This window comes from Crinia signifera, chromosome 1 (assembly GCF_055691185.1).
Source record: "Crinia signifera chromosome 1, ASM5569118v1, whole genome shotgun sequence".
NCBI lineage: Eukaryota > Metazoa > Chordata > Amphibia > Anura > Myobatrachidae > Crinia > Crinia signifera.
The window spans coordinates 261,728,308-261,839,416 of record NC_139217.1 but is presented as its reverse complement, the minus strand read 5'-3'; the positions used below and the strand labels follow the sequence as shown (position 1 = coordinate 261,839,416).

General features: G+C 44.4%; 2 protein-coding genes across 6 annotated transcripts; one reads left to right on the top strand and one right to left on the bottom strand.

The window, feature by feature from the left end:
- Positions 1-23,329: 23,329 nt before the first annotated feature.
- Positions 23,330-51,128, bottom strand: BABAM1 (BRISC and BRCA1 A complex member 1). 2 transcript variants are annotated; one of them, XM_083181964.1, is made up of 11 exons: positions 51,016-51,128; positions 50,496-50,737; positions 38,617-38,720; positions 38,184-38,527; positions 35,572-35,630; positions 31,661-31,781; positions 29,941-30,019; positions 26,782-26,806; positions 24,954-25,083; positions 24,581-24,661; positions 23,330-23,605 (listed from the first exon to the last, which is right to left on the bottom strand). In XM_083181964.1, the coding sequence occupies exons 4-11, from the start codon at positions 38,436-38,438 to the stop codon at positions 23,402-23,404; spliced, it is 954 nt and encodes a 317-aa protein (XP_083038090.1). In that variant the 5' UTR covers positions 38,439-38,527; positions 38,617-38,720; positions 50,496-50,737; positions 51,016-51,128; the 3' UTR covers positions 23,330-23,401. The 2 variants fall into 2 exon arrangements, with proteins under 2 accessions (XP_083038090.1, XP_083038099.1); XM_083181973.1 differs by having other exon boundaries at positions 50,519-50,737.
- USHBP1 (USH1 protein network component harmonin binding protein 1) lies at positions 50,606-91,533 on the top strand. Of its 4 annotated transcripts, none has more exons than XM_083181933.1 (13): positions 50,606-50,652; positions 58,301-58,458; positions 63,622-63,795; positions 65,029-65,169; positions 65,329-65,456; positions 65,887-66,027; positions 68,829-68,929; positions 70,302-70,434; positions 78,402-78,660; positions 81,728-81,913; positions 82,099-82,190; positions 83,020-83,142; positions 84,952-91,533. In XM_083181933.1, the coding sequence occupies exons 2-13, from the start codon at positions 58,441-58,443 to the stop codon at positions 85,130-85,132; spliced, it is 1,677 nt and encodes a 558-aa protein (XP_083038059.1). In that variant the 5' UTR covers positions 50,606-50,652; positions 58,301-58,440; the 3' UTR covers positions 85,133-91,533. The 4 variants fall into 4 exon arrangements, with proteins under 4 accessions (XP_083038059.1, XP_083038049.1, XP_083038075.1 ...); XM_083181923.1 differs by lacking the exon at positions 50,606-50,652 and adding an exon at positions 55,948-56,180; XM_083181940.1 differs by lacking the exon at positions 50,606-50,652 and adding an exon at positions 56,140-56,180 and having other exon boundaries at positions 58,327-58,458.
- Positions 91,534-111,109: the final 19,576 nt, after the last annotated feature.

Here is a 111,109-nt window from a genome sequence, read left to right as displayed (position 1 = left end):
CACTTATTTTTCTGATCCCCTGACCCAGGCATCTGGAGAATGGTGAAATACATTCCTGATGTACGAGGCCCCTTTTTTTAGTTCCTTGATATACGATTTAAAGCTCCAGCTCGCAAGTATATATGTTAAAAACAACTAGCCTATATTCACGTATACAAGGCAGAAGAGTTAATCGGTACAAATGCCGTACATCAGAACAAAAACCAGAACTTAAAAATTGAGAGATACTAGAACATTGCACTGATGAATAAATCTTCATCTAGTAAAATCTCATTCACGATGAAAAACCAGAGCAGGCACATGCAATGGAGGTCATTCAGGTTTATTCTCACCGTTGAGAATTCGCTAAGATGAGCAATGTTTTGCGACTGCGCATACACATGTATGCGCATGTGCAGCCGCCTGGTGCAAGCGGACACAGCGAATTACTTATTGCCAGCTTGTTCTCAACATAGCAATGTGGGCGTGGGGCACCGGCGAGTGGTCGCGCCCATTGGAACGCCCAGTGTTTCAGGAGCATTGCCATTTATTTATTTACAGTTTCTTATATAGCGCAGCAGAATCCGTTGCATTTTACAATGGTAGACAGTGATAAAACAAACTGGGTAACCCATGAAAACGTTTGGCATTCCCATGGAAATGTGGCAGTGATGCAATTGCCGGGGGCAGTCAGCTGGCGTCAGCTGCCCCTCCTGCTTCCCGTACAGGGAGCCCGCAGATATAAGACACCATAGAGTCTTAGATCTGCAAACGCTGTACAAATCATTTGATGGTCGGTGACAGGCGGCTTTTAGTTAGCTCGCAAAGCTGCAAAATTCACAGCTTTGCGAGTCAACCTGAATGACCTCCATATGTGGTGGAGACTGAAACCAATCCATAAGTAATATCAAGCAACAGCATATATCTATAGCCTCATAAAAATAACTTACAGCCGATCTGACATTATACCCTTCTAGGAAAGGGATGGGGAACCTTCAGCCCTCCAGCTGTTGAATGACACATCCCAGCATGGCCAATTAGCAAAACTGTAGCAGGGCATTCTGAGATGTGTAGTTGTACAACAGCACCTCAGTGCTCCATACCTCCCAACTTTTGATGTGCCGGAGGAGGGATGTAGCTGCTGCGCGCCGAAAATTCGGGGGGGGGGGGCCTAATTCCGGGGGACGGGAGGCGTGGCCTAATTCCGGGGGACGTGGTCTATACTCCCGGCTATCTTGCGAGGCCACGCCCCCATTTTGACGCTATGGGGGCATGACCCAGAGGCTCTGTGAGCCTCTAGCCATGCCCCCTGGCTGCAGGAATAGACGCTATTCCCCGCTACTTAGCAGCCGACAGGGGGGGACTCCCAACAGCCCCCCCTCACCGCGGGACACTGCTGGCCGCGGGAGGGACAGTGGGACAGGCCCTGATAATCGGGACTGTCCCGCTGAAATCGGGACTTTTGGGAGGTATGGTGCTCTCCCCTGCCCACAGCCTAATGAGATCACTACAGTTTTTCAACAGCATTTAAAAAAGAGGGCAGATGGCATTCTTGCATTATAGTCATTGTGTTTTATTACTAAATAGTCTGAAAAATAGACCTAATCAGAGTCTATTACGAAAGATGCACACATTTATAATGAACACAATCTGCAAACATATAAGACAGGCCTGGCCAACCTGTGGCTCTTCAGCTGTTATGAAGCTACAAGTCACAGCATGCCTTGGCACAGTTTTGCTAGTAGGGAATGATAAAACAGAGGCAAGGTATGCTGGGATGTGTAATTTCACAACAACTGGAGAGCCACAGGTTGGCCATGCCTGATTTGGGGAATTTGCCTGTTTCTTCAGGGACCATATACACTGTATGCAAGACTCTTGAGGAAAAACTTCCTGTAGGTTTGCAGAATGCAAATTCTTAAGAGCAGTTTGGCAGCATTTCAGTAGCATTTCAGGGCACATCAGAACATGAGACAACTGTTTATTATGAGGCTGAAGTCACAGTCTTTATCTGAGACACTGTAAAATCAGTATAATAACAATTTTTATAAATTAGTTTCAGTGAAAGATAAAGATCCTGAATCGGATCAGAGCTGTCTGGGAGAGGCAAAGGCTGGAACGTTGTCTGTAATTTTCTAAGTACATGAAATAAGTTTGTTAGATTAATGGAATTTGTCCTGCAAGTTTTAAAAAAGTAGATATAACTGTGGTGATTTCGCACTGGATCACTGCCTAGTGGTACAATGTACGTATTTTGAAATAAGTAGGCAGTGTGAAATCCTATATCCTAATTAGTTAGCTTGTGAAGGCTAAGTAATACAATAGGGTAGGAGGTGCTCCCCTAAGTCAGAAATAACATAAAAATACACATAGAAAAAGAAGACTTGTGTTGGGTGCACTAGTAATGAAAAAAAGGATGTATTGGGTGTACTAAAACTTAACCTTTATTGGATAAATTAGAAAAATGCCCTATAATACCCCTTCAGCTGTAATTCTGAACCGGGTGTAGGAGCTAAGGAGGAAATTATTATATTATTTCCTCCTTAGCTCCTACACCCGGTTCAGAATTACAGCTGAAGGGGTATTATAGGGCATTTATCTAATAAAGGTTAAGTTTTAGTACACCGAATACATCCTTTTTGTATTGCCGGTTTTCCAGGACCACGATTGGCTGATGGGCGGGCCTAAGTCCCGGTCGGGGGGCGGAGCCTCAGATGTCAACAGAACACCGGAGGACGGTGATCGTGGGAAGAATGCTGCTGGGCACCCGGCGAAGCGCTGAAGACGTCTGTGGTGAGTATGATTTCTCTCCACAGCCTCCCCTCTGGATTCTACTGGACAAGGGGACCGAAGCTTCGTGTCAACATAGGTGAGTATGGATGAATGGGCTTGGTGTGTATTAAACTTGTACTGTCAGTGTGTTTGTGTACTTTTTTAACTATTTGTAGTACTGTGGGGCTACTAGTCCCAGCGGGCCCTTTATTGCCCCACATGCTGGGACTTGTGGTTCTCCAAGTCCCTGCATGTGGTGCAGGCTTGCTGGGACTCATAGTTCCACAGCAATACACAATAGGATTTTCTCTATTTCTTTACACAATTAATCAGCTCGATGCCCACAGCCCAGGGGCATCGAGGACAGCCCCGGGCTTCAGCATGGGCTGGTAAGTTCTGGAGGGGGGGGACCCCTTCTTTGGGGGGGTCCCCACTCCCCCAGGACCCCTGCCCATGCTGACCGGTCAGAGGGCTGAATGCTTTGGCCGGGGGGACTTGTATAAAAAGTCTCCCCCCGGCTGTGGCATTACCCTGCTGGCTGGTTGGGCCCGGTGCTGGTTCTTGAAATACGGGGGACCCCTAGTCATTTTGTCCCCCGTATTTTGGGAACCAGGACCGGCCCTTGAGCCTGGTGCTGGTTTTATAAAATGCACGGAACCCCAACTTGTTTGTTCCTGTGATTTTATGAAACCAGGACCGGCTCTTTCAGCCCGGGGCTGGTTATGCTCTGGAGGGGGGACCCCACGCCGTTTTTTTTTTTTACTTTAACTTTTAGCCTTTTTTTGGACAGAACCATGCACAGATCACACAGATTTGTGCATGGTTCTGTACAAATCGCCAGCAAGAAGCTGGTCTATTTTTTTTGCGTTTTTTGGTAAGGTCCCATATGCGACTTTAGAACTCGCATCCTATTACATATGCGAGTTCTATAGTTTACAATGGGAAAACATCTGGATGCGATTTTCAGTGTGACTGAAAATCGCATCTTTAAAATGTGCGATTTCGCGGTAAAAAGTGTGCTTTTTACCGCGATTTTTAACCTATTAAATGTGCGATTTTCGGAAAATGTGCGATTTCGGCCGTTTTTGACCAAAAATCGCACATGTCTAAAAAATCGCACCCTATTACATTTCGCCCCTGGTGTCCATTTCTAATGACACGCATATGTATTTGCAGGGATTTCCCGGGATCAGTGTGAATGGGGCTGTCTAGGGTCGATCCCAGGTCTGATTGCAGTGTGAAAGGGTACATTCCCGGGAAGCATCCGGGAACACATTCCCGGGTATGACCCGGCTCTGCGAGTGTGAAAGGGGTATTAAACACAGACAAGCATACAAAAGTGCAAAACAACAAACAAGAGAAAAGTTAATATGAAATTCAAACCACAAGTAAAAATAGTTATATTTTTTGATCACTTTCTGTACTGACTGGAACCAGCACAAGAACATAAGTTCTTCACCGATTGTACTTAGCAGTACATCTAGAAAATAGACAACACGTTTATATAACAGCTGCAGATGTGCAACAAGCACATTGCCGGCTACCGCATACATAATTATCGCATATGCTTTGATTATCACAAAGGATTGTTCTTTGCGTTGGGGCTGTTGATGTGTGGCGGGTCCCCAGCAACTCCCCAGCAACTCCCCTCCCTCCGTTACCCGGCTGCTGGCTGTTTTCTGCCTGCTGGCTGTCGGGCATAGCTCTGCCTCCCTGCACCCGGAATGGGATGTAGGTGCTAGGGAGGAGGAGGCCACTGTGCTGGCCGGACCAGTGGCCTCCTTCTCCCTTGCCCTTACATCCCCTTCCAGGTGCAGGGAGGAGGCAGAGCCATGCCCGACAGCCAGCAGGCAGATAACAGGCAGCAGCCAGGTAAGGGAGGAAGGTAACAGCTGAAAATGTGCAACAAGCACATCACCGGCTACTGCACACATAATTATCGCATATGCGATCATTATCACAAAGGACAGCTCTTGCGTTAAAAGTTGTTCTTTGCGTTGTTGCTGTCGATGTGTGGCGGGTCCCCAGCAACTCCCCCTCCCTCCCTTACCCAGGTGCTGGCTGTCGGGCATGGCTCCGCCTCCTCCCTGCACCCGGAAGGGGATGTAGTGTCTAAGGAGGAGGCGGCCACTGGTCCGGCCAGCACAGCATTGTGCCGCCTGGACAAAAGTGAGGGGGGGGGGGATCGGCAGGGGGTTGTCGCGGGGCGGCAGGGGTCGCGGTAAGAAAGGCTTCTGTGGGGTATCGCCAGCTTTTGTTATTTCACAGCTGCAAATGTGCAGTAAGCACATTGCCGGTTACTGCACACATAATTATCGGACTGGCTGTTGGGCATGGCTCCGCCTCCTCCCTGCACTTATGTGTACTTACTATGTACTTAAGATCTCCACCGAATCTCAACCGATAATATGAGCTTGCGCGTAAGATCATAGGATCCATCTCATGACCCGCTGGCCCGCAATCGAACCGAAACCCCTCACGATGTGCGCAAAAACACACAATGTAATGCGTAATCAGCCCTGATACCGCTCTAATGTATGGACAGCTTTAGTACATGCATCACTAGGCTGGATACATACTATGCGATCTATCCTTTATACCAGTGGTTCCCAACCTTTTTTCTCTCCCGTACCCTTGATTAGGCTTTTCATTGATAAGTACCCCCTCCTCTCATTTTGAAATATGGACAGTACTTAGCGGTATGTGGATCCTTATGCATGTCCTTATATTAAGGAGGAGCAGAGGAGTAGTATACAGCAAGGAATCATGCCCTTCTGTGTCTAGACACTGGTTGTGTATTATCTCCAGGATTCCCGCTAACACCGGTAGGATTAATGCTGCTGCTTCCTCCACCTTTGTCAGTGCGGGGCAGATGAAGGCTGATGTCTGAGGGCAGCATGGGAAGCTCCCAGTGGATTGCTGGTCAGGCGTATGACACATCATGGTTTGTCTCCATGGCAATGGGTCTTCTTCAGCCATCAAAAGACCTTTTCATTGTCCGTCATTACCAATATTATTTTCAAGTACCCCCAACTGGTCTGCAGAGTACCCCCAGGGGTACTAGTACCCCAGGTTGGGAACCACTGCTTTAAACAATTGATGAACACTATATTACTAACTTCATTAGTTCGTATGTACACCCGATATGTATGTAATATATGTTGATTGCATGCCATCAGCATGAGGTTATGACTATGATGGCAGTGCAGTGGAAGGCTTTCTCATCCTTTCCTGTTCTGGATACTTACTGACAGTGCTTAAAGTGGTCCTGGTGAGGTGGTGGAACTCGCTTCCCCTGTCTCCCCCCCCTCTCCCCATATGTCACAGTTCTGTCCCTTCAAGCTTTACATTTATGGCTTATCCCACACACACCCTTGAAAAGAATAATGAGGGCCACATAACACCCCCCCCCCCCCTCCCTAGTTGAAATTGTGCAAAACAACCCAACACCTAAAAGAAATGACAGTGCACGCCAGGGACTCTGTAATGCCCACTACATATTATGCCGCTCACTGTAAATCCCATAACACTATATGCTACACACGGTAATGCCCTTTACATATGCCACATACTTGCCTAGATGCTCATTGCCAGGGGCTACATGCACGGTGCCCAAAGGAACACACAGAGGCATTTAACATCAGAATTTTTTTTTTTAATAATGCACCTCCAGCATCACAGAATAAAAAAAACTGTCCCTACCCTCAGCATTCGGGTGGCTAAAAGGTGACAGAAGGCAGCTCCTCACCTCACATCAGAGGAGACGCAGATGCGTGATGTCAGCAGAGGGACTGGAGGAGGCAAGATGGGCCAGTTCTCATCATCCCCTTAGCTCCGCCCCAATATCCCACTCAATTCTGACTGCCACCAGAAGATCGGTGTCAGAACTTCAACATAGATTACTATGCTAACCCCAGAATTATGACAACTGGCATCCCTATCGTATAATATTATAAATATTATATTGGACGCACATCAAAACAGCTAAAGTTTGGGATTGGTGAACATTTAAGAAACATAAAGAAGGATCTATATGTACAGTATATGCACATTCCCCCAGATTTTTATCTGCACCATTACATGTACAGTATCTACTACCCCTTTCACACTGACAAATATTTTGCGGGTTATTGCACATGAATGCGCATCAACCCAGGAAATTGGTCAGTGTGAAAGGGTCCTTATCGTTTTTCTCAGTGCGATAGAAATTTTACCATTTTGCAATCATTTCGGAAGTTTTACTATGTTTGTTTCTATGTTATGCTTTACATATAACTTTATTTTGTGATATCCATAGAGTAATGCAACTATACGGTTTTTCATCCCCCAGTTTCAATTTTCCTTCCCCATTCCTAACCTTTGTGCATGTTATTCTCCTGATGGGTGATTTGGGGACAATGCGGCTTTATTGCAATATTGGCTCTATCTTGATTCTCTACTTACTTAGCAGCTTCCTTAATACATTAGGTAGCTGGAATGTGTGTGAAATAAACTCCCCACAGAAACGTAAACTTATACTCAAGTATTTAAAGAAGTTACGCCTTGACATTGCTATTATGCAAGAGACGCATGGGACTCCTAGTGAAACTCTGAAACTTGCTGTGTTCACACGGGGGCGATAGGGGCTGAAATCGCTGGGAATATGGTCGCTGAGCGACCATATTGCCAGCGATTGGAGTGTGCACCAGCGATAAATAGCCGGGTGCGCGCTCCCGTTTTCAGCCCCTGAATGGTCGCTGGTCGGAGGAACATGCTCCTCCGACCAGCGACATCCCCTGCCTCTTCACCCAGCAGTGTTTAAATTTTCATCTGCGATCATCTCTGGTCGCAGATGAAAACGGGACACGGGGCAATATGATTGCTGAGCAATATATTGCTAGCAATATATTGCCAGCGATCATATTGCCCCGTGTGTACGCACCTTAAGTGGAAAGTAGTAGCTTTAGCCTCCTATAACTCGAAGGCCCGAGGCTTATCTATCTGAATTAAAAACAACCTACCCATAGAGATAAAAGATGTTACTGCAGACCTGGATGGGCAATATGTTTTTTTGTCACATGAGATATGAAATGCAACAATTTGTTTCAACGCTTATGCCCCTAATCTGTATTCTAAACAGTTAATTTTTATACAATTTGCTGCAGTGAGGCTGATCTTCCTAGCAACATGTTCATTGTCTGCTGATCCACTCTGCCAGTCCCTCTATTGGTTGCCTGTATTTTACCGTATTCAATATAAACACTTCTACTCACATATAAAGCTATTAACCATACTGCACCAGCTTATATCTCTCTACTTATCACAAAATATCTCCCATCTCGACCACACCGCTCTCCACAAGATCTGCGTCTCTCTTCTGCGTGGATCACTAGCTCCCATTCACTATTACAGGACTTTCATCGGGCTGCTCCCACCCTATGGAATGCCCTTCCATGCACAATAATACTGTCCACTAGCCTCCAAACTTTCAAGCGTTCCCTGAAAACTCACCTCTTCAGGCAAGCCTATCATATTTAAGTTCCAAACACATAACCCTCTGAGTCACTTATGTGTTATATAGCATCCCTACTGGACCTGCAAATTCGTGGAACTGCTATGCTATTACTGGTGCCTGTCCTTGTGTTTCCCTCCCATGTCCCTATAGATCAGGCATTCCCAACCACAGTCTTTAAGGCACACCAACAGTGCATGTTTTAGTTATATCCAGGCTTCAGCACAGATGGTTTAATCAGAATCACTCAGGTACTAATTAAGTCACCTGTGCTCAAGCCTGGATATCACTAAAACCTGCACTGTTGGTGTGCCTTGAGGACCGTGGTTGGGAATGCCTGCTATAGATTGTAAGCTTGCAGCAGGGCCAGCTTACCTCCAAATCTGTCTGTTGTTACCAAGTTTGTTTTAGCACTGCCTACAATTGTAAAGTGCAACGGAATCTTCTGCGCTATATAAGAAACTAATAATATGTTGCAGCTAGAGGGCGAGATAGCTATAAGAAGGGAATGCAGGACAAGTGAAGCATCAATTGCACTGTGTTGCTTGCAAATAAATGGGTAAAAAACGTGATTTAACTGAGTTTGAACGTGGGATGATTGTAGGCGCTCGAAACGTCGTAACCAGTAGCAGCAAGAATTGCCAGAATTGTCCCGTCCAACAGAAGAGCAACAGTATATTGGACTGGAAAAGGGTCAAGTGATCCGATAATTCATTTTCAATTACAACATGCAGATGGCAGGGTGTGAATATGGAAAAAAACAGAAGGAAAGCATGGACCCCAACTGCATTGCCACACTACTTCAAGCTGGTGGAGGCAATATTATGGTTTGGGGGATCTTTTCTTGGCATTGTATGGGTCCTTTGATTCCTGTGGAACAACGTCTGAATGGTCAAGGATATTTGAGTATTATCGCAGATCCAGTACATCCTGTTATGTTCATGGTGTACCCTGCCGGGGATGGATACTTCCAGCAGGACAATACTCCCGGTCATAGAGCTGGCATTGTCCGCAGATGGTTCGAACAGCATTACAGAGACTTTACTTTGCTTAGTTGGCCTGCACAATCACCAGATCTCAATCCAATTGAGAATCTGTGGGATAAGATCGAACGGGCAATCAGGCAGCTGGATCCAGTACCATCAAATCTTAAGGAATTGGTAAGTGCAGTTCATCGGATATGGTCTCAAATTCCTCATACCACCTACCAGCATCTCATAGAGTCCATGCCAAGAAGAATCCATGCAGTATTAAGGACAAAAGGTGGTCCAACATTGTATTGGAGAGGGCGGTCATAATAATTTGGTACACACACACACACACCCCTTTTCAAAGAGAAGTAGAAGAACCAGCACTCCAGATAAGTTCCATTGTAGTTTTATTAGGGCATGTAGAATTTACACACACGGCCCAACAGCTGTTTCAACAGCATATTGCAGTTTTCCACACTAATAATTACTTCAGTGTCCTATCTCCTGATGCAACTATATTTATTTGCTATGTACTTGTCATAAATTGCCTTGTACTGCAATTCATTATTTACATATTTTGTTTTGCTCATTTATGTATTGGTAGGTACTGCAGAACCCTTGTGGCACCATAAAAAGGAAGATAATAATACTAATAAGATGCAAGATTTTTGAGAACATGCTTCTCTCCCACAGATCTGTTTAGAACAATTGGATTATTTAACAGGCCCAATTACGTTAGAAGAATTGTCCTCCATTATTAAATCTTTGAAATTCTTTAAGGCCCCAGTCCTCAAGGCCCCAGTCCCTACAGGTTATCAGGGGATATCATAAATTATTGTTACCCCTTTTAGCAGTATATAATGCTATTTTGACCACAAAATCACTGCTGAACTAAGTTCTTCCTAAACCTGACTGTGACCCTGATTGACGGGTTACATATAAAATACTAAGATCCTGGCCAATAGATTAAATATATTGTACCCTCTGTGATTCACCCTGATCAACTGTTTTTTTTTTATTTTTTTTAATCAGGCAGACACTCTGTGGTTAATTTACGTAAAGTGGAGGCGGTTAAGCAATGGTTGGAAATGACAGGAAACCCAGTTGGTGCTCTCCTTTTGTCTTTAGATGCGGGAAAATTATTTGAAATGATAACATGGGATCACCTCTATGAAACACTGCCCCATTTTGGGTTTCCAGACAGTTTCAGTGATATTTTTTGGGTTTGTTATACTGACCCACAGACTTTTGTGGGATGCAAAGGTTATGGATCCTTACCCTATAAGGTACAAAGAGGTACTAGCCTTTGGTAATGGAACCCCTAGCCATCCATTTGCAAGGATTGTCCACCTTTAATGGAACTTGGGTAGGATAGCAGGAAATTAAACTGCCACTCTGACTGCTGACAATATCCCAGAGGTGGTGGAGGAACTTGCAACGTTTGGTACCTTTGCAGACTAGAAGTTAAATTTCACGAAGTCAGAATATATTTATTTACAGTTCCTTATATAGCGCAGCAGATTCCATTGCGCTTTACAATAGAATATATGACCTTAGGTCCTTTATCCACTGATTATCACAATGTTTTATCATCAGCCTCTTTTGTAAAGGCTGGTTGATACTTAAAATATTTAGGGAACAATCTGAACCCCACATTACCAGACCTAGGCCCTTATTCAGATCTGATTGCAGTACAAATTTGTTCTCAAAATGGGCAAAACCATGTGCACTGCAGGTGAGGCAGATGTAACATGTGCAGAGAGAGTTAGATTTGGGTGAGTTATTTTGTTTCTGTGCAGGGTAAATACAGGCTGCATTATTTTTACACTGCAATTTAGATTTCAGTTTCAACACAACCCACCCAAATGTAACTTTTTTTTTTAAATTTTATTTTTTTACAAAAACTTCTTTAGGTATATATTAGATTAGTATTTGAGTTATCACTATGGAACCAATCTTAATATAGAACTGGACATTTTTGCCTCTTTTTCAGCTAGTTCTCTTAAGGTGCGTACACACGGGGGCGATTTAGTGCAAAATCGCGGGAAATATGGTCGCTGAGCGACCATATTGCCCGCAATGGGAGTGTGCACCGGCGATATATCGCCGGGTGCGCGCTCCCGTTTTTGCCACCGTGTGTTTAAGAAAATTTGCAGAGATCCTGTGACTTTTCCCTCGGATGAGGGTATGATTTCTTTGCTAGGAGAAGCATGGAAGGCTCCTGACACAAAATTAATTATGTCTAAGAGGTTTGATAATATGTACCCCATGCCTGAGGAACATGTGCAATTATGGGAAAAGGTTCCCTTGGTAGATGCACCTGTAGCTAGATTGTTCAGGGCCACGGCTTTGTCTGTGCAGGGTGGTGCTGCCTTTCAGGATCCAGTGCATAAAAAAAGTGGAAGGATGCCTTAAGGCAGTTTTTGAAAGAGTGGGTTTCACACTTCACACCATTATTGCCTCTGCCTGGGTTTTCAAGGCAATGATTAAGTGGGCTGAAGCCGTAGGGAGTCGGCTCCAGCCTGATTCAGAGGCTTTTACACTGGCTGAAAAGCTCAGATGTGCTGCAGAGAACATTTGTGAGGCTGGGGAAGAGGGCACTAGGATGACGTCTAAGGTTTCCGCCACATCTGCATCAGCGAGGAGAGCCCTTTGGCTAAAGGCCTGAGAAGCAGACAGCAAATCTAAGAAGTCGCTTGAAGCTTTGGCTTTTAAATTAGAGTTGATTTTTGGGTCAGAGTTTGATTCCATTATAAAGCAGGCTACGGGAGGGAAGAGTACTTTTCATCCCACTACATCTAAGACTTCAGGATCTAAATTTGAAGCTTTTAAGCCTTCTTTGTGCTCCTGCTTTCGGGGCGGAGTGTCCAACACAGGACAGAGGGGAAGAGGTAGTAGGTTCCCAGCCAGTAAAGGGAGAGCCCCCAAGAAACAACCTTTCCTTTGGACACAAGTCCTCTGTATGACAGGGCGGAGACTCCCCGTTCTGGCCTCAGAGTAGGGGGGGGTCGCCTCCTGCAGTTTCGGGACAGGTGGAAAAATCCCACCATGGATCCTTGGGTTTAATCCATTGTTTCCAGGGGTTATTAGATAAATCTCAGGGGGTTACCCCCAAGACGATTTCTTCCTACCCCTTTGCCACGGTAGGCACGTTTGTGGACTGCTCTTTTGGGGGCAGCATCGTCTCTCATAGAAAAAGGGGTAGTGGTCCCAGTACCTCAGGAGGAAAGGAAGAAAAGGATTTTATTTCAATTATTTTCTTTGTCTCCAAACCAGACGGGTCTTTCAGACCCCTTCTAAATTTAAAGTCTTTGAACCTGCATCTATGGGTGGACCATTTTCGCATTGAATCCCTACGGTCAGTGCTATTAAGCATAGAGCCGGGGGAATTTCTAGCATCAGTGGAAATCCAAGATGCTTATCTGCATGTGCCTATATATGCATGGAACATCAGTCCTTACTACGTTTTGCAATAGGAGAGACACATTTACAGTTCCAGGCTCTGCCTTTCGGTCTGGCCACGGCGCTGAGGGTCTTTACAAAAGTGATGGCTATCATGGCAGCAACCCTCAGACTGAAAGGGATAGTTATTATCCCTTACCTGGGCGACCTCCTGTTCAAGGCGGAGTCAGCGGAGAAACTCCAGGAATATTTGCACATTGCGATTTAGTTTTTAAAAGAGCAGGGCTGGGTTTTAAACCTTCCCAAGTCTCATTTGATACCCACGCAGAGACTGCAGTTTCTGGGGGTGATTTTGGATACTCATTTACATCAGGTATTTCTTCCAGAATCCACGGCAGTGGACATCTGACACCTGGTGCTACAGATTTTGCGGTCTCCAAGCCCGACAGTTTGGCAGGGAGTGAAGTTGTTAGGCAAGATGGTGACGTTGCAGTTTGCGAGGTTTCACTTAAAGATTTTTCAGTGGAACATTCTAGCATGTTGGTCAGGGAATGCAAAGACCATGAAACAGGAACGGTTGTTGCTGTCTCAAGAAACAAGGGAGTCCCTGATCTGGTGGATGGACTTGGAGACTCTGCGGCTGGGACATTCTCACTGATCGTGGGATTGGCTGGTTATCACAACCAATGCCAATCTCAGGGGCTGGGGGGCAGTAGCTCTTCACCTAAGGTTGCATGGTCTGTGGTCCAAGGAAGAATCCAGGCTGACGATCAACATATTGGAGCTCCGGGCGGTTTGGAATACTCTTCTGCAGGCAGAGGATCTTCTGAAGGGTTCTCCTGTGCGTGTACATTCGGACAATGCCACGGCTGTGGCTTACTTGAACCATCAAGGTGGGACTCGCAGAAAGATGGCGATGCAAGAAGTCTCGCGGATTTCCAGGTGGGCAGAAGTAGACATCCCTGTCCTGACGGCGGTGTTCATTCCGTGGATCCAGAATGTAGAAGTGGATTTCCTCAGCAAGGTCGATCTGCTGGAGGGAGAGTGGGCACTTCATCAGGAAGTTTTTCAGGAGATTTTGGATCGCTGGGGGCTCCCAAAAGTGGATTTAATGCCGTCCAGGAACAACTGTCAGGTTCCCAGGTTTTGTTCTCGGACCAGGGACCCGGCCGCTTGGGCAGTGGATGCCATGACAGTTTCATGGCAGTTCCAACTGGTCTATGTGTTCCCCCTGTTCCCAATGATTCTGTGGGTTCTGAGACATTCTGAGTAATGTCTCAGAAGGTACAAGCTATTCTGATTGCACCACATTGGCCCAGGAGGTCCTGGTATTCAGACATACTGAGGTTGTCGATGGACTCTTGGTGTCTACCTCTTCGGCCGGATTTGCTAAGACAAGGACCATTTCTACACCTGGACCTACCTCGTCTCAATTTGATGGCCTGGCTTATGAAACCTCCCTATTGAAGAAGGGGTTTTCAGATGCAGTTATCCAGACTATGCTAAGGGCTCGCAAGCCTTTGTCAGCTGCAAATTACGATCAGGTCTGGAAGATTTAGATCAGGTGGTGTGAACGTCAAAGGGTGCATACCTCTAAGTTCAAGCTGTCTAGACTGTTAGAGTTTCTTCAGGATGGATTTTCGGCCGGGCTGAGCCTGCAATCTTTAAAAGTGCAGCTCTCGGCGTTCTCTATTTTCTTTCAGAAAAGAGTTGCTCTGTTACCTGAAGTTCAGACCTTTTTACAGGGCGTGGCGAGAATTAAACCCCCGTATAGGCAGCCTGTGGCGCCTTGGGAATTGTCTTTGGTGTTGTCATTTTTACCGAATCCTCCTTTTGAAGAGTTAAGTTCGGCTGACCTTAAATTTGTTTCGTGGAAACTTGCCTTTTTGTTAACCATTGCTTCGGCTAGGCGTGTTTCGGAGTTGGGAGCCTTGTTTTGCAGGTCTCCGTTTTTGATTTTTCATGAAGATAGGGCTGTGCTTCGAACAGTACCTAAGTTTCTACCCAATATAGTATCCCCGGCCAAGGAAGAGAGGCGTTCCATCCGTAAGTTATACCGTTCATGTGATTTTCATGTTATTGTTATATGATTGTGCATGTAAGATGTTCAGGCATTGTTCGGAGTTATGTATCCTAGTGTGCTTTAGAAGTCGAACTGAAGCATGATGGGATGCAGAAGGGAGGAGCCTGCAGCCAAAGACTTCAGCATAGGTGCCTTGGCTCCTGCAGACCCTCCTACATCCCAAGGTTAGTTGTGTCAAGGATGGACTCAGAGAAAGGGGTTCAAATGGTAAGTTCTTACAAAAATCCCCTTTTTTGAGACACATATAACTTGGACCTCAGTCAATAAAATGTTTCAGGGGAATCCTGTATATCCCCCTTTCTGGCTGGTTTAGACAACATGCTTTTTAAAACGAGACTGTGAAAAGTATACATGCGACAAAAGAAATATTTAACCCAGACGACCATACAATGTGATTTCAGGATTTAGGTTCTTAATACGATATACCAAATTCTCTCATCCCATCACTATGTCTTCACTACCTCACAAACTCATTGCCCATATTGTGGCGCTTGACGCTAAAGGTCATACTACACTAAATTGATCACTATAATGATGCATCAAATACACAATCTCATGCTATGGTCTACCTTAGGGCTGGGCAACACCGGCCCTCCAGATGTTAATGAACTACACATCCCAGGATGCTTTGCATTAGTTTTGCTATGTGGCCATGCTGAAACTGATGCAAGGCATGCTGGGATGTGTAGTTCATCAACATCTGGAGGGCTGGTGTTGCCCAGCCCTGGTCTTCCTGCTGATCACGATGGCAATTATTCCTTCCTTGGACTCTAGTGACCCCATTTTAAAATATTATGATTCTACGCTAAAGACACTTTCTTCAGCTCTTCTTCAAGAGGTACATGTGAAAGTGAGACACAGGAGCATACATAGCCCAGGGTCAAAGACCCCACATGGTCCTGGGAGAAACGGAGCAACACCCAAAATGTAAATTATCCTCAGCCACTTTGATGGATAATTTATGGGAATGTGATAACTACGGAAATTCTGGAGCAAAATTTTCCAATTTATAAATAGGATGTTTTCAGTGCACTTTCATTTGGATCCCTTGGCCTTGCTGTGTTCTAATTCTGATAATTGGAATCTAGGTAGACACACACACACAAACACACAGAAAAAAAAATATTCTCCCTCTTGACTACTGTGGTTACTCTAGCTGAAAAAATATCTACTTCATTGGACTTCAAAAACATCACCTTTTGTCCACAGTCAAAAGATTACTTACACAACTGCTTTATAATGATAGAAAAATCAAGTTTCCAGATATAAAGAAAGGGGGTTGTCACATTTCTTAAAAAGTAGGGATTTTTTATTCTTCAAATGAAACCTTTTCGTACAGATCCAAGTGTACAAACTGTTTGAACACACTTCCTGGTTCCTGTATAGCAGGCATGTCCAAAGTCCGGCCTGGGGACCAATTGCGGCCCGTGCTGTAACTTCAAGCAGCCCGCAGCCTCCAGCCTGAAGCAGGCAGAGCATCAGGTGTGTGACACACAGCACAGGACAATAAAGGTGGGGACACGGCGAGCGCGGCAGTGAGGAGGTGCCGGCCACTACAGTTAGATGTGTTTGGCGTCTTTCTTTTTTTTTAATTGAGTCTTTATTTTTCATTTTACAACAAACATATAAATAATAAAAATAAGACAAAACAGTACAAATACAGAACACAGCAGTCGTTGTACAGAAGAAGGAAAATCTGGGATGGTAATTACATAAAATACAAAGCAGCAAACACGAGATAACATATACTGGGAATGGCACCTGGTATCGAGCAAATATTGAATTTGGAAACTAGACACTGACGAAGGAGATGCTAATAAGTTACTCCTTTGACCCGGCTATTGAGCCTTACTGAAACGATGATTAATAATTCTGGCTGAATGTGAGGTAGTGCACGAATGTTTTGGAAGACTGACAGATTGTGATAAAGAGAGGTAACGAAGTGAGGGGAAGGAAGACAAGAAGTATACAAGTGACTATGGAAAAGTTTTATACACCAAAATGGCGAGTATAGCTTTGTCAAGACGAGAAAGTGCGTACGTGCCAAAAGTGCAATGTGCTGATTTGCCTGGAGTTCCGATACGACTTTATATGTCTTATAATCGGCCAGGGTATACTTAAAAAAAAGTAAAAGTATATTTTATTTAAAGTGCGACGTGAGCTGGGTCCAAGACCCGTTTGAGAACCGATTGGAACACCCTGACAGAGATACAAGGGAGTGGGGATATCCGGAAAAAGTCCAAGCCCAATTCGCCCTTACACTTAATTGTGAGTGTATGTGCAATATAATTTAATTTGAGTGGGTCCAATCAAAGTATTCAAAACATGATATGTTGACAAATTGCTAGTAAAAAATAGAAAAATCGAGAAAACCTTTACGTATACAACCAGAGATATAGCAATTGAAACTGTGAGAGACTCACTGGCAATGATTTGCGTGAGTCTATCCTTTGAACTGGTAAAAAGCGGAGCTATACCAGGGGTGCCAGATAGAGAGGAATTTTATACTGCGCCCAGTAGAGGCGTAGTGGAATTTCTCGTGTTCGAATGTCGTATTCACCAGATTGAGCCATTCGTTGAATATCGGCCCATTTTTTGCCATCCAGTAGCGGGCTATGACTACTTTAGCGATTGCGGTGAGATGCAACAGGAGGAGACTCAATTCACTAGTCGTTTCACCCTCCTCCCATAGCCCCATTACCAGATTAATGTCGGTGAGGTTGACCTGTGCCACTCCCAGCCCAGAGAATACCTGGCAGACCCTATTCCAAAATTGGTCAACTTTACTACAAGTCCTCATTAGGTGCCAGAATGTTGCCCCGTTTTCGCCGCACTTTGGGCAGGCGTCATCCCCAGAGCCCCTCATCTTTCTTAATCGTACTGGGGTCAAATATGTGCGATGAGTAATAATAAACTGGACTTGTTGTACACGTATGGAATTTGTTGCCTTTTTTGGAATTGCTAGGGCCGCCTGCCAGTTACTCTCTTTGATGTCGGGAATATCTACTGCCCACTTCTGCATGAGCTGGATTAGCCCATCGTCGGGGGCAGTAACCGATAGATATTTGTATAGTTTTGAGACGCCTTTACGTAGAGTGAGTTTTCTCAAGATAGGCCTGTATGAATCCACACTCATGGGGTCTTTACCCTTCTTTAAAATGAACACTATAGATGATTCTGCCATAGAGGGGGGCAGATCATCCTCAATCATCATGGCGTTGCAGAGAGCTACCAGGCAAGGGATCAGAGCTTTGTCGAATTTTTGAAACATCTCACCAGGCAAGCCGTCCAATCCGGGGGCCTTACCTATAGGAAGGGATTTAACTACCCCCTCTACTTCTTCGCTAGTAATTGGGGCGTCTAAGAGGCTCTGAGCATCCTGAGTCAATACGGGGAGATGTAGGCCCAGAAAAAATTGCCTCAGATCCTCCTCACTAGTTTTCTGGGCTGATTGATAGACTTTGCCAAAGTGGCTGACAAATTCCTCCACTATGTCTGGGGTTGATGATAAAATTTGGCCTTGTTCAGTTCTAATGCTAGCTATGATATTGGAAGGCTTGTCCATCCTAAGCAGAAAGGCCATGAATTTGCCCGCTTTGTCGGAGCCAGTGTACCATTGGTGGGAGCCCACTTTGAGTCTACGGTAATTGACTTCCTGTAGATATTCTAGCCACTCTATCTGCGTCCATTGCCATCCCACCCTGTCAGATTCTAAGTTGCTAGCTTGATAAACTCTTTCTAGATCCAGTGTTCTTACCTCCAAATCACTTGCCTTCTTGCAATGAAGCCCCTTCAAGAACGAGATTTTTTTAATAAACACCCCCCGCAGGTAGGCCTTGAAGGCGTCCCAAACATTAATACTAGACGAAGAACCGTCATTATACTGAAAGAAAGCTGAAATTTCGGCCTCAATTGACCTGAAAGAGCCAGTAGGGCTGAAGCTTTCAATACCTGAACCCAACGGGCTCCGCCAGATCAAGCTGCATGACCAGAGGAGAATGGTCCGAGATCCCGCGGGCCTTGTATTCCATGTGGGTAATCCTATTTAATAAAGTATCCGATACAAAGATCAGGTCAATCCTAGAAAATACACCATGGGTGGCTGAGTAGCACGAGAATTGGCGGGTTACCGGGTGTCGCAATCTCCATGGGTCACTCCACCCGATCCCCTCAATGAATTCTGCGAACCTGCTCCCCCCTTTACTGACCGCTTTATTAGATTTTCCCCATCTATCCAGTTGGGGTGACATTATATTGTTAAAGTCTCCCAGACAAATCAGGTGGTTAGTGGGGAAAGAAGTGGCGAACTCTACTGCGGCCCTGAGGACATCATAAAAAAAGGGGGAGGGATATATACCGCCATCAGGCTCACATCCACATGATTAATACTTGCATCTAAAAAGATATATCTGCCCCCAGAGTCAATTTTAGCTGTGCGAGTTTCAAAGATCACTGATTTCTTAACTAAAATGGAGACCCCTCTGGACGCTGTTGAGCAGGGGGCATGAAATACTGAACCCACCCACGGGCGTTTTAGCAAGAGCAATTTATCCCCACACAAATAAGTCTCCTGGAGGCAGATGATATCGGCGTCTAGGGATTTACAATGATTTAGGACCAATGAGCGTTTCACCTTGTCATTGAGACCTCTGACATTCCATGTTAGAAATGTAGTCATCACCACGATTTCTTATCGATGTTTCCCATGTGTTAGCCATATAAACTCTCCTCCCGCACTTCCTCCCATCTTTCCCTCCTCCATCCGAATAAGCTGCCTTGACACACAACAAATAACACGTACGAGAAGACATTACAGAAACCCCAACCCCCCCACCCTGTACAACCTAACACCCCTGGCGTACCTGGAACCCTACTCCCCCCTTCCATGATCTAACCCGAAGCTTGTATCTCTAGGGGCTAATCAATTAATGGCCACCCATGGCGTGACCGGCTCTCCCCTATCTTGTCAACAGAGGATTTTTTTCTTTTATTACTTTCCCCGCTATCCCCCCCCTCACGCAAGAGAAATCAGCAAGAATATTTAAGAAACATCATATAAACTGACAGGCTTCTATGCAACAAGACAGCAAAAAATAAACGGTCCTGTGACTCTGCTAGTTGGCCAGAGGGCTCGCACCAGGGTAAGAGCCGTCCAGCCAACCCGCAGCGTCTGCAGGGGTAAAGAAGAATTTAGTCGTTCCGTTTACTTCTATTCTCAGTTTCGAGGGATAAAGCATGGAGTATTTTAAATCCAGTTGTCTGAGCCTTGCTTTTATATCCCTGAATTTTGCACGCTCCCGTTGGATATCGATGGGAAAGTCCGGGAAGGCCGATATTTTCTTGCCCATGTACCCAAAGTCTGCCTTGTTCCTGGCTGATCGCAGGATACAGTCCCGATCTCTAAAGTTGAGAATTTTAGCTATTATTGTGCGCGGTGGTCCCCCTGGAGGTGCAGGACGGGACGGCACCCGATGCGCTCTTTCAATCGCGAATTGCGCGGAGAATACCTCTCTCCCGAATTCCTGCACTAGCCAAGTCTCAAGAAATTTTTCAGGATTGCTGCCTTCTACTCTTTCTTCGAAGCCAATGAATCTTATATTGTTACGTCGAAGCCTCCCCTCAAAGTCCGACATTTTTAGTCGCATATCTGACAATTGGCCAGACATGGATTTAACTTGGTTTTGGAGAGGGGCCATGGCATCCTCAAGTGATGAGACACGGTTCTCCACCTCTGTAACTCTTTCCCTAATTACTTGTGCATCTTGTCGTAACAGGGAGATGTCTGCTTGGACTTTATTAATCTGCACCATCAGGTTTGATTCGCATGAATTAACTGCGTCGAGTACTTGCTGTAATGAGACCTCCGTAGGCCGAGGTTCGGTCGACCCTTTGGACGGGGTAGTCTGTGGGGTGTTGATCTGGGAGCTATTTGCTGCCTGAGTCTGCGAGCGTGCGTATTTTTCCAGGCGGGTTGCAGCCGCAGTCTGGCCTGTCTTGCCCATTTTAACGCGTACTTTAACTCTTCCTTGCTGCTGTTGTTTCCCCCTTATACTCTCCTTCACTTCTCCTCTGCTTTATATCACGACCCCCCAGCTGTAAATGCCTCTTCACAGTGTGCTAGGTTAGATGGAGTTCAAGTGTCCGAATGCCCTCTCAGCCTCAGAAGTGGGTCTTAATGAAAAAGTCAGGCAAGGCGCTTGCAGGGACCCTTAAAGCAATATAGGGTATTTACGACCCGGAGGGCAACTGTGTGTCGGTAACAGCCCAATACAAGCGGGGCAAGTCCTAGTACTTTATCCACCAACCAGCAAAAACAATAGGAGAAATACCTTTGTCCAAAGGACGATGAGTCTGGGGAGTCAGGTCTGCTGTAGGTGATACGGTCACTTGAGGCACCAGGACACCAATTTTTAAGGCAGGATGTGCAGCTTCAATAGGGTGTTTGCAGCTGAGGACTGGAGAGACGCTTCCAAGTGTTTGGCGTCTTTCAGGTAAGTATGCATCCAACCCCTGCTGCTACAATCATATATCACCCTCCTCTGCAATCACTGTGACAGCAGTGTGTGGGGAGGGGGGGCAGCAAGGGGGAAGCTTGCTCCCGTAACATGTAGAGCAGAGGAGGGCTGCAGCCCAAGCATCTGTCTCCTGTCCTTGCAGTTCCTGCTTTGCCTCTCCATCCTCTGGCTCACACAAGGGGCTGAGTAACATACAGAGAAGGGAGGGAGCAGGCAGGGAGACATACAGTCAATGGGGGCAGAGTGGGGGACATACAGTGCAGGAGGGGCAGGCTTGGGGACATACAGTGAATGGAGGCAGTGATGGACATTCAGAGAAGGGGGGCAGGTTGGGGGACAGAGTGGGGGACATGCAGTTAATGTGGGCAGGCTGAGGGAAATTCAGAAAAGGGGGGGCAGGCTGGGGGACAGAGTGAATGGGGGCAGAGTGGGGGACCATTCTGATGGGATTAATGGTTCAAACAATGTCAGGCTGAATGGTCAGCCCCCACACATTTTCACCTCACCAAATTTGTCCCTCATCGCAAAAAGTTTGGACACCCCTGCTGTATAGGCAATTGGGGGCAGACGTGATTATTTCTTGTGAGTAGGGAAGCCAATCCCGGGGCATTTTTTCAATCCTGGGATTGAAAAATGCTCAATCCCGGGATTCCGCGATTGGCTTTCCTAATAAAAAAACACCCTGGCCGCCCTGCATTTACTTACATTTGCAGGTGCGACCGGGTTGGCTGAGTGGGCTGGCTAGGTGGGCGGCCGGGAGGGCGGCTTCCTACTGCCGGGCGGGTGGTTTATAGTGCGGAGCTGCTTGCTGGGTGGGCGGGTGGCTTCATACTGCTGGGCGTGATCTCTGCCTGTGCAGCGTGACCTCTGATCTAGTCACGCTGAGAGGTCACGCTGTGCAGTGCTGCTCTGCCGGGTATGGGACAAGCCGGGCAGCATCTGAGCGTGTGCTCAGACGCTACCCGGCACTAGACTGCGCATGCGCAGTGTAATCCCGAAATGTGTTTTGGGGGCCAAATCCCGGGATTGCCCACCCTACTTGTGACATCCATTAGCGTGGAAAAGATGTGATTTGAGCTGACTGGTTGGTATCCTATCCCTTCCTTCCCCATTTTATATTTTTTTCCTTGTAGGATATATCTGCTTATTATTATTATTATGTAATGGATATGATTTATATGTTAGACACATTTTGTATAGCGTGTGAATTGTTCACCTCACTTTGACCCCTTGTAAGAATTGAACTGCTCTTTTTCTTTATGTAATACTAGCGACCCAATCCGGCTTCGCATGTGAAGCACTAATTATCTATAGCCAAATGACTTCTGGTGGATGGATGGGGGCGGTCATGTGACAAAGTTTTAGCAGATATCTATAGGTACAGTGCTGATGGTCAATCTGGTTCCGTTGCACAACTTTGGTGCGTTTAAGTTGCGAATGAGCATCACCGGTGATCCAACCTTCAATGTTGATACCTGCGGTTGCATTGCGGTTGGTTCCAATGAATTAAAAATTTAATCGGATAATTGATGGCTTGTTCTTTGTCCATTACTGTGTTGATCAATTTGTATTTGACTGTTTCGCCGGGCAGTTTCAATTGAATTTGCTCATTGAGCTTGTTGACATCATAATTTTTTGGTGCCAAAATTGTACGTTCGCACAGCCAATTTGGATTTTAGTAGTTGGTCGTTAGAGTTGTTATACGTTGTCGACGACGGCTTGAATATTTAGTTGCATTTGACAGAAGTTTGGCGGGAACGAAATCTCATTCGTGGCACGATCAATTAAATGCCATAAATTTTTATTTCATATGGTGGCTCTCATTATTGCTTTTTGTCTATAGGTCTAATATATATATATATATATATATATATATATATATATATATATATATATATATATATATATATATATATATATATATATATATATATATATATATATATATATCATTTTTTTTTTTTAAACCAATAAAAACAAACAGATTTGAAAAAATAAAATAACATTAAAACATACTTATACTACCACCTGAGTAAGTGCATTGTGGGTATTAAAAAATACTAGTGAATTAGGTAATAAAAGAAATCTAATCTAGTAAAAATGACTAAATTAAAACTATATTAAAAAAGTTTATTAACTTGAAAGTGATAGGTTGTACAATGACTTGTGATACACACACTGCCCACTTTCAGACAGTCACTTCATCCTCTGCACTCTCCTCCTCTTCTTCTAGGAGACTGTAGGAAGCATGACTCTGAAATGGGCGCTGAAGGGGGTGGGCAAGGAGTCTGGCCATACAGTTGTGAAGCTCCAGAGCGGGTCCAGTTATTGACACCTCATATTTGTAACTCGTGCCTTTAGTATCCAAACAGCTGAAAAACCCAAACACATCCTGTGAAAAGGAAGAAGAAGCCATTGTTAAAAAGTAAGATTATTGTACACACGCCATGACATGACATTGTCATAGTTATTATGTTTTTCTTTTAAGAATGAACAAAAAACAATCAATGTGTACATCTGATTTGCCATCCCCCGTGGTTCCTAGCAAAGTCTTCGGATTGGTAATGATGCAGTCAACCAGAAGACATTGCCAACGATGCCATGCAGCCAAATGCAGTACGCATTCACTGTGTCAGTGGCACCGCCCTACATCGGCAAGTTTGTATGCATTGCCAATGCAGGATCTAGTCACCTTTCAGCTACATATTGTTCTGATGTGTAGCCGAAGTAAGACCACCTCCTTCCGCACCTCCAAAGGTTATCTGAACCTCTATATAAAAGCTACTAAACCACCGTGAATCACAGAGAAATCATACAAAAACAAATATTCTTCATTAGAAGGAAAGAATAATTTACTTGTATTGTTCATATGCAATTCCATTTATAATTTATGAATTTTATATACTGTACTATTGTGAAATTAACACTATTTAAAAAACAATAATAAAAATGAAATGGAATGTTTGTAAGGTATGATGAAAGATCTGACATCTTGCAGCCAAATGACTAATAAAGGAGTTTGCCAACCCCTCTAGAGACACCAGTACGTAACTAACCACAAAACTCAAGTGAACTACATACATGATTTAATGATGAAATCCAAAAGAAACATAAGGCAATAGGTTATCATTTTGGACTAGGCCATGTATGGACTTGAACACAGCCAGTAAATGAAATAAACTTGGTCAGCAGCATCAGTAATGGGATAAATAGTAATTGTATACTCTGCATTTGACTAATGATCTTACCATACCACAAGTAGCAAAAGCTACCCAGGAAATTCTTTCAAAGAGGTGTACAAAAAAAATGATCCCATTTTCTCTTATTACATGTAGACTGTGGACAAGAGGTTGTTGCAATCTCTCACCTTCCAGCTTACGTCTTCCTCATCAGACCCATTGTGGATATAGACCACATCAAAGAAAAAATAAGGACACTGCAGCATTTTCTGTGGGAGAAAATTGAAAATGAGATAGAAGGGTTAAATGAGGTCATCGGGAGCCTGCAGGTGAAATTAGAAGGCTTATGACTCTCATATCAAGACAGCTGGGCAAGCAGCGCAGGTTGATTTTGACCACATCATGCACAGTGCAATAAATACAAGATACCAGGAGCACTACACAACACCCCAATACTGACCTTTACTGAGAGATAATAATGTCAATAGGATTTTATAATAGCAACACAGCAGCAAATGCTTCCAACAACTATGTTTATGTGTATTAGGTCTTATTCTTTACCTTCATGGTTTCTGTGAGAGTCAGTGAAGGTTGAGAGGCCGAACGGCTGTATATCAGAATAATCCTCACTACATAAGGAGGAGGAACAGTCTGCACGTTATCTGTGACTGGAAACTCTGTTCTTTGCTGTCTGCACCAATGAAAAACAGATCAGCTGCAGACGACTTGATGTTGAATGTCTAATAAACATATTTTAAAGTACAAAAAAATATATTTCCTATTTTAGATCAAATACCAAATTTAGAGAACCTATACAAAATGTAAAACAGTATACAAAAATGAAATAAATATTCCATAATTAAATACATTTATTAAGAAACATGACCAATTGTGCAAAAACTTCCTATAAAAGAAAAAGCATGTAACCCAAATGTATGCAAGGGAGTACTAATAGAGGAATCTAACAATACTGAGAGGAGACTAATAACCCAATATTTCTGTAGCATGTAAAGGAAGGGTCATCCCTCCATTCAATATACAGATGCTGGCATCCCGACTGCCATTGGAACATTGGCCCCAGATCTTCAAAAAGGATCAAGATGTTGATACCAGAATACCGACAGGCAGCATCCCGATCGGTACATATGCAGGGTAGGCTAGTGTGTGGCTGGGGAAATAGCAGCATGTGCCTATTCAATGGTGTCTTTACTGAGAGCGTTGAAGAGGCATCTACGCAAAATAAGCGGTCGAGCTTGTTTTGCCGAGAACGGACGTGAATTGTCGAGCTCACGGCCAGATCTCGACAGCCGTTTCTCGCAGCCACGCCCCCTTTTAGGCACTCAGCAGGCAGACCACGCTCCCTTTTAGGCACTCAGCAGGCAGAACATTGAATCGCGCCTGTTGAGATGCAGTCGATTGGGCCGAAAACGGGACCAGGTAACGACTTTCAGGCTGGTCCGACTGTCATGACCCGGGATTGAATACCCCTCTTTATGTAGAGTACACATGGTGCAATACTGACTTCCTATTTGGTTTTGAATATATAGAAGTTTCAGCCGCAATTGATCCAAATGCGCACTCCAGTTTAGTGGAAATCAAACAGAAAAGTAGACTGTGCAGGCAAGACCATATAGTACAGGCAATTGCACCGTGTATACACACCTTTCAAATTAATGAAATTTCACTGCACATGGGTTCAAGGAAAGTAGCCCCAGTTGAACTTAAGGGCCTACACACGGGGAAAGGTTGCTGAGCGATCTGAGTAATGTAGATCGCAGCGATGTGTCAGTCCGGGGTGCTGAGCTATCCGTTATTGCCAGTGTTCTCCAGTGATGGGCGATTAACTAGATTTATCCAGCATGCTGCATATTAAACACTGGGCATTATCGACACACAGGGCCACAAATATTACTACTAGTTACCACCTGGTCAAAATTATGGAACACAGTACTGCCATCGCTGGCGACTGTGCACACCTGAACTTAATTGCTTTGTAAGGCAACATCTCGTGGCCGCTGGCACCCACAACACTTAAATTCCCCTCATAGGAGGGGGGAGAAATGGTCTTAGCCTTTTATTATATATTAGACTTATGTGTAGGCTATGAGGTCATGTAGGCAATCTCCTAGATAGAGTTTAATAAAGAAAAAACTAAATATTGAAGTTTGTTAAATTACGCTTGAATTGTGTCTGTGTTCCATTTGCCTACTTTTAGGTTTGTTTATCCTCTAATGGCATTAGACCCTAAGCCTTGCTACCCATCCATACTAAGCACTGGGCAGAAACTGAGTTGCAGCACCACTAGATATACCCTTCTGTTAGTGAGGGGGGTTAGAGATAGATAGATAGATAGAGCAATCATTTTAACAATGCTATTCTATTGCCTTACATTAGGTTAAAGAGGCCTTCAAGATCTGAAAAACTAGGTTAAGGAGACAGGAAACGAGCAGTATTCAAGTACAGTAGCTTATCAATACTTAGTACATGAGGTCACAACATCAACTTTTCTCACATTAAAAATGATAACATTGCTATTTGTGGGATTTTAAATACCCATTTTCCATTAAAAAAAAAAAACAAAAAAAAAAACACATCCTGTACATTTTGACATACTTGGTTATCGTACCCAAAACTATAGTTGTTCTTGGTCCAGTATGAAAACCATGAAGCAATCTTTACATAGAACCACAGCTTAAGCCTTAGTTGCTACCTCTAGTCACCCCTTATAATGACAGTACATAACTTCACATAAACTAAGTTGTTGAAACCTTGGGTGCAATCAAACGGCTGGCACATCACCAGCCTATATACTTGCAGGTATCCTTTTTGTGGCGGCGTGGGTATGTGCCCACCCGCCCGTGTATTTTCTGGGGGGATGTGTGTCTAAATATATTACACATACCCCAGATTGCACGGGGGCTGGGTACATTCGGGGCTGCTATCCATGGTTTATCCCCACACCATGATGAATCTGTCACTTGCAACTAATGTATTACATTCATTATATTATTACGAGATTTGTCTCTTTCAACTTTCTCCCTTTTCCTATATCCTGTACATGACAGCTTTGCAGCAACACAGTCTATCAATCAATCCTTGTCCCTTCTCCAACAGATTCCAACCGCAAGCGCCTCCACACCATCAAATTTTGTGTTCAATCAATCAAAACTGTCACGCCCCGATAATTAGCATATTCATGAGCTGCAGGTATTTAAGGAGCTCTCAGGTACCACCCAGGTTGGTCCTGACGAAGCTCCATAGCGAAGCGTGCGCCAACCACACACTTCGTGGTTTTGACTCCACTTTCCCTTCCCCACTTTGCAAAATGTGTATTTAAATTGTTGTGAGATATAGAGAATCTAGCGGTACCTGACCGGACTTAGTCAGCCATACCAACTTGTGCGGCTGCTGGGTACGCGGTGTGTGACGTCTACACTGCAATCCTGCAGCAAAGACACGGTGATTGACTGAGCGGCGTTCACTGCCGGCTACTTCGGTCATCCAGAGCTGTCAGTCCGGCTGGCGTCTGGCGATTCGCCCGGGCTGTGAGTGCGTGCTGATAGCATCAGACTCAGCACCCTAAACACAGTGATATACCACTTGCCAAGGTGCAGTGGCTGTTTGAAGCACTAAACATTATTTAATGGCACAATATCTATCTGTTTGAGTAGAAGACCATGGGTTTCTATCAGATGTAGCTGCAATATAGCAATCTGACCTACCGTAAAGACGATCTGCCATTTACTAATTAAATCAGATACTGCAACTCTCACTCTCAACACAAATAAATTGCAACAATTAAACGCATTTCATTTACACTATTATAGTGAGGAAATTTAAACCTCAACAAGTGGAATAGTGGAGCCCCACGTCGTGAGGATAGTGATATCCTTTTTATTTACATGTTTAGTGTTTGTATTCGTATGTATCTTGTCTTTTATTTCGCTACTGCTTTTATAATAATGAATTAATAAAGGTTATATTTTATTAAGATTTCTCTTGGTGCACCACACAGTGATACTCCTTTTTTCTTGTATACTCTAATCTCTAACCAGTGTCCAGTGGTAGCACACCCTTACCGTGATAAATACATCTAGGTAAATCATTTATGTAGGGGCCTCATTTATATCTGTATTGACTGATATTACTCCATCCTGTGCGATTAAATCTCCTCCACCCCTTCTCCTTTTTTTCCATACCTCTAGTCAGCCTGAGCACCTGGCAGCACAAAACACCAATCTAAGCTGGGTATGGGTCATTGGGTCGACCCAATGCAGGTCAACATACATTGGGATGACAGGTCATATGTTGACATATATAAAAGGTAGCCATACTTAGGGTTGACAGGGACTTTGGGTCGACATGAAAAATGTTGAAATCATAAATATTTTGGGGTGTCTTTGTCGAGGTACATCAACATGGACACTGTAAAAGTGTACTACCTTTGCTCGCCATGCTTTGGGCACGGTACCTCGCTATGTTTGGCACACTATTTTATTCTCCTTCATCACCCTAGTGGGTGGTAGGGTATGGAAAAATAACTTTTTTAATAAAATAAATCCTTTCAACCACCATGTCGATCTTTTATAGGTGTTGACCTAAGGGTGTCTCAAACCTCCCCCTCTTTCTCTGCAGTTATTCAAAAAAAATTGGAGGTCTACCGAAATCTTGGAATATACAGCATCATCATAATTCCGCAGAACATTTTTAAAACCCTGAGAACCATTAAGATCATTCAGTTGCCTCTAGAGTTCTCGCTCTTGTGTTGTAAGTCACTGATTAGCTCCTCCACCACACAATCACTAATAGTGTTACAAGTATTCATGTAGTAAGTATGAATATCTTCTATTATTGTTGGGTTTTTTTCTACCCTTTTCCTTTTTGAATACCTGTTAATTTTGTTTAAACCCACTTCTGGTGATTTTCTAACCCTGAATAAGAATCTTAAGGCCATAAAACCCCTCTGTACATGCAATACAATTTTTGTTATTAAATGGTCTCATGTTGCATAACACATGAGCAGATACTAATCGGCAAGGAAACACGACACAGGCTATGTTGTGTCCTCCAGTGCATGGAATAGAGGTGAACTTAAGTTCATGTAGAGTGGGTACTGTGTAAACAGGATCACATCTTTCCTCTGACATCTTTAGGCTGTTACAGAGCCATGTTAACACCTACGTAAACATATATTCTCACACAGATCTCTCCCTTCACAAGTGTCTATGAACTTGCCGATGCCAGTTTCCCTGATGCCAATGAGGCTATACAACAGACAATTATCCCTTAAACTACAGAAATTACTGTAGGGTAGGGGATGAGGACAAGGTCTCTCCCAATCAGGCTACCTCCAGGCTACAGTGTTATGGAAGAAAGCAGCCAAGTAGAAGGCTCCTGACAGTCTGATTCTCCATTCCATACTTTCAGACTGCACTATATGCACACGCATGGCTTCCCCCTTCACATCCCAGCTCTTATGGGCAATACAAACATGCCCTCTATAAAGTGAATGCATTCCTTTAGAATCCATATTAGCAGAAAAGGATACTGAAGGACTCACAAACGTTGGTCTCCAGATCATAAAGACAACTGCAAACTTCTCGAGGGTCTGAGGTAAATCCAGAGAGCTGGACAAAAAAAAAAAAGATACAGTTATAGCTTATAAGTGGTGAAAAAAAGAAATATATAGGAGAGATGACAGATCTCTATAAGAATATAGGAGAATAATCCAGAAACAGTTTGGAAGGGATGAGAATGTAATGTTGGTGTCTTATTTCACAAGGAACTAGGAATGGATAGGAGAAAGTCACATGAAGTGATTAAAGAGGCAGAATACTGTGCATTATTATTAGTTTGTGCTATTCTATGAGCATATACTAAAGAGTAGCTGTGAGTACATAGGTGGTACATTGTAATGATTAAATCATGATGACATTGATGTTACTAGGGGGACTGTGAGCAGCAAAAATGCCAGCTCCTCAGTAACATGTAGGAGCCAGAAGTGAAGCAGGCAAGTCTCCAGGGGAAACACAACAGAAAGCAGCAATCAAAGCTAATAATAATAGGTGAATAGGTGAATCAATTTAAAATAATTAAAATGGCGTTTTTAATAAAACAATATTAAAGGGGAAGAGAGCAAAAAAATACAGGAAAATAGTAGCGCTAGACAAAATCTGATAAAAAGTACACAAATTTTAATAAACACAATAAAAAAGCACAAGAAATGAATTAATTAATAATGCATATGCAATGGCTTGGCACCTATTGTAATTAGTGGGTATGTCCATTCCTAGTACACCGCCATAAAATGGATCCAATATTGTCCAGAATGCAAAGTGGGTATAATTACCGCAGGGTGGTGTCCGACAAGAAGATGTTTAATCCTGAGTGAGGAAAAGCAAATGCTGAGATCTTCAGGTGGTCGGTTAGAGTCCCGAATATTGATGCGGCAATTGAAGTACCAAAATGATATATTCTGGAGGCGGCTGGTCTGGACCAAGTAGTAGCGACTTGGTCCAGACCAGCCGCCTCCAGAATATATCATTTTGGTACTTCAATTGCCGCATCAATATTCGGGACTCTAACCGACCACCTGAAGATCTCAGCATTTGCTTTTCCTCACTCAGGATTAAACATCTTCTTGTCGGACACCACCCTGCGGTAATTATACCCACTTTGCATTCTGGACAATATTGGATCCATTTTATGGCGGTGTACTAGGAATGGACATACCCACTAATTACAAAAGGTGCCAAGCCATTGCATATGCATTATTAATTAATTCATTTCTTGTGCTTTTTTATTGTGTTTATTAAAATTTGTGTACTTTTTATCAGATTTTGTCTAGCGCTACTATTTTCCTGTATTTTTTTGCTTTTTTCTAGGGGCTCTCAACCCCTTCCCTAGTAGCAGCTTCACTAAACATCCCACCATAGGCGCCTAATAGGTTGGCCCTCCAACCATCCATTTTCTCCAGGGGAAGACCAGTATCTCAGAGAATGCTAAGCATGCCCCTGAGGTGATGAAAATGGGGTTGGGTCGTGAGGCCACTCTCCCCTTCTTAGTGGGCACAGGGGGATTTTTTCTGTGCTTCAAAATAGCAAGTCAATTGAAGCCTGAACTGCATGTATGGACGGTCTGGTCTTTAAACAGATGGATTGGTAACTATTAAGAGCTTCCTTTGTGCTCATGGAAACATATGGAATATCCTTATAGCGAAGCAGGCTATAAACCTATTGGACATGAGCAGCCACTTTATCTTTACTCACCCACATAGCCTCGTTATTTGCGACCACTAGTGCAAATTCATGCCTCTTGTCTATCTTGTGCTTGGTTCGGACAAACATCTCAATCATCTTCTGTGAAGAATTGAGGGCATTAGCTTTGGATCTGTAAAAAGGAAATGAATCAAATGAGTACAACATTTTGCTTCAATAAAGTAATGGGAAGCGGTTGAAAGGTCTACAGTGTCTAGGTAGTCAATAAGTCATCAACTAAAGTCAACATTATCAAAAGGTTGACACAAATAGAAAAGGTCTAAATGACAATGGTGGACACCTGAAAAGGTCGATATGGCGTTGACCGAACTATGTTGACATATTGCATATCAACATTTTGTCAGTGCCGACCTATTGCATTTAGAGCTTTTGTTGATGACCTATTGTCTATCTAGACATAGTAGATCTTTCAAAGTTATAATAAGGAATAAAAACAAAAATTATTTTACTAATAAAAAGTGGATTACATGTGTGAAACCAAGAAATATGCTGCATGGAGACAAAGTGTGTCCTACAGTCTTTACGAAGACAAGCATCCTGCCATATTCTTCCGTATTATTGAAGAAAAGAAGTACTGTGGCTGGCTTTTGGGCAGTCAGAGTTCTAAGGAAGTAACCTTAGGCAGACTTATTTGAGACAACTTTTGCCTAAAGCCGACTACTAGTGCTCCTGTGTTAAAAGGCATGAGTAAAGATACCTTTGAATTAAAAGGTCTCTAGGATGTCGATATTGATTTTAGATAAGAATAGCCATGTCATATAAGACAGTCAGTATTGGTAGTGTTGAACAGAACCATGAAAAACTGAGCTATACATGTACAGATGTGTCCACATACTGTATATCTGACCATCTTGCATGTTACACAGCCCTTCTAGTGAGAGCTGGCCCTAGGCATAGGCAGAATAGACAATTGCCTAGGGAATCATCTCTTCAGAGGGGCGCCACTAAGGCTGCAGAAAATCATCTAATTATCAATTTCAGGCAGGCAGCAGTGACGGGTCCGATCCGCGCTGCAGGGAGTACAGGTTCTTGGTCAATTCCCCTCCTCTGCAGCGTCTGATCATTTCACTCTGTGATAGAAGCTGCAGGGTGGACGAGAGACAAGACCCTGATCTTCTGGGATGTAGCTGCTACCCTTCCCGACTCTCTCTACACGCTGTAGGTCAAGGTTGAGTGAGTTAGAGGCGTCTGTGTTGTGTCATTAAGTTTGGGGGTCAGATCTCTCAGTCAGCCTGCACGCTGCAGCCTCGAAGAGCAGCTAGCAGCCTGCCCAGGAGACAAAGCTCGAGGAGAGAGGGCGGGATGTATTAAAATACATCGCTGCCCTTCGCGGCCCCCCCGCCGCATATGTACTAACATATGCGGCTGGCATTGCGATGCGGTGACGGAGGCCCCCCGCGATACCTGGAATGTGGTGTGCAGGGGGTCTCCGTCACCTCCCAGCCGGCTCCTGCATCCCTTACACTGGGGACAGCTAAGCAAGCTGTCCCCGGCGCCGCCTCCTCCCCCCGGCTGCGTCACTAGGGGGAGGAGGGGTTTACCTTCCAGGGTCCAGGAGGACCCTTCAGGAAGGTAAGCGAGAGGGGGGTCGGTGAGGCGGCGGGTTTGCGTCGGCGGGCGGCGAAAAGAAGCCCATAGGCTTCTATAGGGTATCGTCACCCAAAGGTGGCGATACCCTACACTGCGGTATCATTTTTGATACATTGGAAAATGCGGTATAACCGGGGTTTTACCGCATTTTCCATTTGATACATCTCGCCTGAAGAGAGAAAAGTACAGCAGAGAGGTAGACTACCAGATCCTGTATGTACATTTTAAGGTCTAGTTGCCTGAGTAAAATGTTTTAATTACTTTCTAGTGTTAGAGCAACAAAGGGTGTATTTGCATACATTCCAATATGAGGAATGGGTTTGACAGTGACAGGGAGACTCCTGCTGAGGAGCGCCGGGACCGTAGACAAGGATATTTGCAGGACCCAGTGACGACACATTTGAGGAGTAAGGCAGGGGAGTGATTCATTTTACAGGGGGAGGTGCATTTTACAGGTACGCCACTGCAGCACAATAGACATTGATAAAATCTTCCAGTATCACTTTCAAGCAATTATAGATGATCGCTTTAAAAAAAAAAAAAAAAATAGCTTCTCAGCTAGATCATTGTAGTTAAAACTAGGTTTTAAAAAAATAACCACAAAAAAAAGTTACTGTATACTTATTGGTCTGCTGCTCACCATCACAAGACTGCACACATCCCTTTCTTTCAACCCCCCCCCCCCCCCAAAAAAAATAAAAAAAAACACGATGAAAAATATATCAGAATGAATGCAAAACATATTTAAGGGGGTATTCAATGTGTAGGTCACAGCCTGTGTCATAGAGATTACATAAGACTCTTATATCCAACTAGTCCAGATATGTCAAATCCATTCTGAAGACACTAAAACTGGGTTCAACCTGGGCAATTAATAGTTAACGATATGGATGATATTGATATCGTTAACAATCTCACATGCACATCATTCAGAAGATACTTAGCTTTAGGGGTAAATATACTAAAGCTTCTAAAAATTTATAGAGGTGATATTGCCCATAGCAACCAATCAGATTCTGATTAATCATTTTCTAGGATGCAGTACTACACAAGTGTTGTAAATACAATTTGAATGTTTTATTTAGATTTGTGTGTAAAGGGACAGGAAGTGTGATGTACTTCCTGTCTTTATCAATATGTTAGGTACAAATAGCCAGCACAAGCCTCTGTACACCTTGAAAAAGAACCATATAGGTTCAAAATGCATTGGACTACACAGAGGAGGTCCCCTATGGTTTGGTCTGCAAACTCCATTATCAGGAATAACATGAATAGGTACTTGTTTAGTTTCACAGCGGCAGCATGGCCGCCCGCTACTTCCGGGTTTGGCGCTAGGAAAATTATCTATAATAAAGTCCATGCCAACGTGAATTGGTTCATACCCCCAACTATCCACGTTGGCATGGAGTTGATTTTATATAGCGTGGCGAGCCTAGCGAGCCACCGAGCCCGTAGCGTGGGCGAGCGAAGCGAGACACGCAAGGGAACACAAACACTGCTGCGACTGAGACGCTGCCGCTGTGAAACTAAACAAGTACCCATGAATATTTCAATTAAACATCTGTGGACTTTGGAAACTCCATTTCCTGGTTGTTACCATACATCTTGTAATATTTTCCTGTTCATCCTGTGCAACCAATAGGGTCACCTATTGCAATTTTTTTTTTGTATTTTAGGTTTTGGAGGAGTGCTCCAATAAAGTATTTTAAGAAAACTCGACTCTGAAAGATACCTTTATGAGAGTCTACCACACACTGATTGTGTGAGTTTGGGGTATGAACCATTTAGGGTACAATCCCATAATGAAACCTTTATGCATCCGATCCTGTTCTGAATAGTGTGAGTGAGGGTAAATCCCCCCCTTTCATTAAAGTTACCGTTATGGGAACTACTTATCATGTAATAAAGTGAGTTGGGTATGCATCTACTCACTTTCTAGGAACTAAACGCTTATACATGCAAAAGTGGGAGGAGCTTGGTGGTATACATCATATGTTCTGAACAAACTACACTATTGGAACAGTTTTAGTTTTTTAGGACTGAGGAAGTATGGAATGAAGAATTATACCTCTTCATGGACATTTAACATCTACCATCTAAGGGAAGTTAGTTTGTTCTGTCCATGTTTTAATGTTTAGTTTTGGATTTTAGACTGTATACATTATAGCGCCGGTGTGTATCCCACTATCCTGTTTGCTCTAGCTGCTATGAAATGGACTACAATGAAAGGTCCCCTTAATTCTGCTTTTATTTTCTTTCTATAACCCTTCCTTTGTTTTGAAAGCCATATAATAAAAATAAAAGAAATATACCCATTAAGGGATTCCAGTTTCTGAGAAGACATTTCTTCTGACAAGTCCAGACAAATGATCTGAAGAAAAAGTATTAAATTGCAATTAGATAACACATGAAATTGAGGTATCCAATGAAATCTAATCTTTTCCTAGAAAAAAAAAAAAAAATAAACATTCCATTTCTTAAGGTGCCCATACACGTTACAATTATTGTATACAATATTGTATACAATATCGCATCTCATCCGATCTCGGTTTTGCGATGACATCAGATGAGATGAGATCTAGTACAAAAAGTACGTGCTGCACATACTTTTTGTACTAGATCTCATCTCATCTGATCTCATCGCAAAACTGAGATCGGATGAGAGGCGATATTGTAAACAATATTGTATACAATAATTGTAACGTGTATGGGCACCTGTATGCAGATACAGCTGCAGTCCCATACCAAATATGCCGTCACATATTTTAATCAGCAGAAGCTGCTTTTGTGTCCGGCATACACTTTTTGATGGAATGGCATAGTGGGACTAGTAGGGCTGTTTAATGCAAAAGGAGGTTAGATGTACGTGGGCACATCTGTATAGGACATGATTTAAAGTACTGAGATGCCACCGGATTCACCCCTAAGAATGCTTTCTCTCTCTACAATTAACTGGTATTACCACTCTCCGTGGCATATGTATTTAGCAGTTTGGGGTACCCCACGTACAGCTGGTGGTGACGCCTAAATCAATTATCTGACAAAACCCTGCGTAGTAATTACCAGAGGGTAAAGATTTCTCTGTGAGGGAAAGGCCAGGTGATAAAGAACTTTTGGGATTTAACTTACTAGTAAATCCATAGGTTCCTGCCTTGTATGTGGGTAAAAAGCTAAATAATTGAAAAGCTGTAGACATGAAATGTAAATCTTTTCTCCACATTGGGATATCCACCACAGTCTATGAACGACACTGTTCTGCCAAACACCAGTCAGAAAATTGTAGTCCTATTGTACCTGCCCTGTACCTGCTCCACTCCACCAGTCTATTAAAAAAAAAAAAATACCACAGAATGAAGCAAACATATCGCTCCCTGTCAGGTGGTACAAAGGCCCATATACACTAAGGCCAGTATTCAATGCCTCTGATTCGCCGTATTTTCTGGCGAATCAGGCAATTCGCCGGGTTTACAGCGAATTCTCTCACACAAAAAACAATTCACCCTATTCATTGAACAGAATTCGCTGCAAATGAAGAGCGAATGACTGGCGATTCGCCGCAATTCGCCGGTGTTTTTCAATGGGGTTTTTAGAGGAATTCGCCGGGAGTGTATTCAATGCTGAAATGGAGAACTGCTTTTTCCAGTGATTTTCGCCATGATTCTCCAATTTGCATTCGGAATCTGTTTTTGGTGAACTGTTGTGTACTTTTTAAATAAATGTTTTTTTTTGTTGTTTTTGTTTTTTAAATGTCAAAAAATCAGTTTTAATTTAATCTGATGGGACTTGCTTATATTCACTCATTACTAGCGCCTCTTTAATATATTTATAATTTTTATTACATTTTTTCCCCCTCAGCGAACTGACACAGCCAGCTGAGCAGCGAGGGAGGGGGGGGGGGGGGTGCGGGGGACATGAGCTGACAGGCAATTGCAGTCATGACTGCAGTGTAGGGGCCTTGTAATTCAGGCAGGCTCTGGTGGTCTGAGGGAAGGGGAGAGAGCCCGGACACTGGTTATCTGATCATCACGGAGCCCCCGCACAGCCTGAGGACGGGGACGGCTCCAGCAGCAGCAGACCTCCGGCTCTGGCAGCCCCAGCGCGGTGATAGCAGATGTCAGTGCTGGGACTGCTGGAGCTCTGCTACTGCTGCTGGACCCGTCCCCGGGCTGTGCGGGGGCTCCTGGCAGCATCAGCGCGCTCCCCCGGCGTGACTCTGCTCAATCCCCTGAAGTGGCATTGTAGCCGCAGCAGCAGGGGAGAGAGCCGAGTGCAATTCGCCTCAGAGGGTAATTATCTCCGCCAGGGGCGGAGAGCCCCTGACGCGTTAAATAATGTGAACGGGCAGCTGCCGGCGAATCTCCCAGCAGGGAGAATCAGGGAGAAAAGTGCAGCGAATCCTACACAGGAGTCGCTGCCGCCCGCGACCCCCGGCCATTGAATACTGGCCTCAGTGATATTATAAAGTATATCGCTCATTTTGTCCCTTCTAAGCTATATAGTTTATAATATTGATTGACCACCATTTGCACCCATGGTCCTCCGCACACAGCAGGAAAAAATTCCTTAAGTGTGTGACTTCACCCGAAGATGGGCAATTGATATATATTGCATATACATAAAGTATGTGATGGGCAAAAAAAACCTGATTTTTTTTTGCCTACAGTATATTAATGGAAAGCAATGAATGGGAAATTTTAGATGAGCAAACAGGAGTTACAGTACAGAGGAGGAGCTGGGTATATGACAGACATTACTACTTCTGTAAAAAAAAAAAAAAAGGAATACCTACAATATAATATAATACCACACTCAACTGTCAGAATAAGACAAATGTTAACCTTTTTTTTTTCTAATATTTTCTGACTAGAATCATACTTAACATAAATAGTAACAATAACAATTCAGTTCCTTATAGGTTACCCACCACTTTTTCAGGGCAGTTCACCCTTGGAGTTTTCACTTGGAATTCCACAGGAGGTGGCAGAACACAACTTGTGGGAACAGTAATTGAGGGGGAAGGATCCTCTGACTGAGCAGCCTCCCCCTCCCCCTCACTCCGGCTCCCCACTCCAGGTTGTGGTGGTGCTCCCCTGTCCTCAGCACCCTCTGGGTTGGACCGTGTATGGGGCCTTTGTTCCAGCACTCGTTCGCCATCATCTGCAGGCTCTGACGTGTCCATGCTGCATGTTTCTTCTGTAGGGCTATCCAGCTTTGTGGTGGGACTGCTCTACTAATAATAATGAACTGCAGGAAACTGGGATACAGGTCCTGCCAACAAATTCAGAAAACACAATAAAAATATTAAAATTATCTAAACACCATAATATGTATATGAAATATTTCAAGTTATATTGTACCTTAAGAAAGTATTTGTGTTTGCCAAAAGGTTTTAATTAAGGCGATCAGATTATAATAATGGAACCCAATGACTTTTCTTTCCAAAATCTGTAGCTGGCGCTGCCTAACAAAGAAATAACAAACAACAATATAGATTATTAATGGCATTACATATTAGCACATAAGTGAGGGATATGAATAAGCAATGTCATAGAATTAGAGATCTTTGGTGAGCAAAAGCACTTATGGAGACATAATGATCACAGATTTCAGGAATAAAATGTATATATGTAAGATTCTATAACACACTTTCATCAGTTACAGAAGACAGAAATACAATTTAAGTTTTACTAATAAATCAGAGGTGATAGTAATAGTATCTACTTTGCCGTCTATGCATTAGCCACACATGCATTATTCTATGTCAGTGAATGTATACAAAGCCTGCAATATTGTCCTGCGGGTGTATGAAATCTCTTCCCTGAGATAGTCAGAAAAAATTATTACATTAGGTCAATTGTGCTTAATTATCCTTAGGCTCATCTACAGTATGTGGGGGTGGACATGGTTGGGCATCTATTTGTCCACATATTCTAGGACTGACAGCAGCCAGCACTGGCTTTGTCTATCACTATCAATAACTTAATTTGGTACTGGACCTCCAACCCACAGGACCAACATTGGGAACCACTACTTTAATTTATCCCATCCTTAAAATTAGTGTCCTTAGTGTAGCGAGGCACCGTGCCCGAAGCATGGCGAGCGTAGGGAGTAATGTGAGGGGACGCAGTGGTACGTTTCGGTGTCCATGCTGACATGACATGTTCCAACAGGCAGTATTTCACGTCCTACCATCCACTAGGGCATGGTGAGAGAATAAGATAGTGTGCCAAGCGTAGTGAGGCACCGTGCCCAAAGCATGGCCACATTTTAGTGTTTATGTTGACATTCCAGTTGAAAAAAAAAAAGTCGACTTTTTCAATGTTGACCTAATGACCCTGTCAACCTTACCTATGTTGACCTAATGACCCAAAGTCATGTCCACCTTCTTGCATGTCGTCCTGAACTCATGTCAACCTAATGGTGTTGACCATAATGCTGGTGAGCTAATGATCCATATCCCATCCCTTACCACTGTCCCTTTCGCTGCTACTTATTTCTTCCCTCTAATTTAATTTGCTGTATCTGAACTGTAATTCATGTTTACTTTGCATAGTCCATGCCAACCTGTGGCTCGCCAGCTCTTGTGAAACTCAAAGTCCCAGCATGCCTTGCAACAGTGTGGCTATTAGAGAATGCTAAAACTATAGCAATGCATGCTGGGATGTGTAGTTTCACAACAGCTGGGAGCCATCAGTTGGCCAGGCCTGGAAGCTCATAGTAATTTATTCCTCCATCCCTTCCTGATCATCTCATTTGTAATGTATTTCCTCTTCCATAAAACCCTCTCTCCTGCTTTCCTGACATTTACTGCTCATCTCTCACTAGGACATTAACTTCCTTATAATTATTGTACCCCCTTAATATTTGCCACTGTAGGTCAGATGGGGATGCTGTGGTAATGTGATCAAATACACCACACTGATACTCCACAGGGTCAGCAAATAAATGGTGCTGTGTTATCATTGCACATCTCCATTATCACACCCTATCACGGACATCGAATGTTTGCTACATTACATGACCTTAGAATCGGACAACCACTTCTCTGACCGCATACTCTAATCTACATGGTAAGAATATGCACAGGAATTGAAAGGAGGGCTGGATAGAAGCAGTGACATATACACAGACCCTTCTTCTCCACTGTATGCCACCAAATAGAAAGAGCCTATTATCTATCTGCTCACTGGCAGAATTTCCCTTCTCATACCCACCGGTTCATGTTTACAAATAGGTTGACAGTGTATGGGTGGCTAAGGATTAGGGGTTTTGGGAGTAGGATAATTCAGGAGTACCCATCCAGAATGACAGGTGGGTAGCCTTTCTGGTGCCTGTATAATTGACAAGTTCTATCTAAATAAAAGATGATGAAGGCCCATGACGAAGGTGCATCATTAGGCACCGAAACAGCTGTCGGTATGACTACATCTAGGAATGTTGTGATGGAACCTCTTCATCTCTTACTTTGTTAAGTATTCAGCCTCATTCCTGAACACTTCTTTTTTGTCTGTTGTTATGCACTTTAAAATATGCCATTAAAAACTTTTTGATACTTTTTCATTAAAAATCGGATGTTGCTGGCTTTCCAATATATATATATATATATATATATATATATATATATATATATATATATATATATATATATATATATATATATATATATATATATATATATATCTAAAATATAGAAGCAGAAGAGGAGCGCTCCATGGTGCATGTAAAAGATTTTAATGGATATACCACACAATTCTAAAAACAGGTAAAGGCAAGTGCTCGTACCAATAGTGTAAACACTGTGGGCTGGTTACCACAAGATTTTATCAAATACCAGGGGCACACCGCTCCGATGCACTGTCCACAGGCTCCAGACCGAAAAGGACCATAGACGCTGGGTTGCGCTGTCTGACCTCAGGATCCACGAGCAGGACGGACAAACGTCGGGCAGGACGCCAGGCAGCAAAGGCACGGGTATCACAGGCCAGAGGGCGTGGCTCTGTGAATACCCGATATAACTATATAGCAAGTGTCAACCAATAAGGAAGCAAGGGGGCGGATGATGTCACCAGACCTCTCTTGATACACAAGGATATGTGTGTCTATTAGCGATACACATAGCGTCTCATCGATTGACAGACAATGCATAATCTTTCAAGAGTTATGCCTTGCACAATGGGAATACATAATATACATAGTGCGAGCACTTATTAAAAAGCATACAAATTAAAACAATGTGCTTGAAAAATGCACAACAATTAAGTATATCAGTATATACATATAACGAATAAGGTACTTGTTTCCTATCTGGGCGCCCACTAAGTAAATTGAGCACCATGCTATTCTCCGTAGTGAAATCTGATCGCATCGCATCGTACACATACACGATATTGAACGATGCGATGCGATGCGATGCGATCCGATTCGATTTCCCATAGGAAACAATGTTAAATGGCTCAATTTAGCCAAATTATCATAGGAACAATAGTAAATGGGCCAAAAACACCCCTGAACATTGAAATGTCCCCCCAAAAGTAGTTGACGCCACCCCACCATCAACGTGAACCCGAAGCGTGGCGAGCGCAGCGAGCCCGCGAGGGGCGGCGGTACGCGTCCTCCGACCTTTTCATGCCCTACTATCCACTAGGGCGTGGAGTGAGAATAGAATAGTGTGGCGAGCGCAGCGAGCCACCGAGCCCGAAGCGTGGCGAGCGCAGCGAGCCCCGCGAGGGGCCGCGGATACCTTCACAGGTAAACGCGTCCCTTTGCGGGCTTCCCAGGTGTCCGCGTCGCCATGGACACCTGGGAAGCCCGCGAGGGGACGCGTATAACTGTGAAGGTATCCGCGTCCCCTCGCGGGGCTCGCTGCGCTCGCCACGCTTCGGGCTCGGTGGCTCGCTGCGCTCGCCACACTATTCTATTCTCACTCCACGCCCTAGTGGATAGTAGGGCATGAAAAGGTCGGAGGACGCGTACCGCCGCCCCTCGCGGGCTCGCTGCGCTCGCCACGCTTCGGGTTCACGTTGATGGCGGGGTGGCGTCAACTACTTTTGGGGGGACATTTCAATGTTCAGGGGTGTTTTTGGCCCATTTACTATTGTTCCTATGATAATTTGGCTAAATTGAGCCATTTAACATTGTTTCCTATGGGAAATCGGATCGCATCGCATCGCATCGCATCGTTCAATATCGTGTATGTGTACGATGCGATGCGATCCGATTTCAGTACGGTGCCGTACGTAGAAAACCTGGGCGCCCAGATAGGAAACAAGTACCACGAATAATTATAAAAACACAAATATACAAATAGTATCAAATACATAGAAAATACATATATATACATAAAAAATACATATATATAAAAAATAGATATAAAAATATATATAACTATAGCCATGCAATCATTCACCATGGAACAATAAATAAATGAATGAAAAAGGGGAAAATACGGGGAGAGATATACACCTGATAACAATAATTTCTTTTAATTCATAAAAGGGGTTATCTCATAACCTTCGTTTAATCCTAGCGGTGCTATAGTATTTAGTGTGAGAATCCAATGGGTTTCTCGCCGCAATAGGAGTTTATCTCTATCTCCTCCTCTCTTCGGGGGGGGGGGGGTACATGTTCAATTGCTCTTATTAGTAATCCACTGGGGTCTTTGTTGTGGAAATTCTTAAAATGCCTCGGGACACTGTGATTAGTGAGGCCATTTTTAATATTCCTCAGGTGTTCGAGGGCTCTAATTTTTAATGCACGCTTCGTTTTACCTACATAATGTAAGTCACATGTGCATGAAAGCACATACACCACGTATGTAGAGTTACAATTAAGGAACTGATGCATGTTAACTTTAGAAAGTTTGGGGTTAAGTAGTTCAGCTCCTTTAGTGATGTGTTTACACACTTTGCAGCTATTGCAAGAATAACATCCTTTAATGTCTAAAAAAGTGGAAGATGGGGGTTTAGACACAATCTCTTGTAGCTGGCTCTTGGAGACCATATTCTTTAATGTAGGAGCCCTTTTGAACACAGTGATTGGTCTAGGGGGGAGTGAATCCCGCAAGACTGGGTCAAGTTTTAATAAATGCCAGTTTTTTTCCAATATGGACTTGATCTCATTTTCTCTATTATTAAATTGAGTAATGAATGGGCAATCATTCTTTCTTTGAGCAACAATAGTAGGAGAAGGCTGTTTATACTCCAATAGATTGTCTCGTTCAAGTGCTCTAGCCCTTTTGCAAGCACGGGTCACAATATTGGGAGGGTATCCCCTCTCTAGAAACCTATTTGTATATGTGGAGGATTGGGAATCAAAGGACTGAATGTCAGAACAATTCCTCCGTAGGCGTACAAATTGAGAAAAAGGGATGTTTTCCTTCCATGATTTTAAATGGCAACTTTCAAACTGCAAGTAGCTGTTACAGTCTACTGGCTTGAAATATGTACAGCTTTCGATGGTATCGATTTCTGGAAAATTATGGGTCTTTAGGAGAAGATCCAAAAACTCAATCTAATTCTTATTATACTTAGAAGTAAATGTCAGGTTGTAAGAATTATTATTTAAATAATCAACAAACAAATTAAAAGATGACTCCTCACCTCTCCATATTATGATGATGTCATCTATATATCTCTTAAATAAAATGACATTTTCAAGGACATCAGGATTGAGGGTATTCTTTTCCCAGTCAGCCATGTAGAGGTTCGCCAGACTTGGGGCACAGATCGTCCCCATCGCTGTGCCCCAAGTCTGGAGGTACCAAGTACCCAAAAACTCAAAATAATTGTGCTTGAGCACATAGTGTAAGCAATCACAAATAAACTCAATTTTCACATCTGTAAAAACACTGTTATCTTTGAGCACCTTTTTGATAGTATCAACACCTTTATCGTGTGGAATAGTTGTGTATAACGACGATACATCAATAGTACCAAAGCTGAAGTCTGTATGCCAACGTATATCTCGCAATATCTGCAGCATGTGGGTAGAATCCTTTACGTAAGTATCTATCATTGGTACAAATGGCTTTATGTACGCATCCACAAACTCAGATATGCGGGAGGTCAAGGACCCAACACCTGCCACGATCGGGCGCCCTGGTGGGCGGTCCCGATTCTTATGAAGTTTAGGCAGATGATAGAACGTGGCTAGGTTGGGCGTCACATTATGTAAATATCTATATTCGTCTAATGTAATAGATTTCTCCAATAAACCACGATTAAGTAAGGTCTCAAGTTCAATAATGAATGCTTGTGTGGGGTCTTTGTCAAGCTTTCTGTAAGAGACCTCATCAAACAAAAGATTATGTGTCCCGAGGCATTTTAAGAATTTCCACAACAAAGACCCCAGTGGATTACTAATAAGAGCAATTGAACATGTACCCCCCCCCCCCGAAGAGAGGAGGAGATAGAGATAAACTCCTATTGCGGCGAGAAACCCATTGGATTCTCACACTAAATACTATAGCACCGCTAGGATTAAACGAAGGTTATGAGATAACCCCTTTTATGAATTAAAAGAAATTATTGTTATCAGGTGTATATCTCTCCCCGTATTTTCCCCTTTTTCATTCATTTTTTTATTGTTCCATGGTGAATGATTGCATGGCTATAGTTATATATATTTTTATATCTATTTTTTATATATATGTATTTTTTATGTATATATATGTATTTTCTATGTATTTGATACTATTTGTATATTTGTGTTTTTATAATTATTCGTTATATGTATATACTGATATACTTAATTGTTGTGCATTTTTCAAGCACATCGTTTTAATTTGTATGCTTTTTAATAAGTGCTCGCACTATGTATATTATGTATTCCCATTGTGCAAGGCATAACTCTTGAAAGATTATGCATTGTCTGTCAATCGATGAGACGCTATGTGTATCGCTAATAGACACACATATCCTTGTGTATCAAGAGAGGTCTGGTGACATCATCCGCCCCCTTGCTTCCTTATTGGTTGACACTTGCTATATAGTTATATCGGGTATTCACAGAGCCACGCCCTCTGACGAAGTCTCTGACGAAACGCGTTAGGGCGTGGCCTGTGATACCCGTGCCTTTGCTACCTGGCGTCCTGCCCGACGTTTGTCCGTCCTGCTCGTGGATCCTGAGGTCAGACAGCGCAACCCAGCGTCTATGGTCCTTTTCGGTCTGGAGCCTGTGGACAGTGCATCGGAGCGGTGTGCCCCTGGTATTTGATAAAATCTTGTGGTAACCAGCCCACAGTGTTTACACTATTGGTACGAGCACTTGCCTTTACCTGTTTTTAGAATTGTGTGGTATATCCATTAAAATCTTTTACATGCACCATGGAGAGCTCCTCTTCTGCTTCTATATTTTAGATTTGTGTTCATCCTGACCCTGGATGCTGTGCCTTATTGAAAGAGGAAGCCACAGTCTTTAAGTGGATTTTTGGTGAACTTTATTATCCCTATTCCAAGGGTATTTTGCTGGACTCAAAAGTGACATTTTATTTGCTTTGAGCGCTGCTCACACACATATTTTTCAGTGTTTGTTTTGTCCTTGTGAAGGGTCTGTCTGTGTGATTTCAGCTGCTCTGATTATTCTGCTATATTGGCATCATGTGGCGCAATGGTGATTTAACAAACAAGAGGTCACTAGAATGTAGTAGAATCTTTAATGAAGATAATAATGTGTTGTTATCTGTTACAGATCAGCCCAAAAAAGCTGATTTATTGATTAGTTTAGAGAAACTGCATATCAAAGAGGCTAAACTATGGTGGGACATTAAAAGTCTTTCTAATTATGTAGAATGTCAGCGGATCCCACGTGGTTTGCGCTTATTGAAAACACCCACTATAGGCAATAATTGTGAGCACTTCACTAAAGAGTGGTGCCGCATACTTGACGAATGTTCTTTTGAATTAATGCGGTTACTTATCTCAGAAAAGAAAAAATCATTTAAAGAGACAGAGCAACAACTACAGATAATTGCAGCAGACCTTGAAAAAATCTTGGATGCTGATAAAATTAATTCTGCCAAAACTGAAATAGAGAAAAAGGTATCGCTTATTGAGAATAAAATAATCAAGACTAAGCAAAAAAAGTTCATTCGTGATAAAACCGATTACGAACAAAATGTTGTTCGCTCATGGTCTGCTAATAAAGAGAAAGATCCAACTATTGTAAAAATTGCTAATACTGTTCCTAATAGAAACCGTACACCTGGTAATACTAGAGAAAAACATAGGAATAATTCCCGTGTTAATTACCACCCCCAGTATAGGATACAGAACCATAATGATAATAGGGGTGCAGAATCTGACTATAGAGAGGATTGGATTACAGTCCGTCCAAAATATAGGAAGAAATCATCTGCTAAACACCCTAAAAAATATTGGGACAGACCAGTCTTTGATGAGCCACGAGGTTTTGTGCACAACAATCGCTTTGAGCGTCTACGCTCAAATAATGAACATCATAATCAACAGAACCATCATTTTTTAGAGCGAGGTCACATACAAAACGCTCATATCCAAACTCCCCCAAGAACCCCCATAAGGTTAAAAAGAAGGCTAGGGGAAGCAGGGGATCTGGAATTTCCAGGAAGGGAATCCAAAATCCGTGCACTATAGAACCCCCTACCAATGTCGACCTTGAAAAAATTGGTATATATAATCTATCTAAAAAAGTACTTACCTCTAGTGAAAAAACATTGTTGATGAAAGGTCTCTCTTTTGCACCGTCGACATTGCCAAATAAAGTCGACTTGCAGGTAGATCTCAACCTTTTTATTAGAAAAATGACCCTAAAACGCCATTTTCTTAAAAAGGACAGTGATAATCCTCCTGCCCCGGTAATACCAGTCGACAGTAACAACTCAGGACTCAAACTGAAGTCGACATACTATCCTGTCGAATCCAGAGGTCCCTATCTGGAGATGTTTTCTGAAGTGGTCAAAAAAGACTTCGATAAAATTACTACCACCTCTAAAAATGTTTCAAATTTGACCTTTAAAGAGAGAAATGCTTTAAAGAATTTAATGACGGATTCTTCAGTCGTTATTAAAAAGGCTGACAAAGGTGGAGCAATAGCTATTATGGACCGTGAATATTACATTCAAGAAGCCCATAATCTTTTGTTTGATGAGGTCTCTTACAGAAAGCTTGACAAAGACCCCACACAAGCATTCATTATTGAACTTGAGACCTTACTTAATCGTGGTTTATTGGAGAAATCTATTACATTAGACGAATATAGATATTTACATAATGTGACGCCCAACCTAGCCACGTTCTATCATCTGCCTAAACTTCATAAGAATCGGGACCGCCCACCAGGGCGCCCGATCGTGGCAGGTGTTGGGTCCTTGACCTCCCGCATATCTGAGTTTGTGGATGCGTACATAAAGCCATTTGTACCAATGATAGATACTTACGTAAAGGATTCTACCCACATGCTGCAGATATTGCGAGATATACGTTGGCATACAGACTTCAGCTTTGGTACTATTGATGTATCGTCGTTATACACAACTATTCCACACGATAAAGGTGTTGATACTATCAAAAAGGTGCTCAAAGATAACAGTGTTTTTACAGATGTGAAAATTGAGTTTATTTGTGATTGCTTACACTATGTGCTCAAGCACAATTATTTTGAGTTTTTGGGTACTTGGTACCTCCAGACTTGGGGCACAGCGATGGGGACGATCTGTGCCCCAAGTCTGGCGAACCTCTACATGGCTGACTGGGAAAAGAGTCATCTTTTAATTTGTTTGTTGATTATTTAAATAATAATTCTTACAACCTGACATTTACTTCTAAGTATAATAAGAACCAGATTGAGTTTTTGGATCTTCTCCTAAAGACCCATAATTTTCCAGAAATCGATACCATCGAAAGCTGTACATATTTCAAGCCAGTAGACTGTAACAGCTACTTGCAGTTTGAAAGTTGCCATTTAAAATCATGGAAGGAAAACATCCCTTTTTCTCAATTTGTACGCCTACGGAGGAATTGTTCTGACATTCAGTCCTTTGATTCCCAATCCTCCACATATACAAATAGGTTTCTAGAGAGGGGATACCCTCCCAATATTGTGACCCGTGCTTGCAAAAGGGCTAGAGCACTTGAACGAGACAATCTATTGGAGTATAAACAGCCTTCTCCTACTATTGTTGCTCAAAGAAAGAATGATTGCCCATTCATTACTCAATTTAATAATAGAGAAAATGAGATCAAGTCCATATTGGAAAAAAACTGGCATTTATTAAAACTTGACCCAGTCTTGCGGGATTCACTCCCCCCTAGACCAATCACTGTGTTCAAAAGGGCTCGTACATTAAAGAATATGGTCTCCAAGAGCCAGCTACAAGAGATTGTGTCTAAACCCCCATCTTCCACTTTTTTAGACATTAAAGGATGTTATTCTTGCAATAGCTGCAAAGTGTGTAAACACATCACTAAAGGAGCTGAACTACTTAACCCCAAACTTTCTAAAGTTAACATGCATCAGTTCCTTAATTGTAACTCTACATACGTGGTGTATGTGCTTTCATGCACATGTGACTTACATTATGTAGGTAAAACGAAGCGTGCATTAAAAATTAGAGCCCTCGAACACCTGAGGAATATTAAAAATGGCCTCACTAATCACAGTGTCCCGAGGCATTTTAAGAATTTCCACAACAAAGACCCCAGTGGATTACTAATAAGAGCAATTGAACATGTACCCCCCCCCCCCCGAAGAGAGGAGGAGATAGAGATAAACTCCTATTGCGGCGAGAAACCCATTGGATTCTCACACTAAATACTATAGCACCGCTAGGATTAAACGAAGGTTATGAGATAACCCCTTTTATGAATTAAAAGAAATTATTGTTATCAGGTGTATATCTCTCCCCGTATTTTCCCCTTTTTCATTCATTTATTTATTGTTCCATGGTGAATGATTGCATGGCTATAGTTATATATATTTTTATATCTATTTTTTATATATATGTATTTTTTATGTATATATATGTATTTTCTATGTATTTGATACTATTTGTATATTTGTGTTTTTATAATTATTCGTTATATGTATATACTGATATACTTAATTGTTGTGCATTTTTCAAGCACATTGTTTTAATTTGTATGCTTTTTAATAAGTGCTCGCACTATGTATATTATGTATTCCCATTGTGCAAGGCATAACTCTTGAAAGATTATGCATTGTCTGTCAATCGATGAGACGCTATGTGTATCGCTAATAGACACACATATCCTTGTGTATCAAGAGAGGTCTGGTGACATCATCCGCCCCCTTGCTTCCTTATTGGTTGACACTTGCTATATAGTTATATCGGGTATTCACAGAGCCACGCCCTCTGACGAAGTCTCTGACGAAACGCGTTAGGGCGTGGCCTGTGATACCCGTGCCTTTGCTACCTGGCGTCCTGCCCGACGTTTGTCCGTCCTGCTCGTGGATCCTGAGGTCAGACAGCGCAACCCAGCGTCTATGGTCCTTTTCGGTCTGGAGCCTGTGGACAGTGCATCAGAGCGGTGTGCCCCTGGTATTTGATAAAATCTTGTGGTAACCAGCCCACAGTGTTTACACTATTGGTACGAGCACTTGCCTTTACCTGTTTTTAGAATTGTGTGGTATATCCATTAAAATCTTTTACATGCACCATGGAGCGCTCCTCTTCTGCTTCTATATTTTAGATTTGTGTTCATCCTGACCCTGGATGCTGTGCCTTATTGAAAGAGGAAGCCGCAGTCTTTAAGTGGATTTTTGGTGAACTTTATTATCCCTATTCCAAGGGTATTTTGCTGGACTCAAAAGTGACATTTTATTTGCTTTGAGCGCTGCTCACACACATATTTTTCAGTATATATATATATATATATATATATATATATATATATATATATATATATATATATATGAGATATTATTATTTATTTATTTATTTAGTTTGCGAACCACTGCTCTTGTGTATATGGGGCTTAAAACCTATTTCACCTTTACTAAACGGTGTCCTTATTGTATACACTGAGATAAGCAACAGAGCTCTGCAGCAGTTGTAGAACTAAGTGCCCTCTGTGTAGTGCCTTCCATTTCCCCAATAAATGGAAAGCTACTGTTATAAATTAATGCACAAAGCTGTAGTTACACTAGAGAATGGTTCCATGGGTTTTAATACAAATACTAGCTGCTGGCAACTGAGCATCAGTAGTACAGAACAATGTTATGGCACTATGGCAGTACTTACGCGTAACAGAATCTACGGCTCACCGTGCTGTACAGCGGCTGCTGCTACTCCCAGGTGACTAGCAAGTGACTGTTGCAGCTGAGGCGGCCGCCATCTTTCATCAGGAAGTAGCTACAGACTCACAGCTGTCCTAGAGGCGCTCGGCATTCTGGGAAAGGTAGTTCCATGGATTGACTGCTCGCTAGCTTCACGTCTCATAGCAAATGTTGCTGTCCTGTCGCTGTCACTGTGTGGCTGAGCTGCTGCGTGTGCGCACCGCGTGGTGTCAGGTGGTAACAGCATAAGATAAGGATTTGTAAACACTTTAGTTTTTAAACTTATTTATGTTTCTGTTTTAATAGGCACATCCGTTTAATAACTCACCTACTAATTAAAAAATATATAAAATAAATATAAAATGGGTAATAAAAATATAGTGTACTGGTTGGGGGACAAGGACTTATTTATTTTAGTGTAACTGTCAATAATGAAGAAATGTAAATGATGTTATCCAGTCAAACCCCAATAAGCCTAAACTTACCTAGAAGCTTGATCAGAGTGTTGGTCAAGCTGGGTGTCACTTCTCAGCCTTTTAGCTAATATTAAGTACTAGTAAGCCCGCTCGAAGCAAAAGCTTCGAAAGCTAGTGTGCTACCATCTGTGTTCTTTGAATATGTAAGAAGAGATAGTTTCACTGTCTGCCAGTAGATGGCAGTATTTCTGAAACTCATGGGCACTAGCTATATAAATGATAGTATGTTCTTGTGCAGAATGGGTCTGACCAGAGAGTAAGCAGCCAGAGCTCAAGGTAGTATGTGCCCCTGATGCCATTTGAACAAGGGCGTAACTAACTACCATAGGTGCAAGGGGTGCAGCTGCTATGGAGCCCAGAGCTGAAGGGGGCCCATCTTTACCATATAAGACTTAGATTCTAAGTAATATGTTTTACATACATTCATCACCATCAATTGCTAAGGGGGCCCTTAAACTTTTGCTATGGGGTCTACGAATATCTATTTACGCCCCTGCATCTGAACTAGGGGGTGCCTGAAAATGTTAGTAAGCAGAATGCACTTTTATACAATACAATAGAAGATAAGGAAAAGCGCCCAGAGTTAGGAACTGTAGGCGCTTTTCCTTATCTTCTATTGTATTGTATATTTGTATTCCAGAAAGGTAACTCCTGGCTAGGAAAGTGCTGCCCTTTTTAGCGCCATTGATTGTAATACTTTGTATTTTATTGTAGAATGCACTTTTGTTTTCCTTTGGCCTGGGCCTTATGGAAAGGTCAACGGTAGTTTTTTATTCCCCATGGCCTTGGGGGCGTATTTATTTTTTCATTTACTTTTTAAGTTTGTACTTGTTTTGCAACTATGCTTCACCTTTATTTGTTTTATGTGTGCGGTGTAATGTTTTTGTGGGGGTTTTTGTGTGACCCTTATTGGCCACCTTCCCCAGACTGCCGAGTCTCTTATCTTTATGGGGAGGGTTGAGGTGCCCATACACTGCTGCGATGTCTTGCAGCAGTGTTTGGACACCCGATACCCTGGCAAGCTGCCAGGACCTTCCCGGCGGCAGGGTCGCATGCGATCTATTGCGATGGATCGCATGCGTCCCTGCTTGCCGCCTCCCTCGCCACCAGGAGGGAGGTTCCAGGACGGGTGGTCAGACGGGCAGCAGGTCCGACCACCCGGTCGGGTCCGATGCACATGGGACCGCGCATCGGACCTGACTGCATGTCAGGTAGAGGCGATTTGGTCCGATTTAACGGGCCGATTGGTCGTAATCGGCCGAAATCGGACCAAATCGCCTCAGTGTATGGGCACCTTTAAAGTTTATTTTCCCCAGGGAAAAGCTTCAACTAACTGGGTAGGATGGTGCAACCCCGAGCCGTGAGGTGGAGGAAAGTGTGAAGATCTTGCCCTTTGCCATTTTGGCTCCTGGGGTTGGAAATTCCAACTGAGCTTTAGCAAGGGGGACCCAAAGATCCTCTTTTCCCCTCAGTAGGCCTTCTGGCTCTGAGGGGGTGGGGAGTAACAGGGGCATTCTCATTTTGGAGAGGGTTCAAAGTTCCATGACCTCCAGCACAGTTTTTGCATTGCATTTGGTGATTGAATCCATGCACCTTGCACTTGGTCTAGCTGGCTGTCACTAAATTTTTGCTCTCCCCTTTTCTATTCTTGGTCATTAATAGTCATTTGGGCTTATGTAATAGCTGGCGGGTTGCTGGCTCAGGTGAAATTCTTGCTAGTGTATTTTTGTTTACATTTTTAAAATGACAGTTATTTAACCCCTTCCCGACGCAGCATGTTTTTGCCTTCCTGACAGAGGCCTTTTTTTCAAATCTGACATGTATCACTTAAGTGGGGATAACTTTTTTTTGCTTTTACTTATCCCAGTGATTTTGAGATTGTTTTCTCGTGACACATTGTACTTTAAATTAGTGGTACATTTTGGTCGATACAGTTTTTTTTTTTGTGAAAAATACCAAAATGTCGTAAAAAAATGGAACATTTTGCTATTTGCTAAATGTAAAATTTTCTGCTTGTGAGACAAATAATCATACCACTCAAAATAGTTAATAACTAACATAGACCATATCTAAACTTTATTTTTAAATCATTATTTCAAGCTCCTTTAATTTTTTTGGACACTAGGGGGCAGCAGAGTCTAAATTTTACACATCACACATTAAAACGCTGTTTTTGGCTGTTCTAGTTTGAACAGCCAATCGCAGCGATCGCCCATTACGGGGGGCATCGCTGCCCCCCCTGGGCAATGAGGGAGAATGTCTGCTGTCAGGGACAGCAGACATCCTCCCTCTGTCACCGCGTCTGTAGACGCGGTGGCACTTTGAAGTCATGACGTACATGTACGTCATGTGTCGGGAAGTAGATCCCGGCCATGACGTACATGTACGTCAAATGTCGGGAAGGGGTTAAAAGGCGACACCAATCTGTTTTTTTTTGTGCCGGACGGGATCCCGACTGTTAAAACACAGACAGACGGGTTCCCGATGGCCAACGGCTATTCTCCCTCGTGGGGGTCCACGACCCCCACAGAGGGAGAATAGAATAAGTGGCGAGCGTAGCGAGCCACCGTGCCCGCAGCGTGGCGAGCGCAGTGCCCCCGGCAGAGGTTCCCTTTCATCAGCGACCATCGCTGATGAAAAGGAGAAACTCAGCAATATATTGCTCAGCCATATATTGCTAGCAATATATGGCTGAGCAATATATCTCCCCCCGTGTGTACGTACCTAATATGCACCTTTAATGACAGCAGGAGGCAGCAGCAGATTGCACAGGTATTGCACAGAAACTCTAGACAGGAACCTGGAGCCTTAGTATTCTGACTTCTGGATGAACACATCGATCAGACTAGTTGTTTAAGGCCCTGAACTGTTCTCAAGTGACTCCTTATATCCCCCTAGGTAGCTGGGTATTGGCTATTGACCGCAGCAGCAATTACTGTAGGGCACAACCAAGAAATGGGATTACTTGAATATATCTGGATCTTGTGACCAGTGCTGACCTCAGGGAGCCTCACAGGTGATTAATCGGTACTTGTTTCCTAGCACGGCGCCACCGTTTTTTATCTTAAGCACCGGGACCTAAAAAAATTGCGTCAATCACATCGCATGCAACCAAATCGCATGCGATCAACGCGATTTTTACATTGGAATCAATGTAAAATGATCCCTGAGACCCAATTTTACATTGGTCCCAATGTAAAAAGCCCCCTAAACCCCAACTTTAATTGCATACCCCCCCTCATGGGTGAAATGGCCCCCCCATTGTTAACGCCACCCCACGATGAACACCAACCCGAAGTGTGGCGAGCGCAGCAAGCCCGTGAGGGGCGTGGTACGCGTCCTCCGACCTTTTCATACCCCCACTATCCACGTCGGCATGGAGTTGATTTTATAAAGTGTGGCGAGCGCAGTGAGCCCAGCGAGGGAACGGGCATAACTTCACAGGTATACGCGTCCCCTCACGGGGCTCGCCACGCTTCGGGCTCGGTGGCTCGCTGCGCTCGGCACACTATATAAAATAAACTCCACGCTGACGTGGATAGTGGGGGTATGAAAAGGTCGGAGGACGCGTACCGCCACCCCTCGCGGGCTCGCTGCGCTCGCCACGCTTTGGGTTGGCGTCAATAGTGGGGTGGCGTTAACAATGGGGGGACACTTCACATACTTAAAACCCATGACGGTGGCCCATTTCCCATTGTTACCTATGTAAAATCGTGTTGATCACGTTGATCGCATCGCATGCCATTATAATGGCATGCTATGGTCGCGATCAACGCGATTTTATCATTGAAAGCTAATTTAACATTGAGCCCTATGTAAAATCGCGTTGATCGCGTCGGTCGCATCGCATGCCATTATAATGGCATGCGATGGACGCGATCAACGCGATTTTCTCCTTGCTGGCAATTAAAACACTTAATTGACAGAAAATCGCGTCCATCATGTCGATCGCATACCTTAAGTTACCTTATCTTAAGGTATGCGATCTACCACGACGGGCGCCGTGCTAGGAAACAAGTACCGATTAATCACTGAGGAATGCAGAGCAGCTGCAGCAGCAGCAGCAGCATGGACACAGACAAGCCTGGAAACATTGTAAATCAGAAAACAAATTTGAGCCAAGTCAGGTTTGTGACAGGAGAGAGGGAGGGACAGGGGGCATGGCCCTGTGGTAGTGCTGCGATTATAGGCCCTGCACCCTGGCCTTGAGACAAAATTCCATGTGGGGTCACCAGAGACTTTTTAATACTTATGTAGTTTCACGGCGCCAGCATGGCGCCATGCGTCTGAGTCCCCTTGCTGGCGCCGTGAAACTACACAAGTACCGACTTTTTTGGTAGGGGGGAGCAAAATATACTTATATACCCGCACTCACTACCGCAGCAGGGTCTGATTTCTGGATCACAATGCAAGTCACAGAAATATCACATTGCCTCGCACCAGCATGCAGAATTGTAATTGTATGGTATAAGGTTCATTTTGTTAGCTGTTTATATACAGTGTTGGACTGGCCCACAGGGGAAACCCCCTGTGGGCCACACTTCCCGGGCCTTCCCTATAGATCAGGTTCCAGAGTGTGCATTTGTATTATACTTTTTACATATGTTATCTTATACTACACAGGGCACGGAGGATGACATTATTTATGTTTCAATGTCACCAAAATAAAATCAGTTATGTCCTCCTTAGCAGATGACTCAGACCGAGCCTCTTACAAGCCTGGATGGAAGTAATGAGTACCTTACCATCTTGGCGGCCCTGAAGAGGGGTGTGTGCATGGGTGCTGCTAGGATGGCATGTTGATAACAAAATATAGCGGAGGGGAGGGTACCAACAACTATCTTACCTACAAGCTCCTAACAAGTCTATGCACTGGTTCAACATATAAATAAAAACAGACCAGCACTTCTAATCAGTTGATTGCAATAATGTCAGAAATGCTCTGTAGTGCGTGTGGTCTATTAAGACTATATTTTAGAACTATATACTGTATAGTACTTTAACATGCAAGTGACAAGGTACCCGCATATATGTATGGATGACAGACTTCTCCCGTTAGAAAACGACTTCCCTTTTAGACAAATATCCAAGTATCCAGCTCACGCCCTGTTTCCTTCCCTTGCTTCCAGTCTCTTATATGCTTTTGGGTACAATGGACTGCTCGGACATAAGTGGTAAGTGAGAGCGTATATACAGTATACCTTACTGTTAGTGTTATGTCTTTACACTGTGTGTTTATTATGGTTTTTGTATATAGTATCCGCCTACCTTCTTGTTATTACCTGATGATGTGAGTTTGTTTTTCTTAATTCTCTATTTAGCTTCTGTTTGAGCATGATTTACCTTTTCTGTCCAGCTACATTGGTTGGTTCTTATACTATAAATAATCACTTTTTGTGCTAATTTATATTAGTGTGTAGCACTTTCTGTAAAACTTAGTATTGCTCAGCATAAGCCATGCTGGAAATATATTGTTTGGTGGGAATAAATAAATTAATAAATAGTTACTAAATGCAGAAAAATATAAAAATGTAAAATATATATTTTTTTTTTATGGAAATCTCAAATTGTCAATAGGTGTTACATTCTCTTTACCAAATGTACTACAAATACCTAAAGTAATTTTTCAGACACTGATTTTGTGCTTGCGTCTATATATACTGGGTCATTGTATTGCTGGAGACCAGGATATTACATTGAGTTTCCTGTTTTTGTATACTTAAACCACTCCCTGTCAGCCACTGTCCCTGTCTGATATGTCATTTGTAGCTCTCAGTCATGGTGCTTGTGGTTTATAGATACGAGCTAATAATAAAACATTCAGAAATACATGTTAAATATATCAGTAGTTTGACAGAACCCAGTTGTGATAATGGAAGATTTTTTTATTCTCCATAAAATACATACAATAGTAGATGTTATGGGTGTTAAGGGGCATTACATAGTAAGGAGGTTTTATACACCTCTGCTGCTGTAACATGGGCATCTCTCTGCACTCCCTGAGCCTGAGTTTTCTCTTGACTTCATAGCATATTGCACTGCAACAAACACTGGCCCTGATTCAGGTTCACTCAGAACGGGGCAAATTCGGCCCCTGTCCGATGTCTGGGGGTCTGCGCATGTTCTGGTACACATCCCTTCGCACGATACCAAGGGGATTCAGCGGCAGAGAGGGCGGGAGGCAGGTATTTGGCAGAGCGGAGTCTCAGATGCTTACCGAGCAAACCTGACTCAGGGCCACTGTTGGGTAACATAAAAAAAGCTGACAGTAGCGCTTGGCTTTGACTGGCGGGTTTGCTAATACTGTAACAATCAGTAACAATCAGTGACGTGGTGAGGCAGAACCTCTTCTGTCATACTCCAGTAAATTACATAGTTTTGACTATATAAATGATATGAAAAATGCAAAGATTATAGTAGAATAGTGCCTCCTCAGTCATTTACCTCATTGCATGTCACTGATAACAGTAGAGGTGCCCGTACACTATGCAACTTCTCCTGTCAGAGTAGTGGCATACAACCCCCCTCCAGGGTCTCAGACGGCATGATTGCATGCGATACATTGCATGCTGCCCCTCTCCCTGCCTCTGGGAGGAGTACCGAGCCAGAGATCTTACGTGTAACACTTATGATCTCCAGGTCCGATCCAATGCACACGGAACCACGCATCAGATCGGACCGGACATCAAACACATGCTATTTGGGCTGATTTCAACCAATTTTTCAGCCCGATCCGCCACAATAGAGTGAAATCGGGCCCAAATCGCCTTAAATCCCACAGCAAGGAATCCTGTTTCCTCATATCACTAAGGGGATTGCTACATAAATCACTGGGAAAATTAGGGTGGAGTTATTTTTTTCCAGAGATCTCACCAAGAAAATGGCACTAGCTCCATTTTAATAAAGATTTGCAAATGTGCAATAGACTGTGGCACTGTGCCAGAGTCTGCTCTGTGCATTCGCCGGTAAGAGAGGAATGAGCTCACATGGAGACTGCACACAGCCCATCTGCCAATCTTTTGAATCAAACTAACGAGACTGTGGCCTCTATGGTCCTGCTAGGAGAGGGAGTCAGCCACAGAAGCGATATCGATGGCTTTCAATGAACTGATTCAAGGTTGCAGGGGAGAAGAGGTGCCCCCTTGTAAGCAGGAGCTCGGCGGCAGATGACTCCATTGCCTCCCAGAGTTACACCTCTGACCCCAACATACAAATATGCATCAGATCACACTTAAACACCCTTTCACCACACCTTAATAGTATATCACCTATGTTCTTTTATTTTCCCTTTCAGTATTTCAGAATGACTTGTTCTTGCAGCTACAGGATGTGATATCTTCTCTGGAAACATGTGTATTATCCTGGAGAAGTCCATCTGTTGACAAGTCTGTAGAAGAAAGTGTGACACCCCTCCTGAGTACATCTTCTGCAGCCATGCACCAGACTAATCTGGTAAAGATATATAGATATCCAATAACTTGCTATCCTTTTTCAGATGATAAAAACCGCCTGACAGCATGATTTGTGACCGATGATCATTATCATGCTATTTAATTACAGTTCGCGTTTATTACCTAAAAAAGGCCCCCGCTTGTGCATTAACACATGGTGGTGGTTATTCTGATTCACTCGGAAAGCCACAATCACTCTCTAATGGACAAAACCATGTGCACTGCAGGTGGGTCAGATGTAACATGTGCAGAGAGAATTCGATTTGGGTGGGGTTTTTCCTTCGAAGTGAGATCTATATTGCAGTGTAAAAATAAAGCAGCCAGTATTTACCCTGCACAGAACAAAATAACTCACCCAAATGTAATTCTCACTGCACATGTTACATCAGCCCCACCTGCAATGCATATGGTTGTGTCCATTAGAGACTTATTGTGCCCAGGGCTGCCGACTGGGGGGTGCTGTGGGTACAGCTGTCCCGGGCCCCAGGGGGCATGGGGCGGCCCACACAGCAGTTTCATGGGCGTTCCCATGCAAACACTGGGTGTTCTCATGCTAATGGTGTCCTGACGCAGGTGCCAGAAGCGGTCAGCTGATGTCACCACATGTCACCTGCCCGCCCTGTTCACGTAGCAGGGTGCCGCAAATCTGAGTCGCCAAAGAGATTTGCAAGCGCTTGACAAATTATTAGATGGTCGGCGACCATTGAATGATTTTGGGTCCCTATGCCTTATGCAAAACATCCATTCGCATGCGTGGGATATTCGCATGTGGGGATATTGGCTGTGCGAGGGGAAGCCGGTGTTCGTGCGGGTGGCAGGAGGTGTTTAGTTGGCTCGCAATGCTGTGAAAGCTGTGTCAGTCAGATTGACCCCCAAAATATTTGTTATGTTTTTACCAAAATCTGCAGTAAGAAACCTTGATTGCAGTTTAAGAAACTTCACAGATATTGGAGTCCACATACCAGGTTATGTGGATGCAATATTAAGAAGAATTAAAGGGACTGTAGTAGAAATCAATGATTTCTTGGCGGCATATATATATTAAAGATATTATCGGAGTGTGCAAGTCTTATTAGTATAGTACCACCCAACAGTACAATAAAATGTTTTTACGTCATGTGTCCGATGTCAGTATATGTTCGAAATAAGAGGTAAGCTGTCTATTTAGACAAATATCCAATGCGTTTCGTCAGAATGACTTTATCAGCGGCATAGCTAAGGGTGGTACAGAAAGAAGAAAGGGGGCTGTAAGCATAAAAAATGTAGTATATGCTTTAAAATATTATATATATAAAATATATAGTACTTACCAAAATATGGATCTTATATATAGATCTGGACATAAGAGAATATTCTTTATGGTATGGAATAAATTCATAAAATCTGGAAAAATATATATCCATAAATTTTTAATCAGAGGAGTGAGCAAGCAGATAGATAATCCAGAAATAGTGTAACACAAAATTAAGCTTGTATGGTGAAAAAGGGTAAGACCAAGCTTAAATATATATGTATACACACACACACACACACACACACACACACACACACACACACACATATATAGAGACAGAGACAGTCCAATAAGCAGGCAGAGTGAATAATCCCAACGTTTCAGGTTTAGCAAACCCCTTTGTCAAGGGGTACACCTTGACAAAGGGGTTTGCTAACCCCGAAACAGGGTTTAAAGATTGCTCTGTTTGAAAAGACCTCCTGAGTGCCTCTGCCTGCTTATTGGTCTGTCTCTATACCATCACACCGAGGGGGCACTGGGACAGCTGCAGACTTCCAGGAAGAGTGCCGGGCTGACTTCTACGCCTATATATATAGTGAATGAATGACATAGGGGCTGGTTATTTATAGTAAAGAGGCTATGACTCACTTCCTGTTTGGAGATAAGTTTCAAAATTGGTATTTAGAGAACTCAGGGTATATAAACCTGATGTATGTGATCCCCATTTAGCATTTTAGGGGATGGGGTGATGGAGATGGCTGCAGAACAATAGAAAAGCTGTTAATACATCTTTTTCATCAGTGGAACGCACACCAGATGCTCATGCGTTCTACTTGTCGTCCACCTGTCATGTCAGGACATGTTTCTGCCAGGTGGAACACATGCTGAATATCCGTGCGCTCCACCCATGTTCACTAGCCACTCAAAGTAGTTACATCACCAGGCACTTGCAGGATGACATCACGGGTTGCCTGCAGGAAACAATGTACTGCAATGGCATTTCCCCACTGGTCAATGTATAGCTCTTGTGGAATGCACAGTGGGCATCCGTGCGTGCCACTGTTGTCATGGTTACCAATCTGGAAAGATAGCAAAACGGACCTTAAACTGTATCCCCTCCAGAGATTCTTCACTTTCTATTAAAAAGGTAAATTTCATATTGGATAGCATTCATTACATTCTCACTCATAACTACTTTGATTTTAATGGAAAATACTATCTCCAAACCCATGGTACAGCCATGAGTACCAAATTCGCCCACTCATATGCAAATTTGTTGATGGTTTAATGGGAGGAGACTTATATTTAAAACTCTACCTATTTTTCCAAGATCACATTTTATCAGAGATACAAAGACAATTTGCTGCTCATATGGCAAGGTAACCCCTCTGACATCGAGACTATAAATTTATTTATTTGATTATTTGTATATTAAGGTAAGTTTATTATGGTGAGTGTTGAGCCCCCTGTATTTGTAATTATTAGAGCACAGGCCACTGCACCCCAACCTGTTTGCACCCCATTCGTAGGAATGGCGAGTGCGGTGGTACTTCTGTATCTGTATAAGTGGGTTCATTTTTAAGTAACCTTTGTTAAGGTGCCCATACACCTTACAATGGTGCTGTGCATCCATCGCACAGCACATAAAGTCTGTGCTGCCCGTGCTTTTAGTACTAGAGTGCACCGTATCTAGTACAAAAAGTACGGTGCTGTAGCACATTGTATGCTTTTTGTACTAGATGCTATGCAATCTAGTACTAAAAGCACGGAGTTCATCGCACTGTGTATGGGCACCTTTACTGTGATCATAGTTTTCTCATGCACCCCAGATAAGCTAATATATCTGAAAACTGTGACAGTTGCCCCTTAAATACTAATTCAGGAGTTGTGTTGGTGATTGTCTCACCTTTAGAAGTCATAAGGTAGTTGGCAGGTGAGCTCTAAACAAGGGAAAACAAGCACATGTCCATTTTAGCTATGATGTGTCAGCAGTTGCCAGGTTCTTAAGAGACCAATTGTTAGTGTAGGACTTGCAGTGAAATGGGGTCCCTTGGCGATGGGCTGCTAGCATAATTCATTCATAAACTAAAACCCCAATATTTATTTAGAGTAGAGAAACGAGTGCTGCGCTAGGATGGCAGCTAAAACAATAAGTGGTGACCCCTTCACCACAGAAAACGACAGTCCAGATTAGTGTAGATAAATACACAGGGCGTGTTCCCTCTACTGGGGCTCAGAAGTGGATACTGTACATACAGATGTGGATAAGACGCCTCCTCTTCTCCGCCTCATATTCTATAACACAGAAGATGCAGGTGTGAATCCTGTCTAATTCCACATAGGGTGGGGGGTGGGGTGGGGGGAATACCGTACGTCCCTTATAGGGGGGTGGTGACTCCTCTTCTCCGCCTCTCTGATTAAGCACTTACAGGTATGTCCAATGTCAATTTTCCATAGTATCTGCTCCGGAGATAGTGGAGAACAATAAAAAAGTTCTCAGCAAACACTTTTTACATGAAGGCAGTCATGGGAACTGGAATCAGGTACGTGGGTACCGGTGCTCCTCACCTCCAACTGGGTCTCATCTGATCATGCTGACTCTGGTCCATTCATTATTTATTTGATTATTTGTATATTAAGGTGTTAGTTTATTATGGTGAGTGTTGAGCCCCTGTATTTGTGTGTGTGTGTGTGTGTGTGTATATGTATATATATATATATATATAGAGAGAGAGAGATGTAAGCTGGCACTCCACTGCTTAGTAGTCCAGTAGTGGCACTTGGTGCCTTCCCTAGGTAAACCCAAATGGGCACGAATGTACATACAGGTAGATGGGCGGCACTCAGGCGACTTGAAATAACTTGAAAGCAGGAAACTTTTTAGATCAACATTTCAAGAAGCTTTATTCCCGTCATCAGGATACAACAATGAGCAAATACAGACATTATACAGCCCCATCCCATGTGAAATCTAGACTGCAGACTCCCAGGTTCTCACCTGAAGAGAAATCAACAATCAAACAGATGATGCTTGTGCAGCATAAATGGTATCAAATCGTGTACTCCCAATACAATGTATAATATAAACATATATAGTGAAAAACAAATAAAGTGAATATATTTTTTACAGAAATAAACAATGCACATTTAATTGCACATCAAAAAACAGAATAGCCAAAGCAGACAGGTGAATGGAGTTTCATATTTTTGCAGAAATCTAGGGCTTCACTGACCTCCTGTGGTGAACAGAGAAGTGGGAGGCCCGTTGCACAACTGAGCAAGAAGACAAGGACATTAGAGTCTCTAGTTTGAGAAATAGATGCCTCACAGGTCCTCAAGCATTCCAAATTAGATTAATTTCAGTATAGACATTTACCTGGCAGGGATAGGATACAAGGATCTAAGGGCCTTATTCTAGTTCACTCTTTCTGACAAAATCCTTCTTAGATGGACAAAACCATGTGCACTGCAGGGGGGCAGATGTAAAATGTGCAGAGAGAATTAGATTTGGGTGAGTTATTTTATTTATGTGCAGGGAAATAGTGACTGCTTTATTTTTACACTGCAATATAGATCTCACTTTGAAGTAAAACCCCACCCAAATCTAATTCTCTCTGCACAAATAACATCTGCCTCCCTGCATTGCACATGGTTTTGTCCATCTAAGAAGGATTTTGTCAGAAAGAGTGAACTAGAATAAAGCCCTAAGTTCTTATTGTGATTCTGCGTAGTCATTAAACACAATTCCAATAATGACTACCCCGAAGGACAATAATAACCGCAATTAGCATAGTTATGCCAGTTAAATACTTTATCAAGCTTTGTAGGACAACGATTATGTGTCATCTTCTGCCTATTTTGTAGGTGTATTTACACAATGCAGATCTTGTCTTATACAATGTAATCATATGTGGCATTTTTGTAATACAGGAGTTTCCCAACATGTTTTCGATTGAAGATCCAGGATTACAGTCTGAAATCAGAAATTACCAGGAAAATAATGCAGCATTGAGGGTCAAATTAAGTCTCACAGACAGGAATCTGGATAAGTCAAGAGCCACACTCAAGGTCTTCATGCAGGAAAAGGAGGCGCTACAAATAAAGGTATGCTATCCAGTGTACGGGGCCCATGTATTGATAAGCGCATTTGCAGTGTGATCTGCTAGCAATAGTATCCCCCAAAATTGCATTGCAGGGTGTGCTTCTACTGCCCAGATGTGTTAAATAGCACACACACACACAGGGCTGGGGCTTTGAGAGGAGCCTGCCACTGTGATGCACATGCAAGCAAGTTCTGTTGACCATACATGCAAAGCAGCCATTGTCTCCTAGTAATTTGTGCAAAATGTGCCACATTGACTACAATAGGCTTTGTCATCTTCAGATGGGTTTAGCTGTGGGGTCCAAACCAAGCGTGGTTAATCTGATAGCATTGCATACCCCATAGTAAACTATAAGGGTGGCGGCTGCTGTCGGAAATGCTACAGTCTCTCCTTCATTCGCTGCAGTGATACTAATTTTGTTTTGACTTCCTGGATCAGCCCAATTAATGATGTTGAACTTGAAGGATCTGTTCTTTTTTCAACCACTTCATTTTACAAGTTTTAGGGGTATTTGAGTATGAAGAATAAAAAAATTATGTAGGTATTGTACTGGAAATCAAAAGAGAGAATCAAAAGGTATGAATTTATTAATATGAATGCATATAACTATTATTAGTCTCATATTTTAGTATTTCCTCCACCCCTTGGGAGTAACTACCATTCCTAAGTATTAAACCTTCTGCCATTTCTATATAGTACCACAGGCATTTCATAAACAAAACAGTTAAAACAGGGTGCAGGGAGAACATGATGGCTGGGGGAACAAAGAAGATTTAACAAACCACTGTAGGAGGAGGAGATGACCGCTTGAAGCAGATTCGACAGGCCATGATGGGAGGAGGTGACAGGCCTGGGCAGAAAGAGGAGACAGGCCATGATAGGAGGTGTTAGCTCTGGTTGGGAAGAGGAGACAGACCATGATGGGAGGAGGCGACAGGCCTGGGTGGGAAGAGGAGAGAGGGCATGATGGGAGGAGGCGACAGGCCTGGGTGGGAAGAGGAGATAGGATATGGTGGTAAGAGGTGACAGGCCTAGGTGAGAATAGGAGACAGGCATGGGTGGCATCAGGATACCGGCCAGGCTGACAGAAGGTGATAGACCTCTCTGTGCTTGTCATAACATAGACACAAATCAAATAATTTTTCTTAAAGTGATGCCCAGAGTCTGATGGAACTAATTTGCATCCAACTCAATTTGACCCTATTTTTTTTTACTTTTCAATCTTACTATCAAGGCAAAGACTTTACAAGACCTTCTGCAAGACAAAGGCTTTTCTCTTACAACAATCTCTCCACCGACTAGTCCGATGTCTGAAGAACCGAGCAATTGGGCATCTGAGCCTAACCTCCCACCTGCAGAGACGCAGCAGTGCCATGTAAGGAAAACATCTAGTAAATCAGATTTTCAATCAAGGGAAATAATTTAAAAAGGGATTTTTGAGCTACAGCAAACACGTAAAATAACATACATGTATAAACACATACGTGTATATGTGTTTGATATTGTGTTTTTTCATTTTCTTTTTATTTAACAGGCTTCTAATTCAGCTCTACAAAGTCTCATTCAGTATATTCAGTGTCTCCCCGGATCTCCGACTCAGCTGACTTCTCCTCCTGAGATTCACCCATGCACCATGGAGTCTGAGATGAAATGGTTGAAAGGGTAAGTATGAAGAGACGCTTCCATAGACAAGTCATTCCTGTGCATACTCGAATACCCTCTGTGGTCTGCCGTACAGGTGTCTGTAACAGGTCCTGTGCACCATGGTCGCTTTCTATTATACTCCTGGGGTGAAATGTAATAGGATGAGAGATTCAGAAAGTGAGAGATTTGGTAAGAAATCTCCAGTTTTTTTAAAGTGGCAATCATTGACACAGCAAAACCAGTGTGATTTTGCTGTGTCAATGATTGCCACTTTAAAAAAACTGGAGATTTCTTACCAAATCTCTCACTTTCTGAATCTCTCATCCTATTACATTTCACCCCTGATGTGCAATGTTCCACACTTTTACATAACTGGGATTATTACTGCTGTGGATATTACAGGCTGTATGTATATTTGGTATATATGTTACCAATTGCTATATTTCAGACGCCTTGACCATGTAAAACAGTTAAATGACCAGCTCAATGTGACCCTGAAAGAGTGTAAGACTGATTCTGAAAAACTCAGCATGCATCTTGGAAAACTGGAATCTACCTGTACAGCCCTGCGCCTTGCACTGCAGTCCAGGTAATAGAATTTCACATTTATAGTATTAACATAACTTCCAAAATAGTGTTTGTACATGTCATTGTGTTGTTGGACCCGGGGGATATGCAGTACACATGAGGTCAACATTAGTGTATTCGAGTATGATATTATTATTTGCATTGTAAATACTTCTTTTAAAAATGGTGTAACTAAGGCATTCCCAAACTCAGGTACGCTAACAGTCCAGGTTTTAGGGATATCCATGCTTGAGCACAGGTACAGATGGAGCCTCTCTCATCTGAGTGGCTCCTAGTGAATAGCTTGACGCGCCTCGGCATGAATGAGGTGCGTGAGACGCTTGTGCGGCAATGGGGTGCCTAGGCGCGCGGGTGCACCTGATGGTGGCGGCTCCATCTGCAACTTAATTAGAACCTTCATTATTTTGATTTAACCATCTGTGCTGAGGCCTGCATATCAATAATGCCTACACTGTTAAGTGTTAATCTTGCTGGTTGGTAGGTGTAACAAGACATTGGTTCCCCCGGCACACTGAATAGTTTTAGCAACCAATCTTGAACACTACATGATAATAGAATTCAGAGATATTGGTTACATATACCTGCGAAGGTGTATGACATGCCCCCAAGCCGCGTCAAGGTAGGTGTCCAAATATTTACTTTCCGCAAGTATATACAAATAAATTGTTTCAAAATCACCCAATGGGCGGTATTCAATGAGGCTGATTCGCCAGGTTTTTATGGCGATTTTGTGCTGTGCGAATTTCTGACTAAAGCGTCAAGGCTTCTCTGTATATTGGGGGTCCCTAGCGCTATATCTAGGTGCAGGGTGTGGCACCCCAAAAACTATCATAAGCTAGGAGGCCCAGTGCGGCATGCCAGTGAGATACTAAGTGTTAATAATTAGTGATAGGAAGCCGAAGCTATACATAAGGAGAGAGATAAATGAAATGTAATTAAAATAAGAGATAGTGTTAGTGAGGGAAAAGTGTTAATAGAATGTAAGGGCATGCCGCACTAAAGCCACCCAGCCCAACCAGTCCAGGGGCACCGCACCCCACACCACCGTTACCCTAAATTGGGTCTACAATTAGTCAGCAAGGAGCCACATGATAATGGCTCCTTACTTGTTATATCTGAACTAAGAGCTACCTACCTTGGAGCAAACCCAGACTACTCCATGTGGCATATCAGGACCTGCTTCTCCGCCTAATACAGGCTCCTCTCTGCCTCTCACAACATACATACAGATAGTGGTAGATGCTCAAATTAGTTCAGTAAAACTTTTCAGGTGCATGCAAGGGAGGGGTTAATACTTAGTAAGTAACAAGACATTGGTTCCCCCGGCACACTGAATAGTTTTAGCAACCAATCAACACTACATGATAATAGAATTCAGAGATATTGGTTACATATACCTGCGCAGGTGTATGACATGCCCCCAAGCCGCGTCAAGGTAGGTGTCTAAATATTTACTTTCCGTAAATTCCGTATTTTTATACAAATAAATTGTTTAAAAATCACACAATGGGCGGTATTCAATGAGGCTGATTCGCCAGGTTTTTATGGCGATTTTGTGCTGTAAGGCGAATTTCTGACTAAAACGGTGAATCACCCTATTCAATGACCAGATGGCGAATACATTTCAAGGTTTTTTTCGCCATGATTCACAGAGTAGCAATCGCTATCTTTTTATGGTGAAGTGGAAGGTGAACTTTTCAAATAAAGTGTTTTTGTTTTTTACAATTGGTGTCAAAAAATCTGGAATTTTATTTTGAGGAGGGGCATGCTATTTTTATTCATGTGCTGTAAATTTATATTTAATTTATAAAAAAATATATTTTTTTTTTTACACAGACCAGCCAGCGGGGGGCCGGAGCCGAGCCGCTCATTAGATATTCATATATTCACTTCACCCGATCATTACATATGCATGATCGGGTGTAGTGAATATACCTGGTCCCCTGCTGGCACCCCCGGGGGGCAGCCTGTGCTGCCTGGCACCCGGGGAGCCCACCTCCCCCCCACAAACGTTCTGGGGCAGGCAGGGAGACTTCCATCTCCCTGCCTGCCCCCGTCCTCAGGCTCCCTGCGGCGTCCGCCGCAGGAGCTCAAATTCGCCGGTCAGGGGCAGCGAGACCCTGACTCGTTGAATACCAGAGCCGGTGAGGCTCCGGAACGCAGCGAGCAGTGGCGAATGTGCAGCGAATCCTAAACAGGATTCGCTGCACGTCGCCGGAATTCACATTGAATACCGCCCAATGTGATTTCCTGTTGTTTTACCCACATTCTGTCTCTCACAGTTGAAGTGTAACTATGATGGAAGTTACAGACCTCTCATCTTTTTAAGTGCGTCAACTTGCACAATCGGTGTCTGGCTAAATACTTTTTTGCCCTACTGTGTTCGTGTGTGTATACACACACACACACACACACACACACACACACACACACACACATTGAGAACATATATATTTCAGCCACAAAAGTGATATAGACGGTTTTCAATTAACTGATTCCAACTCGTAGGGGAGGAGAGGTGCCCCCTTGGGAGCAGGACTCCATTGCTTCCCAGAGTTATGCCTCTGCAGTTAGGCAGGAAGATATAACAGGCCAGGATGTGACAAGCTGACAGGACAAGATAAGATATATACAGGGTTAGGAGAGGGGACAGTTCAGAGTGGGAGAAGGTGACAGAGACTTGTAGGTGTAGCTGGTTCCTCACCTATGAGATGTTTATATTTATTACAGGCTTATAGTATAATTAAAATGATATGAAACATTCAATAACCAAGTCCTGCTCACTTTATCACTCTGTTGCAGTGAGAGGTGTCTGAAGACCTATAGTGTGCTGCTGGCTCTTGCAGAAGCCAAAGGAGAGATCCTGCTTGGCCAGGTAACATCAGGAGACCTCCTGAGTGCAGGTAAATATTTGTTATGCTACAAGCGTTTCGTGTATACATTGCTACTTATCTATAGCCACAAATCATGTATGGTCAGTGCAAGTAGTTATGGCCAGAGCTGGGAGCTGGCAGAGCTTTGTACTTATATTAATATGAATAACATAACCAAAATAGGGACATTTGGGACTGGAGTAGAAATCAGTAACACTGCTGAGGGGAAAAACACTGATCGCCTATTGGAATCTCTGTTTGGGTGGCTCATTAATTGACCATTTGGGAGAATCAAAATTCCTTATTGCCCTCCTATGCGACAGTAAGGAATCATATTCTTGCATTGCAAAAATGCAAGAATATGCTCCTCTGGATTTACAAGGTATTCCTCTTAATGCAGTACCTTATTCCCATTGTACAGTTGTTCCAAACAGAGTGCCGTGGCTAAGGCAGCTGCTGTGTTCCCAGATGCACAGACGCTGACACAAATGCAATGCCCAGGCAGAGAAACTGCATGTGCCCTATGACAGGTGCGAGTGTACATGTGATGGTGTGCCGATGATGCACAGACTGGGGCATTTCAAGAAACAGTGGTGGTGTTGAAATGTGCAGAGATGCTGAAAATGGATGTCTCAGTGCTTGCACATTTAGATGCACACTTGTACACCAGGGGCAGGCTGAAAACAGCATTTGCATATTATCACAGCCGGGGCTACAGACGCAGCAGCATCCATATCTGAATTAGATCTAAATACAGTATCTTTGATTCAATGCTTCCTAACATCTGTGTTTATGTGGTAAAGAATCAGACTATAAAGCCCAATAAGGCTGGAACTGAGGTGAATGCTTTAATAATCTGAGGGATGCACAGTATAATATGGTGGTGCTATACATATAAATGAAAATAATAATATTTGAACTATGGGGGTAATTCATACCGGATAGCACGGCTGCAGACACGCGATGGCCAGCAATCACATACACGTGACCTTGCTATAGTGAAATCCCGCCTTCAAATAAGTGTGTACACCGTGTGAATGGATGTGTATGGCTAGTAAAAACGATACACTTGAGCAAAACCCTTCGTAAAAGGCTCATTAACAAATTATATTTCCACTGGTTTGCGAATGGAAAAGGTAGCAGGCATCACTGGAAGCCATCGCGCATGTGCATTATGGCGCCAGCACAAAAACAGTTCATTAAATTTCGGCCACTGTTAAATTCACAGCCGTGTGATCTGTTCTAAATTGGGCCCTATATCCACACTTTTTCATCCAAAATAGCAAGTGCCAAAATACTACTCTTACATTTTACATATAAAAATTCCCGCGTACAGTATGAAGTGAAACTGCTTAGCTGTTGGTGGGATTATATGTGACTGCTGCTCTCTGTTCCCCTCCAGGTTGGGGACTGCTGCCAAAAGACTTAGAAATAAAAACCAAGCTCTTCATGATGGAAGTGAAGAAGACCTTTAGAAGGGAAAAGCAAAGTTCAGACCAGGAAACAAAGAACATGGTGGGACCAACAATGCACAGGTAATATGGAGCCTCTTTACAGTCTCTGCACATATTGCAGCAGTATATGGTGCTCCCCATGTTATTTGGTGTACATCACTTAGCATATCAGAATATTTTACAAGGGTATTATTTAATTTGCTGAAAGTATTGTTTAAATGTAAAGCTGGGTACACACCTATACAATTGTCAGGCCATTCTTTCGGCCATTGGATTGTATAGGTGTATACGCTGTCCTGACTCCCTGTGGTACGATCGATAATGGGCTCAAAACGCTCTGTCTTGGTCGGTCGTAATCTTATGTGCAATTTAATATTCATCCGACCAAATATCATAACAAAAGTGCAGTACTTTTTGTACTAGATCGTATCGCATCTAGTTCAGAACGCACACTGTTATAGCAGATCGCATGCGTTTTTTAATTAGATGCAATCAAGTACAAAACGAATGGAGCGCATCGCACCCTGTGTGGGCACCTTACTGGGGCATAAAGGTGCTTTGATCCCGGTGGCCGACGATACCGATTCGATATCAACGCCCGCCAGGACCCGACAGGTTGCCGGAATCGGAGAGGAGGGAGGAAGGGCGGCAGGAGGATGGCGGGCAGAGGGGTGGATGCTGCAAAGAGCAGCATGTAACTGACTTGGATCTTCCAGATCGAAGCAGGAGAAACCACAGTAGGTATCGGAGATACCTGCTGCTATCCCTCCATTCCCGCCAGCAGCTGCTGGTTTTTTATGTAGGATGTGATGCTGCTAGATTTACCAATATCCAGAAGACTGACCACCACAGGATGGAGTTCTTTTGAAGATGGGATATTGCCATAGCAAGTTGCAATCAATCAGATTCTATTTATTATGTTCTAGAAGGTGCTAAATAAAAAAGAAGTAGAATCTGATTGGTTGCTTTGGGTAACATCCCATCTTAGTATATTTACTCCACAGCTGCCACCATTGTAGGATATGGACTACACTTGGCATTTGCTGCTGGCAGAGAGTTCCCCTAAAACTTTCACCAGAAATGGCTGTGGTGCCTGTGCAGGCAGCAGGACCACATGCACAGCAGCCCTGGCACCACATTTGTCCTATTGCAGGGATGGGATCCTTTCAGAGCCCCTGTCCCTGCTGGTGCCATATGATACATAATGCTGATGTGATTATATATATATATATATATAATATTGTGCCCAGATCAAATTACAAATGCGATCCGTGATAAATAGCACCATTGCTGTTAGAATAAACTCCAGTCCCTTTAGACTGAAATTCAAACAATATCAGCTACAGAGGAATAAGAATCTCAATAGTGGAAAAGAAAGTTTCCTGTATGATGAATTAATAATCCTGACACGTTTCAGTGCACTTTTTTTTTTTTAAATATCTTTTTATTGAGCTTTTTCATATATAATGAATATAAACAGATATCATACATACTGTGTTTCTGACTGATTTTTTCGTAACACATGCAAGTAGTTCTGGATATACAGTAAGGATATTACAAAGGTTTAGAATAAATATCATGTGTATAAACATATCGAGAGTCGTAGATATAAGTATATGATATGTGCTTCACGTAGGATGACAAATATACCATAACATTTGTATTAGTACTGGATTTTTCAACCAGAAACAGAAACAAAAAGCAAAAACAGAAAAAACCATACCTATGTAAAGACAAGGGAAGTGTGGGGTAGGAAAGAAAAAGGGGGGGGGGGGGGTATATATATCTTGACATGGCCTACTTTAACCTAATTATAGATATAAATATGAATAAGAATGAACACTTCTGGGATTCAACATTCTGATATGGGAACGATCAACGTCCCTGATGTTATCTTTTTCATGAGGAACCATTCAGTATTTTGAAAAACTTTAAATATGTGAGATTGAACCTCAGGTTCTTGACCTTCAATAAACAAAGCCCATTTCTTGTAGAAGGAAATTACGCCAGATTCTGGGGTTACAGATGCTGATTTCCTATCATAATATAATAGTTGTAACATTATATTCTGTACCTCCATAATAGAAGGTTTGGAAGGAGATAGCCAGTGTTTTAGAATAGCTTTCTTAGCTACTGTCATAAGTATTGTAAGTACAGGTATAAGCAGTGTTTTATTCTTTCCCAGGTCCCAAGTTGAGAAGTTTACTAATAGACATGCTAATGGGTCTATCCGCACTTGTATTTGAAATATGTGGTTGATGTAATTAATAATTTTATTCCAAAAACGTTTTATAGCTCCACAGTCCCAGAAGCAGTGTAAATAGGAAGCAGATGATACATGGCATTTAGGACATTTACTGGAATTAGACGCCGCGAAATGTGCATATCTAGCTGGTGAAATATACGCCATTTGAATCGATCGAAAATGCACCTCCTGTAGATAGGCGGAATTAAGAATCTTCATAGTCCTATCATAATGTGAACTGATCGCCTCATATGAGGTGAGAGTAGGGAAGTGCATTTTCCATTTCTCAAATCGTTCTGTCCATTTAGTGACAGTCTGTGTGTCGGATAATAATGTATAGAGGGACGAGAGACGGTATGGTTGCCTTCTGCAGGAATTCAGTAGGGTATAAATTTTATTTGGCTGTGAAGTAGCCAATGGGGTAGTCTGTTTATCAGGGTGCAGCAAAGGATACAGGTAGTGACGAAGCTGTAAATACATAAAGAATTGACCATGGCCTAGCCCATACTCATCCTGGAGTTTATTAAATGGCAGAATTATGCCTCCTGGGTCAAAGACTTTTGAGGAAGCTGTAATGCCTTTGTCATGCCAGTTTCGGAAATGGGAGTTAGAAAGGGATAGGGGGAATGAAGGGTTGCCCCAAATAGGTATAAATTGAGATGCAAGATGATTACATTTAAGTGTTTTATTAATTGAGCACCATGCAAGGTAAATATCTTTAAATAGTGGGTTTTGCCTAATGTTTGGAGGTATATCTGTTAGCTTAGAGTGAAGAAGGGCACCTGGAGAGAATGGGTGTAGCATAGCTTCATCTAGATGAATATCCGTGAATGAGCAAGAGCCCAACAGCCAATCAACAACGTATCTAAACATTACTGAGTCGTTGTATAATGAAAAGTCAGGTACACCAAGTCCTCCTAGTCTTCTAGGGGCGGTTAGTTTTTTAAGGGCTACTTTTGGTTTTTTACCCTGCCATAAAAAATTGTTTATCATTTTGTTTAGTTTTTTAATGTCTGTTTTTGTTAGCCTTATTGGTAATTTTTGTATTAGGTAAAATATCTTAGGGAATATTATACTTTGGATGACAGCGATACGTCCAAGGAGGGAGATAGGGAGCATTTTCCAACTTTCCATCAAAGCAGATATTTTTGTAATAACTGGCGTATAGTTTTTTGCATAGAGATTCCCATAATCTGCTGTTATTTTAACCCCTAGGTATTTAATGTCTTGGGAGGTGGAAGCAAATGGGAGGGATGTTACATAAGATTTAGTATTTGCATCTGTTGACGAGAAAAATAGAATTTCCGATTTGGTGATGTTTATTCGGTATCCAGCTCTGGCTCCGAATGAGGAAATAAGACGTAATATTTCCGGGATTGTTGTGGGGGGATCAGATATAAAGAGCAGCATGTCGTCTGCAAACAATGATAGACGTAGTTCCTTGGTTCCCACTTTTATTCCTTTGAAAATGGCAGAAGAACGCAGTGCTATCGCTAACGGTTCCAACGCTATCGCGAAAAGGAGTGGGGAAAGTGGACAGCCTTGACGGGTCCCTTTTTTGATGGTAAATGGGGCAGATAGATGACCATTACTTGCTATTTGTGTCTGGGGAAGATGATATATGCATTTTAGGATCTGGATAAATTTATCTGGAAAACCAAACTTAATTCGTGTGTGAAATAGGTGAGGCCATTCAATCAGGTCGAATGCCTTCTCCGCGTCCAACGATAAAATCAAGTTGGACGAGGAGAAGGGTGCGCCCGTAACTGAAGCATAGACCGCTGTGAGTACTTTTCTGACATTAATTTCAGAGTGTCTGCCGGTTATGAAGCCGGTCTGATCTGAATGGATTATATTAGGCAATATTGTTTTAAGCCTTTCGGCTAGGATCTTGGTCAGAAGCTTATAATCAAGGTTAAGCAGGGAAATGGGCCTGTATGAGCCTGGAAGGGAAGGATCACGACCTGGTTTTGGTAAGACTTTTAGGATGGCCGTATTAAAATGTAGGGGGGGTGTGTCTTGCGTTAGAAGTGAATTAAGTACCATAACTACTGTGGGACCTATCAGTGGGAGAAGTATCTTGTAGAAGTCGCCATTTAGGCCATCAGGGCCCGGTGCTTTATCTTTCTTAAAGTTTCGGATGGCAGCCTCTACTTCTTTTAATTGTATAGGTGCTGTTAGAGCTGTAGCTTCCTGTTGGGATATTTGGAGGCATGGTAATTTAGTCCAAAAATCAGATGGGAGACTAGGGAGTGATATAGGAGGGGTATCTTCTGGAGGTGGACCTGAGTATAGTTTTAGGTAAAAATTGCGAAGTACTTCCGCTATTTCAGTGTTGGAGGTCGTCAGGTCACCTTCCGGGGTTTTAAGTGGATGGACTACAGCAGGGGGTCTTGTCCCATTTAAAAGATTGGTTAGGAGTTTTCCTGTCTTATTTCCGAATTTATGGAATTTATAATTCACCGAAAATAGAAACCTATCGCCTAAGGATTGCATGTAGTCGTCAAAGTTAGTTTTTGCTAGCAGATAAATGTTTTTGTTAGACATTGTAGGAGATGTCTTATATTGTTGATAGGCAGCTGTCAACTCATTTTGGATCTCTAGGTATTTTTTTGTATATTCCCGTCTCATTTTGGATACATAAGCAATAATTGAGCCTCGTAGGACAGTTTTCGCCGTCATCCAATAGAGGGTTGGGTTAGATTCTAGGTGTGCTACATTGTTACTGTTATAGTCTCTCCAGGTGTCCTCTAAATGTTGTTTAAATTTTTTCGAATTGGCCAGGTAGGAGGGAAATCTCCATGTTTTATGTTTAGGGGATTTCAGGGGGGATTCCATAGTGAAGGAGACTAGGGCGTGGTCCGATATAACAATCGGGGCAATGTGGGAGGATATTATGTTGGCAAAAACTTTATGAGAGGGTAGGACATAATCAATTCTTGACAGTGTTGCATGGGCCGCAGAAAGACATGTGTAGTCTTTTTCGATGGGGTGTAGTGCCCGCCAAGCGTCAATTAATTGGAGTCTCGTTGCAAATTCAGGAACTTCTACTTTTGGGAGTGAATGGGCTGAGGGGGGGGGGGGTTTTGGATTTATCCAGTGTTAATGAGGATACTAAATTGAGGTCTCCGCATATCACTAGGGAGTCAGGGATTTTTGGGGAAAGCTTTGCAATGATATGTTGAAAAAACTTTTTTGAGTACTTATTTGGGGCGTAGATATTGCAAAGCGTGAATGAACATGTGCCTATTTTTAGGGTGAGAATGAGATATCTACCTCTCGGGTCCGTTATAATATCAGAGGCTTCACAGGGTATGTGTTTTTGAATTAATATTACAACCCCTCTGGATTTGGATGAGTATGGGCTAGAGCCTAGTACCTTCCAACCTAGAGTATTCAGCTTCGTCACTTCTGCTGGGACTAAATGCGTTTCCTGCAAGAAGGCAATGTCAATACCTTGTTTTTTGATGTACATTAAGACTTTCCTCCTCTTAGCCGGCGAATTTATTCCTCCTACATTCCATGTTCCCATGGTTAACGTATCCATGATCCTCGGGTGAGTTTAAGGTTTCGCAGGTCTGTCAGTCTTCGTGAGGCAAGAGCTGGTGAAACATGAGGAGAGAGGGGGGGGGAAGGAGACAAAGACAGGGGGAACACAAAAACATAGCTACCAACTATAGTGGTTACGATATATTTCATAACTATCAATTTGTTGATAATATAACAGGTCGAGAGAGAAAGACAAATTCCTAGTTATGAAATCAACTTCCGTATAACTATAATCTGAGTATAAAGAAAAGAGTAAAGCCTCAGTGGAAAGAACTCGTCCGGTAATACAACCGTGTAGGGGCAGTTATCAGAGCCCTCCACGACCCCCACCATAACTCAGATTTATAACACCATAAACACTTATGTTATGCATCATTCCCAGCTGAGTGGAGAATGTGTGCGGGAGAAATACATTATCTATAAATTGAAGAAATCTTTAACGAGTGTCCCTGAAAAAGATTTGAAGTGGTAAAAATGACCTAAAGACATTAACTGCTAACCTTGTGAGGAAAAACAAATATAAAAGAGAGGAGGGAGGCATTAGACCTGGAATAAGCTTTAGGTCTGACGTACTTCTCTATTGTAGAGAACCATTATAGGGAGTCTGTATGGTTTGAGGATAGCGTCCCTGATTTTGTTAAGGTATACACATATACCTAAAAAGAAAAAGTACCGTCCAAGGTAAAAATAAAAAATAAAAATCCAAAAAGGAAGGAGGTAAGTTGCAGTGTCATTATTTTGATGACATAGCGTTCTGTAAGAGAACCAATGTAGTTAGATCTCTGACTGCTTAGGGAGGAGCACGTTGAGATGCTGGTATCAAGCTGGTTCAAGGAGGGGTGGACTGGATCGGATCACTGATGTCATGGGAGAATTGAGTCGAGATCTCATCTAGGTACGCTTGGGCATCTTGTGGATTCATGAAGTCCTTGTGGGAGGAGCCATCGTAGATGCGTAAGCGAGCTGGGTATAGGAGGCCAAATTTTCGGCCCTCATGTACCATTTTGGAGCAAATGGGCGAAAAGGCTTTACGGGCCCTAGTAAGCTCCACGGAGTAATCCTGGAATATAAAAAGCTTTTGGCCCTCCCAGACCAGGTCTTTAGTTTTGCGAGATGCTGACCAGAGGATCTGTTTATGAAGGAAATTTAAACATCGGAAAAGCGTGACCCTGGGTCTAGGTTTAGAGGGTGAGGGGATCGGGCCAACCCTATGCACCCTCTCCACGACCATATCATTGCAGTCTTGGGCAACCCCCAATAAAGTCGGCAGTGTATTCCTTACGAAATGTGCAAGTGCTGTGGTCTTAATAGATTCTGGAATACCCACTATGCGAAGGTTATTCCTTCTAGATCTATTTTCTATATCATCCAGCTTCTGCCATATCTGTGAATTATCAGAAGTTAAATGTCTGACGGTTTGTTTAAGTCCATCTACCTCATGAGCAGTGGCGCCTATCATATTCTCAGCATGTGCCATGCGTTGGGTCAGGGAATTTATCTGCAGCTTAATGTCTGTGACCGCTTGCTGTAACAACGGAGCCATCGTGGATTTGATGGCTTCCACGATGTCACCATAAGTTGCTGGGGCTCCCGGGTCTTTGCATACCTTAGTGGCCGGGTCTAACTCAGAGGCAGCCTTCTTTGATGCCGGAGCGGCACTATCACGCTCCGTGTCTGCGCCGGGCGCCATGTTTGGGGATGTGCGCCTCTTGTCATGGCGTGCTGCGGGCGGATTAGCTGTGGCTGCAGGAGTTCCTGAGCGGTCCATGCCTGCCAGGAGGGGATCGGTAATCAGAAGCGCTGTGTGCCGGGGTGTTTGGAAGCTGCGGACAGCCTTTACAAGGTACGGCGGGACGGTCTATGGAGGAGCTCCGGGTGCCTGCGTCCTCACACCATGAAGCCGGAACCGGAAGTCTTCAGTGCACTTTTAACCACTTTCCTCAGAAGGTAAGATTACTGTCCAATTTATAATGTGCTACCACAGTTGTTGAATAAGTTATCAATTACTGTACGTCTGACTATAGAGTATGTATGGTTAATATTACTTTTTAAATATTGAGGCATCGAAGTTACCATTTTGAAAAACTCTGCCTTATAAATTTACCCTCTAGCTTTTGTTTCTTTTTATGTTTCTGTCACGAGTATAACATGATGTTATTTTATATTGTTTCTATTATGAAGAAACACATACAGAATATGATTGTGTGATTTATTTTAATTAGAATTCGTAAACACAATGCATACATTTTTCTAGGCTTTATGCCCCCTGGCTAAGTGAAGAAGAGGAACAGATCCTAAGAGAGTACATACAGTCTCTAAAGTGGGATCTGACATGCGTTACTGCGTTGGAACAGTCAGCCATTGGTGCTTCTCATGCCAAAGAAGTAACTGATTGTGCTGACATTATTAAGGGTAAAGTAGATGATGCCATCAGAGCCTCAGTGGAAGCTTTACCGTGTCTGCCCGAGAAACCTGCCCGAACCCAGATCATGCAAGAACTGATGGATACTAAGGTGAGGAAAAATTGACTACTGTGGTTACAGTCCTCAAATAACACAAATAAGTATTCATGTAATGAACAGTTTAATCACAGTAGTATGTTGTGCTCTACAAATACCATGTGTACTACATAGAATGCATAACAAATTTTGATAACCAAAGAGTGCTTATGAAATTATGGATTCTAATATGGCACTCCGAATTGCTTTGTAGAACAATTTTGTATTTGTACTTTTTAGTATCTATTTTTAGTATGTATATATACACTACCATTCAAAAGCTTGGGGTCACATATAAATTCCCTCATTTTTATTAAAGGAAAGCAAAGTGTTTTTTTTTTCATGAAGATAACATTAAATTATCAGAAATACAATCCATACATTGTTAATGTGGTAAATGACTATACTCAGGGCTTCAAGTGGTCATACATTTCTCTATGCCACCTAATTACCCCCCCCCCCCCCTCCACTCCCCCAATTAGGCAGAGTCAGGGCCTGGGGTAGGTTTTTTTTGCATCCCCCTGCAAACTAGAATGCTTTTCTGTGAGAATTACTGTGCAGGGCCAATGTGGAGGTTAAAATGTTCCACCTTACCATTAGAGGTAGTGGAACTCAGTTCCACCCCGTTCCCCCTCACCCCTGACTATACTAGCTGCAAACATTTGGTTTTTAAAGGAATATCTATATACTATAGGTGCATAGAGGCTCATTTCCAGCAACCATCATTCCAGTATACTAATGGTACATTGTGTTTGCTAATAGAGTTAGAAGACTAATGGATGATTTGAAAACCCTTGAAAACCCCTGTGCATTTATGTTAGCACAGCTGAAAATGGGTTTTCTCATTAGAGAAGGTATAAAACTGGATTCCTTTGAGCTAGTTTAGTATCTGGAGCATCACATTTGTGGGTTTGATTATACTCTCAAAATGGTCAGAGAAAGAGAACTTTCATGAGAAACTCAACAGTCTGGTTCTTCTAAATGAAGGCTATTCCATGCAAGAAATTGGCAAGAAACTGAATATTTCTTACAACGGTGTGTACTACTCCCTTCAGAGAACAACACAAACAGGCTCTAACCAGTGTAGAAAGAGAAGTGGGAGTCCCTGGTGCACAACTGAGCAAGAAGACAAGTACATTAGAGTCTCTAGTTTGAGAAATAGATAATTTACAGATCCTCAACTGGCAGCTTCTCTAAATGGTACCTGCAAAACGCCAGTATCAATGTCTACAATGAAGAGGTGGCTCCGGGATGCTGGCCTTTTAGGCAGAGTATCAAAGAAAAGCCATATCCGAGACTGGCCAATAAAGGAAAAGATTAATATGGGCAAAAAAACATTGGACAGAGGAAGATTGGAAAAAAGTGTTATGAACAGATGTTTGAGGTGTTTGGATCACACAGAAAAACATTTGTGAGATCATGGATGCAGAACAAGTGAAAAGATGCTGAAAGAGTGCATGACACCATCTGTCAAGCATAGTGGAGGTAATGTGATGGTCTGGGGCTGCCTTGGTGCAGGTAAAGTGGGAGAATTGTTCAAGGTACAAGGGATTTAGGCTAAGGAAAGCTATCACTCAATTTTGCAACGTCATGCCATACCCTGTGGACAGCACTTGATTGGAGCCAATTTCCTCCTCCAACAGGACAATGACCCAAAGCACACCTCCAAATGATGCAAGAACTAATTAGGGAAGAAGCAGGCAGCTGGAATTCTGTCTGTAATGGAGTGGCCAGCGCAGTCACCAGGGCCCTTATTCTGATCTGTGCGGCCCGATCAGAATATGCGGCCACGACCGTGCAGGCGAATCCCCGCCTTCCATACGGATCGCCACCTGCCGTCCGTACGCGGATATGTGGCGATCCGCATGAAATTGGACGGGGATACGCCTCCTCCATGGTGGGAGCAGCCCCTGCATTCGATGGTCGCCGAACATCGAATGCAGGGCCGCACGCTCCACCAGGTCCCGCAACACAAGACCACACGGACACTTGTCCGTGTGAAATCTTGTATGGGGGCGGGCAGCTGACATCCGGCGATGTCAGATGCCCGCCCCGTACCCACGCGTCACGGCCTCATTACCATGCATACGCCCCGCGTTTGCATGGGAACGCCCATGAAACGCGGGGCGTATGCATAGGGTAATGAGGATAAGTAGCCCCTCACGCCCCTCTACGCCCCCTGTGCGGCGTATAGAGAATCCTTGCGGCGAAATCGCCTGCACATGCGCAGAGTGACCTCTGCACATGCGCAGAAGATAAACATCGGCGGCCCGTACACAAGCGGGAATATCCGCATCGATCAGAATAAGGGCCTTGATCTCAACCCCATTGAGCTTTTATGGGAGTAGCTTGCCCGTATGGTACGCAAGAAGTGCCCATCAAGCCAATCCAACGTGTGGGAGGTGCTTCAGGAAGCATGGGGTAAAATTTCTTCAGATGACCTCAACAAATCAACAGTTAGAATGCCAAAAGTCTGCAAAAGGAGCATTTTTTGGTGAAGTTTGAAGGACAAAATTATTATTTCAAATAAAAATCATTACTTCTAACCTTGCAAAGTCAGTTTTCATGTAAAACACGAAACTGCCTGGGTGACCCCAAACTTTTGATCGGTAGTGTAAGTACTCTTAACGTTTAAAGAAGAAAACAGGCAATTTTATACTACCAACTCTTATTAATAATATGCAGATTCAATAGTTTAACATCTGCCCATATTTCCTTAACCAAGGATTTCAGGAAGCCCCACATTAGGACACATTTATTTGTTAAACACCAAAAAAGTGACATTGGAGAAATGTATCAAAGTTTGGAGATAAATCAATCAGCTCCTTACTTATTTTACAGACTGTGATTGATTGAAAATTGACAGGTAGAAGTTGATTGGTTGGAACTTTAGGTTAAGGTTGATACATCTACCTCAAAACTGTTCTGATTGACTACCTGATCTGTTATTAATGATTGCTGTTAACCAACCTGAAAAACAATTATCTCTCCTTTGCATTTTTTAATCAGTTTATAGTAGCACTATTGATGATAATGTTAACATTAATAATAAGCAAGATTATATTGGATATATCTTCTATAGAAGAAATTATCTGAACTCAAGGCCAGTCTTCAGTTACTTCAGACAGAGAAGCGGGCTTTGGAGCTGCAGTGTATAACTCAGCAAGAGCAAGAGAAAGCGTACATGCTTATCAGAGACCAACTGCAGGTGGAGCAGAATACCTGGACAAAACAAGAAGAGCATTCTGGGAGTATCAAGGATGAACAGGTATGAAATCCCTTGTATTATTTGCCGGTCGTTTGGGGCGTGTAATAGCATCGACTGTGTGGGAATGGACAGCTGATGCTAATAGGTTCTCCAATGCTTGCCATATATATTGCTTTTGTGTCCATATATATACATTTCTTTCTTCCACCAGTGAATTAAAATGTAAACTTCTTTTTTCTAAAAAGAATTGCACAGGTTGTGAAAGAGTGTCGGTTGGTCAAAACAAGAAGCCTGCTCCCTCTCATATCATGCAACGACTGCTAGACTCATTGCAACAGTATGTATGCTCTTAGCTTTATGCTTTCTTATAACAGGGCCTGACAGAGCTTGACCTATAATTCTATTATATATATATATATATATATATATATATATATATATATATATATATATATATACCCAAAAATTTTTGTTTTTTTTATTTTATTCATCATTTCTCCATGACTAAGGATACCATCAAATAAGCACTTTTACCATTAAAGCATTTCTATTTTAAATAAATGTTTCTTGTTAATGCCTTCATCAAAATAGTGTCATTGGACTTTCCAAGCACATAAAAATACAACAAAATGTCATAACTCCTGGCTTGTTTTATTATTATACTGGCAATAGCCAAAATAGGGCTTATAAACTAATAATGAACATAACAAAAATTGTGGGTTTGGGTGTCCATTAATGTTGTGTTTAGGCACAGCCAGACCTCTATATCAGCCCCTGTACTGTGCTACTCTACTGGACTCCCAGAAGAGTAGGTCACCCTCCCCTCCTGCAACCAGCCTACGTGCTATTGATGGGGGAATAAGATATGGACTGTATGTAATGTGACTCTGTATGACTGACATGAAGCAACTAGAAAAACCAGCATCATTGTTAACTCCATTCCGGCCACCCTATCGTAAAGGAGAAAACAAACATCGAAAAACAGGTGCACAGCAGGCAGAAATGTAGGACATGCCCACCACAAGTACTTTTAAAATTAAATATGAGCACTTATAAGACACTGTTTCCTGGCTTGACCAATCAGCCAGGACTAGTGCCTTTTCCTTAGCAAGCTAGTGGGGCTACAGAAAGTTATGTTTTCATGGTGTTACATTTTATATTTCCAGGAGCAGTGAAATACGAGTACAAATTGAAGGTCTAACATCAGAACTGGATGCATTATCCTCTAAAGTCCAAGCTCAGAATGCCCAATCTGCACAAATGATTAAAGATTTCTTTAAAGCCCACAGGTATTTCAATGTTAGACAATTAATTTATTTTTCTATATACACTATACAGAAATTGGGACAGGAGGCTATAGCTGCCAACTGTCATTCAGGAACAATATTTGTCCCTCGAAAATTGTCCCTTCTTTAAATGACCAACAGTGCACTATGCACCCTCCTTTTCTATGTGACACTTAGAATTCTGGTCATGTGTAATGTTTCTGGATTTCTGAATTAATATTTATTGAGGCGGTGTAGTTAAAATGCAAAAAGCTTATTATAAAGAAATTCAATGTATATTACATGATGGAGCAGTATGCCATGTAGCATGATTAGATGTACTGCAAAGTGCAACGCAAACTAGATTAATATGATGGAAAATTATAAGTCTGTATATTCAGAGGAGATGAAAGATAAGCTTCCTAATGATGACTGTATAAGGAGGAAGAGATATGAGTCATTGGGCAAAATTTACAAAGCCGGCAACTCAGGCTGCCCGCAAAGTCAATTGGGGTCACCTTTGTGGTTGACCCCAATTGACTTTGCGGTTAGCTTGAAATGCCAGTTCCCACCATACATGCATATGTTAAAACTTTTACATAGTTTTACATAGGCGTCTATGGTGGAAACCAACCATAGACACACAAGTTAAATTCTGAACATGCGTGTCTATGGAGGAGCACACAGTCAATTAGGTGTGGAGCTCCCCTGGAGGCTGCTCCTGATAGGCTGAGGGAATTCACTGATGCAGTTGCGTAACTACTGTAAGGCAGCCCCAGTTGCCGCTTGGGGGATCAAGCGGCAATGGGGTCTGTGAGGGCGCCGGCACCCGCTCGACGCACTGACATGCTGCTGCCTGCCTGCTGGCTGAGCACTGGAGGCGAGTTAGCCACAGCGCGGCCATGACAAAGATGATAAATCCCCCCTACTGATTTAATTGACTGATAGCTATTGGCTACTGTGCACAGGATGGGCGGGCAGATGGGTGTGCTGGGGCGGCCTGGGACGTGTCGGAGCCAGGGGCATCAGCAGCGTCTGCTGGTCTTTCTGCCTCTCTCCTGCTTCAGCTTCTCCGTTATGCATGTGACGTCATCACATGACACGCTGGTGAGGAGCCAGGGGGGGTGCCACAAACTTTTTGGCAGTGGGGAGGAAAATTTATAGTTACGCCACTGCAGTGATGTCAGTCACTGGAATTTCCCTCATTATCAGAGATGAGCTGCGTGCCCGCTTTTTTGCATTTTGTTTACATTTTTAACCCCATTGGGTCCTGTGTGCTGAATACTCTGAATTGTTGAGACCCAGTCCTCTTGCTCATTTGTCTGCCTCTGATCAGGTATATTCTTCAGTATTTATTCATCTGTCTTTTCTGCTTTAGTTTTCATTAGCGTTTTGTTATTTCTAAAGTGAATTTGTCTTTAGTATCCAGTGGCGTAACTATTAATTCTGCGCCCCCCAGCCGAAAAATGCAGGGGGGCTCCCCCCGCCAGGGTAACACCCTCACCCCCCTAGGCTAATGTTTAGCATAAGTATTTATTCACAGACTTGCGTGCGGGGCCCAAATCATTCGATGGTCAATTTTGCAAGCGCGCGCAGATCTAACACACCTCACCAGCTGCCTGCCCCCCACATCTGCATCAATCAATTTGCCATGCCCGCTTATGCCAAGCAGCTGCACATGCGCAGTCACACACCATCGCTCCTCTGTGCGAACGCGCAGGGGAGCGTATGGACTAGAGTAAGGTCCATTATGTGAAGACAGTACATGTATTAGGGTGCTAGATGGATGCGTGCGCCCCCATATTCAGTAAGTTGTGTTTTCTGTTGTTGCAGGAATCTCTTTGTTACATACCAGAATGCATGCAGGAAGTACCAGGAGCAGCAGCAGAAACTGGAGTATCAGGCTTCTCTAATAGCACAACGTCAATGTCAACAGTTACAGAAACTCATGCAAAATATTCAAAGTCTGCAGAAGAAAAAAATACAAAGGGACACAGGTGAAACATCAATATAGGAGTAAACAGGACCTTTAGCACATACTATGATCTGTTGGGAAATACAGTGATGGCTATTGACATAACATGAGTATTGTTTTCTGCCATATATTTTAAGACCTGACACATGTGTGTACATACTATTTTCAAACATATATATTTTTTTTAGGGCAGTAGAAATAAAAACTAGGTTTTTGCATACTTATTTTTTCACCTCTCCGGGAGAAGCCCATAGAGGAGACTAGATAGTATGTGTCAGGGGGGTGGGACGAGGCTGACATTACCCCTTGGCAGTCCACGGCGGATTGGGGAAGGGATTAAAATGGCGTGAAATGGTGCGATTTACATCATTTTAGCCCCACCCCCTTGCGGCAGACCTGCGAAATCCAGTATTTGGTACAGTGGGGAAGGGGGCTGCGGTTGCTGTTGGAGATTTGCCCACCTCCCTGAGGGGGGCAGGAAGGGGATCCAATTTTCGGGAGCCTAACGGCCATTCTGGGAGGGTGGGCAAGTCAAGCATGGTTTGTTGTACTTTGAATAAAAGTACAACACTTTATTTAATGCTTAGTTTAACATAAGAACAAGACACAGTGTACCACTAGTGAAATTCTATAAAATAAAATATATGTGAGAGCTGGCTGAGATATCCCCTATCCTAATGCTCAAGGCAGGGCCGTAACTAGGGGGGAGCTAGGGGGTCAAGTGCCCTGGGCATAGGGGGGCACACCTGAGGAACCTTGCAGTGGAAGTCCCGCTGTTCTCCTCGAGAACCGGAAGCCGCCGGACCAGAATGCCGGTTTGCTGTGCCACCCCTCCTGCAATCCCAGTGGAGGTGGCAGTGCTGTAGTGTGGGATGAGCAGCCAGCATCGATCTCCTTCCTGCGCTCCCTATCTCCGTGCTTTCCGGACTCGCTGCAAAGTGGAGCCGGACAGATCCCATGCAGAGTGTTCGGTGCTCGACACTGCCAGGGGCTTGCAGAAGGTGCCCCTTCCTATGCGCCTGCTCCACCTGCAGCAACATGTAACCAGCAGGAGAGCTGCCCCGCACATCACAGCGCACAGCTCCCGCGCCTGATAGTAGACAGAGCAGGACTTATCTGTCGCAGCCCACGCTCTCAGCTCCAGTCAGTTTCCCTCTCCCCCTGGTGTTGACAACAGGCGAAAGCCACTTCCCGGGCCTGTGCAGAGCTTTCCCGCTTGCTGCTCTGTGTCGGGAGCCTGTGGGAGATGCTGCTGCCAGGACAGGATGCAGACCCACACAGTGTCCAGGGTTCTGGAAGCTATCCCACTTCGCAGACTGGGTGTTGAATGCGTTGTTGTGGGGGGTGGGGGTGTTACCGAAAAACCTAGTTTCGGCCCTGCTCAAGGCTGGAGTATATGCAAATACTACATCCCTTCTGGTGTGCAAGCGTGCATCTGAATGTGCAACGACGGACGCGCCAACTGTCAGGTTGTAATACTGCCATCATCAAAGCACCATCTTGCACACTGTTGGCACTTGCATTTATGTTGTACAAACACATTGAACGCACACACATACATACTGTACATAATATATTTTATTTGTGCATAAAACAAGGTTTCAAATCATGAAACAAAGTTTGTGTCCTATCTCAGATACTGAATTTGAATGCCAAGCAATCATTGTCTTGCACATATTTAGTGCCAGTTACATATCGTGTATGTTACATATAGTGCTATTACAGATGTCCCCAGCATCGCTTTTAGCAAAAAAAAATATTCACTTTCTGGAACGTATGGTTTTGGGAATAATTTGGATAAGGGATATTTGGATTCGGAATAATTTGGATGACGGATATTTAGATAAGGGTTACTCAACCTGTACTGCCAATTACTTAATTAATAACATTTCAGTCACAATATTAGAAATAATATGTCACAAATGGAAAACTAGAAATAAAGAAAGATTCACCGGAGTTGCAATGATAGTAAAACATAAAATTTAAGCATAGATATTGACTCTTGGAGAGATTTATCTTTAATATATCATTATGCTGCACTGGAACTTATACACAGTAAAGATGGGAAATTTGGCTGCAGCAGACATAACTGAGTTCAGTATATTATGGGAATAAATCATGTGGTGTATGGCCAATTGTAGCCAATTTTAAGATACAATATAGCTAGTCATATTGTCAGCCATTAAGTACAACATCGCAGGAGTGAATGTGATAGGAGCATACTCATTTGCAAGCTGGAACAGCATACAGTACAAGCAATAAGCAGTACACCAGGGGCAGTGAGGAGAAGGCCTGTGTGAAGCCTCCTCTGGTCAGACCTCCTCCTGGAGCCCTCCTACTACGCATGTCACGGTCAATGTTCCCTCTAATTTTATGAAGGCTGTGTGCGGCTAAAGATTTTGGCTGTGCAACTTTGGAATTAAATTTACATTTTTGTGCGTCACTTATATATAACTGGAAAATGACGTTCAGCATTTGTGTTAACTTGACTTCAAAATTATATTAAACATTTAAACATTCAAAACACAGCACACAATGTAGTTAATGGGTGAAACACATTAATTGAGTCCACAACTGCAAAAAGGGACGACTTGTGCGCTCTGTTGTAATGTCTGTGCGCACACTCATCGAGTTGTGTGCGTGCGCAAGCGCGCACAGCTTAGAGGGAACACTGGTCACGGTGGCCATTTTTATGGCGATTTTTGCATGTACTCATTAGAAATATGCCTCTGCATAGTAGAAAGATATTTGTACATGATGAGTATCAGCTTTGAAATGCGAATAAAAATACTACTGTAGCTAAGGCTAACAGCAAGATAATATATTACCCATACTCCACTAGATGGTGCTAAGACACCTAAGAGAGGGAGAGAGAGTCCGTCAACTGTGAATTAATTATACAGTGCATTGCTTAGGTACAGTACATAGGTGTCACATGTTTTTCAAAATATGAGTATAAACACAAGGATAATTGCCCCATTATATAAGATATATATACATATATTTTTAATGAAATAAAAAAACTTTTTCTTGTGACCTTGTCCTACAGGTACAGAATTAGTTTTTTTTTTTAAGGTGTAATAAAGATGAGAGATTTTAATCTATTGATAATCTACTTTCTGTAAAGCCTGAAACGTTTCTGACAGAGGGCCTGATTTAGAGGTGGTACAGTCAGTACTTCTTTGGAAGCAGCTGCTGTAAAACAATATGCAAAATCAGCAGGGTATGCGGTCCTTGGTCGACAATGTCTAGATTTACAGTCACTAGGCCGATAATTGATGGTCGACAGTGACTAGGTCCACACCTGGAAATTGTTGACATACCATAGGTCGTAGGTCGGTATTGACAGAAGGTCGACACAAACTTATGGTCGACATGGTTGACACTAAGTTAAACACAAGTCAACGAGGCACTGCGCCCGAAGCATGGCGAGTGCAGCGAGCCATGTGAGAGGACGCGGTACACTTATACGGTACACTTATACTGTGTTCATGTCCACATAGACAAAAATGGAAAAATTTGTGGCAGCCTTTTGAGTGTCGACCACATCTATGTCAACTTTTAGCTTGTGTCAACCTTCTAGCAATGTCAACCTATGGTATGTCGACCATTTTCATATGTCAACCTAGTGACTGTCGACCATTAGTAGCCAACCTAGTGACTGTCGACCTAGACATTGTCGACCCACTATACCGAAACCAAGCAGGCGGCATCTATCAGTGGGTGGCCATGGCTGGATTAACAATTAGGTGGAAGGGACTACAGCTCTAGGCCTCAACATAAAAATAGGACCAGCAAGCAGGAGGAGGAGTTTGCAGGTGCACACTAAATATAAATGCTAGACCAGTCAGGGGCGGAATTACCGCCGGTGCAGACGGTGCACTGCACCGGGGCCCAAGGGGTCAAAGGGGCCCGGTGCCACCATCCGCGCGGCATGCCGCCATTCCCGTTTAATAAAATATGTAAGAGCATCAGCCGCCATCGGGGGGACACGGTGCGTGCGCAGGCTATTCTCCCCCCCCCCCGCACCCCTGAACCTGCGGGTTCGTGGCTGGCAAGTGCCAGGTTTACTTCATGTCACGTGCCCGGCGGAGACGGAGAGTGACCGGAAGCAGTGCTTTAAAGCACATCATTACATCAGATGCAGCAGGCAGCGCTGGGGACCGGCATCCTGTCCTTGATGCTGCAGTGGACCACCAGTCAGAGGTACTGGTAGCCACAAGCACAAGGAGTGGAGGAGGTCAGCCGCACACATGGGGAGTGGAGGAGGAGAGCCGCGCACCGCACACGGGGAGTGAAGGAGGGGAGCCGCGCACCGCACACAGAAGGGAGTTGAGGAGGGGAGCCGCGCATACGGGGAAAGGAGGAGGGGAGCCGCACACATGAAGTGAGTGGAACCAAACACATGGAACCCCAGAGTTGGCAGCTGCTGTCAGGGCTGGGACTGGGTGGGGTGGCCTGCAGAGGGAGATGTCAGGGTATTTGTACACTGAGTAACACAGTCTGAGTGTGACCCTCTGCTCACCATTCTCTCACCCAGCCGTCTGTCTGTCTATGCCCCCTTATCTGTCTGTCTAGGCAATGCCCATCAGACAACCTGTCTGTCTAACTATGCCTCTTTCCATCTGTTTATGAGCCCCCACACCATCTGCCCATCTATGCACCCACATAGGGGACTATGTAAAAACCGGACCCGGACTCAACGCCGGACCGGACATCAAAATCTACAGTCCGGGGCTTGTAGTGTCCGGTCCGGGGGGGTGTCTTGTCTGGGGAGGTCCCTGTGATAGCTATCACCAGGGACATGAGGAAGGGGAGATAGCAGCCTCCCCATGTGGTCCGGACCGTCCGGTGTTTGCTACATGCCCGGACCATACAGGGAGGATTTATTCTCCCACTCCTCCACTCCCTGGTGACAGGACACCCCCCGGACCAGATGCTACAAGCTCCGGACTGCAGTTTTTGATGTCCGGCAGTCTGGGGGTCTTGTCCTGGTCCTGTTTTTACCCATACCCCCCACATAGTGTTCTGTTCATCCTCCCATCCATCTGTCTGCCCATCAATGCACCCATATGGTGCTCCGTCTGTCTGTCTATGCCGCCCCATCCTGTGCTGTAGTCAGGTAGTGTCTGTCCTGCTTATTACATCCTCCCTCTCTCTCACTTTCTCTCTTCCACTACCACCGTCTCCCTCTCTTTCTATCTCTCTCCCTCTTTAGCACCCTGTCTCCACCTGTCTCTCCCTCTTTCTCTCCAACACTCTCTTCACTCTCCACTACTGGGGGCATTATATGTAATGGACACTACTGGGGGCATTGTGTAAGGAACAATAATTGAGGTATTAACCTTATAAGCAGGAGTACTGTGGGGAATTACATGTAGCATAATGTGTAATGGGCATTACGGTGTGTGAATGTGTAATTAGCATTACAGTGTACAGCATAATGTGTATTGTGCTTTAAATTTGAAGGAAACAAAAAAAAAACACTATGCATTTTTCTGTGTGTGTTTGGGGGGCCCAGACTATATTTTTGCACCTGGGCCCATAACTCTCTTGTTCCGCCTCTGAGACCAGTGGTCAGGGAACTCGGTCCTCATTACCCCACGCAGTGCATGTTTTGCAGGTCTCCTCACAGAATCACAAGTGAAATAATTAACTCCACCTGCGGACCTTATAAAATGTGTCTGTGAGTAATTAGTACACCTGTGCACCTGCTGGGTTACCAGCAAAACATGCACTGTGTGGGGTAATGAGGACCGAGTTCCCTGACCACTGTGCTAGACCTTTTAATATCATTGCTATATTGCATTTCTGAGGTTCTTAGCATAATGATGGCCATTATTATGGGCTTGTCCACCACGTCCAGGTTACCTCAATAGGACATATCCCTAACACTACTCTGAGACAGGTCCAGGGCATGGGACCCCCCAGGCCAGCCCAGCCTAGCAGAACCACCCCATGGCATCACATTGGTGTGAAATGAAAGTGATAGTAAAGGGATAAGGGAAATTATGTGTGATAAGTCTTACATAAGTAAGAGGTAATAATAAATGGGAAGGGTGCTACATATATACTAAACAAACTAAACTGTTAATAAATAAATAAATAAATAATAAACTAAAGGGGTGATGGAAAGTGTACGATATGATGCCATGGAGCAGCCCAGCAACAGCAGCCTAAAGAGCCCCGTGCCCCAAACACAATCCCACAGACTAACACTCGGCATGGCATCATATCAGTCAGCTGAGCGAGGGACAGGTGGTGTTTTATCCTCAAATTTTGCAGCGTAGTGTGTGGACCAGAATAAAACCCACAATTGGCTTAAGGTTGTCAAATATTATTGAAGTCTTCCAAATTCTGTTGCTAATATGGTAATATCTGTAATCAGTCTCTTATTTATCATATTTGTTATTAAACATATTGAGCAGCAAATAATCTCATTTTCAGTTTGCTGTGGTGTGAATCTTTGTTGCATACAGATATATTGGATGAAGAAATGGGCATTTCGTTATCATAACCAGCAGTTTATAAACTGGGAAAATGGTTAGTTGTGAATGTTCTTCCGCCATTACCAATATTACTTTCAAGTACCCCAGGGTTTCTCAGCACCCTAGGCAAAACTGCCCCCCCCCAATACTGCCACCAACACCCACTTTCCAGCCCCTTGGCATACTTGCTACTACTAAAAAATTGGGTGGTCCTCCCTGCCTCCCAGGAAGGGGGGAAGTCCCATGCTTTCTTTGGAGGCCTCCTTTCGCCACCACAAAGAGGAGGGGGCAGCAAATTAGGGAAGTATGCCTCAAGGAAAAGTATGGAGGTGAGGTCTTAGAAGTTCCACAGCCGCCACCTGCACTAAGTACAACAAGAATCCTCATAGACATCCATGATTTTTTGATAGGCTCACTTGGTGGCACCCCCCCCCCCCCAGATCCCCGCATCCTAGGCAGTTTCCTAAAGCTGTGTAATGGTAAAGCAGGCCCTGAAGTTCCCCCAACTGGACTGCAGTGTACCCCCAGGGGTATTTTTACCCCAGGTTGGGAACCACGGATCTAAACTGATACCTATTAATAGGTGACCTGTCATAGTGCAACAGCCACGAACCATCCGAGGAAGGCCAGACAAATGCGAAAGGCCAACGTCACTGTACAGATATCCAAGGAAATGGAGCGCACCAAAGGAACCCATTTTACTTTGCACATCTGATCTGTTTTAGAATGACAAATCCTAGACCATAAGGACCTATCATCTACACCAGTGGTGTCAAACGCATGGTCCTCCAGCTATTATGGAACTACACATCCCAGCATGCCTTGCCACAGATTTTATATAATGGATTGCTAAAACTGTGGCAGGGCATGCTGGGATGTGTAGTTCCACAACTGCTGGAGGGCCATGAGTTTGATACCACTGATCTATACGCATGTCGGTGCGAAGTATAATTGCATCCTCCCACTCCAAAACCCAAGTGCCATGGTAAGCCATGGATAAATCTAATTGGAATATCAGGGCCTCGAAAACTGACAAACCAATGTCTGGAACCACCCCAAGTATAGCCATGAGAAGGGATGTGTCAATGGGACAGCTACTATCAAGAGAGTCACTCTAGTCCAGTCCTTCATGCCCTTCAAGAGTATGAAATGCTTTGTGAAATCAGGGACATGCCAGCAGGAGAACTTTCCTTCTCCTGCTGAGCCCTAATAACTTCAATAAACACTTCCACATCCTTGCAGCCAAAATCCATAACCCTCAGGCAATCCTGCTTACATCTAAATTGCTCATCATAAACCCACTAAACTACTCTAGTGCAGTGGCAAACGCAGGATTTTTAGAGGAGGGCTTCCAATTGTAATCCAAAGTCTCCCACTCTGCAGCGCATTGGCGTAAGTATGGGAGTCTGGGGAGCGGTAACAGCCCTGCAAATTGGTCTTTTTTTATTCACTGGATACTGTATGGAATACAGTATTAATATTTAACAGTACAGATGGTCTATAGTATAGGCTGTTTTAAACATTTAAATAAGATGAGTGGTCAGGAAAATGTTAAACATAGTATAATAAATAAATAAATACACAGACATTATAGAACCAGTATTGCAATTTCTAAGCTCACATTCTCCCACCTCATGTTAAGGCTCCTGACTCTTCCTCCTGGCAGCTACTCTCTGGTCTATTGTGATGTTTGAGGACTTAGATCCACCCACACACACAGCAAACTTGGTAGAAGAAGCTGCTTCCACAGGGCATGTGCAGCAGCTCTGCTTTGTCCCTTACACTGATGTGATGGCAGCTCTATTGATCATATTATATACCAGTGCTTTTGTCATAAATTCAGGAACTTGCCATGAGGAGGGGAGTTTCTGTGCAACCCCCCCCCCCCCACCCTCCCCTGCATTTGCCTATGCAGTATACTTAGCCACATGTATCATGTGCATGTATCAAATTATGTTAACATGCTCGCCAGGCCGATGTTCTAAATAGCACTCTGCCAAGCAATTATCAAATGACTTAAAGGCCTCAACTCCAATACCATCCTTTGCTCTAGGGGCCTTAAAAGTTTTCTTATCCTCGGTCAACGAATATGTCAACATGATCCCCCTTTTGAATCTTCCTACAGAAGCTAACATAAAGCCTGTGCAACATGACTGTATAATCGCAATACACCACCCCAGCAACCCGCCTGCACTTAGTATGCTTCTAGCGCCTACCACCTTCCTTCCTAGCATATTTACTGTAGCTGCACACATTGAGGCTTAAGGGGCACTACTAACTGATGTCTTGGGCGAACGGGAAGACAGACTTGACCGTTGGATGGAAGAAGAGGAGGCATGCGAAAGATCCATGACAGACTCCACTGACTCCACACCTGACGTTCCTGGCTAATCCACCACCGCCTCGGCATCTGAAAGAAAAGATGAATCCACCCCCAGAGCCCCAAAGCCAGTCATCCGGGAAGAAGGACAACAAAGCCGGAGAAGTACTGCTGCCTGCTGATGCAGATGCGCTACCCCCAAACTGATACCCCATATCCAGGGCCGGTGCTAGGGTGTCCGGCGCCCCCCCCGGCCCCTCCCCGCAACCTATAAATTTGCGCCCTCCCATTTTATTAAAAAAGGCACAGAAATAGTGCATGTTATCATAAGCATGGGGCATAGCCACATAATAGTACCCCTAGATGCTGAGCAAAGAGAGAGGGGACAGTTGCTGGGTAGAGAGAGAGAGAGGGGGACAGAAGCTGGAGATAGATGCTCAGCAGAGAGAGGGGTGGCAGAGCTCGGACAGTGGTCCACAAAGCTGTGGTTACACACTGTCTGGTACCTGTTCACTCTCCTATACTAATTTTCTGGGCAATACAGTAATTTATCTATTTACGCCGTTCGGCATTTATGGACTTACTAAGCAGCAAATGATTGCTGCTTAGCGAATCTTGCTGAAACAGGCCCTATGTCTGACTATTTTGCAGGCTTAGTGTTTAGTGCGTACTGTGATGTATTTTCCCTTTTTATTCATATGTTAAGAAATGTTATGTTTTAACTGATCATAACTGTGTCCCCCCTTCCCTTGTACTGCAGAGAGAGAGGGGGGCAGATACTTGGCAGAAGGGGGGGGGGGTAGATGCTGGGTAAAGAGAGTGGGACAGATTCTGGGCAGAAGGGGGGAGCAAATGCTGATCAGTGAGGGGATAGATCAGGGGTGTCCAAACTTTTTGCGATGAGGGCCAGATTTGATGAAGTGTAAATGTGTGGGGGCCGACCATTCAGCCTGACGTTCTTTGAATCATTAATCACATCAGAATGATACACCACTCTGCTCCCATTCACCCTATGTCCCCCAGCCTGCCCCCATTCACTGTATGTCCCCCAGCCTTCCCCTCCTTCACTGTATGTCCCCCATTCACTGTATGTTCCCCACTCTGTCCCCCAGCCTGCCCCCCTTCTCTTAATGTCCATCAGTGGCTCCATTCATTGTATGTCCCCAAACCTGACCCTACTTCACTGTATGACCCCCATTCACTATGTACCCCATTCTACCCGCATTCACTGTATGTCCCCCAGCCTGCCCCTGCTCCCCCTTCTCTGAATCGCCATCACTGCCTCCATTCACTGTATGTCCCCCATTCTGCCCCCTCCCTTTTCTGTTTCCCAGCCCCTTGTGTGAGCCAGAGGAAGGAGAGGCAAAGCAGGCACTGTAAGGACAGGAGATGCTTGGGCTCCCACTGCTGCCCTCCTCCACTCTGCATGTTACGGGAGAAAGCTTCCCCCTTGCTGCCCCCCTCCCCAAACACTGCTGTCACTGTGATTGTGGAGTAGGGTAATATACGATTGCAGCAGCAGGGGTAGGATGCCAAACACATCTATCTGTGGCGGCCAGCACCTCCTCACTGCAGTAGACAGCAAGGTAAAGGCGCGCTTGCCGGGGTCCCATCTCTAGTGTCCTGTGCTGTGCTTTCCACATCTGATGCTCTGCCCGCTTCCAGCTGGAGGCTGCGGGCCGCTTGAAATGACAGCACGGGCTGCATTTGGCCCCCGGGCCTGACTTTGGACATGCCTGGGATAGATGCAGGGTAGAGAGGCAGGGGAGCAGATGCTGGATAGAGAGAGAAGGGCAGCAGATGCTGGATAGAGAGAGAGGAGGGCAGGTGCTGGTTAAAGAGAAGGAGGACAGATGCTGGGCAGAAGAGAAAGAGGCTGCACAGACACAGGAGTAGTAGCTACAGAGATAGAGGCAGGCAGGGCCCTGGATACATACTGTAGTCACAGATGGAGCCATTAGCCCTGGGATCCTCAGTGTTGCAGGGGTCAGAGGGGCATGTGATCAGCTCCTCCAACCAGAGGCTCATCTAATCAGCATGTGCTGAACTCCTCCAATCACAGCTCGGCACATGCTGTCCTGACCCTGATTCTGAGATCGGGGGAGGGGCTGGGCACCGCACTGAGGGAGATATGGGACTTTCCCTGCTGCTGCTTTCTCCGATGTAAGTCCTCCCCTCCCTCACCTTCTGCTGCCGGCTCAGCTATCTGCCATACACTGACAGGCATAGCGGCAGCTGGCAGCAGCGCACATCCTTACAGACAGAGTCGCAGAGCAGAAGAGCGCCTATTAGCCTGGCGCCTCCCTGCGTTGCAGGTTCTGCTGAGCGGGTAGCGCCGTCCCTGCCCATATCACTAAAAGCCTGCAAAAACAGAGCAATTCTGGGGCTTGCTTAGAGCCTGATGTGATAGCTGACATCAAGGAAGCGAGAGCTGCAGCCACTGAGGAAAAGGAAGCTGACAACTCTGAAGGGTCAAATGTAACAGTCCCAGGGAAACCACATAGGGCTAGATCTACAGTTGTGTCTAGTGTGTCTAGTTCAAGGGGTGGAGGTAAAAGCTGGTGACCTAGACACAGGCACCTGGCAACCTTGTAGACTGCCCGCCAAGCTCAGCCCTGGTAGTAGCAACCCGGCTGAGCCCTTCCCCATTACCGTGCAGGTGAGTCCTTAGATGGCCAACAGCCCCTGCATCACTGCCACCACTCTATCGCCCCCCTATCTCCCAATGAGGCATCCACGCTGCAAGCCCTCTGCATCGGAGAACTCCACCTGGCCATCACCATCCCCAGTGCCACTCTCGCCTGCTAGCAATGCAGGGCCATCTTAACAGCATTGTACGCCCAAGGCAAAGCAAGGCATTTGGGGTCCCATCCACTCCCATTCATGGAAAAAAATGTAAACAAAAAAATTATAACACACCCCTCCTGTGGTCCAATGCCATCTCTCCACTTGCTTCCATACAGTGAATAGCTCCAGCCATGCACCACTCTGCATGCTGACAGCCATTCACTGTTTGGCTGCAGTTGAGAGGCACGTAGAGAATGCTGCCTGGTCACTCTGTATGTGTGTGATTCACAATCAGAGTAACCAGGCAGAATTCTCTACTGCCTCCCAAGAAGCTCAGGAATCAGATGCCCACAGCCCAATCTGCCTCAACTCAGAATTGGGGACCCTTCGGCAGCTGGCCATTGAAACAATATGTTCAGATGGCCTTGAAGCCAGGCGCCCCCAGGAAGACTACACCACTGAAGCTCTGTGAGTGCATGCACCCCGTGCCAGAGCCACTCCCGGCCCCAAAGTATGTGCAGATAAGGGAGAAGCGGAGGCTGGGTCACCCTACACTCTCCGGTCATCTACACACCTATGGGCACAGGGGCAGCAGAGTGGGCCCTAAACAATGAGGAAGTCGCAGGGCCTGCCAATGCCATGCAGCTGTCTGGGCGGTAACAAGATGGGGCTTGAGATGACTGCCGTGGATGCAGGGTGGCAGCCATAAAGCAGTCAGAAGGAGGAACAAGGGGGCAAGAGAATGAAGCAACAAACTACAGTACAGGTTGAGTATCCCTTATCCAAGATGCTTGGGACCTGGAGAATTTTGGATAACAGATTATTCCGTATTTCAGAATATTTTACTATTCCATTGATGTATTTTTTTTTTTTTTTTTTATTAATTCATTTTTATTAGTTTCAACATATAAAATACATATATTTAGATTATCACGCAGACAGTCACTGTAAAATGAGAAAACAAAAAACAAAACACAGAAAACAAACAAAAAAAAAAAAACAGGCATATACACTCAACAAAAAAGAACCCAGACTACCCCCTCCTATGCTCTTCAATATTACAACAGTGGATCAAGTTTCGCCACTCAGGGGCGCTCTAGCGCCAAATAGTGAGCCCTACTCTCTGGGCATCTGCCCAGACCAATGTGCCCCTCCGGTTTAGGTCTTTCCTTTTCCCTTAACAAGGTTCAGTTCCTAGAAGGGAGACAATGCCTCCTCCAGCGGACCCTTACTATCATTTAACTATTCAACTATCCATTGATGTATTTTGAAGTATCTTGCATTCATTCTGTATGAACACATCAACCACATGAAATACACATAAATATATTTTATTTGTGCATAAAACAAGGTTTCAAAACATGAAACAAAAATGTGTACTATCTCAGGCACTGAATTTGAATGCCAAGCATTTATTGTCTTGCACATGTTTAGTGTCAGTTACATATCATGCACTCAGTAGTGCTGTTTAAAATGTCCCCAGTTTTTAGCAAAAAAAAATAAAAATTTCTCTTTCTGGTTCTTGGAATAATTCGGATAACGGATATTTGGGTAAGGGATACTCAACCTGTATATAAAATATTTGATGACATCAGGCTCTGGAATTGCCTAATAAAGATTGCTATATGCAGAAACTGTTGTTGAATGTTGTTGTTTTTTTATGTACAAGCTTTACTTTGGTGATCCAATAAAAATCATAGCTACACTATAGTAAATATAGGTGTTACGATAATAGGCATAATAGAACTTAGGGGTGATAATTATAGTTTGCATTTATAATAATTCGAAGAATTGGACTATCAAAACACAAAATACAGGAATGATGCTATTCAGAGTGCCCTTTGGTCACATTTATATTTAATGAGATGCATCTCTTTACACACACATTGTTTATTTCAACTATTTTCAAACAATATCTGTAGGGTCGCTAAACTGAGGTCAAGTGTTAAACCTCTAAGGTCAATGAGCATCTGACCAAGGTTACAGACCTGTCACCAGGGCAAGCAAGTCTCAGCTGTTTGGATGTGGTGACGTGTGACAGCTAGCTTGGAACCTTTGTGCTGCCCATTGAACAGTGCAGATTTATCTGGAGAAGGCTGCACCAGCTGAGTCCGGAGCAGCTGGGAGTTGTACTGCCAAGTGCATTGCTAGAGGGAAGGTGTGTGCCGCTGGAGGCAGATTTTAATTCTTTAGTTCATGAAGACTGTAGCAGCAGTGCTGACGTACTCTACATTTTAAAGATATATTTAAGGACAACTTAGTGCACAAGTTGTTTAGTACATAGGTTCCCAATGTTAAGAAATGTAATGGGAGCAAAAATTTGCAAAATTGTGTAATGTATTATCAAAATATGATTAATAATTGACAATATGGGGTATATTCAATGCCGATCAGGTGAGATACAGTATGACGGCAAGCAGTACCTATTGCTCGCCGTCATAGCCCACCCTCGGTATTCAACTGACCCCTGCATTTGCAGTTTCCAACTCGCTATTTCTAAAAAGCGAGGTGGAAACAGTGAGTGCGGCCATCAAACAGTGAGGCTAGCGGCTATATGCAGCGGGCTTGCTGCATTAGCCGTAAACCTCGCCATTTGGGGGAATCCTCGCCAAACTACTTTAAATTAGGCCCTTAGTCTGTCTGCTATTAGCCCTGACCTCAGGCTGTAAAAGGATCTATTTCTATTCAGCCCATGCCAGTTTCCATTTTGAAAATGGTCACAAATGCTTGATCCACAGTCCTTGCATTATCATCAACACCTTGTGGTCCTTCCTAGTGTTTTGTCCATCGTAACTCTCAGGAATACCTTGCCTGGAGTTAAAGAACATATACTCATGTATAACTTTAAGGATGTATATTATTAAGGCTGCCATAGGGTAAGAAGTCATTCTGCAGTTGTAAGATTTTTAATAAAATTTCTACTGGTTTCCTCTAATACCCCTTTCACACCAGCCTAAATTCCCGGATTGAGTCCGGGAGCAACCCGGTACTACCGCTGGTGTGAAAGTTACCAAATTACCGGGCTAATTTGCCGGCAATCCAACCCTGCTAGGTAGCAGGGTTGTTCCCGGGTTCCTGGGGTAGGGTATACTTACCCGGGTTGCCGGTCCTCGTGTCCTGTCTGTCCAAGAATCCACGCAGGCGGTGGACGCAAATGACGGGACAGGGCGCCGGAGAGCTGCATCATCTTCATCCTCCGCCTGTTCCGTCATTTGCGCCGCTGCCTGTGTGGATCCCCGGCCTGCGCGGAGGACCAGCAACTGGGGTGAGTATTCTTACCACCTCCTGCCCACCTCCGCCACCATCCCGCCGACTGCCCGATGCCATCCCCCTGACTGTCCACCTCCTCACTACGTCCTGAGGGCCTCCTTCCTGCCCCCTTCACACATGCAGGGACTTTTTTGGTGTGAAAGGGTCCCAACCCGGGAATGTCCCTGCTTGTCCCGGGAATGTAATTCCCAGGTTTGTCCCTGCATTTCTGGTGTGAAAGGGGTATAAGTTTTCTTGGAAACACTAAGGGGTGAATTCTATTTAAGTGGAGGGTAAAAATGGGGAGAGAGAGAAACGGACAACCAAAGAGCTCCTGCCATGTTACAGGCTGTATTTGAATAATGAATGTTAGAAGCTGGATAGTAGTTTATCTCTATCCACTCTGTGGAGTCGATCTTATTGGGTGTGGATGATTCACAAGTGTGAGTCATCACGGCACCGGGCGTACTTGACAGCGGGCTAAATTTGCTTAAAAGTGCTTGCACCTCCATAGGTGCGAGCACTTTTAAATGGCACATGAATGGCATTTCGCACCCTTCGGACCTAATAGGATCGACCCCTATAGCTCTACAAATTTTAGTACAATCTGCCTCTAGTCATTTTGATGAATCACATTGTCTTTTAACATGGCACTGTGTTAGTGACTTTCTGGTTCTGGCTTTCCTATGATCTGATTCTGACTTGGTACCACAATGGCCGCCTGGTTCTGAATTATTTCTGTCGATTACACTTCCCTGCCTTCAGTTCCTCCAAAGTTCTCTAGTCACATACATAGGAACCCAGTCAGGGGCCTGTGACCTGCATATCAGGTGCAGCAAAGCCCAGACCCTTTGTGGGAGTGTAAAGAATACATTGCTTCCCTCAGATCACTGAATGGGATTAGTAAAAAGTCTTGAACACTACATGATACTTGAAATATAAATTAGAGATATTGGTTACATATATTAGCGCAAATGTATGATTTAAGCCCCCAAACTGCCGTCAAGGCTTCTCTGTATATTTGGGGTCCCTAGCACTATATCTAGGTGCAGCACCCAAAAAAATCAGCATAAGCCAGAAAGTCCAGAGCAGCATACTAGTGAAAATTCTATAGTGTTAATAAATATTAGTGATAGGAAGATGAAGCTATATATAGAAAGTGAAATAAAAAAGGAAAAAATAAAAATGAAGTGTAAATAAAATATTAAGAAATAGTGTTAGTGAGGAAAACAAATAATGCTAAGTGTTAATAGAATATAATGCTGTGCCACACTAGAGCCACCCAGCCCAACTAATCCAGGGAAACTGCACCCCACACCTACATTACCCTAAATTGGGTCTACGATTAACCAGCAAGGAGCCACATGATAATGGCTCCTTACTTACCTTGGAGCAGCTCCATAATACTCCATGTGACAAATAAGGACATGCACCTCCGACAAATGCATGCTCCTTTCTGCCTCTCACAACAGACATATATAGTGGTAGATACACATTTAGTTTAGTAATACCATTCAGGTGCATGAAAGGGAGGGGTTAATATTGGGTAAGTAAGGTTAGGCCGGACGGCTCTGGTGTGGCACAGCATTACATTCTATCAACACTTAGCACTATTTTTTCCCTCGCTAACACTATTTCTTGGCCCATGGTAAAGACCGCTGACACACTAGACACTATGCTTATGTAAAGGGTATTAGCAAGTACAGGGGCATAATTAGAACCTCATGGGCCCCATAGCAAAATCTTGAAACACCCCCCTCACACACACACACATACCCCATTGTCACTACAATGCCCCTTAAAGAGTTAGTGTCAGAAAGAGAGATAGGGAGTCAAAGTAAGGGAGAGAGAAACAGAGTGAGAGAGAGTAAGGCAATGTTAGGGAGAGGGAGAGGGTTTTAAGGAGAGAGAGTGAATAAAGCAAGAGAGAGTGCCCAGGTGAGAGAGAGGGTGGAAGGAAGGAGAGAAAGGAAGGGAGGGAGTCAGGGTAGAAAGAGGGGGAGAGATGGAGAGACAGAGGAGAGAGATGGAAAGTGAGGGTGGGAATATAGAGAGAGAGGGGAGAGTGACAGAAAGTGGAGCGAGAGATGGAGAGAGTGAGGGAGGTAGAGGGACAGAAAGGGGAGAGAGAAAGAGGGCAGAGAGAGAAAGAAAGAAAGAAAGAAAGAGGGGGAGAGAGGGGTTAGAGAGTGAGAAAGAGCAGGGAAATAGAGAGTGAAAGTAGGGGTATAGAGGGGGGGGGAGAGAGAGAGAGGGAAAGAGAAGAGAAGCTGGCCAACCTGAGGAAAACTTTGCCTAAGGGGGGGACGACAACAAGGGAGGGGGGGTACAGAGTGAGGAGACAAAAGGAGACAGTGGAAGAGAGATGGAGGGCGGGTGAGAGAAAGAAAGGGAGGGAGTGGGGGAAGTGGGAGAGAGAGGGGGAGATAGAGAGAAAGAGGAGAAAGAAATGGAAAGTGATGGTGGGGGGTATAGAGGGAGAGAAAGGGAGATAGAGAGAGGGGCATGAAGAGGAGAGAAATTGAGAGAGTGAGGTGGTAGAAAGACAGAGAGAGGGGGGAGAGAAAGAGGGGAGAAAGAGAAAAGGAGTGAGATGGAGAGAACCAGGGAGTAGAGAGACAGAGAGGGAGAGATGGGGAAGAAAGAGCAGGAAGACAGGGAGAGAGGGGGGCAGAGGAGAGAGTTGGAGAGTGAGGGTGGATGTATAGAGGGGAGGAGAAAGGAAAGAGAGCAGCAGAAATAGAATTGAGCTGGCCAGTCTTGTGGGGGTATAGAGGGGGAGAAAGGGAGAGAGGGAGAGAGAGAGAGAGAGAGAGAGAGGAGAGGTACATGAAGAGGAGAGAGATGGAGAGAGTGAGGTAGCAGAAAGACAGAGAGAGGGGGAGAGAAAGAGGAGAGAAAGAGAAAAGGAGAGAGATGGAGAGAAGAAGGGAGTAGAGAGACAGAGAGGGAGAGATGGGGGAGAAAGAGCAGGGAGAGGGGGGCAGAGGAGAGAAAGAGAAGGGAGTTGGAGAGTAAGGGTGGGTGTATAGAGGGGAGGAGAAGGGAAAGAGAGATGGACAGAAGGCAAAACGAGGGCAGTCTAGGCCAGAGTGCAGTTAAGAGCCCGGGGATTTGGGGGTTAACTTCACAGGCAATGCAGCACAGAGCAGTGTGATGATTCACAGGCAGGTTAGCATGTGGTGTAGCTGGGCCAATCAGCACCAAAAGGGGAGGCAGCTTATGCAGGGTATTTAGGGTCCAGCTCTGGGGCAGGAACTTCCTCTTGGAATCCGGATCCACACAGTGAAGCAGCACGCGAAGCTAAATACCTTTTTGTTTACTAGGCCTGTATCCCACGCGCAGCTTCACCATGTCCGGCCGCCCCAAGAGTTCCGCACCACCTCCACGGTGGTTGGCAGACGCCTCCCGCCCGCTGGTCACAGTGCCAGCGCGCGGCGGCGGGAGGGGAGGTAGCAGGACGGCCGCGACCGCGTCATTGCGGGTGCGCGCGCCGTCTCCTGCAGTGTCAGTCACAGGGGGACAGGGTTCCCCCGCGCCCAGGACATCTCCCCGGCTCAGCAGGGCTCTGCTGTGAGCGGGGAGCATGCAGCTTCCTCTGCACACACAGTGCGCCCAGCCGCGAGCAGCGCGGCTGGGGACAGCACTTTGGCGCCATCTGCTGGCGTACTCACGGCAGTGCAGGCTGAGGATGCTGTGAATGTCACCCCGCGCGCATCAGGCAGCGGGGTGAGTGCTAGTGGGGTTTTGCGCAGTGGGGGGGATGGGGGGGTGCCCGCTGCGGGTCATCACCGGGGGCCCCGCATGGAGCCCTCTGCCGGTGAACACAGGGGGTCAGCGTGGCGCAGGTCAGGGGGCTTTGGCATCCCTGGCAAACATCATGGCCCCAGTAAGGGGGTCGCTCCTCCCCTTAGGCTGGGACGGTGGCCGTGCGGGCGCTTTCGTCGGCGGCCGGGTCGATGGCGGTGCCGCTCCCTTTCAGGGTTGGCAGGCCCCGCAGCAGCAATGGCATCAGGGCCAGCAGCCCTTCCATATGGCCCCTCAGGGTTTCGCCGGGGCTCCGGCGGGTCAGGGGGGACCCCAAGGGTTTGACCATGCCGGGTTCGGGGCGGGCCAGCAAGCCTATATGCACGCCCCCTTGCAGCAGCAGCAGCAGTGGGCATTTTCCGCCCCAAATACAGGGGGGTACTCGGGGTATCCCATGCCTAACCCACAGTATGGGCCCTACGCGGGGAGCCAGCCGGCCCCCTTCCCTTACTTCCCCCAAACAGCAGGGCCTGCTGGGGGGTTTCCCGGGGGGTATTTCGGGGGGGGGGGGCATGGCAGGGTGCTGGTGCACCCAACCCTCAGGGCCCAGGAGGGCAACAGCAGTCGTTTCAGGGGGGGCCTATACACACCCCAGCATGTACCCTCAGGCTCAACAGGTCAACCAGGTTTATGCGACTGGGGGCCCGGGGAGCTCTGGTACAACAGCAGGGGGATCGGGGAGGGTGACGGGTTCAGGATATGGTCCTAACGTTGCCCCTTTATCTCCCGAGGTATCCACAGTCGGTGGGGCAAGTGTCGTGTTCGGAGGGTCGTCTCAAGAGGAAGACACAGACCGGTCCAGGAGGGCTCCTGAATCTCGGCCAGCAACCCCAGTGGTGGCTCCAGCCCCAGCCGGGGGGTCAGCACCCGCTGCCCTGCGGATCGAGACCCCGGCTTCTACGTCCAGGCCAGAAGCATCTACTTCCGCAAGGCCGGTGGCCACACCGCGGGTAGACCCCGTGGTTCAAGGCGAGGCTTCAGGAGACGGTGAGCATGATGATACTTCTGAGTGTGCATCCTCCTCCTCCCACTCGTCGGCTAGCAGTGACGAGTCTGGGTCCCCCAAGCGCCCGCGCAAATTTGCAAAAATGGTTGCGCGCGCGGTAGATAAGAAAGTGGGTGGCACTAAGCGGGCTAGGAAGGAGGCAGAGCAAGAAATAGTTCCCCCGGCAGGCGATATGGTCCATTGCACCAATACCGCCGTGTCCCGGGGCCTGCGTAAGGGGGTGAAAGACAAAATCAAGAGGGGAAAGTTTGTCGACTTTTTCACGCTAACAGTTGACATGAAAAAGGATTTTGAGGCAGCCAAGAAGGCGGGGAGCGGTAGTAAGGCGGCCTTCAAAGGCTTCCACAATTGGCTTAAGGGTTTCCTGATCTTCTCCTCATGTTACTTAAGCACACGGCCAGGTGAACACGTGAACGTCTTGCGTTACCTGTTTCTGGTGAACGAGACGTTCATGGACTATAAGGGTCAGGCATGGCGGAATTACGATGAGAAATTCCGCCTCGCCCATGCTGGGTCCAGGGTCATGCCCATGGGCTGTAAGCACGTGGAGATATGGCTCGAGGTCATCGGGAAGGGGCAGCATAGCTCAGATAGCTCAGGCAGGAAGCCATTTCCAGCGACAAAACCCGGTTCCAAGGCCGGCGGCAAAGGGAAGTGCTTTGCATTTAATGAGGGCAAATGTGACAGGGGCGCCAAGTGCCGCTTCCGTCACGAATGCAGTAACTGCGGGGGGGGCACCCTTCCAAATCTTGCAGGTCAGCAGGCAAGGGCGGTGACCAGGGCGACGCCGGCACTGGCGGAAAGTAAGGCTCCGTCCCCAATTGTGGTAGAAGCCCTGGCCTGCAGGTTAATGGGATACCCCAACAGGGCAGACGCACAGTTTTTATTATATGGTTTCAGTTTTGGTTTCCCCCTCCCCATTCCCGAAGGTGTCAGAGTTTCCTCCATCAGGAATCTCAAGTCCGCCAGGGTTTTCCCCGACGTGGTCCGCCAGAAGGTTCATGCTGAGGTGGCCCTGGGCAGGATGGTGGGCCCCTTCCAGGGGGACCCCCTGCCGGACATGTGTTTTTCCCCCCTCGGGGTGGTCCCTAAGAAGACCCCGGGAAAATACAGGTTGATACAGCACCTGTCACACCCCCACGGCGCGTCAATAAATGACGCCATCCCAGACGAGTTTTGTAGTGTGCAATACCAACTATTTGACGAGGTGCTAGACATAGTCCGGGGGTTTGGCCAGGGAGCCCTTATGGCCAAACTGGACATCGAGTCCGCGTTTAGGCTCCTCCCCTTGCACCCCAGTTCCTTCAGGATCATGGGTTTCAGGTTGGATGGGGGCTCTTACATTGATAAGTGCCTACCGATGGGCTGTTCTGTCTCCTGCTCCTACTTCGAGAAATTCAGTACGTTCCTGCACTGGTGCATCCAGAGCACTACTGGATGTGCGGGCGTAGCCCATTACCTGGACGATTTCCTCTTTGTGGGACCAGGAGATGATGGCACATGTGCAAATATATTGTCCCGGGCGGTTTCCCTGCTGGGGGAGCTGGGGGTCCCCATAGCCGCGGACAAGACGGAGGGCCCCACCAGGGTCCTATCTTACTTAGGTATAGAAATAGACTCGGCTGCGGGGTGCTGCCGCCTCCCCGAGGATAAGGTGACAAAGCTCCAGGGGTTAATTGCTGAGTGCTTGCAAAGGAAGAGGATACAGCTGAGACTATTGCAGTCCCTGCTAGGATCCTTTAATTTTGCCTGCCGCATCATTCCCATGGGTAGGGTCTTCTGCCGCAAGCTTGAGAGGGCCAGGGCGGGGGTGCGGGACCCTCACCACACGGTCAGGCTGTCGCGGGAAATGCGGGACGACCTGGAAGTGTGGTCTACATTTCTGGGGCAATTCAATAGAGAGCTGATATGGCCCACAGAACCAGAATCCAGCAAAGAGCTACAGCTCTTCACAGACGCCGCTGGCTCCACGGGATTCGGGGCTTATTTCCAAGGGGAATGGTGTGTTTCGCGGTGGCCGCAGTCATGGATTGACAGGGGTTTCACAGTCAATCTTTTACTGTTGGAGCTGTTTCCCATCATAGTATCGGTACAGCTATGGGCCACACGATTGGCGAATAGGAACATAGTGTTCTGGTGCGACAACCTGGGGGTGGTTCACGCCATTAACAATCAGAGGGCGTCTTCCCCGGAGGCACTTAGGCTACTGCGTTACCTTGTGCTCCATTGCCTGAGGAACAACATTCATTTCCGAGCTAGACATGTCCCCGGCGTAGAAAACACCATAGTGGACGCCCTGTCTAGGTTTCAGTTCACAAAGTTTCGGGAGCTGGCTCCTGAAGCGTCACCCCTGGGGCTTAGGTGTCCAAATCTTGTATGGCAGATCATAGAATCGGCATGACGGGTTTGGCACTGCTGTCACTGGCGCCCTCCACCCGTAGGGCTTACACGGCGGCCTGGAGGGACTGGGAGGAGTTTCAGTCAGCACCGGACGTTTGCGGTAAGTCGGTCGAAGACCGGTTGCTCGCATTTGTCTGGGGCCATTACGTAAGGGGCAGGTCAAAGTCGGCTATGGCGGCGGCTTTGGCAGGCATCGCGTTCCACGCCCGTCTGAGAGGGGAGCGCGATCCCACAGGGTCATTTATTTTGGCAAAAGCTTTAAGGGGCTGGGCAAAGCAACGGCCAGTGCCTCCTGACACTCGTCGGCCGATAGATGAGCGCATGCTGGGGGAGTTAGTGGCCTGTCTGGAAAAAGTGGCCAATAGCGCTTTCGAGGCTGCGCTGCTTAAGGTTGCTTTTTCATTTACCTTCTTTGGGGCATTCAGGATTGGCGAATTAGTAGCTGCTAGTAAAACTGCCCAGTCGGGCCTGCGGTCTGAGGATGTGGTTCTCCATGAGGACCATGTTATGTGTAGGATTCAAAGATCCAAAACCGACCAGTTGGGGAGTGGCAGTTGGGCCACGCTGCGAGCCAGTGTGGACCAAGCCATTTGTCCCGTAGCATTAAGCAGGGACTATGTGTCCCGCAGGCCGGTTTCAGCCATGCAGTTTTTGGTTCACGCAGATGGCGTGCCCCTCACCCGATTTCAGTTTGGAGCTGTATTTCGGCGGTGCTTAACCGACTTAGGCCTGCGGGCGCAAGACTACAGGACACACTCTTTTCGCATAGGGGCTGCAACGTGCGCAGCGGCGGCGGGGCTTCCACCTTCTGCCATACAGAGGGTCAGGAGGTGGAAGTCCTCGGCTTATAAAAAATATGTAAGATTAGATAGGATAGATAAGGTAGATAAGTTGTAGTATGCGCTTGTTGCGCCAGCCCAAAAACTTAAGTTTACAATCGGTTCTGGAACGGCTAGCGTACTTTTTCCTTCAAGGTAGAACTAATTTAATTCGGCTGTCACCAAAGTTCACCGGAGGTTTTTTAAGTTTTTCACCTCCACTTGGGCTGTATTTTGCATTCCGGTTGTGTTACAGTATAGTTTATATTGATGTTAACGTTAGGTTTCTTCTTTTTCAGCCCCTTCCCTTTCCTCACCACTTCGGGGGATAGTTTGGTTCGTGGGTCACTCCTATATTTTTTGGGCGGCCAGGCATCCCATGGCCACCAAGGCTTCAGGCCTCCTACGAGCTGACTCAGTTCAGTGGTTTGGGGACTCCAGTGGGGTGGGCTTTACAACCTCCTGGTCACAAAGGCCCGCAGCTCAGGGCGCCCCGACACACTAATCATACACTTAGGGGGCAACGACCTGGTTAAGAGTACGGGGCTCTCCCTCATTTGCAGCATAACTACAGACCTAGAGCGCATTGCGGCCCTTTGGCCAGGGTTGCTGATAGTGTGGTCTGACATTGTCCCCCGTTTTCATTGGCGGGGCTGCAGGAATGCAGTTGCCATGGATAGGGCAAGGCAAAAGGTTAACCATGCCGTTTCCTGCAGGGTACACGCCATGGGGGGTAGAGCTGTACGGCATCCCACGATAGTCAGGGAGTCGGCCCATCTGTTCAGGTCAGACGGGGTTCACCTGTCTGACGCGGGCATGGAGGTTTTCCTGGGGGACATCTTTTCTCGTCTAACTCAGCAATAGGGCAGGCATGTAGGTCTAGTTTGAGGGGTGGCGGGCCTGGTCCCGGGCGACCTTGTGTTATGTCTTGGGAACCTCGGCAGTGGCGAGAAGGCGCTCTCGACCAGCAGTCGGGTGAGGTGTCAGGTGGTCACCGTGCGGTATTACCCCCCCTTGCCAGGACGGTGGGCGAGTCCCGAATTGAGCGGAGACGGTGGGCACTTCCTTGAGGTGTCCGCGCCCTACCTTAGAGGGGGCGGAGAGCCGTCACGGTGCAGGCTGTACCTTACGTAAGGGGTGTGTTTGTTAGTTTGGAGCGATGCAGTCGCTGCCATTGGCATACACCTCTGACTGGTGCTGGTCTCAAGTGCTTTCTTGGCCATCCCTTTGATAGACAAACAAGGGTCATACCACCTAAATAAATAACTTGACCATTTTAAACTTATGCCATGGTTGTCTGAGTCTTATTTTTAGATAAGGTGTCCGCGTGAATTATTTCTAGGTATTAAGGTAAAGTTAAATACACAAGGCAACCAACATAATCCCTTGGGCGCCTTAATAGAAGTGAGCTGGCCAGTCTGGGGAAAACATCATCTGGAGGACACCAATATATCCTCCGTGCTGCAGTGTGCATGGGCCAGGAGGAGGAGGCTATGGCAGTGGCCATTCTCTCCAGCAGGAGAGGTGAGCTTTGAGAGCAGAGGGGAGCTGCAAGCCCTGGAAACAGCTTGGGTCCCATAGCAGCTGCACCCTCTGTAGAGTCACCACTGAGCAAGTACTACAAATACAAGCAACATCCATACCTTCCATGCAGTTTTGAGGGAACAATACATTTTGCTTGCAGTGTAATATTTTTCAACAAAGGGTGTCACACCAGACAGTTTGGCTTTACAATAGAGAACTAATGTGTAAACTTTACATTACGGTGCTTGAAGTGTTATTAGAAATGTATGTTCCTGCTGAAAGCTACTGAAGATCAGATATGGAACCCATTCTGGTTGCCCAGATAATTGTAGAGTGTATGCAGGAGTTGGCTAAGAAAACTTTGAACCTGCAGCATTTTTGTCCTATTCAATTATTATTATTATTATTTTTATTACATTGTATTGGTAAAGCACCACAAGTGGTTCACAGCACCATACATAGGGCACATAATTAGAACACAGGGTACACAGGACTAAACATACAGTAACAGTAACTGAAGAACTAAAACAGAGCAGAACTAAAACAGCAGCACAATTCTTACACTATATCAATCAATAACATTTATTAAGTACACAGATAATACAATGTATAAATACACAGTAAAATATACACAATGTATAGATGAAAGAAAAAATGAAAAAGAAAAAAGAACAGAAAAAGATAACAAAATTGAAAAAGGAAATAAAAATAAACTTGAACATAAAAAAATCCTCCAGCATGGTGGCTGCAGAAGTTACACAGCCCAGTACACACTACGTGGAGAGGGTGCGGCCAGCAGCTTGCAATGGGGCAGCATTTTGGGCAGTGGGCCAGTGTAGTGGTGGGTAGAGAAGCATAATGATGGGCAGTGGTGGTTACACAGCATAATAAACATTGGTGGCCAGTGGTTGAGCCTGCCTACCTTGTCTGCTGCTGTTTGGGAGCTCAGCGGCGTGCTTCCAGCCTCCTCTCCTGTCATGTGCACAGTGGGTGGAAGAGGAGTGGCCAGGAAGTGACCAGAAATCTTCAGCTATTGAACGTCACAGTGAGAAAAATCAAATGCGCACAAAACAGCATTGGACCGCACATACAATTCGATAAATATTAGGTACAGAACATAAGACCATGAGACATGAGATTCAAGCGGCATGCCCACACATTTGATTTATCAAACAGAATAATTTCATTTATCAAACAGATGTGGTCGAAATTGAATGAGAGCAGGCAATATTTCCTAAGTGCGTGTGTATACACCTTGAGCGTCATCGCTGATACCAACCACCATCTAGTCAGATTGATTAGAATTTTTAATGGGCTGAAATCAGGTCTTTAGAGAGATGTAGACAGGGAGCTCAGTGAGGTGAGTCCAGGTTGTCATTCAGTAGGTAGTGGAGGTGGTGACTTTGTTAACTCACTGTTGAGACAGCAGTCCATTAGGAAGAGGTTAAAGTTTAGATGGCGAGTCTCTTGTCATCTTCTGTTGAACTCCAGTATATCCCTGAAATTCTTATTAATAGTTCATCACACTTTACTCTACCACCCTTCACAGCTGCGGTATACAGTGGTATGACATAGTGCTTGCCAGATTTCACTAGCTGGCGAGCGCTGGCGGAGGGA

Excerpts from the sequence above, each read along its gene's own strand:
- BABAM1 (XM_083181964.1), bottom strand. The coding sequence starts at position 38,438 with ATGGACACGTCAGAGCCTGCAGATGATGGCGAACGAGTGCTGGAACAA. Across the intron at positions 24,662-24,953 it reads CTCTCACAGAAACCATGAAG|AAAATGCTGCAGTGTCCTTA; the intron begins GTAAAGAATAAG and ends TTTCTCCCACAG. Across the intron at positions 23,606-24,580 it reads AGGAAGACGTAAGCTGGAAG|GATGTGTTTGGGTTTTTCAG; the intron begins GTGAGAGATTGC and ends TCCTTTTCACAG.
- USHBP1 (XM_083181923.1), top strand. The coding sequence starts at position 56,144 with ATGCTTTTGGGTACAATGGACTGCTCGGACATAAGTG. Across the intron at positions 66,028-68,828 it reads CGCCTTGCACTGCAGTCCAG|TGAGAGGTGTCTGAAGACCT; the intron begins GTAATAGAATTT and ends ACTCTGTTGCAG. Across the intron at positions 70,435-78,401 it reads GTGGGACCAACAATGCACAG|GCTTTATGCCCCCTGGCTAA; the intron begins GTAATATGGAGC and ends ACATTTTTCTAG.